General features: G+C 42.1%; 3 protein-coding genes across 3 annotated transcripts; 2 read left to right on the forward strand and 1 right to left on the reverse strand.

Moving 5' to 3' along the window:
- Positions 1-58,732: 58,732 nt before the first annotated feature.
- TYW3 (tRNA-yW synthesizing protein 3 homolog) lies at positions 58,733-74,934 on the reverse strand. The gene is made up of 6 exons (XM_038541653.1): positions 74,662-74,934; positions 71,471-71,551; positions 69,944-70,042; positions 69,655-69,726; positions 67,276-67,409; positions 58,733-59,797 (listed from the first exon to the last, which is right to left on the reverse strand). The coding sequence occupies exons 1-6, from the start codon at positions 74,896-74,898 to the stop codon at positions 59,578-59,580; spliced, it is 843 nt and encodes a 280-aa protein (XP_038397581.1). The 5' UTR covers positions 74,899-74,934; the 3' UTR covers positions 58,733-59,577.
- LOC119876345 (basic proline-rich protein-like) lies at positions 74,897-79,395 on the forward strand. The gene is made up of 3 exons (XM_038538957.1): positions 74,897-75,057; positions 75,091-76,331; positions 79,247-79,395. The coding sequence occupies exons 1-3, from the start codon at positions 74,897-74,899 to the stop codon at positions 79,393-79,395; spliced, it is 1,551 nt and encodes a 516-aa protein (XP_038394885.1).
- Positions 79,396-81,165: 1,770 nt separating this feature from the next.
- On the forward strand, positions 81,166-101,072 carry CRYZ (crystallin zeta). The gene is made up of 8 exons (NM_001252397.1): positions 81,166-81,283; positions 82,662-82,814; positions 86,501-86,664; positions 91,266-91,317; positions 95,533-95,682; positions 99,584-99,685; positions 99,786-99,881; positions 100,509-101,072. The coding sequence occupies exons 1-8, from the start codon at positions 81,173-81,175 to the stop codon at positions 100,671-100,673; spliced, it is 993 nt and encodes a 330-aa protein (NP_001239326.1). The 5' UTR covers positions 81,166-81,172; the 3' UTR covers positions 100,674-101,072.
- Positions 101,073-131,371: the final 30,299 nt, after the last annotated feature.

The following is a 131,371-nucleotide window of genomic DNA, read 5'->3' on the forward strand; positions in this document are numbered from 1 at the left end:
ACTGTTATTATAGTTTTTAATTAAGCACTCTGCGGTGCTTGTGTAGAGTCACTCACTGCTTTCTATTTATATCTTGAGTTTCCATCTTCTTAAAGTACACTGATTGTTATTTCATAGCAGTGTAACAGATCACTATAAACTTAGTGATTTAAAACAACATACCGCTGTTATCTGTTTCAGTAGATTAGGAATCCAAATATAGGTCAAAGCTTGGGCCTCCGTTCAGTTTCTCACAAGTTTGAAATCAGGGCTGCACTATTTTCTGCAGGCTCTATGAAAGAATCTGCTTCTAAGGTCATTCACTATATTAGTAGAATCCAGTTCTTTTGGTTATAGGACTTAGATTCCAATTCCATTGGTAGATGTTGATGGGGGTCACCCTCAGCACCTTGAAGCTGTCTACCATCGCTTGCCATGTGGCCTTCTCTATATACTTTCACATACTTTGACTCTGTCTGACTTCCACCATCTCTGGCCGCTAGGCCCAGATTTAAACGACTCATGTGATAATCCCCCTATTTTAAGATGAACTGATTTTGAAAGGTCACTGTATCAGCAAAATCTTTTCACAGCAGTTTACAGAAGATATGTTTACAACAGGGGTGAGTGTCAGGGTGTCAGGGGACCATCTTTACAATTCTGCTTACCATGGACTTTTAAAGGTTTTTTAAAGGAGAAATTATAAATAGTAAAATCTGTAATATTTTTTGTCTTAAAGTCTTTATATAACTTCACTTCTTCCTTAAATACTTTATATAACATAACTTCTTACTTTGTTGTTGTTTAGCTGGATATAGAGCTCTGTGTTGGCAGTGATTTTCTGTCAGGTGGAAAATATTATTCTATTGACTTCTGATTTCTGTGGTTGCCTGTAAGTCTGCTGTCGGTTGAATTTTCAGTATTTATAGCCAAACTTTAGTAGTTTTTTCTCCTTTAAATTTAGTTTTAGTTTTTGATATCCTGCAACTTATCTAAGGTCTATCTAGTGTGGGTTTAATTTTATTTATTTTGCTTCTTGTATTTTCCTGAGTCTAAGGATTCACATCATTTTGGAAAATTCTTAGCCATTGTCTGTGTGAAAATTATATCTCTTTCCTTATTTCCTTCTGAAACATCTACTAAACTTAGGTTGTAGCTTCTTACTCTACCCTCCATGTCTCCTTAATCTGCTGTTAAATTTTCCATCTCTTTAACTCAGTAGAGTGGAATCTGGATAAATTTATAGGTCCATGTTAATTCTCCCTTTTCAGCTGTGTTTAATTTGTATGTAATTCGTCCATTGATTTGTTAATTTTAATGATGCTGTCTTTAATTTCTGGTCATTCTCTTTGATTCTTTTTAAAATCTTCCTGGTATTTTTTTTTTCAGTTTCTCTTGAAAAAGAGTAAAGATGTTGTCACTTCTTTACTTTATGTGCTAATTTTATTAAAAACATGAATTTACTATTATTTGGCAACTAATATAGAAATAATTGCTTTAGGCAAGAATCATTAGTAGATTCTGAAATTAGTGAGTCAAAGTTTGACAAAAAATTGAATATTTACATAGTTTCAAAATATCTTTCACATGAGATGCATTAATTATAAGGGAGAAATAGTAATTTTATAGTGAAGAAACCTGGCTACATTACTTAGTACTTAAAGTTAACCTCCCTAATAGTAGAGAAAATAGATATCATTTGCCTATTTGCATTGATATGATGCAATGAAAAGGCTACAATATTGCCCCTGTGGTCTACCTGCCAAAAACACCTAACCTGAATCTATTCATAAGGCTTTGTTCCCCCATCAATTCTAATTTCCCTTTTGAGAGCTATGAGTTCTATTAATCTTTAATGATGTAATATATATTACCTACTTATTCAGAGCACAGGACTTGGAGTTTCATGGACCTGATTTTCAGATTTTGAGTCATCATTCACCTTAAAGATACAAAGAGTCAAAGCTGAAATGGCTGGGAAAGAGGATTATTCTGGAGATAGTTGTTGGTATGTTTTGAAATTCCACCTCTTTGGGGTAGAAAGGGCGCTTTCTCCTCCCTATTAATCTAAATAAGAAAGACGGCTTCAGGGGAATTATTTGGTGGGTTTGACCTATTATTCTGCAGACTGGAGACATAAGGATGGCAAGAGAAACTGGAGATAGATTGGCCTAATACAGTAGAACAGAGTGAAAGAGGACTACCTTGAGAACAAAAAGCTCTTCCACCAACAGCATGACAGGACAAGATTGGATAAGTTTTTCTTGTAGATCAGATATGGGCCACAAGGGAGAGAGGCAATATGAAGCTACTTTGTTTTTTTTGTTTTGTTTTGTTTTTTAAGATTTTCTTTATTAATGAGAGACACAGGGAGAGGGAGAAGCAGGCTCCATGCAGGGAGCCCGATGTGGGACTCGATCCCGGGACTCCAGGATCATGCGCTGGGCTGAAGGCAGGCGCTAAACTGCGGAGCCACCCAGGGATTCCCCTGAAGCTACTTTGAATTTAACCTCCCACCCAGAAGAAACTGCCTGGATGGAGGTGTGAGCCCAGTGAAAGAAAAGACTGCTACATGCTTCAGGGGCTGAGGGAAGAATTTTAAGCAGCCAGCAAGCAACAAGTAAGCATCAAGGAAGTTGCAATTGGAGAGATCCAGTGGGGTATCACTGAAGAACACACAGAAACATCCCATTAGAGGAAGAATCAGCTGTGGAACACTGCCACTCTCAGAGGGTTTCATCACAGATTATGTCCATGCCAATGAAGTAAGACCTTTCCTGTCACTTACCTGCTCTCCTTACTCTCCACCTTCAACCCTGATGGACCCAGAGAAGGCCTAAAAATAGTGAAAGGAGGAGAAAAATAAGGTAAAATGAGTTCTCTCCCACCATTCTAGACTTCCAGGCCTAGAGCAATAGCAAGCAGAGTAGGATAAAGTCTGGTTGTAGTAATAAGAATAAGAATAAGGAGCAGTGACTATGACATTTTTAGGCCTGTGATGGGACTCTGATTATGCGTTAAAATGACTTGCATTATCTGAGTATACTGGAAAGGTTTTATTGTTGCAGTCAGGAGGATACAGCCCAAGAATAAGTTTAAAGAGACAGTAGTGAACAAGAATAACTCATTTTGTTTGGTTTGTTGTTGTTGTTTTTGCTCATATCCTATTGAATTTGGCCCATTCAGTATTTAGATTTCATCTACAACTTGTCCCAAGTTATGTGGTAATTAGCAGAACTGAAACAAACTCGGGTACTGTTTACCCTCTATGATAATGACTTTCTTTGAATAAAAAGAGAGTGCATGAGAGAGAAAGAGAATATTTGGTATTTATTTGCATAATTAGAAAGCTCAGTTACATCTCTGGATAATTTTTGGCCCAAAGGATAAGCACATGCAAATGCTAGATCCACAGAATTTTCTCTCCAAGAAGGACAAGCCAAGTCTTGGCTGGCTTGGGTATGGAATTCCCCCAGACATGAGGCCAAAACTTTGAGAGGCCTGGATTTCCCCGGGGAGCCAATACTCACGGAGAGAGCAGATGGTTTCCAAAGTAAAACCTAGAGAGAGAGTTCCCCAAAGGGGACCGGATCTTAGGTTTTTGGCAGAGATGAGGTTGTTTCACTGGTAGAGTGAAAACATCCCACCTCCCCAATTCCACTTCTCTCCATACACACACTTGTGGAACATTTTCTCCACAATGACAACACACAGAATGGTGTTCACCGCTAAAGGATGATCATATCTTCCTGTTGAACGCAGTGGGCTTTTCAAACAGATTATGAGGAGCCTGTGTTTTGTCGATAAACTTCTAGTAAGACCCAGAGGGAAACCAGAACACAGACTTGGGATTTGAGGCTGTAGCCTGGCTAGTGACAGGAACCAGGCCTGGGCCGCCCTTCACTGTGGAGGGGCTGGCAGGGAAGGGGGAGGGGAAACCAGGTGCAGAATGGGAAAGGGATTTCATGTAGGATCTGCTTTCAGCTCTGCATCAGATGGAAATGTCACTCTCACTGGAAACCATATTAAAGGATGACAATCAAAGCATACAGGGTGTACTGTTTTATAAGACAGTATCTGTTTTCCAGAGCTGCTGGCCCAACTAGTTGCATGACTTCTGTGTTTTCTTTCTTTCTTTTTTTTTTTTGTAAGATTTTATTTATTTATTCATGAGAGACACAGAGAGAGACAGAGACAGAGAGAGGCAGAGGGAGAAGCAGGCTCCATGCAGGGAGCTTGATGTGGGACTCAATCCCAGGACTCCAGGATCACGCCCTGGGCTGAAGGCAGGCGCTAAACGACTGAGCCACCCAGGGATCCCCCTGACTTTTGTGTTTTAATGTATTGTAAAGGGCAGGACACCAGGCAGAAATCAGATGTAAGTTTTCTACATGAAATTTGCCATTTGAGCACTTTGCCAACTCTAAAGCTCTGAAAACTGGCACGTCAGTTTCTTTCAAGCAAACCGTATGAAGCTGAAGCCTACTGGAGGCCTCAGCATTGACAGGAAGCTTTGAAGTTGGGTTTATTGTTCACGATCTCTTTTTAATAAAAGTTACATCACTATCTCACTATTCCCCCTCCAACCCCCCCAAAAAAAACTGTAAGAAATTTTTAGTTGTAGATACTAGGAAAGGAAGAAAATAAAACTGATAATAATAGCCAGTGTTCTTTTTGTTTGGAATTTTAAAATATTCTTCAAGAACACATTATCCCCAATACCATTCTCTATTGATGGCAGCCTTGATTATATGGACATAATTTGCTAGATATTCAATACTTAACTAAAAAAATATTAGCAAAAGTATTAAACTATGAAATAGAAACTAGTATAATAAACCATAATAATAAATATTCCTTTCTTTGAATGATGACCCCAAATATATAGCCTATGTAATTTCTCTATACACTCCTTCATTTTCTGCATAAGATATAAAAAGAATCACCTATAACAAATATTGATCATATGTTCATCCTTTTTTGTATCCTTGGTTCTGCCTTCATTATTAACGTTGACAAATACTAATCTTTCAGTTTATATAGGTTTGATATATTTAAAATAGGAGGCATGATGAGGAGCTAGAGTTAGGACACCTTCACCAGACTTGAACTTGGTATTAGTGGAGCAGCCTCCTCCAATTATAGGAGAAATTGGAACAAGTTGTATTATGATCTAAGAAAATATCTGATAAGAATATAAATTATTTTAATATATTAAGAGATATAAGATCTATACTTTATTATTATTATTTTTAAAGAATTTATTTATTTATTTATTTGACAGAGAGAGAAAGAGCACAAGCAGAGGGAGCAGCAAGCAGAGAGAGTGGGAGAAGCAGGCTCCCCTCAGAATAGGGAGCTTGATGTAGGCTCCATCCCAGGACCCTGAGATCAAGACCTGAGCCAAAGGCAGACACTGAACCAACTGAGCCACTCAGGTTCCCCATACATTTTATATAATATAATTGGAACGTTGTTTTTCACCTAAATGTTTATATAGTATGTATTTCATTATATTGGTTTCTGATATCTGTTAAAACAATACCCCAGTATCAAATATTTAAGGAAAAAATAATACCAATCTTACACAAACTCTTAGAAAATCAAAGGGGAGTGAATATTTCCTAACTCAATTTTGGAAACCCATATTATCTTGAATCTGAAATGAGGCAAAGATCCAAACAGTATAAAGCAATATCTCTTGTGAACAAAGACTCAAAAAAACCTTAACAAATATTAGCAAATTAAAAACTTATACATAAAAAAACTATATCATGATTGGGTTGGTTTTATTATAATTATGGAAAGTTGGCTTAACATTTGAAAATCAATCCATATAATTCATCTTATTAGCTGAATTTTAAAAGGAGAAAACATAGTTTTAATAAATACAGAAAAAGCATTTGACAAAATCCTGTTTCCATGACTGATTTAAAAACAAATACAGGGGATGCCTGGGGGCTTAGTCAGTTAAGCACATGCCTTTGGCTCAGGTCATGATCTCAGGGTCCTGGGTTCAAGCCCCACATCAGGCTCCCTGCTCAACGGGGAGTCTGCTTCTCACTCTCCCTCTGCCCCTTCCCTTTCTGCTTTTGTTCTCTCTCAAATAAATAAAGTCTAAAAAAACAAAACAAAACAAATGCATGTCTCCTCAAACTAGGAAGTCTCTGAGTTTGACAAAGTGTACTTAGAGAGAACTTATAGGTAATATCATACTTAAGAGTGAAAGACTGAATGTTTTCCTCCAGGGTTCTGTTCAGCGTAGTACTAGAGTTGCTACTTAATATTCTAAGACAAGTTAAAAAAAGGAAAGGCATGCAGATTGGAAAGAAATAAAGCTATCTATTGTAGACACCATGATTGAGTACACAGAAAATTCGAAGAAACCTAAAGAAAAGCTACTGTAACTTATTAATGAGTTTAGCAAGGCCATGGGATACAAAGTCAGTATACAGAAACCAGTTGTATTCCTATATACAAGCATTAAAAAAAACCTGGAAATTAAAAATTTAAACATGAAAAAGTACCATTTATAATACCATAACAATAAGGAATAATAGAGCTATATCTAATAAAATAGTACAAATCCTATAAACTGAAAATTAACAAACATGAATGAAATCGAAGACCTAAACCAATTTAAAGATGTACCTTGTTTGTGAATTAAAGAACTCAGTATTGGTGTCACTTCTCCCCAGATTCATCTATAGATTTAACACAAGCTCAGTCAAAATCCTAGCAAGTGTTTTTGATAGAAGTTGAGAAATTTCTTTTAAATTGATATGGGAATGCAAGCAACTTAGAATATCTAAAATAAGAATAAGAATATGGTTAAGTACACATACATTATCTGATCTCAAGACATACTGTAAAGCTATAGCAATCAACACAGTGTGGTATTGGCACATGGACAAAAATACAGATCAATAGCACAGAATGGATAATCCAGAACTAAACCCCACATAAAATCAGTTGATGTTCTACATGTCGCCAGTGTAATTCAATCAAGAAATGAAAGTCTTTTCAACAAGTTGTGCTGGAGAAGTTTAATAGGTATATGGGAAAACCATAGAACCTCAATCCTTACTGCATATCATACATTTAAAAATTATATATAACCAGTAAGTACAGGAAAAGAATTAATGTCTTTAGTCATCAGGAAAATGCAAACCACAAAGAAGAAATATCAGTAAAGACACAGAAGATGTGAACCACACAATCAGAAGCAAACTAATTGACATTTATGGAATACTATATCCAACAACTGAAGAATACACAGTCTTCTCTGGGGCCTGTGATAAATGCAAGATAAACCATGTGTTGTGCCATAAACAGGTGTCAGTAATATTTAGGGATCAAAGTTATGTAGACTGTATTCTCTGACAATAAATCAGGTATTTATAAATAATAAGAAGTATCCAGGAAAACACCAAATATATTGAAAATACATCACCCATTTCTCAATAATTCATGAGTCAAGGAGAAAATCATAAAGGAAATTACAATATGCTTTGTACTGAATGACAACCAAAAATACAGCATATTAAAATTCGCTTGATATAGCTAAAGCAGTATTTAGAAGAAAACATCACTTTAAATGCATATACTTAAAAAGAAGATTTAAAGTTGATGGCCTGAAGTTCCCTATAAGAAGCCAGATGAAAGTCAACAGAGTTATTTCAAAGAGAAGAGTGAAGGAAGTAATAAAAATAATCAACAAAATGAGAATAGAGCATAGAAAACATTAACAGAGTCAAAAGATAATTCTTTGTGAAGATCAACAAAATTGACAACTCTCTACCTAGAATGAGCAAGATAAAAGAGAACATAATTTACCAATATCGGGAATGATAAAGGAATTATTACCATAGATCCTGAAGACATTAGAAGGATTAATAAGTGAATGCTCTGAATAACTTCATTGCAACAAATTTGATCAGTTATAAAATATTTTCCTGAATAATCAACTTACTAATACTGACACAAGGGAAATATAGAAAAATTTGAATGGGCTTTTATTTATTTAATCAATTGAATTTATTATCAAAACCCTTCCCTAAAAGAAAATTCTGGCCTAAGATTGTTTCACTGGTGAATTCTATCAAACATTTAAGGGATTAAGAAGTCCAGTCTTAACAGGAAATAGAAGATGGAGGATCACAACCTAACTCATTTATGAGGCCAGCATAATACTAAAACTTGACAAGATATTACAAAAAGCTGGAAGTTATAGGCCAATATTTCTCAATAATACAGATGTAAACAATTTTAACAAAATATTACCAAAAACAAATTCAGCAATATATTAAAAAGATAAGACATGTGATCAAGTAGGGCTATCCCAGAAGGAATTCAAGGTTGCTTTTATGTGTAAAAATCAGTATAATTAATTATTTAACAAAATAGAGGAGAAATAGAGGAGAAAAAGCCCACATGCTTACTTCAAGATTTTCAGAAAAAGCATCAACACTTGTTCATTGTAAAAACCCTTAGCAAAATAGGAAAAGTAAGGAAACTTCCCTTAAACTACCTGAAAGGGCATTTCCCCCTGAAACTGAGAACAAACAAGAAGGCCCACTTGCTTACCTCTATTGTACATTGTACTGGAGGCATCAGCTTTGTAATAAGGCAAGGAAAAGATTTAAAAAACATAAAGCATAGGAAGGAAGGAAGCCACAAAACTCTCCTTATTTACAGTTGACATGTTATTTATGTAGAAGATACTAGGAAATCTATAGAACAGTTACTAGAACTAATAAATGAATTTAACAAGTTCAAAGGATAATGTATTAACATACAAAAATAAACATTATATAAAATAACTATATAAATATATATATAATAAGTCATGAGGATGAAAGGTACAAATGACGAACATTGTGAGCGGTATTGTAATAGCATTGTATGGTGGCTACACTTGTGGTGAGCATAGCATATGGATACAGTTGTCAAATCACTGTCACACACCTGAAACTAAGGTAACATTGTATGTCAGTTATACTTCAAAACAACGACAAAGTCTTTCCTTTCAGCTTTATTGAGATATAATTGACATGTAGCACTGTTTAAATGTCCAGTGTACAGCATGTTAACTTGGCTTACATATATTGGAAACTGGTTACCACAATAAGTTTAGTTAATATCCATCTATTAATATCTCATTTAGATACAACCAATTACTTTAAAAAATGAATTCTTACATGTGAACAGCAAACAATTGGAAATAAAATATTAAAGCTTTTATTTACAATCATGCCAAAAAACAATATATCCAGTAGTAAATCTAACCAAAGATGTTCCAGTCCTATATACTAAAACCAACAACACACTGCTGAGAGAAGTTAAAGAAGACCTCTATAAATGGGGAGATGTATTTGTGAATTGGAAGACTCACTAACATTGCATATCTGCCAAAATTGATCGATAGGTTCAAGGCAATCCCAAACAAAATTCTAGTAGCTTTGTTGTAGCAATTGATTCCAAAATTCATATGGAAGTACAAAGAGCCCAGAATAACGAAAGCATTTTTTTGAGCTAGTCATATGATTTTTTATCTTTTCTCTTGTTACTGTGATGTTGATTGATTTGTGAATATTGAACCACCTCTGCATCCCTGAAATAAATTCCACTTAATCATGTTGAATGACATTTTTAATGTGCTGTTGGATTCAGTTTGCTAATACTTTGCTGAGGATTTTTTTTTTAGAAGATATATTTATTTGAGGTCCCTGGGTGGGCTCAGGCAGTGATGCATCTGACTTAAGCTCAGGTCATGATCTCGAGGTCCTGGGATTGAGTCCTGCAGTGGGGATGGGTTCCCTGCTCAGCGGGGAGTCTGCTTGTCCCTCTCCCTCTCTCTTTGCCTCTCCTCCCACTCAGGCTCTCCCTGTCTCTCTTTCAAATAAATAAATAAAGTCTTATTTATTTATTTATTTATTTATTTATTTATTTATTTATTTATTTGAGAGAGAGAGAGAGAGAACAAGTGGAGGAAGGAGAGGGAAAAGGAGAAAGAATCTGTAAACAGACTCCCTCCTGAGTGCAGAGCCCAACACAGGTCTCCATCCCAGGACCCTGAAATCATGACCTGAGCAGAAATCAAGAGCCAGCCACTTAACCCCTGAGCTACCCAGGGGCCCCACTTTGTGGAGGATTTTTGCATGTGTGTTCATCAGAGGTATTGGCCCACAGTTTTCTTTTTTTGTAGTATCTTTCCTTATCTGTTTTTGGTATCAGGGGAATTCTGGCCTTGTGGAATGAATTTGGAAGCTTTCTCTTCTATTTTTTGGAATAGTTTGAGAAAAATGGTTATTAACTCTTCTTTAAATTTTTGGTAAATTCACCCGTGAATTTTTTGTTTGTAGGTTGCTTTTTCATTACTGATTCAATTCTGCTAATAATTGGTCTGTTCAAATTTTATTATTCCTGCTTCAGTTCTGGAAGGTTATATGTTTCTAGTAATCGATCCATTTCTTCTATGTTGTTCAGTTTGTTGGCATATAATTTTTAATGATATTTGCTTATAATTCTTTGTATTTCTGTTGTGTTGGTTGTTATTTCTCCTCCTTCATTTCTGATTTTGAGTCCCCTCTCTTTTTTCTTGATGAATCTGACTAACGGTTTATCAATTTTGTTGAGCTTTTCAAAGAGCCAGTTCCTGGTTTCATTGATCTGTCCTATTGTGTTTTTTGTTTATTTGTTTCTATTTTGTTTATTTCTACTCTATTCCTTATTATTCCCTTCTACTGGTTTCAGGCTTTGTTATTCTTTTTCTAGGTCTATAGGTATAAGGTTAGGTTGTTTGAGATTTTTCTTGCCTCTTGAGGTAGGCCTGTATTGCTATACACTTCCCTGTAGAACAGCTTTCGCTGCATCCCAAAGATTTTGGACCATTGTGTTTTCATTTTCATTTGTCTCTACACATTTTTTAATCTCTTTTTTGATTTCTTGGTTGAGTCATTCATTGTTCAGTAGCATGTTATTTAGCCTCCATATAGTTGTGTTCTTTCAAGATTTTTTCCTATGATTGATTTATAGTTTTATAATGTTGTAACTCGAAAAGATGCATGATATGAGTTCAGTCTTTTTTAATTTATTGACTTATTTTGTGGCCTAACATGAAATCTATTCTGGAGAATGTCCTGTGTGCACTTGAAAATAATGTGTAATCTGCTGTTTTGGGATGGGGTGTTCTAAATATATCTGTTGGGCAATCTGGTCTAATGTTTCTTTCAAAGCCACTATTTCTTTGTTGCCTTTTCTCTCTGGATGATCTATTCATTGATGTAGGTAGGGTGTTAAATCCCCTACTGTTATTGTATTACTGCCAATTTCTTCCTTTATGTTTGTTAATAGTTACTTTATGTATTTAGGTGCTTCCATTTTTGATGCATAGATATTTACAATTTTATAGGTATATAAAACTGTTAACCAAAGCAATTTTTAAAAGAACAAACTTCTATCCAATTTCAAGACTTCTTACAGCACTGTTTAATAAAATTTTCAGTGATAGTTGGCAGGTTCTGCCAACTATGTAGTACTCACTGGTTACATGTGGCTGTTAAGCATTTTAAATATAACTCCACCTACAGAACTGAAATTTTAATTTAATTCTATTTTAATCAATTTCAATTTAAATACCTAGATTAGTGACTGCTATTTTGAATAATACAGACATACTGTAAGAGGCTATATTAATCAGGACAGTTTGCTATTATCAGAAAGAAAGGCTTATATATCAACGGGATACATAGAAGTCTAGAAATAGATTGATGTATATTTGGTCAACTGATTTTCCAGAAAGGAGCCAAGGTAATTCAATGGAGGAATGGAAAGCCTTTTCGATAAATGGTACTGGGTTGACCCAATAACTTCAACGGAAAAAATGAGCATTGATTTAAATCTCTAGAATTTCTAGGAAAGAAAAACAGAAAATCTTTGTGCTGCGGCATTGCAAGGTTTATTAGATAAGACAAAGAAATACAAAATACAAAAGAAAATATGTGATAAATTGTACTTTGTCATTTGCTCTTTGAAAATCACTAAGCAACTAAAAGGCAAACCACAAACTGGTAGAACTAATAAAACATGAGCAAATATTTAAACAAGCACCAACAATATTCACCAATTTAAATATTCACCAACAAAGCAACATAATAATATAATATCTAGTTAACATAACACATGTGCTAGACACTGTCTAATGGTTTACCTTTATTAATTAACTTAATAGATTTAATGTAGTATTTAAGTGCATACGCTTAAATTGGATCATAGGTTCACATGTTGATCCATTCTTTACTAGCTTGGTAAGTTTGGGTTAGTTTCCTAATTACTCAGTTGTACAGATCTCTCATCAGTAAATGAGGATAATAATAGTACCTACCTCGTAAGAGTGTTGGGAGGATTAATGACACAATACATGCCTAGTGCTTAGAAGGATTCTTAGCATTTAGTAAGAGCTCAGTCACGTAAGCAGTTTCTATTTTCTTTGGAATAAGTCAATGTTGTATAAAACCTGAGGTGAACATTGGTTTACTTACTTGTCAAATAAGTCTTTACTTATTTGTCAAATAGGTATACATTAATGTCAGTCCTATATAACTGATAAGGTTGTTCATTTATTTTTTTACTCACTTATGCACCATTATCTTACAGTATTAAAAAGAATTTCAGTGGGAGCAGAATGCTGGGAGACTAGAGTAGAAAGAGAAAGGTCTGTTAGGAAGTTTTTGTAGGAATCCAGTTGATAGATGATGGTGGTTTAGAATAGGACATTGACAGAGGAAATGAAGATAAGAGATGAAACTGACATGTGTTTTGAAGATATAATTGGCAGAACACAATGGAAATTGAGTATAGGGTATGAGAGAAGGTGAGGAATCTATAAATATCTCTTAATTTTCACCTGAGAAACTGGGTATATCAATATCATGGTGCCATTTCCCATAAAGAAGACGGGCAAAGGACAGGTTAGAATCAACAGTCAAAAAACAACAACAAACAAACAAACAAACAAAAACAACAACAACAAAAAAAAAAAAAAAAACCAGTCAAGTGTTCTGTTAGGACATCTTAATTATGAGATGCCTACCCAATATCAGAATATAAATATAAAGGTCTATTTTAGTAGGAAAAAAATTATGGTAGCTTGAACTGGGATGGTGATGGTGAACTTGTGAGAAATAGACAAGCTGGAGGCATTGTTAGAAGTTGGTAAACATTGGTAATATATTGGACGTTGATGTGAGGGATGCTAAAATGTCATAGATGATACCAGTTTCTAGCTTGCATAGCTAGATGGATGGTGGTACTTTTGAATGAAGTAGGCCAAGATTTGAAGGAAGTTTAAAATGCTTGGGAGACACTCAAGATGTGGTGTCAATCAGGCAGTCCTATAGATAGATGGTTCTAAGGATTTAAATTTGAGCATCACTGAAATGTACAAGGTAATTGAAACCATGGTTAAAAAAATAATAATTATCTTAAAGAAAAGATTATCAGGCAGCCTGGGCAACTCAGCAGTTTAGCACTTCCTTCAGCCCAGGGCATGATCCTGGAGACCCAGAATCGAGTCCCACATCAGGCTCCCTACATGGAGACTGCTTCTCCCTCTGCCTGTGTCTCTGCCTCTCTTTCTGTGCGTGTCTCTCGTGAATAAATAAATAAAATCTTTTTTTAAATAATAAAAAAAATTATCTAGGGAGGAAATATAAAGCTAGAAGGGAAAGGGACCTAGGACTGAGTCTGGAGGGATTCTGGTATTGAAAGATTAGGTGAAGTAGGCCAAGCCTAGAAAAGAGGATGCTGAGAGGCCTGGTGACATAATTTATGCAGAAAATAGTTTACAATTTGTAGGATCCAGGCAAATCATAGTTTTATAGTTAAATTAAGTTTACACCTCTCAAATGGGGATATTAGTGCCTCCAGATGTAAGCTGGTTGGATCAAGGGACACTTATTCCCTTAGGATAGATGATGGTATATTTTCCTTCAACATGAATTCTCCTCAAGGGTAAGTAATTTTAAGTGTTAGTTTTATATAGAAACAAACAGCTATTACAGGATAAAATGTAAAAAATCAAATCAATCTAAAGACTAAATATTATATCAGTCTAAAGTCTATAAGATTTTAAAGAAATTTCATACTTGAGATAGGATAGTTATACCTTCAGAAATTCCTCCCACTGCCTAGTTCTTCCTCATCTCTTGTATTCAAAGGAGCGTTTGGTGAGAAAATTTGAGAAGCACTAAGTGAGAGTCAGTCTTCCTGACAATGAAAAAGTTTCCTCGCTCTCAATCCAACATGATAGCCAATAAATTAGGGTACTGTTGAAAAGACATGGTCTTTTCAATTTATAATTTTAAAAAGTAGCTTTATGAAAACATTGAAGCAATATGTAGAAAAGTGCAAAGAGGAAAACCCAAAACAAAAATTCTTACTATTCAGAAATTACCAAAGTTAGCACTATAGAAATACAATTCCTGATGACTTTTTGCAAATATATCAATAGTAGGTATTTAAAGTCAATTATTTTAAGAGATGATGCAATAGACAATCTTAATCTCCAATGTGACTGGATCTGGGGTAGGATCTTTAGAAGTTACTTAAGGTTAAATGAGGTCATAAGGGTATAGCTCTAATCTGATAGGACTGTAGCCTTATCAATAAATAAATACTAAATTAAAAGCATGCTATGCTAATACCCTAAAAATCTGCTTAGGCTTTCCTCACATTTTTTATTTCTCCCTGTGTTACTATTATCTCTTTTCTTTTCCCTATTTGCTTTCAATTCTGCCTCTGTCTTATAGTCTTGTATTTCTCTCATTTTCCCCAATATTTACCTTTATTTATTTACTTATTTATTTATTTTTATTTATAATTTTTCTTAAAGACTTATTTATCTATTTTAGAGAGAGAACATGAGTGAGTAGAGGGGCAGAGGGAGAGAGACTCTCAAGTGGACTCCCTGCTGAGTGTGGACCCTGATACAGGGCTCAATCCCAGGACACTGAGATCATGACCAAGCTGAAATCAAGAGCTGGCTGCTTAACTGACTAAGCCACCCAGGCCCCTCCCCAGAGCCAACTTTTTAAATTAGCCTTTCAGAATCAGTTACTGCTTTGTTTCTACCTTCTTTGCAATTCTGGTTAGCAAATTTGCTACCCCTTCTCACAGGTAGGAATTTCAGTTAGCAATGTGTTGGCTAAACCACCATGTTTCTCAGAAGGAAGATGTTTTTCTACAGTGCGTTTTGCCATAGGATGGCAAAATTACCCTTTTCTGATGCTTTCATAGCTTTCCTTAAAAAAAAAGACTTTATTTATTTATTCATGAGAGACAGAGAGAGAGAGAGATTGAGGCAGAGACACAGGCAGAGGGAGAAGCAGGCTCCATGCAGGGAGCCCGATGCAGGACTTGATCCCGGGACCCCAAGATCACACCCTGGCCTGAAGGCAGGTGCCAAACCGCTGAGCCACCCAGGGATCCCTGCTTTCATATATTTCCTCATCTGACTAACCCACAGAGCTCCAATAGCAGGGGAGACTGGAAAAAATTGAGCTAGAAGCTATAGATCATTGTCCTGTTTGGTAACGCGCACTTTGGTCACGTTCAAATCTCCCTTGTGGTTAAGTAGACTCATGTGACTGGATTCTGGGTAATGAAATGTGGGAATAAGTGATGTTCACCACCTGAGGACCTGAGCTATAAGGAAACCTTCCATATAACCCTGTGGGGCCCTCTCTTTCTCTACATAGCCACTGAAATGGTCCATTTATTATATCATTGAGCCTACTTTCACAAATACACACTACCAACACTTTATAACATTGAGAATGGAGCATAGGGATAAGAAAGTGAAACAAAGGGGTTAATTTTTGCTGACCTGGTGGTCTATATGGAACATCCAAGAGAATGGACAAAGTATTCCAAGCCATAGCAGAACTCAGTTAAATCGCTGAAAGTGAGATCAGTGTTCAAAATATCCATTTTGGTAATGTCTATACTCAAGCATCAAACCATAAAACGAAATCTAAAAGATACTGTTTATGATACCAATAAACCTGTATGGCAATCAAGACTAAATCTAATCAAAAGTGTAAAAGAAAGATTTATATGGAGAAACGTTAGAAAGGATGACCCAAACAGTTATGGAAATATGGCATGTGTGTTAGGTTCTCCAAAGAAATAGTGCCAATAGGTTATCTATAGATATAGATATGGATATAAATATAGACAGATATAAAATGTTGTATATTATGTGTATGCGTTTATTTTCTTACATTTCTATAGATTAGAACCAACACAGGTCTCACTAGACTAAAATCAATGTGTCAGCAGGGCTGTCTTCATGTCTGGAGGGCTCTAGAGGAGTAATTTCCTTACTTTTGCCCGCTTCTAAAGACTGTTGGCATCCCTGGCTCATGGCCTTCTTCCTCCATCTTCAAATCAAGACTGTTACCTGTATCTTCCCAGTCTCCTGTAGCCAGATCTTTTTCTCACTTTGATCTCAGCTGGGAAGGTTTCTCCCCTTTCAAGGACTGGACATTAGATTGGGCCCATCTGGATAATCCAGAATAATCTCTCCATATCAAGGGCTTTAATTTAATCACATCTGCCAAGTTCCTTTGCCATGCATTGTAACACATTCACAGGTTCCAGGGATTAGGATATGAACAAAAATTCCCTTTGGGGAGGCATCTTTCTGCCTTCCAAACCACATATCAAATTTTAAGTTACGTTATATCAGACAGTGTGGTATTGGTATAGGTCTATAAGGATAGAGATCTAGAAAAAAAAAATCACGTATGTTTAGAAGCTTAGGCCTTTAGCTTTTCCTGGAAGCCTTAGGCCTTCTATCAGAAAGAAGACTTACAAATAATAGGGGATGGGATCAATTATTTGATACTTGGCAAAGGGGCAAGCTATAAACAGATTCCCATATTAGATTTTATGCACAAATAAGTTTTTCAAATATTATGAAAGGAGAAGCTAAATCTTTTCAAAGAAAATATTAGAGAATACTTTTATGGCATTTTAAAGCATTTCTTTAACAGAATATGAAAGACAAAAACCATAAAAGCAAAGATCGGTAAGTCTGAGCACCACAAACATGAAAGCAATTTTCATGAAAAAGACATCACAAATAAAGCAAAAAAACTGACATGACATTGTTGTTTTGCAAGCTGTATCTTAAAAATCAGTAAGAAGAAAAAGACATGTAAGCCAAAAGGAAATGGGTAAATGATATAAACAGACAACTCACAGAAGGAGTGCAGTTGATAAAAAATATTCTCAATATCATTAGTAAAAGGGGAAATAATTAAAATCTCGATGAGATATAAATTCATGACCATTAAATTGACAGTAATTAGCAGGATGACACCAAGGGTTAATGATAATGTAAAGAAATAGCAATTCTTATTTATTGCTGATGGCAATGTAAACCATCACAACCATTTTTAGAGAACAATTTGGCCATACCAGATAAAGCAAAGATGATCATTCTATAGGATCTGGCAATTTGACTCCTAGATTTCCCGTCAAGGCTGCACATACCAAGAGTTCATTTCAGTATTGTTTGTAATAGTAAAAAACAAAGAAGCAAAAACCTGCCATCAGGAGTCACATTTTTCAGTGAACTCTCATACATATCATGTATGCTATTAAAAATGTTGGATTAGAAAAAAAACAACCACCTGCCAGCCTATCAAACGGGGCCAGCCAACAGTTGCTGAGGACTGGAACTAGCATTTCCTGAGCAGCGGAATGGGTTAGGTACACAGGAAGGAATGTTCTATTAACTGCTGCACGCATGGCTAAATCTACATGTATCGATATGAATAAGTCTTAAAAACATGTTAATTAGAAAACTGCAAAAGGATAAATACAGCATAATGACATGTATGAAAATAGTTCGATGAAATGATGGCTCATACTGTTCAGGAACACATACTTCTGTAGCAAAAGTATAAACATAGGCCCAAAAGCGACGGAAAACAATTTCAGATAAGTTTTTACCTCTGAGGAAATGTGCAGATAAGGGGTGATGAAATAATTTTTTAAATATTTATTTATTTATTTGTTTATTTTTAAAGATTTATTTATTTATTTATTCATGATAGAGAGAGAGTGAGAGACCCAGGCAGAGGGAGAAGCAGGCTCCATGCCGGGAACCTGACATGGGACTCGACCCCAGGACCCCAGGATCACGCCAAAGGCAGGCACTGAACCGCTGAGCCACCCGGGAATCCCCATGAAGAAATATTTATATACCATTGTTTGTCGACAAAAGAGAGAGAGATCAAAACACGTATTTAAAAATGGTAACGTCCGCTCAATCTTGGTGGTGGAAAAGGGGTCTGTACTTTCCTGCCTTGTATTTCATATGAAATGTTTGATAATTTATTATTATTATTTATAAGGAGGGGGGAGACAGAAGTGGGCAAGAGTTAAGAGAAAGACCATGCAGTGGGAAAAAAAGCAATTCTTTGAACTGAAAATCATTCACTATTTTTTTTTTTTTCAACAGGCCTTTATTGCGGATTGCTATGTGACTTCTTTCTGTGCTAGGAATTTGAATGAAATCTTATTTTTTAAAGCCATGCCAGGGGTAATTATGCCAGTGTTATTTAATAGTGGAACACCGTGCCTATGACTCCCACCAGCTGAAGTCAAACCCAGTAGGAATGCTTCGCTGAGCATAATACAGACCAGTCCACATCTTGAGTAACTGCTAGATTGTTCCTGGGTAATTGGGTGGCTGCTGAATCTTTTAAGGACATAGCGCTGTTCATTCGCTCAGCTTCATCCTCATCATTCAGTGAAAACTAAACCATCTGTTGTAATGAATGTAAGGCTTCCTGCTCTCAGTTCTATCTTCTGATTCCCCCACTAAATGCTGGTTGTCACTTTCAATTTAAAAAAACATCATTATGCTTTCCAATTCCTCCTTTAGGATTTTCCCATGAGGATCTCAAAGCACTTCGTGCGTTCAAGGGAAGCGTTGCAATTTGTCCAGGGAATCCAGTCGTGGCATTAACTCCATTTTATAGACTGGACAAATGGAGATTCCAGGGGGTTTCAGAATTCTGTACACCCATCATTTTGAAGGTCAGTGCCAGCCAAGAAGCAGAGGCTAAGTTGCTACTCTCCGGCCTAGAATGTCCACACCAAGCAGTACTCTGTGGAAAAATTTCATAGACCTTTTCACAGCATTAGAATCTAACCTGATGGGTTCGGTGTCAGCTGTGGTTGACAGGTTTTTAGCAGGTCTCCACTTGTGGGCTGTGGGTGGTCTCCAGGCTGCAGACCCTAGTGGAGCTGGCTGGTGGATGGGATGGGACCGCAGAAGGGGACAGGCCAGGAAAGAAAGGGCTGTGGGCAGTGGGCTGGAGGTAGGGAAGGTTTTCCCTGATGCAGCTTGATGTCGGAGTGGAAAATCTGGGCCCTAGAGCAGAAGGCGTAAAACAAACTATTAAAAAAAACTGAAATCATAAAAATGAAATAAGAGAAAATTTACCAAGATGTAACTGACAAGGAGATATAACTGGAGGTTCCAGAAGAGCCTGAGCAATGTTCTCAATTAATACGACACCTGACAAACAGATTAACACAATTGTACTCCTGCAACACCCACTTAAGACACTGGTATTTACTGTTGTAATAGAACACGCAGGAAATCTCCTTGGGGCACTGGAAATGGAAGTTTTCACCTTAGTAACCACAAAGCAAGGAGTTTCAAAGTGAGTTACCTGCTCTCCTGATATTTTTGTTCCTCCCCCACTTCCCCGGCTGCTTCTCCTCTTCCTTCCTCTCCTCTTTTTTGCAAAAGCCTCCCTACTCTCCATTCAAGACGGTCCAGGACACACTGTCTAGAGACAGCGCAGTAGCCTCACCTTCTGAGTTCACAGCCCATGAGATGCTGTCTGTCGCCCATGGTTCCCTCAGACCCCAAGGAGCACCATTCATTCCACTTAGGTTCTGTGAAAACAGAAATCTGGGGCAATCTGGGGGCATACCTGGATCTTGAGCACCGAATCCAACTCACTGTTTTTAGGAAAAATGTAACCTCTCTATCACATTTAGATGTTAGCCTCACAATCAAATGAGTGAGAATATGTCAAAGAACAAGACAAATAGAGGCTTCACAGTGCAAACACACACTTCCGATTTGTTGATAAAACAAACTTTTCATTCCAAAAGACCAAATGCCACTCTTCTTTATTTGAAGAATTTATTCATGTGGCTTCTACTCTAAATACGGCCGCTCAAAAGAAACCTTCTTAGGTTCTGGTTTGCCCTTTTTATTGACAGATTCAGATCTCCACTATATCAGGCCTATATCTTAAGTCTCTTTGTTAGGGACCAGCAATAAATTACCTGAGGTCAAGTTCTGTTTATACAGTGGACCGTTCTGAGAGAATTACCTTCTTGACTTAATAGCTTCCTTTCGGGTGACATTTCTCCCTGAAAGAAGACAAATTGTCTAAGGTCAGCCTGCAGAGCAGCTCCGAGTGTAGGAGGAAATTGTAGTGGATCAGCCAAATTGCACGGGCCTACCCACCAGCCCCAGGCAGCACGCCGCAAGTCAGAGGCCGCCCTGGGGGACCACAGTCCTTGCAGGCCTTGCAGCCCCGCTGCTCCCTCAAGAGCAGCCTTGCAAACCGGCCTCTCCAGGTTCCTCTTGAATCTTATCTCCCACCCCCACCCTCACCCCACCCCCAGTCAGCAATAAAATGGTTCAGAGCTGAGTTGTTTTGCAAGCACTTTATCCCCCTCCGTTGACTCAGGCTAATTGGGGAGTCTGAATGGGAAATGAGGGTGAGTCTCAGACTCAACTTGAGCTTGAATCTGTTCGGTTTCATCCCCTGGCGTAGTGGAGTAAACACCCAATTGTCATTTTTACCAAAGGGGAAACTTTAAACGTTCGAAGTGGAACTCAAAGCAATTAATAGGTTTCAGGGCACTAAAAACAGAGCGATTTATTCTTAAAGGTGATTGCCTTCTCCACGAAGCAATTCAAAAAGACAATTTCCTTCTTATTTACCTACAAAGGGTCTGGTGGCTTTTCCAAGTCAGTGGGGGCATTTTACTCCTCCTTTAAAGGAAAAACAGAGAAAGGGAGAAAAATAGAAATACAAGTCTCTTTTTAATTAAGCATTTTGTCCTTTGAAGTTATTCTGATTTTTTTCACATTGATGATGTAATTTATGTAAATAATCATCTATCTATGAAAGGAGTGTGTCTGTCAAAAGCTGAAATAAAAAACATCCGTCATTTTGAAGTGATTAACATTCTCCAGATGTTTAAATCATCAGATTTCAGGAGTTTCTCTTTGTTGTGATAATGATATAGTATCCAGAACAAGAATGTTTACTTTTTTGTATGGGTCAAACGCAGATTTTTCACAATCCTATTAAGGCATGCAGTTCATTGTAATTGTATGTGCAGATGAAAGCATATTCAGTTATTATTATTCCCCTTAATTGTAAACTGCTGCTGGTAATTTTACTGTAAAGCTCAAACAAAAGGAGTGTACTTGAAAGGACCACCACTGCCCACTTATGTAATCAATTTATATATGTCAAGTTTGTACTGGGATGGTTATCCCCTTCTGTTAGCAGACATGTGACATGCTACCACCCTGCAGCTCGGGGCAGGCACGCATGCCGCTGGCTGGCTCCCTTTGCAGGCTGCTTGGAAACACAGTGTATGTCGGTGATAATGTTAGATGACAGTTGCAAACTATTTCCCTTAGGCCTGTTTGACCCTTGAGTTCAGGGTAAAACAGGAATGGTTCCGCTTACCTTCAAGGCTTGAGCATCCTCATCATTGGCAGATTGAACCTGGAGACTTAGAGAAGCTCCCTGGAGGCCCAATTACTCCTGTTAAGGGACCTATTGAAACATTAATGACATGTAGGCACTTCATTCATAAAGTTGGGCTCAACTCGCGTCTAGCCTTACCCCACGCACACCCTTGCTGGCTTCAGATCTGAAATGCTTGTAGGGATTTATTAAAACCTCTTGACTAGGGCACAAACTGACTACATGCTTATTATGTGCTACCTAAATGCATTCAAGGCTGAGAGTGGGGGGGTTCTTAAATCCCTGTGTGCCCAGCTGTCTTGTAGAACTGCATTAATTAAGAACAAGAAATGCCAAATAATTTTTCAAGAACTGATGCATTGGTAATAATGTTTCTGACTTTTTTTTTTTTTTTTTTTGGTCTATTGAGCCCTTGATACATATGTTCAGGAATTTAATGTGATATTATTCTATCAATGACCACACAATTGTACTCGTTTGAACATCAGAGAGATTTCTTGGTATCAACAGAGGAGGAAATGTCTTCCTTTACTGTTCTTACAAGAAATCAAAGCATTACAAGGGTTAGATGATGATGAGTCAGACATAGAATACCTTCTTTCTTACTAGACTGAAGCCTTGGTAATCGGCTAATAATTAATAGTTACCATCTGCTATCCCTGTGCCCAACCTTCAAATCACTCTTCATTTGTATTTGAACACACACATTCCTTTTAATCATTCCATGGCCATTTAAGTACTTTGATAAGCCTCAGGTCCCTAAAATGTTTCCAAATCATCCCCATCTGACATAGACACTTGAATTAGAACTTTATTAAAGAGGAAGTATGTATAATAAGCTACAAGGAGTTGTAGTATAGGGCTGGGAATAGGGCTCTCTTCCTTGTTATATTTAAGCATCAAAGCAAGCGCCTGAGCCATTCCATTAGCATTCTTCCCCCTACCTTTCCTGAAGAATTTTAATGGCCTCTTCTGTCACAGAAAACTGAATGCTTCAACCCTTCTCCTTTTGTGTCCTTCATCTTTCTTTCATCCAGAAGAACTTTGGGTCTGGGGCTATCTTGGGACCTGAACATCATTCTTTCTCTAAATTAGAGAAATAGAAAAAGATTTGCTTCCAGAATTTTATACATTCTGATTCTGTTTCCTCTGGATCGTCAAGGGTCCAGATTTTTTTCTGAGTAAAAGAAGCAATGTGCAGAGAATTCTGGGGATATCACAGTACCATTTTCTATTCATCACATTAAGTCAACATCACTCTTGACTTAATATTGATCGAGCACATTTTATCTCTTCATAGATGGCAACATAGGTTGTTCCTGACTTCACTCCCCTTCACAGGAAGAACAGCTAACAACTATTCAAAAACAAGACACCACTGAGAGAATTCTAGAACACAGGGATGAGGCTGAAGAACCCTCCTGCTTCAGAGACCAAGAGAGACCGCATGGCTGAAGAACCCTTCTGCTTCAGAGACCAAGAGAGACTGCATTAGCAGAAGGGTAAGAGAAGCAGCTAATGTTGACTACATTGACTCTCACCAAGGCCAGTGCAGCGACTCGTAGACAAGTCTCCCCTGAGCCTCTGGCTCCTTCAGTGGGGACAAAGAACCCAGAGAGGACAACCGGCACCATGCCCCCTCCCCCAGCATTGTGGGTCACTTTCTAAGAGCCCCTATTCCATTCTCCAACCATAGAGGTTGCAGGGGAATCTTCTCCGTCAAACACTGGGAATCTGACTTTGACAGAGAAGAGAGGAAGGATTTACAAAAACTACACACACAGATCTTGGCAGATTGAGTTCATACCTGTAAGAGCCCAAGTAGCAATCCCAACCAGTGGTTCTATTCATCTGCAGAACCAAGTTGGGAATGCATTCTGACCAGGAAATTCAGCAGGGTGCATATCTGCCTGATTTGGATCCTCAAATGAGGAGTTTGCCAACTTAAGAGCCCAGTTTGCCCACACCCAGGCAAGAAGCAGAATCGCAGCCCCACCCACTGTGGAAAGTGTCTCCCAGCCCTATCTGACCAGAAGGACTGGCAACAACTCATAGAAGCAGTGTGGCTCAGTGACACTTGAGCCATGAGGTAGGTGGGCAGAGCTGATGGTTTGCAGAGCAGTTAGTGGCCCTGTTCAGTTAGGAAACTTGAGGTGCAGGTTGACTTAAGTGAAGACAACAAAGAGCTGACTGGCTTTAGAGTTGCTTCTCCTACTGCACTCAGACAAGGAACCTAATTCATAGCCTTGCTCTTTGTTGAATACAGCCTTCAGCCTGTCTGACCAGGGAACCTAACTAGAATACATGGAAAGCCACATAGACCAGTCAAAAGCTCTACATAAAGTAGCACTTAAAGAGAAAGCACAGCCTGTAGCTTCCCCCATCTGTGGAGCAAAATTGGTCGTCTTACCTAACCAGGGACTTCAGTGCACACTGTGGCCTGATTTGCTCCCCAAACAATGAACTCTGCAGGTTCTGAGTCCCATCCTGCTGCCCTGGTTGACAGTGAAGCTAATTCATAGCTACATCTGCTACTGAATGTAATACCCAGTCCTCATCATCTAGTAAGACTGACCGCAGAATCCAGGCAACTGCAGACCCATCATACATCCTCACTTTTTGGTAGAGAAGAAAGCTAGTAGTCCTATCCAACTACTCTCAGCCAGTGGCACCGCCATTTGCATCCCTGTTCTCAGAGCTTGACCAGTTGCCTCACCCCAAAGGAAACATTAGGCTCTACTTGCCTAAGGACATTACCAGCTGATATATCCAGAGACCAAACTGAGGTGACTGAAGAACTGTCTCTGCCAAAGCAAATCTGTAAAGTCTGAAACAGGAGCCCAATTACTCAAATGTGCAGGTACCAATGTAAGGAATCAAGGATCATGAAAAATCAGGTAAATATGACACTACCAAAGGAAAATAATAAAGCTCCAATAATTTCTGCCAAAGAAATGGAGATCTATGAACTGACAAGGAATTCAGAATAACTGTCTTAAAGAAGTTTAGTGAACTACAAGAAAACACAGATAGACAACTAAACAAAATTAGGAAAATGATGTATGAACAAAGTGAGAAGTTTGGCAAGGAAATAGTAACCATCAAAAAACAAAACAACAAAACAAAAAAACCCTGAAAGTTGAAAAATAAAACAAATGAACTGAAGAATTCAATAAATAGTTTCAAAAGTAGACTTAACCATGTAGAAGAAATAATAAGTGACCTGGAGGATAAGACATTAGAAATTACCCAGTTGGGCAAACAAAAAGAAAAAAGGTAAAGAATAGAGAAAGCCTATGGGAAGTATGACACAATAATATTCATGTTACAAAGATTCCAGAAGCAAAAGAGAAATAGAAAGGGACAAAAGTATATTTTAAAAGATAATGGCTGAAAACTTCCTGAACCTAAAAATGGGCATCCAGATCCACACGTCCCAGAGGATCCCAAATAGGTTGAACCCAAGTAGAGCTACAGCAAGATACTTTATAATTAAACTGTCAAAAGTCAAAGACAAAGAATTTTAAGAGCAGCAAGAGAAAATAGAGGTTATGTACCAGGGAACCACCATAAGGCAATTACAGATTTCTCAACAGAAACTTTTCAGATCAGGAGAGAATGGGATGTATATTCAAACTTCTGAAGGAAAATAAATGTCAACCAAAAATATTATATCCAATAAAGCTGTCCTCTAGAAACAAAGGAGAGATGAAGCTCCCCCCCAAAAGAAAACAGCTGAGTGAGTTCATTGCTACCAGACCTGCCTTATAAGAAATGCTACAAGGAGGTTTTTTTTAGTAGAAATTAAAGAACACGAATATGATAAAAACATAAAAAAGCATAAATCTCACTGATAATGATAAGTATACATTAGATTCTGTAATATGGTAATGTGGTACATAGCTCTAGTTTGAAAAATTTTTAAAAAGATAGTGAAAATAGCCATGACTACAATAATCTGTTATTAGTTATACAATATTTTTAAAAATGTGTAAACTGTAATAGAAATAACCTAAAATGTGAGAGGGAAGAGAGGTAAAAGTGTAATGTTTATGAATTTATTGAAGTTATGTTGTTACTAGTTTAAAACAAGGAATTCTAAGTTTAAGATATTTTATGTAAGCCTCAATGGTAACCATGAGGGACAATCCTGTAGTAATTACACAAGAGAACACAATAAAGAAATCAAAGCATACTAAGACATCAAAATGCAAAAAAGACAGCAGGATAAGAAACAAGGAACATAGATTGACAGAACAGAGCAGAAAACAGCTAATAAAATGGTAATAGTAGGGACACTTGGGTGGCGCAGTGATTGAACCTCTGCTTTTGGCTTGGGCCATGATCCCAGGATCCTAGGACCGAGTCCTGTATCGGGCTCCCTGAAGGAAGTCCGCTTCTTCCTCTGCCTGTGTTTCTGCCTTTTTCTGTGTGTCTCTCATGAATAAATAAATATAATATTTAAAAAACAAAAATAGTCATAGTAAATCTTCCCCTCTCAATAATTACTTTTAACATAAACATTAAATTCTCCAATTAATTCTCCAATTTAAAGACAGAATGGTTGAATGGATAACAAACAAGATCCAATCATATGGTGTCTGTAAGAGACTCACTTTAGCCTTAAAATCACACATAGATTGTGCATGAGGGGATGGAAATGGTGCCGCACCCCCCACCTCTCCAAAATAGCAGAGGTAGCTACACTTACATCAGAAAACATAGACTTTAAACTAAAAATAATAAAAAAGACACAGTAAAAGATCATTATATAATAATAAAGAGCTCAATACATCAAGAAGATATAACATTGTGAATATTTTTGCACCCAGCATTGGAGCACCTAAATATAAAGAGCAAAACCTAACAGAACTAAAAGGAGAAATAAATAGTAATACAATAATAGTTGAGGACTATAATACCCCATTCTCAACAACAGATGGATCATCCAGACAGAGAATCAGAAGAAAACAGTGGATTTGAATAATGCTATAGATCAGATGTAGTTAACAGATAAATGACGAAGATTCTATCCAGTAACAGCAAAATACACATTATTCTCAAATGCTCATGGACCATTTTCTGGGATAGAGCATGATAGGTCACAAAACAAGTCTTAGCAAATTCAAGAAGATTGAAAATCACACCAAATATCTTCTCTGAACACAATGGTATGAAACTAGAAACCAATAACAAAAGAGGAAAACTGGAAAATTCATAAAAACATGGAAACTAAACAACACTCTTCTGAACAACTAATGGATCAAAGAGCAAATTAGAGGGGAAATAAAAGTTTCTTGAGATTAACAAAAATGGAAACAATATACTAGAACTTGTGGGATACAACAAAAGAGGAAGTTCGTAGCAATAAACATCTACCTTAGGGAGCAAAGTGATCTCAAATAAACAACCTAACTCCAATGCCTTAAGGAACGAGGAAGAGAAAAAAACAAACTGAGCCCAAAGTTGGTGAAGAAAAAGAAATAGGATCAGAACAGATACAAATGAAATAAAGAACAGAAAAACAATAGGAGTAACCAAACTAAGAGTTCCTTGAAAAGATCAACAAAATTGACAAATGTTTAGCTAGACTAACCAGGAAAAAAAGAGACAGGACCCAAGTGAATAAAATTATAAATGAAAAAGGAGGCATTACAACAGAAATTCAAAAGATCGTAAGCTGTTATGAATAACTCTAGGCTAACAAACTGGACAACACAGGAGAAATGAAAAATTATTAGAAATGGACAACTTGTCAATACTGAATAAGGAAGAAATAGAAAATCTGAATAAACTAGTTTCTATAGTAGTAAGGATTTTAAATCAGTAATTAAAAATCCCTCAATGAAGAAAAGCCCACGACCAGACAACTTCACTGGTGAATTTTACCAAACATTTAAAAAAGAATTAACACCAATCCTTCTCAAACTCCTCCAAAAAATTAAAAAGGAGGGAACACTCTCAAACCCACTTTATAAGGCCATCAAATTAAAATAAGGATGTTAGTTAGAAACTTGAGAATGGATCCAGGTAGGGTAAATGACTTCTTCATTTGTTTAGCAGCTACCATTGCTGGGCACTGTGCTCCATGCCTGTAATACAGCAGGAATAAGAAACGATGTCTTGTTCTAAAAATAAAATAAAATAAAATAAAATAAAATAAAATAAAATAAAAATAATAAAAAAATAATAAAAAATAAATAGAGGAGCCAATATTAGAGACTTAGGAGCAGGAAAAAAACCACTTCTGCTTCTACTTCTGACACTTTCTTCCTCACACCTAGACTCTGTCTTTAAGTATAAAAAAAAAGTATCTGTCATGTTATGGTCCTATTTTGACAATTAATTCCATAGTATAGATTCCATGGTAGAGCCATGCTCCTCCAAGAAAGCCAGAGAGAAGAAAGAACACACAATTTATTTTTTCAAAGTGTTATGTCACCACATTATGACAGTTATGTTTGCCTGGGATCCACAACTAATGTTTTGGCTGACATTAAAAACCAGCTCATGCCATGGTTACAACAGATTTCTTTGGATGAGCCAAAAGTTCCTCACCCAGTTTTAGGCTCATTGAGACTTTTGCGACAGTCTTCAGAATCGTTCTGAAAAGGTAAATAACAAACTTTTTATCTTGAGCAATTTCTCACCAACAAGCTACAATCATGGACCAGTGATGCCAAGGAGCTTTGAAGTTCACGAACATACGAAGCTGGAAAAACAACGGAGAAGGTATCAAGATGTTGTGAAGACTGGCCAACACTCCTAGATCCCCGGGAAGTAAGGTAGCAAGAGACAGATGCAAACTCTTCATTATGACGTTGATACCATATTAAACACATTTCTTGGCCAAAACCTTCAGGTGTTTCCTTCTTTGGCCTTTGAGGCTTTTAAATTGATGTAGTAAACTAATTTGTCATAGGCAAATCTTTCCCGCTTCATTTCCTTGATGCAAAAAGCGTTGATGTTCAGTTTACACTTGGTTATTTTTAAAATTTCAGTGTGAGTGGCTACAGCCTGTTGACGATATTTTTGGCAATTTGTAATGTAAATGAATCTAGCAAAATCCTTGCCGCCTTTCCCTTCCTCCTACTCCTTTCTCTTCTCCCCACTGTATGTCTTCCTTCGTGTGTTGCTTATACAGATCCACTGACTCTTCCTCCTTCATCTGTATCGGACCCAATTGCTTCTAGTACCATAGCTAGGCCCTAGCAAACACTTCCTAGGGCTTAGCTTTTTTTTTTTTTTTCCTAGCTCTTAGCTTTAAGTTCATTTGTTCACTCCCTGAATCACTGCCATGTTAGTCTTCCTCACCTCCCATTTTTAAATTAGTAGATATCCAATAGCTGTCATAAAATCCAAACTCTTTTGCTGTATCTTTACAAAGTTCTCCATCATCTCACCCTCTCAGATTTCATTTCTAGATACATACCGCGTAACACTCATAGATCTCCATAACTGTGGATTAGATATACAAGTAGATAGAGATGAAAATGCATGTGTTCCGCATCTCTGAGAGGGCCTGAGAGCGGTGACACACCAACAACAACGAGACCATCTCCCCCCGAGATCTTGGCTTTGCACACTGTTCTCCACGAAAAGGAACCAGGCCTTCTTGGAGAAATGTCTGATCCTAGGACTGAGGCAAAGAAAGCAAAAGTGAGCCCAGGGCACATTGTGCCAGAAGTAAAAGAAGTACTCCATGAATTACGGGAGCGTGCCATAACACACACAGATACCATTTTTAATATGCTTCTACTGCTCAAATAGGAGACAAACTAAGCACCCAAATAAATAATATTATTAATGAATTATAATAAAATAAAATAGGAAACTGAGTCCTTAGTGATATAAATTTTAAAAAATGAAGGCTATACATATACGTAGCCCCCAAAATATCTCCCTACAAAAATACTTCTTTTTTTTTTTTTTTTTTAACAAAAATACTTCTTAATCACAAATGAGAAAAGAGTAACTTTACACTGGACCAAACTTGAATGAAATGATTAGAATGAGCATCATTGTAATGCTGGCAAACCAAAATGATCAGCTACCTGATATGAGGCAATAAGAAGAACACACGACCACTCTTAGATATTCCTGCCACTGATGCTTAGTCAGAATGTAATCATGAGGGAATACCAAACAATCACTAATAGAAGGACACTGCAAAAATCTTGTAAACTCATAAACTTTAAGTTGGCTTGGCTTATAAACTTGGCTTATAAATTTCAAGAGTGTCAAGATCTCGAAAGTTAAGGAAGGAGTAAAGAACTATTCCAGAACAAAGGAGACTAAAGGGACATGCAAATTAAATGTGACATGTGATTCTGAACTAGATTTATTTTACTATACTGTGCATTTTGGGGATATTTAGTGGAAATTGAATGGGGTTGAAGATTAGATGGCAGTATCAATGTTATTCTTATGATTCTGATAGTTCTATTGTAGCCACGTATAAGAATATTCTCATTTGTAGGAAATACACCCTAAAGTATTCTTGGCTGTTGGGGCAACATATATTGTTGCCATAATATTGGCAAGTGACTCTTAAATGATCCAGGAAATAAATATTTTTTTGAACAGCACCTATACCTTTTCTGTAAATCTGAGACTGTTTCAAAATTAATACAATTTTTGTAAGTTAAAAGAGGAGAACAAAAGTCATTTGTGAGTTCATCTAGAGATATGTCACCACTGCTAACCTTGATTTATAGCTTTCCAGCTTTGAGATATATATATATATAAATAATATATTTAAATATGTATATTTAACTATTATTATATTATTTATTATTTTAGTGAATCTGATCCTACTATTCTTAATATTTTGTAGTTTTGTTTTTTTTTTAATCATTCAATAAGCATGATAATTTGGGACGCCTGGGTGGCTCAGCAGTTAAGCGTCTGCCTTTGGCTCAGAGCCTGATCCTGGGATCCAGGATCAAGTCCCATAATGGGCTCCCTTCAAGGAGCCTGCTTCTCCCTCTGCCTGTGTCTCTGCTCCTTCTCTCTGTGTCTCTCATGAACAAATAAATCTTTAAAAATAAAAAATAAAAAAGCATACTCATTTTTTCATTTCATTTAATGTTTTTATTACTAAATAATGTAAAATGTCTGCTAGTGTTTATTTGAATTATAACAATTTATTTAACCAATCTCTTACTTGAGAACATTTAGGTTGTTTTCTTTTTTTAAAAAAATTATATTTATTATTTTATTGCTGCATTAGAAATGAAAATAAACTGTAAGAAGGTGGAAACACAAGCCACTTCATAAAGATTAGGGAGCAACTGCGGAAGGTTAAAGGTGGCTTATGTTATCTAGGAGCACCTGCCTGGCTGGCTCAATGGGTCTCTTGGTCTCCAGTTCATGAGTTCAAGCTCCATGATGGGTGTAGAGGTTACTTAAAAAAAAAAAAAAAAAAGTGGCTTATTCTGTAGGGGGTGAAAGGATTTCTCACACAGAGGTTATCAATGATATTATTGACAGCATTTGCCAGGTGGAGTTTATGCACCAAAGGAAAGTTTAAAAATGAACATAAGAGAACATTAGCTATTTCTGACCTCTTAGCCAGGTAGTATGAGTGAGAAGACAACAGAAGCTGCCTGAAATCTCTACAAATACAAGGGTTTACAAAAACAAACAAACAAACAAAAAAACAACCAAGAACAAAACCAAAATACTCAGGCGGCAATGCTGAAATTTGCTCTTGGGGGAAGATTCCCATTTTGTAGTGCTTGACCACACTTTCCCCTGCTGGATAGTTTCCTTTGAAGGGAAGGGGTTGTTTTGTTTTGTTTTGTTTTGTTTTGTTTTGTTTTGTTTTCCCTCAGTTTTACTCTCTTCACTTTGGACCTGTCAGACTTCTCTACTTCAGACAAGTCTGGCTTATCATTCATCTTGACTAAAAGAAAGACCGAAGGATTGAAGACCACCAAGGGACCACTGCTGGACTCTCAGCTCTGCACTCTAAGTGAGGTTAGCCTTCCCACACAGAACCTTCTAGGTTGTTTTCAATTCACTTGTGGTCATTTCCATATGGAAATTTATAGAAATACAATTGCCAAGCTGAAGAATATGCATAATTTTAGAGGTTTTGATGCAGATCGAAAATTACCTTCCAGAAAAGTTGAACCAAGTTACATTACTCTTATCAAAAGCATTAGTGTTCCTTTTTTCACAAGCTCACAGATGATGACTATAATGAACCATTTTATCTTTTAGCAAAGAGTCAAAACAAAATATCATTTTAATTTTCATTTCAATTTTAAGTAGATTATACATTATATTAGTCATTTGTATTTCTTCTTTTGGAAATTTTCCTTTTCTTTGCTTGTTTTCTGGGATAGTATCCTGTTCTACTGAATATATTTATATGTTATCTTTATGTAGAATGATGCTAACCTTTTTCTCTCATTTATGGTGTAGAAGGTATCTTCTTTTTCACTTATATTGACATTGTTTCTGTTTTCATTATTCTTTTTTGTTTGTTTGTTTTCATTATTCTTAGAAAACAAAACTTTCTCAATTGTGACTTGCCTTTTAGTGTTTTTACATCGCCAAATGAGTTTATTTTTTTTTTAAGATTTTTATTTATTCATGAGACACAGAGAGAGAGAGGGAGAGAGAGAAAGGGAGAGAGAGAGAGAGGCAGAGACACAGGTAGAGGGAGAAGCAGGCTCCACACAGGGAGCCCGATTTGGGAGTCGATCCTGTGATTCCAGGATCACGCCCTGGGCTGAAGGCAGGCGCTAAACCACTGAGCCACCCAGGGATCCCCAAATGAGTTTATTTTATTTAGAGTTAAGTTTAGAAAAGCATTTACCATCATCTATTTATATATATATACATACATATATATATGTATATATATATATTCATCTATTTATATATATTTAAAAAGTTACTTAGTCTGGAATTATTTATGTATCCAGTATCAAGTAGGGACATAACTTTTTCTTAAACAATAGCATTGTGAAGATCCAATGTTAATCACAGAAGACCATGAAACTGCAATGAAGTCTGCTTACTTTAGTCTACTCCTGGCCTCTGAGGATCTCTCTCAAACCAATATATGCCTTGTTCTTAGGCCTCGTTTCTTGGAGCAGGAGGAGGAGCAATTGTCAAGCTCCAGAAATAGAGTGTGACTATACGGTTTGGGAGTCTCAGTCAGGGACAATGAAGATTTCCACATGATGGCCCTTGTAGTTTTTTATGTTTGTTGTCTCTATCTTGAAGAAATAAAAATCTCTCTCTTTTTTTTTTTTTTTAGAGTGCAGCAGAACAAATAGAATTGCAATGGTTTATTTTTTTTAAGAATACATCTATTCAATAAAATGTCCGTAGTATTAAGAGGCAGAAGTATCTTTATGTGAAGTATATTGAAAATCAGTGATTTGTTTTCCAATAACTTACATCCAAATGAGGCCTAGAGGAGTCCAATTTCTGAAACAACTTTGGATGACAATAATTAAGATGAACCCTTTTTGAGTCTAGATGGCACATTATGTTCTTTCTTAATTTTAGTTTTTATATTTCTCAAAACATGTTCATCAAATAAAGGGTCAAACACCAACAATAACGAAAGTGGTAGTCCTTTTGCCAAACGTTTCTGGTTCTCCACACTTTCAAGTGCATGACAGGATTGCATGCTTTGGGTTCCCTTAAAAGTCAGGTGGAACCAATGAGTTATAAGCAGAAATGGGGTGTGTCCCTTGCAGGCTGGAGCATTTAATTATGAAACTGAGGCTCTCCAGAGCTTTATTCACTATGACATAGTGCCTGGCAACATTTAATATGGTAGCTGCTCCATGAGAATACAACAAAGACTGCGCTGTCGGGTGGGGGTGACTGGGTGACGGGCACTGAGGGGGGCACTTGACGGGATGAGAACTGGGTGTTATTCTATATGTTGACAAATTGAACACCAATAAAAAATAAATTTATTAAAAAAACAAAATAAAAGCAAAAACAAAAACACCCTAGGCATTCAATGTTTTTCAGTGTGCAGATTAGAATAAACCAAAAAAAAAAAAATGACTGCGCTGTCAGCAGTGGACATTTAATATAAGCAAGAAATAAATATTTATGTTTATAGTCAGTGAGATGTTGAGATTTTTGTTTTTGCAATGTCACCTCATCCATCCTAATTGATATAATGATAGTAATTCATTGTTTTTTATTTTGTATTATTTATCACAACTATTTAATTATGTTTATTTACTTTCACTTTATTATTTTATGTTAATTTATATTGCTTATTTATTAGTTTATAATTATTATAATAGCAAACATCTTATTGTGTGCCAGGCACTATTCTAGTGCTTTACATATATCTTTTCATTTAATGGTTAAAGTTATTCAAAGAGATAAGTGCTATTATTATCCCTATTTTACACATGATGAAACTGAGGAACAAGGAGGTTGAGTAACTTGTTTCAAAGTAGTGGTAAAACTGAATTTTGAACCCAGGCAGTTCTTCCCAGAAACTAGCATCTTAACCACTGAGGCAGGTCTGTAAAAAGCTTCCTTAGTTTTATATTGCTGCAGGACAAATTACCAAAACATCAAGGATTAAAACAACAACTATCTTATTATCTCAGGGTTTCTGTGGATCAGGGGTCATGCTGGTCCTTGGCTGGATTCTCAGGGTCTCAGCAGGCTACAATAAAGGCCGGTGGTGTGGAGGCTGGACTAGGGAAGAATTCACTTCTAGGCTTTCAGGTATGTTGGCTGAGTTTCTTTACAACCGTATGACAGAAGGATCTGGCTTCTGGCTGGTGTAAGCCTCTCTGGTCCAAGGGGTACTAGCTGCAATTCCTTGTCATGTCAGCCTTTCCATAGGCAATTCATAACATGGAAGCTTGTTTCTTCAAGGTAAGCAGGAAGAGTGTCTCTAGTGCATGCTAGCAAGATTAAGACAGATATGTGATTGCATATCATAAAGTAACGTCAAATTATCAAGGTAACGTAGAAGTGACTTCTTCTCACCTTTACCATATTACTTAACTTACTTCTGGAAGTGTCAGCCCATCATCCTTGCCACATGATGTATTCTAATCATAGGAGTAATTTCCCATCACCTTTGCCATATTCTGTTTGTTAAGAAGCAGGTCAACATCCCACTCACACTCAAAGAGGGGGGTCATATAGGGTGCGAAGCACTGAGGGTGGTCAACCTAGGGTCTGCCCACTATGGGATGGCAAGAGAAAATGGAAATGAAAGGAAAAATAGAAAATATCCATGATGTTTTCCAAATAATATATGTACAGAACTTTATAAAAAGGGAAAAGACATTCAAAGAATAAAAAGGGGGGGATCCCTGGGTGGCGCAGCAGTTTGGCGCCTGCCTTTGGCCCAGGGCGCGATCCTGGAGACCCGGGATCGAATCCCACGTCAGGCTCCCAGTGCATGGAGCCTGCTTCTCCCTCTGCCTATGTCTCTGCCTCTCTCTCTCTCTCTCTCTCTGTGACTATCATAAATAAATTAAAAAAAAAAAGAAAGAATAAAAAGGGGCCTTGGATATTAAGCATATGATTGAAGCTTTTAAAAAATTAAGTTACACTAATTTCTAATTAAATGTTAAATGAATTTTTAAAATTTTTAATTAAAATATGATTGCAGAATGTTTCCATCTTATTTTTAATATCCAAGGGCCTTTTTTCATTGAATATTCCTTCTCCTTTTTAATAGAATGTATTATGGATATATTATCTCCTTCTATCTCAAAGCATTTTAGCATTTGTTGTATTTTTCAATGTTTCTCCTGCCTGCATAGCTTTTGGTTTTTCTAAGTTTCTTTTATCTGTTTTTTTTGGGGGGGTCTCAATCTTCCATATTAGGTCTTGCCTCAGTAGTGATTGTTAACTACTGACTTATATTTAAGAGTATGAATTAAAAAGCTGAGTGGCAGCTCTGTAATTGTGGTGGGATTTGCCTACTGGATCCTTCCCTGCAAGGTGATCTCATTGGGCCCTTTCATGCCCCTTCTTCCGTTGTTAGCATTTGGGGATCTAATCTAACTGCCTTCACTTAATTTCTTTCCCGTTCTCTCTGTCTTTGTAATTTGTCTATTTAAATACAAACAACTCAATAGGTTTCAGGGAAGAATTGAATGCAACTGTGTATATTAAATTCACCATTATTCACCTGAAGTGATGGTTCTCAATTTATATTATTGACTTCATACAGTATCGAGTTTTATGATCTACCATATTTCTGACAACTTCATTCTCCTTTTTCCTCTAGGAATGACAAGATGTTACATTGGGATATCATTCCCCTCTCCATCTCACCTTCTGTCTGAACCAAACTTGTAACATGTTCAAAAGAGTCATTTTTCTCGGACCCACCCCCATACTGAGGAACATATTCTTCCCTTATGACCAACAAAGAATTATTGGGATCTACAGCTTGCGTATCAGGTATCTTACGACACTGAAGACAGCTGGTCCTTTAAAGGAGGGTTTAGACATGCGTGCAGTATGGAGAAATGGCAAAAGCAAAAAAAAAAAAAAATCCTCTTGTTCAGGGTCAGAAGAGCTAACTGGGTCTTCTCTGAACCTAATTTTTCATTCACAAAGGAAAATAATACTATTTATCTCATAAGGTTGCTGTGAAGTTTCAAAGGATAGTACATGCAAAGTGTGTGGCAAAGGTAGATTACAAGTCTAGGAGGGCAGATTAAAACTGGACCAGAGAAATGTGTCCTTTATGGAAAAAAAAAATTCACCACAACAACCAAATATCAAAATGGTCCGTAAACTTCAAAATCTAGTAACTGTGGGGGCACCTGAGTGGCTCAGTGTTTGAGTGTCTACCTTTGGCTCAGGGCGTAATCCCAGAATCTTGGGATCGATGTGGGCATCAGGATCCCTGCAGGGAGTCTGTTTCTCCCTCTCCCTGTGTCTCTGCCTCTCTCTGTGTCTCTCATAAATAGATAAATAAAGTCTTTAAAATAATAATAAAAAAACAACTAGCAACAACGTATAGGAACTGAATTCTGAAAAGCCTTGGCTCCCAAACAACCACCCTCCCACCCTGTTTAAAGACCAGTTAGGTAACTAAATTAAAATTGGCCAAAGCCTGAGGGTATCTCTCACACCTGAATAGCAAATCCCACCACCACCACTCCAAGTAGTTTTGCAAACCCTATGGAAGGCATTTGATAAGATCCCAGAAAAGAGCTAATGGTCAAATATAACAGGAGAGAGAGAGAGAGAGAGAGAGATAGATAGATAGATAGATAGATAGATAGATAGATAGATAGATCAGGGTCAACATGATGGATGGTAGCAGTGATGCTTAAATTTTGGATATAATTTGAAGGTAGAGCCTACAAAATTGGATGTACGAGAGAAGCAATGCAGTTAAGGATAATCCCAATTTCTTTTGGTGTGAAGAACTGAAAATATGGAATTGCCACTAGTTGAGTTAGGGAGGGTTATAGGAGAGCAGGTTTAGGTAGGTGTTTGGGAGAGATAAGAAGCTGAGCTTTGGACATGTTATGCTTGAGACCCCTATTAGATATTTAAGTTGAGTTGTTAAGTCAAGTAAGCAGTTGGATTTGTAAGTGGTCTGGGCTAGAGATATAAATTTTGATAAGCATCAGAATATACACATGTGTGTGTGTTTATATACATGAATGTGTGTGTGTCATGAGAGTGAGTTTGTCATGAACTCAAAGAATGAGGGCAAAAGGGAGTTACTCAGTACCTAAAGAAACAAATTGATAATTAAAACATCATTGTGAAATCAATGGATAATTATAAAGGACAATGAACAGAATGATAATTGCTGAAAATTAAGTTGCTAACATAATATAATTATTTAAGATGATTAAGAAAATACAAATAAAAAAGAGATTAAAGCAATTAGGAGGGGCCAATTAATAAGTATGCAAGACAGAGAAAGATAATCCAACATATGGATAATCAATTTCCTAACAGTAGAGGACCCCAATAGAATGACTGAGCAAAATCGAAAGTATAAACCAGTATTTTCTGTAGAAAGGTATAGGTATAGGTATAGGTAATAGAGGTAGGGATCCCTGGGTGGCGCAGCGGTTTAGCGCCTGCCTTTGGCCCAGGGCGCGATCCTGGAGACCCGGGATCGAATCCCACGTCGGGCTCCCGGTGCATGGAGCCTGCTTCTCCCTCTGCCTATGCCTCTGCCTCTCTCTCTCTGTGTGTGACTATCATAAATAAATTTAAAAAAATAAAAAGGTAATACAGAAGAATCTAGTGCGTGTTCTTTTTGTTTCATTTTGGCTATTTGAGAGTTCTCCATAACCCAATTTAAAATCTTTTTGCACATGCTCACATAAATACTTGAAGCTAATAGTGCTCTTGCATTTCTTTTTCTACCAGTTAACTATCGTGTTTACTCCGATTTAGTTTTGTCTCCAAACCGATCATGACAACTATACAGTTACAGCAATCATCTAACTTAATTGACTATTATATAAACCTACAAAGTATGAAAGTAAAGGAGCATTTTTCTTCCTCTGAAAACCAAGGTGGGGAGATCTCTGGTTTGGATATAAAAGGTTGTAAGAAACCATTGCTCTCTACCTAATTACCAAAGACAAGCTGGATAAGATTTAGAAACCACTGTAGAGCCGAGAACACAAAGAAGCCTAAATTAACCATATTCCAGAAAATGACATGCCTTCCTAGAAGAGAAGAGACACATGGCCATTCTCATGCCTTTTGGAAAGCAGGGGGAGGAAGAATTTACCAGAGATAATGATAAGGAAAAGACAACCAAACTTTTAAAGAATTTTTAGTGGCTACAAATGGGCAGGAATCACAGATTAGAATTCTATGGAACCATAGCTGTAAACAAATGGGCATCCACCCACCCCCTCTTCTCTGAGGTCTTCAGGCGATGCTTGGGGTCCTGTATAGAGCCTGAGGGCAGAGCAGGAGAGCTGGGAAAGCGCAAAGGATAGGGCAGGAATGCTGAAGAAACCCACTGAAGGCATTCTGCAGTTTCAGGATGGATGTTCGAACGAGGCAGGAGAACTAAGAGAAAGCCTTCCAGGGCCTTCTAGAACATCAGAGAGTATAAGCAGCTATGTTTTGAAGTTGGCAACAGGGCAACAGGGAGGAGAGAGATTTCAAGTGCATAAATCTTGAAGCAGGACGAGAGAGTAGAGGACTTCCTAGCAATTCCAAAATCTGACATCCTCACTATAAGCAGAGAGAGAGTTCAGAAAGCTGAAGGCATTGCTGTAGGGCACCAAGAGGTCTCAGGAGTCTCATCTGTGCTCAGAGCCTGTCTCCTACTGAAGGAAAAATATCAATCCCATTATCAAAACTTTTAAAGCCACTTGTGAATTGAATCAAACTAATGCTGCAAAGACCAGATCCTCCTTGACTACAACCCAGAATCACTCCGCACCCCCTCCTCACTCAAGCATTTTGGCAGGAAAAGGGGTGTGTGCTCTTTTCTGGAGGCAAATATTATTTCCTACATTCTTTTAGTAAAAAGTATCTGGAATACAACGGAATTTTACAAGACACACACAGAAGCAAGAAAATGTACATGAGAGAGGAAGCAGTCAGTAAAAGCAGACTCGGAGATGAGCCAGTTGTTGGAATTACCAGACCAGAACTTTACGTAACAATGATACAGATACTAAAGGATCCAATGGCAAAGGTGAAAGACATGCACGAAGAGATGAGAATTGTAAGCACAGACACAGAAACTATAAAATAGAGCCACAACTGGGATAGAGGAGCAAATCTGAGGACCGTATGTATGGTGCTTGGCACCTAGAGCTCCGCCCCAACAATCCCAATGCAGAGGAGGCTGTAAGGTAGAAAGAAGAAGGAGGAGGAAGCAGGAAGTGAAAGTCAGTGAATGTGCTAACCCCACACGGGAACAGTAGAACAGCAAATACCTCAAGATCACTCACTCACTTTATTCATGAAAATACATTCTGGGGACTTCCAAGAGCCTGCATGAGGACTTCGCAGGTCTCCGAGGTCCTGCAGAACACAGGGAGACACAAAGCCATGATACCTGGATTATTACTGTTAAGATTACGCCAGCCATAAAACAGGTTGATGAGGCCTGCTTGAGCTCAGGTTTTCATAGATTATAACAAACCAATTTCCTTTCTTCCAGAACTTTCATAGCAGGGCAAGTGGCTTATTTCCTTCTGTGTATAAAGTTGCTCAGTGGATATGACACGTTCACTTAAGAGTTCAAAGAATATTCACCTTGTTTTAGTGTGGGTCCTATTGATCTAAACCACAGGTGTCCTACTAACGTTTCCATTTGTTCTCAGAAGAAATCCACAGTCTTTCTCTCTTTTTGTTGGGTGTTCCTTTTATCCAGAGCAGTGCTTGTTGTGTGAGGCTAGGCCTTTTCTATTTTTGTTTTATAAAAGCTACTAGGAGCTGTTTTTAGTCACCTGACATTTATCTAGACCATGTCTTATTCTCACTCAGCTCACCTATTTTTATTTCTGGTGAAAATTACCTATACTTAATAGACCTTTTCTACCTTAATTAATTACTTATTAGCATTACATTTCAACTCCACTGGATTTATTACAAACACTTGTATTACCTTTTTTAAAAAGTAGTTTTCAGGGATGCCTGGGTGGCTCAGTGGTTGAGCATCTGCCTTTGGCTCAGGTCTTGATCCCAGGGTCCTGGGATTAGTCCCTTGTCGGGCTCCCTGCATGGAGCCTGCTTCTCCCTCTGCCTGTGTCTCTGCCTCTCTCTGTGTGTCTCTCATGAATAAATAAATAACATCTTTTTTTTAAAAAAAAAGGAAAGAGGGATCCCTGGGTGGCGCAGCGGTTTGGCGCCTGCCTTTGGCCCAGGGCGCGATCCTGGAGACCCGGGATCAAATCCCACATCGGGCTCCCGGTGCATGGAGCCTGCTTCTCCCTCTGCCTGTGTCTCTGCCTCTCTCTCTCTCTGTGACTATCATAAATAAATAAAAATTAAAAAAAAAAAGGAAAGAAAATGAAAAGTCAACCCACAGACCAAAAGAAAATATTCACAAGTCATATATCCAATAAGGGATTTGTATCCAGAATACATAAACAACTCTTATGGGTCGCTTTATAGAAAACAACCTGATTTTAAAAATGAGTAAAGGATTTGAGTAGACATTTCTGCAAAAAGATATGCAAATTCCCTATAAGCACATAAAAAGATTGTCATCATCATTGGTCAGTAGGTAAATACAAATAAAAACCACAGTGAGACCAGTTTTTCACCCAGTAGAATGGCTATAACAAAAAAGACAGACAGTAACAAGTGTTAGCAAGAATGTGGTGAAATTGGAACTCATGCATTGCTGGTGGGAATGTGAACTGACAGAGCCATTTTGCAAAAAACAGTTTGGCAGTTTCTTAAGTTAATCATAGATTTACCATATGGATCAGTAATTCTACTCCTTACAAAAATTAAAAACGCATCCGTACACAAACTTGTACACAAATGTTTGTAGCAGCATCGATCACAACATCCAAAAAGTCAAAACAACTCAAGTATATCTCATGAGAGACAAAATGTAGTGTAGGTAAAATGTAGTGTATCCACACAACAGAATACTATTCATCAAAGAATGGATAACATCCTACAACATGGATGAACCTTTAAATCTCAAAAACATCTCAGTGAAGAAGCCTGACATAAAAGAGCACATATTTTTCTATATGAAGTGTCAAAAAAAAGGCAAATATTTAAAGGTGAAAAGTAAATTATTGGTGCATAGGACTGAGTGTGAGAGTGAAGGTGATTGTAGCCAGGGACAATGTTTCCTTTGAGGATGATGACCACATTCTACAATCAGATTCTATGAATTCACAAAAATTCATTGAATTGTACATTACAATGAGTGAATTTTATGGTTGATAAACTGTATCTCAATAAAGCTGATGAAAAAAAATTATTATGAGTTCTAACCCAGAACTTGAGGGAAGCTACCACTTACCAGGTGGGCTTCATTTTATTTTATAGGTTTATTAGGGCCCAGACTTGGTCAGTGTGTTTAGAAAAATGCAAGTTTGCTATTTATCTTACGGAAGTTACCTGGGCATTTGGTTGAGGAAACAGGAGCAGAACTGGGGTGAAAGGACACATGCTGTTGCATGGCCTTGTTATTTGATGATGACTGACAGGATCCAGGAAGATGCCCCAGGTGACCAGCTAATTCCAACTTTGAAACTCCAGTTTCTTCCAGGGATTCTTTAATGAGTTCCAAGGAGAAAGATGTACTGAACTTGACTCCTGACAAAAATATTTCCCGACCGTTGACAACAAGAATAGATTGTCTTACATTAGAGGATGTATTAAGTAATTTTAAAGCAGACAAAGTAGGACTTGAATTTCAAGAGCTTTTTTATTAGCATCTTCCTATAGACCTTAAATTTGGTGAAAAACTGGTGAAGTGCCTTCCAGAACAAAAAGCAAGGAAGAAAGTTCCTGTTTCTATCTCATTTCCCAGATAACAAAGACTATGCTAGTGCTCAAAAAAGCTGAATGCCTTAGTGTCAGCTTGTACTCCTACACTGTTTTTTTTTTTTCTGATAGGATAAAGAAAGAAATGAAAAGTATGCTCTAACAACCTTCAAGTCTCTGTCCAAACTTATTTATGAAGTGTAGAGGTCCAACTTCCAACACGATTGTTATTTTGAGTGAAAAAGTTTTCTCTGAAAATATAAAATAGGCACATTAAGAAGTCGAATGTACATTAGTTACCTGCTCCCATCCTCCACTCCCTCTCTCTCTCTTTTTTTTTTTTTAAAGGATATATTCTGCGTGATGGAGGCTAAAAGGTGGCAGCTGTGCCAAAGTAGTGGACCCTAAATCGCTGAGCAAAAATGAGAGAGGAGAGGCTCTGATTGCTCGCAGTACAGGAGTGAATATGCGCTCTCAACCACAAATCAAGGGAACTGAAAAAAAAAAAAAAAAAGGCCCAATCAAGGCAGTAATGGCCTCCACTTCACAATCAGACAAGTGCTTCTTACTTGAAAAATCCTACCATTTATAGCTGATTGCTAACCCTGGCCTCATTTCTAATCTAAAGGGCGAGTAATAATTTGGAAAAGGAATTATAACAACTTCCCAACAATTTAGCAAATTGTTATTATTTCAGGGGGAGGGGAGGCAGATAGAAAGGAGTTGCTTTTGTAACATGTTTCTCTTGTGGGCTACCATTTTCATGACATCAAATCCCATTGCTTCCATGCTAGAATAGCAACTAATATATATTGGAAATATGTTTTTTTTAATGGTGGTATTTTCATGCCACGGTATGTATTTTAATGTGGTCAACATTATGGGTCTCCAAAGGAAAAGGGAGGAAGTGGAGGTGTCACTTCTTCTGTACACATTTACCTACAATATCCCCAAATATGTTTGAGTGAGTGTCCTTGAGTATCACTGTTTTAGAAGGGATTTTGACCTTTTGGAGAATTTGACTTCGTTAAAGAAAAAAAACAGTACTGTTAAATGCTCCACTGGGTTTTTCCTTCAGTATTACAGTGCTGGTGGACTTGGTTCAGGGAAGGTTTCTGTTACTAGAAATATTGTAATATATGTATAGTCACCTTCTACACTCTTATTTTTATACTTTTACATGAGAATGAAATATATATATGGCATAGGTACTAGTTTGGAGATTAATGTAATTATTTTCTACTGAGCAAAACACCCACACACATATGTGTGCATAGATAATATTCTCTTCACAAAACAGCTGAGCATATGTATCATACATGTCTAATGTAATATTGTATGAAAGCGGTCAGGACCATGCTGCTTTCTGCAAAAGAAAATTCATTGATAAGAGTTAGCAGAGAGAGTATATTGAATCACAGAGGTAGAAAAGAGAGTGGAGACCACCCTATTCAGCCTCTTAATTATTATTCAAATGAGGAAACACAGGCTGGTAAGAGTAGTGACTTCCTAAAGGTTATGCAGCTAGTAAATGACAGTTTAAATTAAAACCTGGGTATCCTTACTCCCATCATCACACCTTTTACACTATATCCATTCTTCCAAATGACTTTAAATTATGCAGGGTTTTATTTTTCTTATTTTTTAGGAATGTGACATGTTAGCCTCATCTAGTATAGACATCGGTGATTTTTGTAAGAGAATATGCTTTTGTGAGCAAGACCACTGTTTCTGCATGTTTGACCACTTTCCATTAACCTTGTAATAAAACTTCTCTGTAGCTTAGAACACTTTTGTCCTTAGGTATGAAACGATTAACATGTCACCTATGGAAAACATATTTTCTTCTCTTTTATTTTCCAAAATAAGACCAGTTGCCCACAGTAGATTAGACAATGAGTACCAGAACCAAAACACAATATTGTTCTTTCATTTTTCTTTTCAGGTAGGCAACCGACAGAATTCTGTGGGTGGACTTCGGGTCTCTACAGTTGTATCTGTACACAAGGCAACCGACCTGCCTGGAAAATCAGGTGGTAATTCTGAATCTAAGTTAGAAAAAAAGTAGTACTCCCTGTCATTTGAATCAATGTAAGCATAATGAACATTTTTTTAATTATATACTCATTTTTAATGGAAAAAATAAGTTTCTTTTGGTATTTTTCATGTCTAGCAAATAATAGATATAGAAAATGTATCTAGTTTTTGAATCAAAGGAAATATTTCGATTTTAAAATGAAAAAGTCGAACATAATACGCTGCTTTCTGAAGCACAACAGATTTTAAGCAGATCTAAAAATTGGGTTTAGAAAAACAAATATAACTATCTTTATTTGTGTGTGTAACTAGAGTAAGAAGGCTAAATTTTTCAGATACCCAGAAATGATTTATAGCTTGCAATTACCCACTCCATTCAATATAAACAGGATCGTAATTCATATTACATAATCTATAGCACATTCTAAAGTATATAATGCTACTCTGAAAAAAAATTCCCTTATGTCATCTCTCATGTCCACCACCATGACCTGAAAGTGATTTTTTTTAAACAAATAAAGAATTGATATTATTAAGTCCCAGAGACAAAAAAACAAAGTATTTTTAGGAAGGAACTTGGAATTTAAGAACTTTTAAGAGTGGGAAATCAGATATTATAATGGGAGGTATTCATTTTGTTATAGGAAGGAAAAGCCCTGTTCTAACGGATGCATTCGCTATACTTCACAGATGTTTGAAAATTAGCGAAAAATAAGTAAGATTTCACTGTGGCTAAGGAGGATCAGAATGTAAAAGCTGAAAGAAAAGGACTAGCAAACCCCCGAATTGGCAAAATTTAGTGACCATAGACAAAACCACAAGATGAAGCACCATGCCCTCGAAGTAGCCTGAGTATTTTAGAAGAATTAACAAAAATGAACTTTAGATGGGAAACTCAAAGCATACTTTTATTTTATAGTTTTAAAGTTAGATAAAGTAACAATCTATTCATGGTCCAACTAGGCAAAAAATGTAGGGATCTGAGCCCAGGAAAATGTTTTTCAAGGATAGCACTCTTCTAGGAAGTGTCATATTCCTAACCTTCTGTTTTATTAAAACTAAATATTTTAGAATATTAACACAAGCTAAAATGACCCCTAGTGTTAGGAAATAGATTCTGTAGGGTGAATTATAAGCACCAAATATTATGAATATGGTAATGTTAGCACCCACATTTTGTCACTGCCTGTAATACAATTAGCAACAATTGTGTTGCTTTAGTCAACACAGAAAGACGCAAAGTGTGCGATAAAGGCAATCTCTTTTCTCTTACCCATAAAATGAAAGAGTATCTTATCCTCAGATCCATTTAAGCAGTTTTAGATTTTTGTCATTCAGAAAAGGTATTTTCTCTCATTAGGAAAAAGGTTTATGGCTATGAATTATAGCAGATGTACCTACAAGGAGAAAAAAAAGGCAAGACTTTTTAATAAAAATTCTGGTAGCATCATCCAGGACAATATGTGGAACAATTTCAAGGCAGGCTTCTTGAGTAGTAAAGTTACCTATATATATGGGAAATCCTAGCTTTTATGGGCTAAATGGAAAAGTACTCAAGTTTGTTTTAGCTGTGTAAATCATTAGACACATTATAAGGAGACTCTAAAATGTCTAAGCATTTAAGAACACTTGTTTCATTAAACTTGAGCAAATGAATTTTGTGGTAGCCACTTAACAGTTTATTTTTATATCTTAAAGAGTGAACTTTGGAGGGAAAATGTAACAATAAGGAATACAGTTCCCACCAGTCATCAAAGAAGTGCAACGTGTACATTGCATAGGTATCTCTTCCCTAAGAAAAACACAACTGAAGGAGGGTTGTGTTAAGATTCAATAATGAATAACTAACCTCTATGAAGATGTTTGTGCATTTGTGGCAAAGAAATGAAACAAGTAAAAACCAGTCAGTGTGTTTTAGAGAAGCAAGCAGGGATTAGAACAAAAATCAACAAAAATTCTGCATTTATTGTAATAAATGCAAAATAAGACATTGTCTAAAATATAGGCATATGGTTAAGCATTTTAGAAACTATATATTGATTGCAAATAATAGATACTTCAGGTAAAAATGGGTTTTATCTGCACTGCATAATTTATCAATGGTAATTAGAAAAAAAAAGTGAAAGTAGGAGCTGATAAAATACAGATTTATGATATAGGTTAAAAAATAAAAATTGTTAAGCTAACATCCAAGCACAATGTAATTAATTTCAGAAAAAAATTAATGCCACATACATATGCACATTAAAAATAAACAAAACCATTTTCAAATATATGTTTTGAATTCTACTGAGAGCTTAATTTGAAAGCTTTCCTGGAAAGAGAAAAAAAAAAAAAAAAACACCAAGCTTCTTCCTATGTGCTTATTGCTACCACAGTAATTATCTACAAAGAATATGCCATGATGATAAACTTCATTACTCAATAACATTAGTAAACATTAAAATATTTAAAGAATATTGTACGCATTATGGTTTATTCTATTTAAATCTCACAATTATAGCAGCCTTTTCTTCTTGTATTTCCCTATGGGATGAATTGCTAGGATTTGATAATCTGCTGCTAACACAAGCTGATATTACAGTCATATGACCTAATTAAACATCGAGATTCATATTTAAAATATATAATTACCAGAGTGTCATTTTTAAAAATGTAATTACTAGTTTCTACTTTAATAGCAAAAATTGATGTGCATGTCAACAGACTATGGAAAGTTTTCTGGAAAATGTTTTTCTTCCCTGATTGTAAAGAAACAATGAAAAATATCAGTGTTGAAACCCATCATTAATATTATTTTCATGGAATAAATCCCCTTGTCTTTCGTCATTGTAAAAATGTCAGCTTCCAGAAGTATATTACATGTCATTTCCTATTGTCCCTTGGAATCCATTCATCATCTTTCTTTATAGGAACATATTTTCATTTTTGGCATTTAAGAAATCCATGCACAACGCAAGCGTGATAGGTAAGTGAAGAAACAAACTTCCATTATTTCAAAACAAAATCGACTCAAAGATTTGGGGCTTTGGGGAGGAATTTTTCATTTCTGAATTGCACAAAATCATTTATAATTACCTCTTAGTGATTTCAATATCACAAATCCCTTCTGATTAGCCCTCTTTAAAAAAGAGACGAACTCGCTTTAGAATTGTTTGGCCCTGTTGGAAGCCCTGTCTTAGAGAACGACAGATTATGTAATTAAGTTGAATCGTGTATTTTCCATAGAAACAAGGCATGATACTGGAACTGATGCAAGCTATATGCTCATTTCTATATTTAGGCTGCTCGACGTCAACAGGGCACTGACCGACCAACCAAGACTTAAGGCATCTTAGGTAGCTTCTCAATTTTAAAATTATGGAAGGACAGAAAAAAAAGAAGGGATTGTAGAAATGGCTGATGAAATGCAACCCTTTTAAAGAACTATTCTTCATTCCTTGAGTGAAAGAGTGTCCCCTCAGATAGTATTTTCCCACTTAGAGGATTGATTTGCTTAGAGAGCAGCATAGAGAAGTCTGGGGAAATAGTTAAGTTTAGCATCCAAAAAAGAGATCCAGGCAAGAAAGCAAAAACGTACGTTTGCAGAGGAACACATGCCAAGTACCTCCAGAAGTTTTTAAGTGAAAATGCAAATGCAAATGCAATATTTAAGAAAAAATGCTCCTCTGTTTTTTCAAATACAGAGTGTAAACTAGAGATTACAAGGTTAAAGCAGACGTTACTGAGACCACATCTATAACACACAATAGCAGGAGGAAGGAGACCAATCGCTAAAGATCTCTCAGCATTGGATTATCTTCACCTTTGACTTAAGAACACTCTTCCTCGCTGGGTTTACCTTCAGATTCTCTTATTTCTACTTTTGACCACCAAACCACAGCTGTAGTTCCAAATACCTAGCTGTGCTGTAGTTTGAAACCCTCTCTACTGCACTCTAAATTGAAAGTGCACTGTTTGACATTTTACCTATGCACTCACAAAGAGAACCCAGTGTCACAAAAGCCCCTCAGAACAAAAGGGATCAAAAAAACTTGTAAGCAGTTGTACAAGATCTAGACTATGTTGTCTAAGTCATCAGGAATCAACGAACGTCCATCTTAGAATGATTCTTTTAAAACCAATAGCAATGGATTATTTATAGACTTGGTGATTGTCTACTTAAATTTTGTAACTAATTGCTTAGTGTCGAACTTATATTTCACATAAAGAATAGACACGATCGCATGAGGAATAATAAGATTAAAAAGGCTAAAGAAAAATATTTGACGTGGGAATCTGTAATTCAAATAAATGCAATTATGATTATTCCCTTTTTCTGTAGGATATGGATAGACTTAATGCAAATATACAGAGAGACACAGGAATTTTCTTTGAGGCCTGTATAGGGTCCTATATAAAAATATAGATTCATTTTTTGAATTTGTACAAAATTATGTTGATTGTTCTTTACACATACATTTTACTTACATGTGTTTGAAAAATAAGGTCATGAAGAGGATCTAACCGTTCTATGTAGATTTTAGATTCAAGCAGACTAAAACTTTGAAGTAAAATTTGATCCCAATATCTCTCTCCTTTCATGCCGTAGACACGATATAATTTAATGGCATATTGAATCAACAAAGGTGAAAAACTTCTGAGTATTAAAAAGCCAGATGTCATTTGGAGTTACATGATTTCATTATTAGATGAGTAAGTCGCAGAGTTATTTGTTCTTATGTCATTTTTTCCCTTAGAAATAAAAAACACCAAAATATTCTGGGATTGGTTTTATAAAGAGAAGAAAACAAATCAAAGCCCACATTCACCATTTGTTTTAAATGATGCTCGAACTGCTCCACCAAGTCCACTGTGTGTAGGTCCTGCCATCTGGTGGCTGCTTGTAAAAGCTCCAGACAACGTGTTTGGGCGCTCTGTTTCTTCCTTTTCTTTCTTTTCTTTTTTCTTTTCTTTTCTTTTCTTTTCTGTTTCGGATTGAGGGGGTGTTTTCTATGTGGGGTGTTGGTAGGTCGTTGGTTGTTCGTTGTCTTTTTTCTTTTCTTTTCTTTTTTTCTTTTCTTTTCTTTCTTTTCTTTTCTTTTCTTCTTTTCTTTTCTTTCTTTCTTTCTTTTTTTTTTGTAAAAGATTTTATTTATTTATTTATTCATGGGAGACACACAGAGAGAGGCAGAGACACAGGCAGAGGGAGAAGCAGGCTCCCGCAGAGAGCCCGATGCGGGACTCGATCCCAGGACCCCGGGGTCATGCCCTGGGCCCAAGGCAGATGCTCAACCCCGAGCCTCCTGGGCGTCCTGTTTCTTTCTCTTTCCCCACCCCTTCATGGAACTAATGAATTAAACTTCAGTTCGACAATGCCTGTTGCTGTGGGAAACATTGGCTGACCCACGCGCCTCACGAGGTCTCTTTTGCTTCATTTCACAGCATCAGGGCCCGTGGGTCCCAAGGTGAACAGGAGGTTTGAGTGACTTATTGGCAATCGCTAAGTCGAATGAAATTAGCCAGAACTTCTTGATTTCTGAACAGTGCTTTTTTACCCAAGGAATTAAAAATCATTTGTTTAAGTCTTAACAGACCCTAGGAAATAGGTAGAGGAAGATATTAAGTTACGAAAAAATGAGGAACAAAGGAGTTCATTGAAAAGAATATGAGACAGCATTTCTGTGTATTAATATGAGCATTCCTGCTGCTACATTACAGGGAGATAAACCTAGGAGACACTTGGAGGTGTCATTTCTGTCAATACATCTCACGGATGATGTAAACTACGAGATTCAGCCTTTGAATAATGATCACTTACTAACTGATTATTATACACTGATGAATCTATTCCATAATTATATGCATTTTTTTTAACTTGCTGTCATGAGCACACCTAACATACAGAATGTAATTTCTAAATGTCAAGGAACTGGGCTCTTCAGCTGATTCTATGGCTGGCAGTGGTACACGAAAAATCTGGAACATCTTATGAAAAATAATAAGGAAATGCTTAAAACTTGATGGGAACCTGTCAAAAGAGCACAGAAGTCAGGGCACCTGGGTGGCTCAGTGGTTGAGCGTCTGCTTTTGGCTCAGGGTGTGGCCCCAAGGTCCTGGAATCGAGTCCTGCCTCCGGCTCCCCACAGGGAGCCTGCTTCTCCCTCTGCCTGTGTCTCTGCCTCTCTCTCTCTCTCTCTCATGAATAAGTAAATAAAACTCTTTTAAAAAAATTTTTAAAAAGAGTCTAAAGAAACATAGAAACTAAATGCAGTTTAGGTTCCTAAATTGGCTCCTGGGTGAGAAAAACAAATTACTAAAAACCATATCACTGAAACAACTGATAAAATTTGAATGGGACTTGTAGGTTATATAATTAAGTCATATAAGTTTCAAATTTCCTGATTTTTATATTTGTGTTGAGATTACATGAGACTGTCCTTGTCCTAAGGAAATATGCATTGAAGTATTTAAGGATAATGAAGCTTGGTATCTTCAACTTACCCTTGAATGGTTCAGAAAAAAACCTGTTTATATTTATGGGTATGTGTGTATATACCCATATGCATAAAAAGAGAGAGAGCCAGAGGGAGATGGAGTAGTCAATATGGGCAACGTGTATCCAGAAGTTCTTTATACTGGCGTAGCTTCTCTGTATATTTGAAATTATTTCACAATAAAAAGCTTCCAAAAGGCTTTCTATAAACACAGACAGGACCTCTGACCTTCAGTCAGGAGCCGTATCTTGGAATCTTGGAATGCTGGATCTGGAAATGTGGATATCTTGTCAGATATAAAGCACGATGTTATGCACAGAGTGTCCCCTCAGCTTATTTTGTCACCCCATCCCTTGATTTTTATCAATCATATAAATATTTTTCCAAGAAACAAACAGGAATAGGGTCTGCTTAGGAACTTGTCATTTGTCTGTAAAGTAATAAATTAGGTAATGCTCTGGACTCTCACGCATAACAGCGTGTTTATACACTGAAATAGGTTAGAAAGCGCTTGTTAGAAAAGCACGATGGGCAAGGCCTCGGAGATACAAACATCTTAGAGACGCACCTTTTCCACTTATGTCATCCAAGTTTGTCTGATATGGATGCTTTGTGTGATTCCAGAGACGTACTGAAGCACCATGGGGAAGTGCTAAGAAGCCAGAGGTGGAAGGTGCTGCTTCTGAAATAGGCCGTCAGGAAGGCTTCTGGGAAGAGGCAACATTTGAGCTGGGCTCGGATTGATGAGTGGAACCTCAGGAGTGCGGGAGACCCCAGGCACCTATGTGATGCTGTCCACAATCCAAACAGACTTTAATAGTGTTATGGGACAGAAAGGTCCGCCCAAGCAGGGCTTTGTCTCGTCTCTACATGACTGACACATAGTCAGCCTCTCTTCACCTGTTGGTTAAGTAACCATTGTGCAATTGGTATAATGTGTGTGAATGGCCAGGAAGCAATTTGGTCATTGAGAAAGATTTCACTTTCCTCTTCTGAGACTCCTATTTGGAAGAAGAAGTTTCTTTTTCGTCATCGTGGGCATTTGTGGCAAAAGCTAAAGAAAGTAGGTCATTTCTATGACATACAGATGTATGAAATGTTTGTGTTGGCATATTTGACAGAAATATCTGGAAAAAGGTGTTAGGGAAAGGGACTTCAACTTCTGGAACCTTGAAATAATCTGCTACTGATGTGAAGATGAACCAAACAGAACTTTCAGGGATAAAACATCGTCTTTGAAATGTAAGACTCAGCAGGCCAACTCGACAGATGAGACACAGCTGAGTGTCTGTGAATGGGTTTGCTGAAAGGTAATCTGAGTAAATGACACACCCAGAAGACAGTGCATGAACATAAAGAGATGGAGGAGAGGGGTGGCTGGAAAGAGATGGAGCAGAGATAGATAAAGAAGGACCAGTATACGACTAATAGTTCAAAAGGAGAGGCTAGAGATGAGGGGAGGAGTCCGTGATGGATCTTAGTTAATAATAGTGCATCCGTATTGGTGCATCCCCTGTAACGAAAGCACCTCGCTAATGTAAGATGTTACAAATGGAAACTGAGGTCGGGGAGCAGAGGGTAGGGAAGTGCAGGAGAACTCTCTGTACTTCCTTCTTTTTTATTTTTTCAACAATTTATTTATTTATTTGAAAGAGAGAGGGGGATGAGCGAAGGAAGGGCCAGAGGGAAACAACATCCAAGCAGAATCCACACTGAGCTCAGAGCCTGATGCGGGGCTTGATCTCATGACCCTGAGATCATCATCTGATCCAAAACCAAGCGCCGCACATTTAACCAACTGAGCCCCCCAGGCGCCCCTGTATTTTCTTAATTTTTTAAAAAATATTTTATTTATTTATTCATGAGAGAGCGAGACAGAGAGACAGAGACACAGGCAGAGGAAGCAGCAGGCTCCATGCAGGGAGCCTGATGTGGGATTTGATCCTGGGTCTCCAGGATCACGCCCTGGGCCGAAGGCAGAGCTAAACCGCGGAGCCACTTGGGCTGCCCTCTTCTTAATTTTTCTAGAAATCTAAAACTGCTCCAAAGAAATAAAATTTACAAAAATAAATAAACTAAAAGTAATAATTAAAATAAGTAAATACATGTGCAATGAGTTAAAATTAAAGTTTAAGCTGAAGCATTTTAAAGGCAAAAACAAAAAGGGATGAGAGCTAAATTATCCGCAAGAACCGAATGCATAAAAATCCAATACATTAAACTGTTGGGGTTAAAGACATAGGCATTTAAGAGTGTTGAAATTTTTTTGCACTAAGAGAAACCTGCCTGTTGAGAGCAGCATGGAAGATAAGGGAAAGGAGAGGCTTGAGGGTCAAGCCCATTTTTAAAATCCAAAATTCCTAGCCAAATATTCCTTATATACACCTTATATGGCAGGGTTGATTTACTCCCCGCACCCCCGCCACCGCCCAACCAAGTTCAAGCAGTTCAGGGGCCACCCACAGAAGGACGATGGGTGCCATTTCTCAGGGTTCTTCAACACCTCACCCATGAGCTTGCACAACTCCCATCAAAATGGGGAAAGCCTGTGTTTTCAGAACATGGTGCTCCTTGCCACCTTTGCCTCTGGAATCAGGGGGCGCTGAAAAAGGCTCCATTTCCCTCTGCCTGAGTTTAGCCCCTGAGCCCCTTGCTTGCCTTTCAAAACATCCGTGATGGGTATTCAGTCGTGGTATGCATGTGCCCAAACGGCTGCCCGAGGCCCTGCCGTCTGGGGTGGGGGGAGGGACACATGGGGCACCGGCCTCCAACCCAGGGCCCCAGCCTCATGGTGTACAACCTGCGCAGCTGCACGGGGCCCTGTGTTTGGAAGCATCCTGCACGTTGCCATTTTATTTTATTTTTTTATCTTTAAAAATACTTTATTTATTTATTCATGAGAGACAGAGAGAGAGAGAGAGAGAGAGGCAGAGACACAGGCAGAGGGAGAAGCAGGCTCCATGCAGGGAGTCCAATGTGGGACTTGATCCGGGGACCCCAGGTCATGACCTGAGCCAAAGGCAGACACTCAACCACTGAGCCACCCGGGGATCCCCTATCGTTGCCATTTTATAATTGAACGTTCAACAGGGTCCCCTCTCCTGGTCTTCATGTTTGCACTATCCTCTGCCAATTCCATCGCCAGTCCTGCTCTGATGTGTCACTTATTGTGTGATATTGTTAACTAACATCACGTAGAGGTTAGTTCTCCCCCGAAGTTCTAACCAGGAGCTGCCAATGCTGGTGCCCACAGGGACAAGCCCTGAAGTGGGGAAGATTGCAGCCGGGAGTCCGAGAGCCAGAGAGCAGAAAGCCTCACCGCAGCCAGCACTTGCCTCTGCTCAGTGTTGTCACTGGCCCAGGAGAGTCAGATCTTCCAATTTTTAAAGAAAAACTAAAGACGTACTTAAAAAAACCTCATCCTGTTGTACAATGTTGGCTCAATCAGGAAAAAATATATTCTGTGTAGGCCAAAACACCTCTGTTTGGCCATATCTACATCACTAGTTTATGACCTCTGGCCTAGAATTTCAAAAACAAAAGCATGTTTTTAAATTTCCCTCCCAAAAATAAATAAATAAATAAATAAATAAATAAATAAATAAATAAATAAATAAAATTTCCCTTCCTGTTTCTCATTAACTTAATCTTTTTTTTTTTTTTTTTTTTCTCTCTTAGAACAAAAAAGTTAGGCAACGTGTAGACGACGTGGAGAAATGAATCCAGGCCTTAGGAATAAAATGCCTGCCTCCATCCTGGAGGAAGAGAAGCATTCTCTTCATTTCGTTTGGATCAACAACAAGGAAGTCACACCACACGGTGATTCTCAAGAGGTTATCTTGCATGTTAAATTTTTACTAATTTCCCTGCTGCGGTTCTTCATATTCTTGATCGGGCCTGTGAATTGGATATAAAACAATACACTATGCTAAGGAGCGAGTGGGATTCGATGTCTTTTTGGGCTGATTGGCGGGCACCTGGGTTCCCTCCGCTACTCATCTAAGAGGTGCAGGCAAGTTCTGTTACCTTAGATAAAGGGATTAGGAGGCAGCACTTCTCTTCCTGATTCTCATGCATATACTCAGTTTATAAAAAGTTTTGGACACATAAGTCCCTACGGGCTCAGTTCAAATGAGTGAAGGATTATGAAAACAAAATGGATTATAGGTTCTTTAGAAATACTTTTAAACAATAGAATGCATAGGCACCATGGGATCCCCTCCCTATTCCACATCACCCCTCCCCACCCCCTATCGCCCACCCCCCTCACCACTGCCTTTTCCTACAGTTCTTATTTTAGGGCTTATTTTATTTTAATATTTTTTTCTTTATTTATTTATGATAGTCACACAGAGAGAGAGAGAGGCAGAGACACAGGCAGAGGGAGAAGCAGGCTCCATGCACCGGGAGCCCGACGTGGGATTCGATCCCGGGTCTCCAGGATCGCGCCCTGGGCCAAAGGCAGGCGCCAAACCGCTGCGCCACCCAGAGATCCCTAGGGCTTATTTTTTTATTGTTTCTCTTCTCTTTCCATCTACCTACTGGCAGGTATTTCCACATTTTATTCATTAAATTAGAAGAAATGTTCCAGACATTCTGAGACCATAAGACTTCTTTCCTGCCCAAATTCCCTTTTGGCGGGACTGCTGTGTATGTTAGTACATAAGAATGTGCACTGCATACCTTTAAGGGGTGCCATTCGTATTGTCATCTGTGGGGAATGTCCCCGCCTGGAGCTGAACAGAGTTCCAATTGCACAGCTGTACGTGTTGTCATCCCTCCTGGCTCTAGACCTAAGGATAAGGACGGTGACTTAATCAATATATTGGAACCTCCTGCTTACCCTCCTGTAATGTATGTACACGAAATCTGTGACATAGGTACATTGCAACGTCTGATCATGTTATTATTTTTTTTTCCTTAAAAAAACCTTTAATTTCTCTCTAGTGCCTTCAGGATTAAGTCTGTTACCAGTCGATTCAAAAAAGCATTGGGCTGATTTGGGCTGATTTTGTCATGATCACTTGGAGGAGCTTAAAAAATAGATTCCTGGACTCCATGTTGAAGATTCTGGCTTGAAAGATCTCGAGCAAAGTCTAGGAGTCAGGGTTCTAAAAAGCGCCCCCCACCCCCACCCCCAGCCACTGCTAGCCTGGGCATTTCTAACGCACAGTCACGTTAAGCGACACGGGTCTGTGTCCATGGTGGACGGCAAGGCCCTTCACATTTGGGCTTTAACCAACTTGACTCGTTTCATGCCATATATTATTGCCTTTCAGCTTTTCTGGAATATTCACCATCACTGAATATACCATGCTGTTTGGTGCCTCACTTACGTTGCACCTTCTTTCTGTCTGCAAGAGTTTTTCTTGGATTTTTTTTTCAGTCAACTGAACTCGATTCTTGACATTTAAGACCTAAGCAAAATGGCATCCTCTTGAATTGGATTTCTAGTGCTCTCTCACCTAGAATCAATTATTCCTGCCTCTAGGCTCTTACAACGGTATGTATTATAGAGGCGATCCTTGGGGCGCCTGGGTGGCCCAGTTGGTTAAGCGTGTGACTCTTAGTTTCAGCTCAGGTCAGCCTCAGGGTGGTGAGACGGAGTCCTGCCCTGTGTCGGGCTCTGCACTGAGCGCAGAGTCTAAGATTCTTTTCTTCTTCCTCCCCTTCTGCCTCTCCTCTTGCTCTCTCTCTCAAGTAAATAATTTTTTTGAAAAAGTGATCTTCAAAAATTGTTGGTCAGATACTCCCCCCCCAAATAATTTTCAAAACTATGTGCTTAACATACGTTTATTTGCATCATGTTTACATAACTTTAATCACTACCAATGACATAATTTCTAACATAGTAAGACATCAACTCTTTACAATAAACAATATGCCATCACTTAAAAAAAAAAAATAGATCCAAAGTCATGGCAATACCCGTCTTAGGTTAGGTTCTTGCAGAAGACACCGTTCTAGTGCTAGGGATTTATTAAGCAGGTGCTCCCAGGGGAAACAGGTTAGGAAATGGAAAAACATGATAGGATTCAGGTGCAGTCCCAGCCTCAGCCTGACACTGCTGGGAGCTTAAATGGCAATTGCATCTCCAGGTTTATCCCATGTCTGGGCAACAGAGTTGCCTTTTGAAGCTCTGCACTTGTCATTATTGGCCATGAGACAGTGGGTGTGTATGTGGCAGGGTGGGAGGTGGATAGCAAACAGACTTCCAGGCTTTTTCTTTCTCATAGAGAGGCTCCAGAAACCTAGAGCAAGAGCAGCAAAGCATATGAGCTGGGAGATGGGACACAGCACTAAATAAAGGGGTTGCTGTCTGGATAAATTCCAGAGGTGCCAAAAATATCCCAACAAGATGATATTACCAATGATTTAATAATCCTGGAAGATGGAGTAAATACACTTTTTCCCATTCCGTCTACTAAGAGTAACTAAAAACTCTGGACATTATATATAACAGAAACATAAGAAGACTGAAAGGTGAAGAGGGGAAGGTGGACCAGCTAGGCATGCCGGGACCTAAACAACAGCACAGTGGTAAGCTCTCTGGGGTTTCTTCAGCCCTTACATACCCTGGATTGGTGACTGGAAAAGCCAGGACCCAGAAATCCCAGTGGGCTCAGACAAAAAAACAAAAAACAAAAAACAAAAAACAAAAAACCCCAAACCAAAACAACAAAACCCAACCCCCAAAACTAGTCCTGGTAAAAGCCCTCTTTAGCCCAGAAACCAGGAAACCATGTAACCAGAGAAAATTTAGAGAGTAACAGCTGAACTGCAGAAGCCCTGTAGTAGCTGGAGCTTAGCAGATGGGCAGGGCCCGGCGGGAGGTGGGAGTTCTTGTTCTCAGAGGTCAGAGCTGCTGCAGTGGGTGAGGTGGCTGGGGCGAAGAGAGAAAGGCAAGAAAACCAAAGACAGAAATAAGGGAGTGCCCACATGTTGTTGCCCTTTGGTTTACGACGAGAGAACAACTTGGTAGTTTAAAAAAAGAAAATACACATGCTTACTGTCCCTCCCCGGAGAGTCTCAGATGCTTTCTGTATTTTTCCAAAGTTCTAAAGATGATTCTAAAGCGCAGTGAATGTTGAGAACTGTTAAAAGGTTGGAGAGAAAAAGAACTGAGAAGGATTTGCCATAATCAGGGAAATGATTTAGAAGAAAGCATTTGGGAGGCCCCTGGGCGCAAGGTGATTAACAGCACCAAATGCTGCAGGGCAGCAAGGGGATTGAGAACTCAAAGGACCTTCTTTCTGGAATGTGGAAGAGGAGGTTGTGTTGGAACGCTTCCTAAATGTTGTGGGGATGCTAATAGAGATTAGAAAAGTAACAGCATCTTATTATAAAGGCCTAAAAGAGAGCAGTTCAGGGATGCGATAGAAAAAAGGGAGGGAAGAAAAATCTCTCAGTAACTTTAAAACTCCTTGGACATCATCCGGATTAATTTATTTAGAGATAAGATATTTTTGAAGTCCGTCTATTTGAAAAATGGGAGTGTGAAATGGTGTGTCAGAGGGCAAGCATCTGCAAGGCCAATTTAAACATGATCTACATAAAAACTTGGATAAATTGTGAAAATATTAGGAAATGCCAAATCACAACTCAATGTTTACTATCTTGTCTAATTTTTTTCTTGACATTCTGGTAATTTTTTTTTTTTTAAGATTTTATTTATTTGTTCATGAGAGAGAGAGAAAGCGAGAGAGAGAGGCAGAGACCCAGGCAGAGGGAGAAGCAGGCTCCATGCAGGGAGCCCGACGTGGGACTCGATCCCAGGACTCCGGGATCACACCCTGGGCCAAAGGCAGATGCTCAACCACTGAGCCACCCAGGCGTCCCGACATTCTGGTAATATTATCTTAGCATTTATTAGTTCTGAGATCAACTAGTGATTTCTCTTTTATTTGATATTTTCTGAAAACACAGTATGAAAGCATCATTTTATAATGAAAATGAGAAACAGTAACACATATGCAAAAGTCTATTAGTAACTTTCTTATTTTTATTTAACGTGATGCTGTCAGCACTCCTGTTATGTCAACACAGCAGATGTCAGAACTATTATGCTGAAGAGGAAATGGAAGGCCTTGAAAATTCTGTGATTTGTTCAAGGACCACCCCTGCCTCCCAATTTCTATACAACCGTTAAGAACTCAAACCCAAGTCTTTTGAGTCCTTGAAATTTTGCAAAAAAGTATATAAGAATGCTATAAAGATTCCCAGGTCTTAAGTCACCATTTCTGACCAGGTTTAGTGAAATACCCAAGCCTACCTGTGTGGCAGGGACTGTGCCAGTGGCAAGCTCTGGTTTGTGAGAAATAACGAGAAAAGAAGGTTCACGTATTTTGTCCTGAACAAAAAGCGTTATCAGTTGTTTTCTCCACAAGGTCAAAAAAAAGGGAAGGACTTCTTACCGGACATCACGGCAACAAAAAGCAAACTCATCCCCTTTTAAAGGCTGGAGATTTCAAAGTGAAAAACGAAATTAAGTGTTGTGATGATTTTTACTCAAACATTTCCAATGTCAAGGTTCCCTTGAAAGAGTATTACAATTTTGTTTTGCAGAAGTAGAAGTTGAAACTTAAAAAAGAGGCATTAAGAAGTTCATTTTATTTTTGCAATGAATCTCTATGTGACTAAAGCAGATGGTATCTAATGAGCAAATATTATACAGTTATTTTTAAAAGTTCAGGATTTCTCTAAAATATACAGACAGAAGAAATCTTGGTTTTCTGAGTGGCTCATACACTCAAGAAACTGAAGTACTCTTATAAAGAGCAGCTCTGTAATGTCTATTAGACACATTATTCTACCAAGACTGAATCTTAGTAATCTTCAGGGAAGATGGTAACACTCATTCCTAGGTCATCATCATTTTCACATTCTTTAGCGTTTTCTTCAGTAATACATTTGCCACATGCTGCTTCTGGGTTTCTCTTCTTCTTATGAGTATATGATGAATTATTTTTGTCTTTGATTTTCTCTTTTGCATGTGAGTTAGTAATAGTTTCTTTTTCCAAAGCATGTTGTAGGCAGTTGTAAAACCTGCAGAGAGATAAGTACTACTGTCATATCTGTGTTTTCAAACAGAAGGACTGAAATACATCCAGAGGTTATAAATTATATAAATTTGATAGTGTTTCATATAAATCTTAAAATATAAACTGAATTGGAGAAATAATATGCTTCTTGCTTTTATATGATCATTTAGGGAGATGTGTTTTCAGTTCTTCGAGAACACTGCTGAAAATTGGGTTGGAAACATCTCTTGACAATCTGTAATCTATCTCTCAATTTCTATTCCAGATGTAGGAGTCAAACAAAACGGTAAAAATAGAGAAATTATTTTTCTTTATAAAAAATCATAAACGTAATAAAATCTCACTTTAGAGAATTCAGCAAAAATATGAGGTTACAAATACGGACTACCTCTACAGAACTATCTAGAAATAACCTCTCGGTATTTTTATTCTTTCTAATTTATCAATGTATTCTGAATTAATGTATTTATACATGTACCCATATACTTACTTTTACAGAATTATTATACTTTTACATTGTTTTATCAAATTTAGTATTTATTGAAAACATTTTTTTATCATAAAATAAAATAAAAAGATATCCTTAGCAAGTAGTACAATGCTGACACACTCGGTAAAAGTAAGTGAATAAATAACCACTGAACAAAAAGGTGAGTATGGATATCATATCCTAGATCCCCAAGTGTAGTCATCCGGACGCTGAGACCTCCCTTGCCATGATGAGGATCTCATCATGCCCGTATATTCTATTATAATGGCAAAGTGTCACAGAATTTTTGACACCTACTGAATAGATTGCTGTTTGGACCAATTTTCTTCTTTCTTTAATTCAATAACCAGGCTAAGTTCTACTTGTAAAGACTCTGAAACTCCCCTAAAAAAAAAACCCAAGATATTCATCTGCTTCCAAATATTCCACACAATTCTAATGCACACCTGACCTGATCACAACATATCCTGTCCATATTTCAAGGACTCACCACTCATGTATACCTTGATACCCAGCACCGTGCTTGGCAGATACTAGGTGCTCAACAGACATTTCCTCAGTGAATAAATCAATCTCAAGGGGGAAGTAACAGTATGAGGATAAACATAATAGTAGGAGGCACAGCAAAAGGTTTTGAAAAATACTGATTGGTGACTTCTTAGATCCTGTTCTGTGGTAACAACCTTTTAATTTAATGCACACCGCCCCATCCTCGCTTAACTGAAACCTGGTCCCCGCAGAGACACCATCTGCTCTGCGTTCCTCTCAAGTGGAGATGCTTATTTTTCTGTATCCCACTTGACGCAGAGTTGAGATGTCAGAATTTAGCTGGCTCACCAAGGCTTCGCCAGACCGAACTCCTTTAGCTGCCCCTCATGCCATCTGCCAATATTTTGTTCAGTCTCTTACATTCATGGAAACCCCTACACTTGGCATGATCTTTCTCTCCAGGTCCTACCATCATCCCAGGTGATGTCAATGACTGGCTTTCTTTCATCTTCCACACTGCCTATTTGGAATATCAACAAAATGACCCAGTAGCATGACTTACACAAAACAGCTAAGTCCAAAAATTCATGCCATCAAATGCTGTGAAGTGCCCCTATTTGACCTCATAAGAGGCCATCTGTGATGTGCAACTTCATTTCCTACCGTCCCCCTCCCAACCCTGAACTTTAGACTCAGATAACCAAGTCTTTTTTCTGGATTATACTTTATTCCTAGGAAATTAAAGATTAAATTGCTCTTTTATGACCACAGAGAATTAATAGCTCATGTAAAGTATTTTGTCAATCACATTAAAAAAAGTAATTAAAGAGGAATAGGTGCCTTACTTTAATCTTCCACTAAAGAACCTAAGTGTTCAAAGCTACATCTTTGGGGTACCCAAAAACAACTGGTAAAATGGAACAAAGACCCTGTTGTCTGAAAGCCAAGAATAATTCCTTCAAATACTTTTTCCTTGTCCTTTTTAATGGGAATTTTTAAAAGGTTCTTTGCAAAAAAAAAAAAAAAAAAAAAAGGTTCTTTGCAAAACTATCTTTCTCAAGAAGTCAGAAATTTGTTCTGCAATTACATGCTCTCCATGAATTCTTAAAGTGCGATTTTCTCAGCTCTCACAGGCAACAAAAAGAACTCAGAATATAAAAAGAAAGGTGTGCACAGGCAATGGTCTTCCCCAACCCCAAAGAAAATCAAATTGTCTTCAGTTTCTCTACTTCTGCAGTCAAGAGCATCATGCCCCAGGGCAACTTGTACTTCATTCTCTTCCAGACAGAACTTTTTAGAGCAGCCCTAGGAAAATGAATTCTTGTTTTTCAGGTCAGTTAGAGGACCACTTGCAAAAATATATGATATTTCTCTGATTTCTGAAATAGGAACATAAAAATAATGAGATCTAGGCACAATTGCATACCCTTTTAGGCTTCCATTATTCACAAATAACAAATAAGGCTATTTTCATATATACGTATTTAGATTTTACCTTGATTAAACTCTAGCATTTTTATTAAAAAACAGGTATGTGACAGAGCCTGTGCCAGGCGGTGGAAAGAGAGGTAAAAGACCTGGTCGTGCCCTCAGGCTCAGTATTTAATGGGAGCTGCAGAACTGTAAAGACACATTCAGCATGCCCTGAGAAAGACCAGACAAAGTTGGGGCCCGCCCCCTGGGGGAACCCTGCTTCAAGTGAGATCATGAAATGCTCCTTGGAAAACAACCCAATGCTGGGGCTGAATTGCAACGATGGACTGAAGCTGGCAAGGTAGGGGAGAGGAAAAAATGAGGGGACTAAATATCCAAGGGGGAACTGTACAAAAATAAACTATGTGTTTTATATCATTTATTTCTTTGATCTTAAATACATAGGGAAATGTGTGACTTATTTTTTACCTGCTTTAGTTCTGTTGTTAAAAATAAGACTAGTGACTACGAGGAGTCTCAGACATCTGTTATCCTTGCCCCCTCCTACTTTCTACCCCCATTTCTAGGCTGTCCCCATGTCCGGTTTACATTCTGCACTATCAGTCCCATTCATCTTGCTATTCAAGCTCCTGTTCCTTCTCACCTGGACTATGGCGTAAAAGCCTACACCCACTCGCTCTTATCTCAAAGTCATCTTACACGTCCTCCGGAATAATCTACTTTGAAGCCTTGCAAGTAGCACTATTGATGGAAAAAGTCAGTTACCAAATGTAGCGAACATTTATTAAGCACTATTCTCATGCTAGCCACTCAGAAAATATAAATAAGAAATAAGAAACTGTCAATGACTTTGGGGAACTCAACTTAATGGGTTAGCTTCTAAGTCCCTTTATGGTTTATTATTAATTCAAGGAAACATGTACTAGTTCTCTACTATGAGCTGGACACTAGGTTAGGTTTTGGGATAAGAAACACTTAAAGCGTGAATGTGTATGGTTGGTGGCAGGGAGAAGTCAGTCCTATTTTCAATGTGAGCACACTGCAGTAGGAATAAAAAGGATATACATACAATTAATGTAATTCAATATGGTTCATATTTCTGTTTTGCACTGAGGAATATAAACTGTAACGATACTGACAATAAGAATCTGAACCAAGGAAAGAAATGGAGATAGGGTTGAGACTAGGACAAGAAAGCTAATCAGGAAAGGCTGATGAGTATTCTAATTAGATATGTTCAAAAAGTTATTGGATATGTAGGCTCAGGACTTGAGAGAGATTTGGAAGACCTATCGCTATGTGGGGATGTAGCTGAAGCAATGGGCCAAGGAACGGTACCTTAGAGAACAATAATTAACCAAGAGACAGAATCATAAGGAGAATCCAGAAGGAAGCTAAGGAGGAAGCTACCACAAGCAGGAAGGAAAGCAGCAAAGTGATAGTTTCATATACCTCCCCACAGGTGTATGAAAAAATGCTCCATGTCATGAACCATCAAGGAAACACAAATCAGAACCACAGAGATACCATCTCACACCTGTCAGGATAGCAATCCTCAAAAAAAAAAAAAAAAAAAAAAAACACAAGAAACAAGTGTTGGCAAAGGTGCTGAGAAAAGGGGACCCTTGTGCGTTGCTGGTGGGAATATAAAACCGCATGGCGGTCCTTCAAAGAATTAAACACAGCCACCATACGACCTGGCAATTCCACTTCTGGGTATACGCCCAAAAGAACGGAAAGCAGGACTCAGACATTTGTACACATATGTTCATGGCAGCATTAGTCACAATGACTTAAAGATGGAGAAATCCCAAATGTCCATTGATGAGTGAATGGATAAATAAAATGTGGTATATAGATACAATGGAGTATTATTTAGCCTTAAAAAGAATTGTGATACTTGCTACAACATGGATACACTCTGAAGATGGTACACAAGTGAAATACGCCTGACACGAAAGGGCAAGTACAGTATGATTGCACTTACCTGAGGGACCTAGAACAGACCAGCTCATAGTAACAGAAAATAGAATAGTGGTTACCAGAGGCTGGGAGTCTGGATGACAAAAAGGTTCTCAAGATGGACAGTGGCGATGGTGGGGGCTGCGTTACATGTGAGTGTACATAATGCTATTGAAATATATGGTTAAAATGGCCAATTTTATGTCATATATATTTTACCATAAAAAATAAGAAGAGTTTAATAAAAACCCACCAACCATTGGAAATAGGTTCATTAACTTTTTCTGTCCATTTTGCTTTACCAACAGTATTATATGCCAACTGATTCAGCCCCTTTACTCTTAGCATTTTCTTACTACAAGTTAGTGAAGAGAGGAACACAGAACATGGCTAATTTCGTTTTGCTCATAGTCAAATGTGTGGTTTCATCTGACCCAAGTCAGTCCTGATCTCTTATTAACAGGTCCAAAGATAGCCTCCTTCTTATAATTGGTAAATAGATCTCCAAACTTTCGTATTTTTTACCTGGAAATCATTATATATAAATTTATTTTATTCTTCCCACTAACAAGTGGCCTTGGGAATTGTTTTACAGAAACAAGACCTTTTTTATATTAAGAACATTTTACCATTTAACTCTGATTTTTATGTTCCTAGATCATTTCATTTCTTTTCTTTTTTTTTAAGATTTTATTTATTTATTCATGAGAGACAAAAAGAGAGAGAGAGAGAGAGGCAGAGACACAGGCAGAGGGAGAAGCAGGCTCCATGCAGGGAGCCCGACGTAGGACTTGATCCCGGGTCTCCAGGATCACGCCCTGGGCTGAAGGTGGCGCTAAACCCCTGAGCCACCCAGGCTGCCCGTAGATCATTTATTGCTGAAATGTGACTCATCAGGATTTGACTTTTAAAAATTCTACCATAGTTATTTGAATTGTGAAACTTTGGTCCTATGACGAACCCATTTTTAGTACTCAAGGTCTGACTGCAGAACTTATCACCTCCAATGTTTATTTTTTTCACTTTTCCACATCAGAAGGGTAACTTTTTTTCTGCATTTGGTTGAAAGTACAGCTGTTCCCAAGGGAGCTTTCTAATTTGTTCCCCCTTTCTGAATTCACATGTAATCTTCTAATCAGTATCTTAAGACACTTTTTACCCTTCTTTAATTTTTCCCTGATTTTATATGATGAGCATGGCTCTCTTGATAGCAGCATGCACACTATAATCTCAAAACATATTTTTGAGTCAATGGATTTAAAGTATAATTTGATTTTATAGTTAGTGAACGTGGCTCAATTAACTTCACCAGGTGTATAGTTAGTTGCTCTTGGGCTATATTTATAATCTTGTTGAAATTCAAGTAAGGAAACAGAGAAACTGATTTGTTACTTCCTATATTTTAGCAAAGAGCCTCACTGGAATACAGTCTAAGAAATGTAGTCAACTTGTGGAATGTTACTGTAAGTACCTACATGTAGTTCAGACTCTGTAGTCTGGTGAAGCGGCTGGGTGCTCCTCAGCACTTACTGGATATTGTCACTTCATTCAGAATGTTTGCTCAAAGCACCTTGTAGCCAGGTCACCCCACAGCGGTTTTCAACCAGGGTCCTTCCTACTGGAAAATTAAGCTCTCATGCCCTAAGAAATCCAATGTATATAATGAGTTAATGTCTCTCCCATGTATCTAGAATGGAAAATGTAGACCATTGTTGAAAGAACTGAGAAACAGTCACTTGAATAATTTTGTGAATTCTGTGGCTGAAATGAGAAGTCCTCGTTAAGAGAGCCCGGACAGTGGTACCGACGTGATCACAGGTTTATTTTCTGTATGTGCCAATAGAGGAGGAAAAGAGCTACCCTACCCTGAGAGTCCATGACGTGACAGGGATAGGGCCGGTCATTAGGTAGATGCTGTTTAATGTATGCTAAAGTTGTTATTTAAGATATGTACATCTCCCAAGTTAGAGAGAAGAAAAGTGACATCAAGAGAGTTGAGTAAGTTGTGGTGGAAGCTGGAGTCAAACTCAGTTCTGCTCCTGGAGCCAAATTTCTACCTCTTCCCACCATCGTATACTGCTACCACTGGCGCTGATAGCCTTAGCTACCTCAAAAAAAAAAAAAAAAAAGTAGGTATTAAAGAATTTTAAGCAGGCAAGTTAAATAATAGGATTTCTCTGCACTTTACAGACAGGATTCGGAAGGTGATACAGAGTATGGCGAGGCAGAGACACGCTAGAAACCTTCTATTATGAGACAGGTAACAAGGCTATTGCAGGTGTGGAATAAAGAGTGTGACAAGTACAGATGGGAAGAGAACGATTTAAGAATTACTTGGGCAGTGACTGACTGGTTGTGAGGTAGGCAAGGGGATGGGGAGAAGGGGAAATGACAACACGTCGGCCGTTACTCCTCGAAGAACTCGGGGGCATACGTCTTGCTGATGGTAGATTGCTGGCCTCGCTTTCATATAAGAAAGGCAACACTATAGTCACTTCTTTATGTCAAAAACTCTTATTTTTATGAAAAAGTTGAAAAGAAAGTAATGTGAGAGGAGGTAAAGTTAAAGGAGAAGAGAAGTAGAGAGATGTGAATTGACAGCCACAATCCTTCCTCCTGGGACAATTACGGCAATTCTAGATCCAATCCATACGAACCAGCCGCGTATGTAAAATATTTATTACGTTAAAATTAACCAGGTTGCTCTCCCCAAAAGGAGATTCTTGATACTGTCCAGTGGATCACATCCAGGGGGGAGTGCACCGCTTCCTGGCTGCCTTCAACTTGATCAGTTACGGTCCCTGTCACCGGGTCCCTGTCACCGCCGTTGGGCTCTCTTACCGGAGGGATTAGGTTTCTCTCCTTTAGGCCGGCTGCCGGCAGTCCTGTCCCGCTGTCCTCCACGGCGCTTCCCCTTTACACGCCACGTAGTACCCGTTACAGTCTGGGCTACTCTCATCTATTACTTTGATCCTTTTTTTTATTATCTGTGATAAGACTACAAATACAAAAGCAGTTGGGAGTATAAACTGAAGATGGCGTGTATCGATATTTTCAAAGATGACCTAGATAGATAAGAGTAAGACAGAAATATCCAATTACTATACCTTTCAATCCTCTTCTTGTTTTCCTCCATCTTTTGATTTGCTATCTTTAACAGGAAGTCGATATATTCCTCGGTCACCATCAGTTTTCCCTTATGGCTTAATGGAACTTCTAAGCCATGGGTGCTCCGGACAGCCTACAGGGAACAAACGACTTAGATATGATCACTTATGTACTAGAGACACTGAAGATAACTACAGACAAGTCCCAGTCAGGGCTGTGTTTAAACATAGTTTGGTTCTATTACAGGATTTGACGCTTTAATATCCTTTAGCTAAACACAGCGGAACTGAAGATTAGGGTTTCCCATCACATGAAGTTATTTCTTAAGAAAGTCATTCTACACATTGTCTTTCAGAGAAGCAGATCTTCTCTGAAAAATCCCATCACTGTTTAAGTTTCAGTCTCACTAAAGCCTAGAAAGCTTTAATACACTAGTTAAAGAGAAGAAATAAATGCAAGCTCAACAAAAGCTTCAAGGGAAAATCGAAGGGGACTGGCTGCGGAAGAGCCACTCACTGCTGCCTGAGCAGAGTGTGTGGCTGTAAGAATAAGCCGTGCCTGTTCTATCTCACGAAGTGGCTGCTTTCTCCATGCTTTAGGGTCGCCCATCTTAGTGAACCTGTTCCTGAAACAGTCAATGTGTTCCAAGTAAATCCAAACAGTGCAAACAGGTTAAGAACCAGCGATGAAAACTATTAGGAGAGATACAACTTCTTTCAGTGGACTTTTACTGAGGTGGGAAGACACAAGATAAATATAATATGATCCCTGCCTTTAAGAGCCAACATTTTAAAACAGGAAATAAACAAGTGAACAAAGAATCACAACATAGGTCCTACGCCAGGAAAGAGATAGACACGTACACGTACATATATACACCCACGCGGGGCTAAGGAACTGTGGAAGAGGAACAACTAGTTGGGACTCATGCCTCGGCTTTATGGGAAAGATAGCATTTGAGTTAGGATTTTTTTAAGTGCAATGTAAGAATGGGGTCAGGGGACATTCCAGCCAGAAAATGAGTTACCTATAGTCATGGAGACATGAAAGAACATGATACATTTGGGAAATAACTAATAGTTTTCTCTCTGGCTGGAGCATAAGTATGCTAGCAGGAGATGAGCATGAATAAGGTAAATGGAAAATAGTTAGGGTAAGGCCTTGAATACCAAGGGAAATATAGGGAGACCCTGACTTTTCTAAAAGGGGGATTCAGATAGTGTTGGCTTAGGGGCACCGAAGGAGAGGATGGGTAGCCCGAAGACCAGTCGGAGACCACTGTAAAGACCGAGGGGAGGGACCATGATGGCTTAAGTAGAGGCAGGGACAGAGGGAGAGGAAAGGTGGAGCTGGGCGTTAGGAAGTTAGAGGCAGATGTGACAGGATGTGTAACTGAATGTAGAAGGCAAAGGAATGGAAAGCGAACGAATGGTTCTTTCTTGCTTGGGCTACCAGATGGAGTGTAGGGGAAGGAGAGGGACACAAATCAGTACTGTGTGCTTTGACTTTCTATCTAGGTACGCTTTTTTGTAGGTATCTTCTTTTGTAAGCCATCTCTATACGAGGAATGAGCAATTTGTTAAAAAATAAATGGAAAATAGGAAAAGTCGAGGGAGCCAGCATCGGAGAAAACCTGAAATAGGCCAAAAGCAAAGAACATATACCTTTACAAATAGTAAATACCACAGATCAGAACAGGGCAAAATCACTAGGCGCTGACTTGGCCAGGAAAGGACTCAGCTGGAGGCTTAGAAAGGGCTGTAAAGATCATCTAGTCCAGTGCTGGCAAACTTTTTTGGTAAAAGGATAGAGAGTAAATATTTCTGACTTTGCGGCCATATGTTATCTGTCACAACTGCCCAGTTTTACCACCGTAGCACAAAAGCAACCTGTGATAGTAATTTACCAAGTGAGAGTAGTGGGATTTGACCTTCCGTGGACTGGACTTGGCCCCCGCACAGTAGTTTGCCGGACTCCTGATATGGCCAAGGAAAGTCAGACCTGAGGGATTAAGGAGCTTCCCCAAGTTCATACAGCATGGCTGTGGTGCAGCCAGTATCCGTGTAGAGGACTTTAGACCCCCTGCCTATGATTCTTTCCACTATATCATGGTGCTTATTAAATGGAGTCTTGACTATTTAGGAATCAGGCTGAAAGTAAGCAGAGGAGGATTCTGTAAAATAAGAGCTCAAATGCAAATCTAAGAACTCCGTATTCTTGTCTGTAGGAAAGAGTAAGGTACTGAAGATTTCTGAGCAAGGGAATGGCAAGAAGGTTTGAGGAGGGAGAGATTAGAAGCAGAGGAGTCTAATGAAGTTATTCAATAGTATGAATCGCTTCATGCCCAAAGAATTGTTTTTTGTCAAAAGTTATCTTACCAACATAGTCTTTCCTCTCTTTCCCACGGTTATGCCAGAGTTCCTGAAACCAGAATCTATTGCCACTGAATGCTGTAAGAAAATGAATTGGTTAAATTCTCATAATCTGGCTAATCAGATAAACTGGTTAGCTCTACAAATTGCAGAAACATATGTCACCCCAAACCTATAATTAAATTAAAAAACTAGTCAACTAAAAAACTAATATCACATTATTTTTTTGGTAGATTTAAAGCTTAGAATCAAGTCTACCCACATACTAAATTCAAGTATAATCATACAATTTTACCAGAATCTGTGCATCCTGCAACTGTCGACACTGCACATGAAGAACAAGTGGTTCAAATTTCAAAATGGCATCGCCATTTGCTTTCTTCAGAGCCGCAATCTAAACAAATGAAAAATATTGGTATCAGACACCAATATACGATCCTTTTCATTGGTGACCCTTTACCATATGCAACTTCAGTTTTTCTCAGAAACATTCAGAGTCATCCAGCATCCTTTTTCTGCAACAACTTTTCACTCTGCTTTCTCAGTCCTCGTTCTCCAAAAACTGATTAATCTGCTTATTCTTTTCAAAGACCTGATTTCTAGTTCTCCCATAAACCTCTTGTGTCTTTCTTTCCAGCCATACCTTGAAAAGTAAACTACTATGTAACTCCATAACAGATTTTCATTAAGGAATACGGTCTGAGGGCGTTGGGCTCGCTCATTCTCTAGAGGACGTGACTCTCGATCCTGAGGTCGTGAGTTCAAGCCCCATGTGGGGCATAAAGCCTACTTAAAAAAAAAATAAAGGAATATGATATAAAAGTTCTGTTTAAATGCTTTGTTATTAGATTGAAGTTTGAGACACATGTATGTCTGAGTTAGAATTCATACGAGGCGGTTGTTATTTCTGTCCACCTCGTATCCTTGGGCAGTATCCTCTCTCTTCTTCACACCATTTGATTCCGGTGGGACTGCCAATCGTGACCCTATCACTCATGACTCCTGCTATCATAATAGCAGACATGCCAAGTGCCTAGGTCTGAGGAAGGACAGTATTCCACTCTACTGGCAGAAATTACTGATCTCAGGGGGAAGACCTCTCATCCACGCAGGATGACTCAGGATCCTCTGGGAATGATATCTGACTATCAGCAAGAAGTCTTTTTCTGCTGGGGCTGCTGGCAGCTATCTTTCCTGCCACAAAGACTGTCTGCAGCAGAAGAGGACAAGGGCAACTACACAGAAAGAACCAGTCCCCACAGAAGGAGATGAAGAGTGAGTGAGTACCCTAAGACATTTGAGCACCTGAACAGGTAAAGTGCCTGAATGATACAGACTTACATGAACTCATTTCAAGATTTTAATTTCTGAAACTAAATAACCCAGGACAGATAGGAAGATTTACAAGAAGCAATCCAGGTAAGTAATGCATAATTTATTTCTATCAGTATGCTGGCAGTATACAGATAGTACTAATCCCTTTCTCCTAGCTCCTTTCTCCTTGTATAATTTGTTCCAGGTTACAGAGTTATCGAATGGTCGAAATGAAAGTCAAATCTTCCATTTATATATGTGTCCAACATCCATGCACTCCCTATGTCCAAGAGGATGTGTTTTCTTAAGCAATAAGTAATGCTTATATACATATTTATATTTTATCTCCTATAAATAAAGAAAAACACTGTAATAATTCTCTTCAGGCTTTCTAATCTTCAGTCATTGTAATTATCCACATAAATCACCTTGAATGTCTTATTCTTTTCAAATGTATTTAATGTGTTATGAGTTACAAGTTTATTTCTGTTTACACATAAAAACTTACCACATCATCCTTTACGCAAGGTTTGTGTGTAACCAGTAGCCAGCAGCAGTTTTGCTTTTGAACTTCAAAACCATTTATACCCTGAAATATAAAAAAAATGTAATTTAATCATGTGATATTTATACAAATAATAAATACAATGCTTGGCATGATTGTAAGCTTTCTTAAATTAATTAGTAGTAATTTTAAGTATTACTGAGAACAATTCACTAGGCTTTGGGTAAAGTTAACCCAAAACAAAAAACATATTTTAGTATTTCTGAAATATGGTTGTAATTTTGTCAGGAGAAAAGAGATTCTTGTAAGAGGTTGTATGCTTGCGGGCCTGAGTTGCACTCTGTTTTATTTGGCTTGCACTATATGTATGTGTGTATATATATGTGTGTGTATATATATATATATATATTTGTGTGTATATATATATATATATATTTGTGTGTGTGTGTGTGTGTGAGAGAGAGAGAGAGAGAAAGAGATTGAGAGAGGAGAGAGCACAACAAGAGCTGGGGATGGGGGTAGGGAGGTGGACTGGGCAGAGGGAGATGGAAAGAGAATCTTAAGCAGGCTCCACGACCCTAAGATCATGACCTCATCCAAAATCAAGTCACATGCTCCATTGAATAAGCCACCCAGGTGCCCCTTGGCTTGTACAATATTTAAAAACAAAAAACCATGGAATTCCCTTTGTAAGAAGGCACTGTCCCAATCCCACAGAGGACCTATTACTTTTTACTGACAAGTGAGCTGTTCACACCCTATGTCTCTAGTCTCTAAAGGATCTGGGCCAGACTATATAGAGTCCCAAAGGGCAGAGCTAGGGCTGCAAAGTCAAAGCTTCAAGAAGCCAATACCTTCACATCATATCTTTTGTTTATTAACTGAAAAAAATGTTTATTTGTAAAGTTCTATTAGACTCGGGATAAACAGATCCTACCCTCAGGGAGGCTGGAAACAGGATGTAGGAGAGCAGGCTTATTCTTAAATCCCTATATTTTTACAAAGTAACTATTTTTTACAATGAGTTCACAGGAGATTTGGCTGTCTAGCTCTGGAAAGGGGAAGAGCTGTGCTGGTCCTAAATAACTGGTTTGCTTTCATTGAATGACCTCTGTGACGTTTATTGGACCTTATGCTGGCTGCTCTAAATGTTAGAGCATTGATCTGATCTGATCTGATGCTAACCCACTTCTAGTAAATTTATAGAACCTAGAGGGCCTGTCTGGGAACTAATGCTGTCTGTAGCTTCATCTTATCCATACTTCCTTCATCCAGATTTTCCCACTTTCAATTTTTCTTCTTGTATTGCTTTTCAAGTAAGTTGATGCAAATCCTTTCTGAAATAAGGCTAAGTGAAGACAAATAATATACATAACATGAAAGGAGGTTCTCAAAAAATCCTAAGGCAGTTCAGAAGAAGCAGTGGTGACAAGTGGGCCTGTCCGCCTGTGTTTCCATGAGAGGGTTTTGGGAGTCACATCTCAAATACACAGAGATGGGGGGCGGGGAACATTTCAGGAGAAGTAAATATGAATAAGGGCAAAGGCAGGTTAAATACAAGAGGAAAAAATAATATTTGGGTAATTGGATAAACATGGAGATGTAGGAAATAAGAGAGCAGCAGAAGGGTTGGAAGGTGTATCAGAGTAGGGGTTTGGATTTTCTGATATAATAAAGGATTTCAGCACAGGTAAGTGACATGCACAGAGTTGTCTTTAAGGAGGTGAATCTGTAAACAGCATGTAGCATAGTTTGGGGCAGAGAAGGTAGGTGAGTGGCCTTAGGAAAACACTACAGAAATCCAGGTAAAATAAGGCAGTAGAAATAGGGGGAGGCAGAGAGCAAGCCCAGCTAGTGCCACGCTTAGGATGCAGTGGGGGCCATATAAAAATATACAGGCCTGCAGCCCGGGGCCTGATCCTGGGGACCCCGGGATCGAGTCCCACGTAGGGCTCCCTGCATGGAGCCTGCTTCTCCCTCTGCCTGTGTCTCTGCCTCTCCCTCTCTCTCTCTCTGTGTCTCTATGAATAAATAAATAAATAAATCTTAAAAATATATATATATATATACAGGCCCTGCTAAGCTGGGGGGGGGGGGGGCAGCAAATGATCTAAATCTGAACGCGAGTTTATGAGCGTGCTGTGTTTTCATGCTCTGCACTGAATCTGACCTAACACTGACACGCAGGTGACTTCTGCAGCGCACTGGACACGGCCAGGGGACGCCAAGCGCCTCCAGGTACCCGGCAATCCCGAGGAAGCTGATGGTCTACGATCCCGAGTTCACGCAACAGGGAGGGGGCCGAGTTCAGGTGACCCTCCCGAAGCCACAGAGCCAGGAAGTCCCACAGTTAGCCTGGAGTCCACGCAGCATCCCTGCAAAGCCTGGGGGCCCGGCCGCCCGCTCAGACCCACCCCAGCGCCCAGCGGCCACAGGTAAGTGACGGGCGCCGCACTAACCGAGCCGGCCGCTGGGGGCAGCGCGGCCCCGACCCCGGCCCCCGCCCCCGCCCAGCACCCAGCCCTCGGCCCCGCCCCCAGTCCTAGGCCCCGCCCCCCAGGGCCCGCCCCCTAGCCCCAGGCCGCAGCCCCGCCTCCCGCCCCCAGGCCCCGCCCCCAAGCCCCAGCCCCGCCTCCAGCCCCCAGGCCCCGCCCCCAAGCCCCAGCCCCGCCTCCGGCCCCCAGGCCCCGCCCCCTAGCCCCAGGCCGCAGCCCCGCCTCCAGCCCCCGCCCCCAAGCACCAGCCCCGCCTCCAACCCCCAGGCCCCGCCCCCAAGCACCAGCCCCGCCTCCAGCCCCAGGCCCCGCCCCCAAGCCCCAGCCCCGCCTCCAGCCCCCAGGCCCCGCCCCCAAGCCCCAGGTCGCAGCCCCGCCTCCGGCCCCACAGCCCCCAGCCCCCAGCCCCCTCGCCCCACTCCCGGGGGCGGCCGTCCGGGGGTCGCGGTGCCACGGCGGAGGAAGGCGCCTCGCCCCGCGGGGCAGCCCCGAAAGCCCCGGACTGCAGCGTCGCCGTCCCCCGGGGGCTGGTCGGGCGCCGGGGCCGCCCCATCCCCGGCTTCTGAGCCAGCACCGGGGTTGGCGGGCACGTTCGGTCCCCAGGGCACCGGCCCGGCTCCACCTCTGCGCTGCACCCTAGGCGCCCGGAGCACCCCGCGGAGCGCAGCCCGGGGCCGCCGCCGGGACGCGGGGCCTCACCCCGTCCAGGAGGACGATGCGCCCGGCGCAGGAGCTGGTGGTGAAGTACTGCTCGCGCCCGTTCAGCAGCTGCACGAGTCCCGCCGCACCCTCGTCCACGCTGCCCTTCCGGCTGAGGTCCGCGCGGCCCAGACACTGCGCCTTCCATCTCCCGAATTCTGCAGCGCGATCCGTGCCGGGGAGGCCTCGGAGGCTCGGCGCGGACCGCGGCCCTGGCCGCTCCCTGGGGGCCGCCATGTTGCGGCGGCGGCGGCCGGGAAGGCCCAAACCTCCTCGTCGGCGCGCGCCCCGGGCGGCGCCGGGCCCCCGGGGGCGGGGCAGGCGCGGGCGAGGCGGGGCCGGCCGGTTAAGTACCCAGGCCCGTCCCCCCTGCGGCGGGAGCTCGCCCCGGAGCCGGTAAGTGCCGCGCGGACGTCCCCGTCCGTGGAGGCCGCGGGGGAGCCCTGCGCGCGTCCCCGGAGCAGCCGAGCGCGGCTGCGGTCACGCGCCCGCCCCGCGTGTGTCCCGCGGAGCCCGCGACAGCTGCCGGCCGGGGGCGCCCCCGCGGGGCTGCAGGCTGCTCGGCCGCCAGGCCCTCCCAGCCCGGCCTCCTCCGAGAGGCGCCCTGCTCCCGCCGCCGGGCCCCGAGCTCGGCCGTCCCCGCGGCAGCGCCCGCCCCCAGTGCCCGGCTCCGAGCGCCCCCCGCTACCCTCAGACGCCCGCCCCCCCCGCGACCCCTCCACGTCCCCCCCAGTGCCCCGCTCCGAGCGCACCCCGCTCCCCCCCAGGTCCCCGGCCCGCCCCACCAGTCCCCGGCTCCGAGTGCACCCCGCCCGCCCCCACCAGGCGCCCGCGCCCCCTCCCAAACACGGCCCCCGGCAACCTCCAGGCGCCAGGCCCTGCCCAGTCCCCCGCGCCCTTCCACAGGCGCCCTGCTCCCCAGGCTCCAGGCCCCCCTCCTGGCGCAGGGCCCCGTGCCCCCCCACCCCCAGTGCTCAGCTCCGGGTGCACCCCGCTCCCCCTGGCGCCCAGCCCCCCGTCCCCCCCAGTGCCCAGCTCGGAGCGCACCCCGCTCCCCCTGGCGCCCAGCCCCCCGTCCCCCCCAGTGCCCAGCTCGGAGCGCACCCCGCTCCCCCTGGCGCCCAGCCCCCCGCCCCCCCCAGTGCCCAGCTCGGAGCGCACCCCGCGCCCCCTGGTGCCTAGCCCCGCGCCCCCCCCCCCAGTGCCCAGCTCGGAGCGCACCCCGCTCCCCCTGGCGCCCAGCCCCCCGTCCCCCCCAGTGCCCAGCTCGGAGCGCACCCCGCTCCCCCTGGTGCCTAGCCCCGCGCCCCCCCCCCCCCAGTGCCCAGCTCGGAGCGCACCCCGCTCCCCCTGGTGCCTAGCCCCGCGCCCCCCCCCCCCAGTGCCCAGCTCGGAGCGCACCCCGCTCCCCCTGGCGCCCAGCCCCCCGCCCCCGCCAGTGCCCAGGTCGGAGCGCACCCCGCTCCCCCTGGTGCCCAGCCCCGCGCCCCCCCCCAGTGCCCAGCTCGGAGCGCACCCCGCTCCCCCTGGCGCCCAGCCCCCCGCCCCCCCCCAGTGCCCAGCTCGGAGCGCACCCCGCTCCCCCTGGCGCCCAGCCCCCCGCCCCCCCCCAGTGCCCAGCTCGGAGCGCACCCCGCTCCCCCTGGCGCCCAGCCCCCCGCCCCCCCCCAGTGCCCAGCTCGGAGCGCACCCCGCTCCCCCTGGCGCCCAGCCCCCCGCCCCCCCCCAGTGCCCAGCTCGGAGCGCACCCCGCTCCCCCTGGCGCCCAGCCCCCCGCCCCCCCCCCCCAGTGCCCGTCTCCCTTCCCCCGGGTTCCCCTCTAGGGCTCCAGCGACCGCGACCGCGGGGCTCCCGAGCTCCCCAGCCTTCCGAGCTGCGGTCCTATTTTTGGAGAGTTTCTTTGACTCCCTCCTCCCCCGCCCCGAATAATTTTCAAAGGGAAAAAAAAAAATCACAAAACAGGGCGTAAAGGCATCGCTGGGTGTTCACTGGGTGTTCGCGGAGCCCCGGTGAGCAGGGACCTCGGACTGTGCGGGTCCCTCTGCGGCCCCCACTGCGGCCCCCGCGCCCCGAGCGTGCTCAGCGCCCAGCCCCGCCCCCCCCCCCCCCGGGCTCCTGGGGCGCTGCAAGCCCAGCACCCCCCCCCCCCCCCCCCCCCCCCCCCCCCCCCGTCCATCCAGGACCCGGGAGGGCTTTAGAACCACCGACCCAGCCCTTCCTCGCCACCCGCCACCCCCTCTCGGGTGGGCCCCGAGATCCACCCCAGACAAGTGACCTCACCAGGGCGCACAGCCGGGAACACACTTTTCTTAGACTACTTTTAAGTTTTGTTTTTTGCTGTTGTTTTGCATTTCTGGCTTAAGGCTAATAAAAACAACAAAAAAGGTTAACAGTGAGGCATTCTTGGTCAACGGCAGCACATTTGGTAACGATGATTCTCTTTCCAAGTTCTTATTTTTTCATGTCTTGCCAGAAATTCTTATTTAATTTTACTTACATTCTTCTCTCCTAAGTGCCCTGCTCTGGCTTTGTGACTTGATTTTTTTCATTCTGTGCTAAAGTACAATTTCTGACATTTTCCTCATCCCCTTAGTTTTTAGTTAAACCGGACAGATTGAAACAGAACATAGAAACAATCACAGTTTAAGGAGGAATTGTAAGTCCTGTGTTTCCCAGATTTCCAAAGTATGCTTGGCAACTTTTTATAGGGCAAAAGTACAACCAAAACTTAAAAACCAGGTCCTCTAATCTAAAGTTCAGGTCTGACAAATAGAAAAAATCTATTTAAAAACCCTAGTTGCAAGGTGAGGGGCCTGCTGACATGCAAATGGTTTAGTCTGAATAATGGAGCTTATTGCCTGCTGGGCTTGCTGTGAAGCTCCCCCCTGTGCTGTTGCAGTTCATCTTCACAAGAATCCTATACTAGGCAGTACTGGCCCCATTTTACAGATCAGGAAATGATTAGTTTTCCGAATAGAATCATGTCCTGGGTATCACTAGTGGATCCTCCTAGCTTAGAGGCATGTGAAAAATCTCACACTCTGAGCAGATGACCTTAATCATAAAATAGGGGATCCTACCTGCAGGTTAGTTGAATTTCGTATTTCTAGCACAGCCTGCCTCACTATCATCATTAGAAAGTATATTTTTAAGAAGCGAAGGGTCCTCTATGCCAACATTTCAAAGGGTGACAGGAAAAGGATTGTACACTAAGGGGGAAAAAAAATCTCCCACCAGTGTTTAAGATAGAGGGCTTAGGTTCTAGTTCTGCTTCTGGGCGACCCGGTGATTCTCTTAACCTCTTGGAATGTTTTCTCATCCATAAAATGGATGGTGATTTTATTTCCATTTCTACATACAATTAAATGGTTGCTTTTCTACCTGTCGTGAAAATAATTATGCTAGTGGAGATAAAAGTGTGCTTTTTAGGGCACCTGGGTGGCTCAGCGGTTGAGCGTCTGCCTTCGGCTCAGGGCGTGATCCGGGGGGTCCTGGGATCGAGTCCCGCATCAGGCTCCCCCTGCAGGGAGCCTACTTCTCCCTCTGCCTGTGGCTCTGCCTCTCTGTGTGCGTCTCATGAATAAATAAGTAAAATCTTTAAAAAATAAAAATCCAAAAACGTGCTTTTTAGAAGAAACCGGGTATTAGGGGTTTAAGGATGATAATTAGTGTGTTGTATTATTTTAATCTTTTTATTATTCCCTTTGACATAGCACCTTATGTATTACGAAGCAGGTAATGATCCTGTGGGTAGTGGAGGGGGTTTTCAAAGGCAGTTTGTGCAGATTGGAGCCTGATCGATCATAGTGGCAAAGGCTCAATGGGAAATAATATGGACAGAGCAAAGTAGGAGGCAGCGCTGTCAAGGGTGTGCCTTACAAGCTCAGTAGGACAGGATGGTACTGCTAGGCAAGGCAGCAGGGTTTCTAAATCCAGTATTAAGGAAGAATTTCCTCCTTCCTTTGTTCTTTTCTCGAAGCTTAGCAGATGTCAAAATGTAGGGGTGGGGGGCGGGAAATGTATGTGTTAGATAATTTTGACACATCCTATTTCACGGTAGTTTTGCTTTTACTACTGCTGCAGTTCTTTGGGGATAATAATCATGTCTGTTGGTAAAAAGGTAGATGCAAGAAATGAAAGAAAGAAATAGTAGGAAGAAATAAATAGTTGGGAAGTGGAACAGGAGCTACAGATCTTGTGTAGCTGTGTGCAAGAATGAGAGCACAGTGAACAGGAGCTGGGAGAGGGGCTGGGACATTTTGGGGTGCGGGGTGCGAGCCATTTTCAGGTGAAGAAGCTCAGCGAGCCCCCCCCCCACGCCCCCAGGGAGGCCCTGTGGGCCTGGTAACTCGTGGAGCTGGGACTCCTGCTGAGGCTGTCGGATTCCAAAACCCGTGCTTGCTCCAGAACTGCTCGCTGACGACAAAAAGGAAAAAAAAAAAAAAAAAAAAAGCCATGTTCTTATTTCCAGAGTGGAAAACTCTGAGCTGGGCAACCTTGTTTTGTTGTTCTTGGTGGTGGGCTTTTTGCTTTTGTTTTTGTTTTGGGTTTCTTTGTCTTTGTATTTGCACTTTCTTGTCTTGAGAAATACCCAGCGCGAGTGAAGACCCAGATGGAAAGCCGGTGGCGAGACTGCTGGTAGGCACGGAGCGAGCTGCTTCCTCGGGTCCTCGGGTCCTCGCGCTGCACGGGTGTCCCCCTCAGGGACCGCCTCGCCGCTCTAGGCGACCTTAGGTTTAGGTCTCCACCTGTTTCGGCCCCCTTGTGTTTGAGGTCTGCCGTTCAGAACACAGCATTGCCAGACGGCCTTCTAGCGATGGACAGTTTGCGGGCTCCTCTGGGCTAGGTACTACACGGCAGCTCTTAAAATTAAAGGGTTTTAAAATGATACAACTCTCGATTCCTTCTGTCAAGAACTTTCCACTAGTGACACGGTCAAAATGCTTTCGGTTACCCCGTGTACATGGATTGACATTGATAGTTGGCACGAGCTCTGTTCTGAGCAGCCTGTGTTGAGCTTCCGTATAGTAATAGTCTGAATTCTTTCAAGTCCTAGTTTCTGCAACTCTTTTTCATCTTTCACCAACTCATGCTTGATGAATATAATTATTCCAGAAGTTGGGACACCTCGGTGGCTCAGCGGTTTAGCGCCTGCCTTCCGCCCAGGGACCTGATCCTGGAGACCCTGGGATCGAGTCCCACGTAGGGCTCCCTGCATGGAGCCTGCTTCTCCCTCTGCCTGTGTCTCTGCCTCTCTCCCTCTCTCTCTCTCTCTCTCTCTGTCTCTCATGAATACATAAGATATTTAAAATAATAATTATTATTATTCCAGAAGTTAACAGTGATGTTCTGAGTGGTGACAGAGCCTAACTAAATATTTGATGTGGCTAGTTTCAAGAAATCGTGATAACACACATGCAAAATAGTGGAGATAGAGTCAAAACCCTTTCATTATATCCCTGTAGGTATGGTAGGTTTCCGTAATTGGCTATTTTTATATTCAAATGTTCTTTACCTTTTCTAAGTGTTCAGGTCAATAGTAACAGTGATAGAAAAAATAATAACAGTGGTAGGGCAAAAAGGTTAGCTGTAAATGACCCTTATAATTTATAAAAGGTCACATACAAAGCAGTGTCCTTACATTGTGTCCAAAGCATTAGTCCTTAATGGTTTCCTCCTTTGTTAAAATGAACGAACGTCATAAAGCTAAGTGTTTCACCATTGATCAATCTCAAAAATTTAATGTAGAGAGGAAAAAGCGTGTTGCAGAATTAAGAACAGTACGATCCAATCTAAATGAAGTTGAGAACATGCAACACCATAGGGCATGTTGTTGACGTCCTGTGTGTATACCTGGAGTAGTGATACGACATCATGCCTGGGGATGTTGAGCACTGGGTTCATGGTAAAAACCACCTCTTAAAAGGGTGGGCCAGAAGTGGGTCTGGCGATGGGTACAGAAGGCTTCAGTTATGTCTGTAATATTCTAGGTTTTCAAAATGTTAAGATTTGTTAAAGCAGGGAAGCAGGTAAATGTGTTCATTTATATTTATATTTCTCTATATATTTGAAATATTTCATAACCCAACAGAAGGTCTATTTATCTAATGTTAATAAAACTTAACATTATCTCCTAAAATTTCTAAGCTCTGTGGCAGCACCAGCTTACACAAAAAAGGAGCCTAAGATACCGTATCATGCTATGTCTAGCCAGATGTTTTTGTTTGCATGTTTGATTCTCTTGTGGAAGGCACCGAATCCCTACAGGAAGCAATACGAAGTATTTTGCTTTGTAGCTGAAGGATTTGTAAGATGAAAGGTCCTTAAACATGAAATGAGATCTGTGTAAGCTCATGATTTAAATTGTTGTTTGAAAAATTGTTTTGATCTGCCCCCTCCAGGGGGAAAAAAAAAAAAAAAACCAACAAAACAGAGTGATATAGGCTAGATACCATATGACAGTACAATCTTTTTTTTTTTTTTTTCTTTTTTTCTTGGTGTCTAGATCACCATGGCGACTGCAGGGAAGTTGATGAGAGCGATTCGAGTTTTTGAATTTGGTGGACCAGAAGTGCTGAAACTCCGGTCGGATGTTGCGGTACCAATTCCAAAAGACCATCAGGTGGAAATAATTACATAAAAACAGGCAATAATTATTATCAGGTTAATGTTCAAAAAAAGAAGCAGGCTCACAGTAATTCGTAGAGACACTGAATTAGGACAAAGTTTACCCTGATGATACGTGCAAGCTCTGACAAAGACAGCATAATTATAACAGTGAGGTGGATCTATGAAAAGGAAAAAATATCTTGCTATAAGGAAATTTTCGAGGTTGAGGACCATCTGTGCAGTGCAGTAATTGAATTTTTCTGCATGGGGTCATAAGTAGTTTTGAACAAGTTATCCTATTACAAACTTTCATGATTTCTATTTTGTGCACAGTAGGAAAATCGTTCTCTTCTGCATACATGCCCTTCCACGTATGATTTAAGAGAATTCAAATGAAGAGTTTAATCATTCCCGGTGACTTTAACAATATGCTTTCTCATTAAAGATTATGTATTTTTATTACTGTGCCTTCCATGACTCCCAAGTCTCATTTCCTTAGCGAACCTTGAACCTTATGAGAGTTTTTACAATTTGGCCATAGCCTAGCTTGAGAGATTCATTTCTTACTGCTGCTTCTCAGTAGACTGGGCTGTAACAAGCAGCATTATCTGGCTTCCCCAAGAGGCCCTTTTATTTCTTCTGTCTTTGCACCTGCTATTCCTTCTACCTGAACTACCCTTTCCTCCCATTCTGAAAGAACGTCTACTCTTAGTGCCTACCTCAAATACCACTCCCTTTGCAAGGCCTTCTCTTACTCCTGCAACAGAAGCAATCATTATGTATTAATTACGGTAAAATTAGCAGCTATGGTAGATGTAACCTCAAAATCTCAAGGGTTCGGCAATAGCAAAGTATGTCTCATTCCGTAACTTCTCAGGGTGATTTCTGAACCCAGCCTTCCTCCATCATGTGGCTCTGCCACCTTCGATGCCTGTCTTCTGACGTCACTCCTATGAAAGGGAGGGAGGCACAGGGTGGATTGCCCAGGACATCTTTATGGGACAGCCCTGAGAGTGGCTCTGATCACTTTTGTTCACATCCCATTGCCCAAAACTCAGTCATTTGGCTGCTCATAACTGCGGGCGCCAAGAAATTCTGTTCTTCCTGCGTACCCGGGAGGAAGAGGGTTTGATGAGCACGGAGAGGTTGTGCCACGCGTCCTCTCAAGTATTTCCACTACTGTTTTCCCAAAATATGTTTTATGTAGCCCATAGGCCTTTGTGTCTTACCTTTTTTATGTCTGTGTTGGTTTGCAAAACTGTGATGTGAGTCCCTTGAAGGTGAGGGTTTCCCCTCCGGGTTTACAGTTCCCATCATCAGTACAGCCCTGGCCTAACGCTGGATGAACGCCTGAGTGTTCTGTGTGAACTAAAAGCACATTGGCCTTGCAGGTTCTGATCAAAGTCCACGCATGTGGTGTAAACCCCGTGGAAACATATATTCGGTCTGGTACTTACAGAAGAAAACCACTCTTACCCTACACGCCGGGTTCAGACGTGGCTGGGATAATAGAAGCTATTGGAGAGAATGTATCTACTTTCAAGGTATTCCGTTTTGAGTTGTTTCTATTTTGCCTTAATATTTTCCTTAAAATATTTTAACGTAGCTTTAAAACGTGTCTGTATGTAAGTCTTCAAAAGGCCCCCTTACAGATGAAGGAGTGCCCGCGTTGGGATGCACACCGGGTGTTGTATAGAAGTGTCGAATCACTGCATTGTACACCTGGAACCGATACTGCACTGCGTGTTAACTAACTGGAATTTAAATAAAAACTTAAAAAAAATGGAAGGCCCCATTACACAATTTCTGCCACTTGGGGGACTCCTCTATTCAAAAAAGAGATTGCCTTTTATCTAGAGGTCTTCCCTATTTGCATTGCTGGGGACAAGCGCTGTGTAAATTCTGTATCTTCACATCCTCACGGAAATTCAAGTGGGGTCCTTTGGATGTAGCAGAAAAATGTAAGAAAATAAAATAAGGAAGTTATACTGTTTCCTGACCCTCAGTAATACACAAGCCAACATAATGTTTCATTCCTTCTATAAATTCCTTGTTTATAATTATCTAGATTTATAATTAATCTAGTTTCACAAGATAAAGGGAGGGCCGATTCTTTTGAATAATAAGTAGAAGATGAAAAAAATGCAAGGTCAACTGTACATTTTTAGAGCCTGGACTCAGATCGAGGGGCGTGAGTCCATGCACGTGTTCTGATCGGGGCTTTTGTTCTTTGTACGCCAAAAGAAATCTAAAACATAGATAGTATATTCATGTTCTCGCATCTTTCCTCATAATTCCTTGACCTGCTCAACTTTGGCAGCACATTTACCAAAATTGGACTGAGACAGAGAAGATTACCGTGGCCTCTGCCCAGGAGGCCGATTCCTGCAGCTTCGCACTGCTCACAGGCGCCTGGCTTCTGCCCCCTGCGCCCCCCTGAAGCGCTGCTTGCTCATGTCACTAATGGCCTCTATTGCTGGAGTTAATGGGCCCTTTTATGTCATTATCTCTCTTGACTTCTTGGTGACATTTGACACTTTCAGCCACTTACTTTTTCTTAATTTTTTTTTTCCTTCGGCTTCTATGACATCATTTTCTCCCATCCTCTTCCCCACTTCCTCCCGGGTGTTGTTTCTCAAGCATCTTCTTCTTGGGAGGCTCCTCAGGTTCTAGTGTTGCCCACTGTTCTCCGGTTCTCCGTCCCTCCTTTGACCTCGAATTTTCTACGAGGCCGTGGACCCATGCTATCCAGCAAGGTAGCCGCTCACCACGTGCCGATTTAAGATTCATGTGAACCTAAAGCAAAATAAAGAAAGTCGGTTCCCCAGTCACACCAGTGACCCTTCAGAGGCCGAGTAGGCCCGTTTCTGCGGCCACCCTCCTGGACCGTGCTGCTGTGCACCGTTGGCATCATCAGCGAAAGTCCTGGGAGAGCCCTGGAGCCACCCATCCAACCCCGGTCCCCTCTTACTCAGTGCGTCTAAAACCGAGCTCATCTCTTGTCACATCAGTTCTGCTCCTCCCTGGTGCGACTGTCCCTAGGACTCCTGTGGCTTCAGTCCCCCCACCTGCAACTTTCCCTAGCTAGAATGGGTTTCCCTCTCCTCGGTCCGTGCCCAGGGCAGGTTACTCCGTGAGGTCCTTACCTGGAGGTCTGTAGTGGATCCTTAACACCTGCCCTCCTTCCTCCCCGAATCTATGCTGGGTCCACAAGGGGTGTTTTCTAAAATGTCGTGGTGGTCCTACAGTCTAATGCCTGCCTTAGTTCCCCGTAGATGTCAGGGTCGCCGAGTGCTTCTGTTCCTGCTCTTCCCGCCATCCTTCCATTCTCGGCTCCATTCCTCCTCGCTTTTCGGTCGGTATGTTGGTAAAGCTGTCCTTTCCCACGCGCCCCATGCTTGCTTCCTCTTCTCTGGCTTTGCTCACATTGGTTCTTCTGCTTGGCAGAATTAAAATGAAATTTATGAACATAGGTGCGGGGACTTTTACCCTCTGGCCTTGGTTCCTTTTTTTTTTTTTTTTTTTTTTAAGATTTTCTTTATGAGAGACACAGAGAGAGAGAGAGAGAGAGAGGCAGAGACACAGGCAGAGGGAGAAGCAGGCTCCATGCAGGGAGCCTGATGTGGGACTTGATCCCGGGTCTCCAGGATCATGCCCTGGGCCCAAGGCAGATGCTCAACTGCTGAGCCACCCAGGGGATCCCCGGCCTTGGTTCCTTTTCTTTGTACCTCTGTAACGATTACCTTCCATGCATTGGACTACTTACTCATTGGGCACAAATGCTAGCACTTTCTCAGCATTTATTCCTGCCACCGTTCCTTTACTTATTTTGAGTGTTCCTCACTCATCAAAACTCATCTCAGTCCTAGTTTTCAAAATCTTGTTGGATTCTCCAAGACCTTCCTTAAATTTTAGCACCTCAACGAAGCTATTTTTGATTCCTTCAACTTAGAAACAATTCCTTTCTCTTTTTGGCACTTGCCTTTGTGGGTTCATCGTGTTTGCTTGCATTGTAGTTATTCCTATCGTTTTCTCTCTTCCTAGACTTTAAGGTTCTTTCGATGGCGGAAGATGTTTTGTTATTGATTATCTATCCCAGAACTCCCAAGTACTGCTTTCCATAGTGAATTCTTAGAACACGTTTGAATTATATTACAATCTGTGCGACATCTTTTTAAGCCCTAAAAACAGGACTAATCATAACATGGTCATATTTGACCATTTGCAAGTGGCACTGGTAAGCAGTGATGCTTGTCTTTGACTGCTGGGTGCCTTTTAAATCTTTTTTCTTTGTTTCTTTTTTTTATAGGACAAATTTAAGTAGACTGAGAGTTACTGCCTTAGTGTTTCGCTTATTCCAAGGAATGTTTATTTTTTATTTATTTATTTATTTATTGAAGAGCTTGGGCAGGTGTTTGTAGTAGATGGTCTGACATCCCTAGTGTGCAGGTCATACTGGGCAGGTGTGAATGCTTGTGTAGCACCTTACCTCACCTTCACTTTCACTTGCCTTTTCAATAGCAAGGGCCCAGCAGAGTTTGCTGAGAGTTTGCTGTGTTTCTTGTACCGTAACAAGGGAGGAGGCCTGTCCTGGCTCATCTTGCTGTCAGGACCTGGGCATAGTTTCCTGCTCTTGGTGTATGCTTAAAAAATGAGGGAACAAATGCAGGGGTGAAGCACCTATGGAAAGGACTTAGGACAGGTATTTGGTGTTTGGAGGAAACCTTACATCTTACTTGTTTCTTTTTCCTAGTATTTCGGAGAAAAAAAATGATTGTATTAACTGCTGCTTACTAACTGCTTCATCTGAGCAAATTATTGAACTTCTTTGTCCCCCAATCTCCTCATGTGTATAGTGGAATTAATCCAAAGTGGTGATAAGAAAAGTACTTATCTCATCGGCTCTGGAGAAGATCAAATTAGGTAGTACTTGTCAGACACCTGATACAGTGTCTTGTGCAGTGAGCTCCCCATGGTTTCCTCATTATACCATTCTGGAGGTTCTCTTTCCTTTTTTCTCCCCCCTATTTCCCTTAAGTTTTCTTTTTGGTTTCCCTTACTAAAACATTTAAAAATGTTCAGTATTCTGAAGTTATTTCGATAAGACCCTCCAACCTAGTAAACAATACATACTTATTTGTTGTTATAAAAGTTGCATTATAAAAGGATTATACCCATTTGACATCCTTTTTAATCCCTGGTGTATTTATTAATTTATTGCTTTCCCCAGAAAGGTGACAGAGTTTTCACTACCGCCACCATCTCTGGGGGCTATGCTGAGTATGCCCTTGCTTCAGATCACACTGTGTACATACTGCCGGAGAAACTGGACTTGAAACAAGGAGCTGCCATCGGCATCCCGTATTTTACTGCATACCGAGCTCTGCTCCACAGGTAATGACACACACGGTCGGGTACACAGCCAGTATTACGTGCCTTCCTACCTCTCGTCCACGTATCCATCTCTCATATTTGGTTACCATTTAGTTACCATTAAGCATTTATGGAGTAGAAACTGTGCTAATTTGGGAAATTATTTTAATCACTGGGGATACAAAGAAGAGCAAAACGCCGTCTTTGTCTTTAAGATGCTGACAGTCTAGTAAAAGAGAGACATAAGAGTAATAATATTGATGTATAACGTGGAAAGTGCAGTGGTATGGATGCGCATAGGGGTTTATGGGATCATAAGGGATGTAACAGTGGTGATGGGATAGGGCTTCCTGCCAAGATGTAAGGCTTGGATTATTTTAAAGTCATGGTTCAGAAATCTTATTACCCAGCCCTAGAAACTAATTGCTGCAATTTAGAAATACAGTGTAGGGCCCTACCTTAGACCCACTGGTCAGCTACCACGGCTGGGATCTGAGAATCCATATATCTGTATCTATCTATCTATCTATCTATCATCTCTATATATATGTATTTTTTTAACATTTTATTTTTAAGTAATCTCTACACCCAACATGGGGCTCCTTCACAACTCCAAAATCAAAAGTCACATGCTCCACCAACTGAGCCAGCCAGGTGCCCCTCTGAGAATCTATAGTTCAGTCAGGGAGTTATCTTAAGGAAGGATACGTTGGAGGGGAGAGGAAATTCTAGGCAATGGGAATATCCTGGTGTCAGGGGAAAAAAAATCATGATATTTAAGGAGAGTTATAGCAATCTGGTTTTGTTGGATAGAAGATTTCAAGGCAAAGAGTGGCACAGAATTAGGTTGGAGTATAGTAATCTTTGAACAACTGTTAGCTGTCACACGAAATAGGTAGGTTTCAGGTTGTAAAAAGCAAGATGATAGAGCTCGCGCACTGTTCCTTCAGGGATTAGGGGTCGTGAAATGTTTTATTCAGAAGAGTGATACTGTTATATGAGTGTTTCATTAAGATCACCTACCAGCTGTGTGAAGGATGGATTTGATGGCAGGAATGGAGAAAGAGATGGGAGGGTCTTATTTGAGTATCCTTTAGGCAAAATACTCAGGGGCCAGAGCAAGGGTCATGGTAGAAAAGATGGAAGGGAAAAGACAACTCTTAGAGGGTAAAATCAGGTCTATTTGGTGACTGAGAGAGCAGACGAACTTAGGGATACTTTTAGCTCTTTCGTTTGGATTATGTTTAACTGTGACAAAGAGAAGAAGGAAGAAGTTTCACAGGGAAACTTAGTCCAGTTTAGGCATGGAAAGCAAGATAGGCATCGTGATAGAGAAGACCAGCAACCTGTTGGGTGAATGAATCTGAAGCCTGAAGGCTAAAGATGTCAACACGGGGCTATCAGCCTGTGGGTGGGAGTTGACAAGATGGAAGTGACTGGAAGTCTCCAGGGAGTGAAGACAGTGGAGTGAGGATAGAACGCTAGAGAACATCAGCATGTAGGGGTATAGTCAGGGTGGGCACAGAGTGCTAAGAGGCCACATGTCAAGGCCAAGGAAGTCGAGAGGTCACGGTGTCTGTTAAACACCTGTTAAGTTCATGGTCTTTGAAGACAGGAAGACTCGGCTTACGCTGCTCTCTTCTACCAGCTGTACGACTGTGGTCCAGTTACTTCCCTGTCTCAGCTGCAGTTTACTGGTTAGAAAAACGTGAATACTAGTAGCACCTACCTCCTAGGGGTGTGGTGAGAACTCAGGGAGGTAATACCTGTGAAGCTTAGTACAGAGTCCGGCGCGGAGTCAGTACTCCGGCGGTGTGGGTAGTGTTAGGGGTGGTAGTTGGTGTTGCTACCAAGAGAGGAAGCTAGCTGTCAGATGCAGCAATGTGGTGTGTTTGGGAAAAAGAAACAAACAAACAGTCGGGCCTAGCCGTTGAGAGGTGATTGGTGACTTGAGTCAGGTCACTTTCAGTAGCGTGGTGGGACAGAAGCTTGATTGAGCCGCTGAGCAAGGAGGTGGAATTTGGTCCCTGGAATGGAGGTGGTCAGGGAGGGGAGAGGAGAAGGGTACCTGAGAGTGTGGGGACAGAAGGCTGGACGGGAGTTGAACATGTTTATGGCTGAGAAAAGATCCAGCAGAGAGGAAGCGATGGAAGGTTTGGGAGAGATGGTGGAGTGTCAGGTGGCTGGATGGAAAGGACTTAGGACATGTGTGGAGAGATTGGCCTCTGGTATCAAAGGGCCAGCTCGTCTGCTAACCCTAGGAGAGGTAAAGGTGGTATAGTCGTGGAAGGGTTTGTGGGTAGGGAGGTGGACTGCTGAGGAACTCGTGGGATCGCCTCACTTTTCATAATTAAATAGGAGGCCAAGTGATCTTCTGAGAATCAGAACTGAAGTGGCACCAAGATGCATGGTGACTTGATTTTTTTTTTCCTTTTTTATAGTTTTTAGTTTTAGTTTTTTTTCTTTTTTATAGTTTTTAGCCATTTGGATAGATTATCAAGGAAGTTAGTTTTTAACATTAATCCAGGGCTGGAGAATTAGCAGCAGAATGGACTAGAAGGAAATGAGAACACAAGAGAGGAAGAGAGAGAAGTTGGGGCCACCTACGCAGGGTCCCCCTGGCTAGTGATGCAACAAAGCCAGGAGCAACACGTGGGCAGAATCTGAGTCATCCAGAGGCCGCAATCTCTGGGAGGTTGAAGAAGAGATTTTGAGAGAATGTAGGCTTACAGGATCGGGACAGGAGATCACTGCCATAGCAGGAGGTATTAGGGTCCGATACTTCTCAAGTAGGGTGGTCGGGGCTGGTTACCAGGTTCAGCCTTGGGAGAGAGGGGCTACAGTGGAGAGTTCAGGAATTGGGCTCAAGGTTTCCTTCCCAGGGAGTATTGAAATCTTTTAGATTAGGGCTGGCCTTGGGGTGGGAGAGAAAACCCTCAGTGGCTTCAGCCACAGCAGCGCGGAAGGCCAGGCCAAGGCTTGAGCCCCTGCCGCGAGCCCCCGGGGGACGTGGCTGTATTAATTGGGGCCGCCCAGGGGAACAGAACAGCAGACTGTGTGCGTGCATATGTACGTATTATTTACATAGACGCACAGAGAGAGAGAGAGAGAGTTCTTGGATGTGGAGGCTTGGGGAGTTTAAAGCCGGAGAGGGAAGCTGGCTGTTGTAGGTCAGGAAAGAGTTGCGGTTCAAGTTCAAAGGTCATCTAGCTGAATCCATTCTTATTCCAAAAGTCAGTTTTGGTTCTTTTAAGGCCTCCAGCCAATTGGATAAGGCCCTTCACAGATTCATCCAGAATAATGTTTAACCAGCTATCTGGCCCCATGCCCAAGTCGACACATAAAATGAAGTGTCACGATGACTGTGCAAGAGTAGAAGGATCATAGCAGTGGGATCCTGGGGAGGGTTAGCTCGCTTGTTTACGCCCCACCCACCCCGGCCCAGTGGTTTAGGAGAATGCACTCTGCGTTGGAGGGGCCGTTGGTAAGATTTTTAAATGCAACATCATTGGGGAAAGTAGGTCAAATCCCATAGAATGATGTTAGTAATCCTGTTCCCTCACATTTATATTTTACTGTTTAAAACGCCAAAGAGTTTTGGTAATAGTTACCTTAGTTTATCATTTCAGACTCTCCATTTAACTCCCTGCCCTCAGTCCCCTTATCTCTAAGCAAGAATGTAGGCAAGAGCTCCGTTTACTGCTCGTAATTGCCATTTGTCAGCTGTCGGCGCTCCGCCTTGAGCAGGACTCTGGGTCACATTGGGTGCCTACTCCCAGACTGAACATAATGTCTGTGCAGCGTGGCCTCCCCTGTTGTTCTGGGGAGTGAGAGATCCTCCCTGAGAGTCAGCTCTGGATCACAGAACACCTGCTGGCCTGTGACGTTAGCACTTGTCCGTCTGGACTCAGAAGGCATCTCCCGTCTATCCTGCTGCACCTGCTGCACGTGCCTTATTTTCGGTACAACGGATAAGTAGTGGATGAACCAGAAGCCAAAAGAAGATGTCGTTTCTCCAGAGGATCTAGACATTTCTTGGTGTGACATGGAAACCTCTGTGACAGGATTTACCGTATTTCTTACCACTTGCTGATTTAGCACTGCTCTCTGAAATGTGGGCTTAGAGGCTGCGCAGCCTCATGTTCCAAGGAAAAAGGTTTTTTCCATCATCTAACTTCTGTGTTTCCATTGGGCATCACCCTGGGTCACAGAATAAAGACGGGGTGACAATAAGCCTGTTTTGAGACCCTTTCTGTGGGAATGCATGAGACTCCGGTCCTCTAGCTTGAGCTCTCTCACCCCACATCCCTCCAAAGACTGTAGCCTTCCAGAAGGAAGGTAGCATCGTGATGGGCCACCAGCAGCCCTCACGGTGCCCGGCACCCAGTAGGTTCCTGTTAAACATTTGTTGAATGAACAAGTGAATTTAATGTTTTCTTCTGCAAGAACCCTCGTTTGACCCTGTGAATCTTGGAGAGTATTTTGGGCTGTAAAGCAGAGTGCATTTCCTGTTTGGGGACGTGATGGCCGAACCAGGGGGGTAGGAGTTTCCTCGAGAATGACAAAACACCTGAGCTTCATTAGCTTCAAAGTAAGGCGATGAACCCTGCCTTCTTTTGCAGCGCCCGCGCGAAAGCCGGAGAAAGTGTTCTGGTTCATGGGGCTAGTGGAGGAGTAAGTATTTTTTTTTTTGTCGTTGTCGTTTTTAAGGGTACGTTTAAATGAGCTCGTGTTTGTGGGTTTCACGGTATATTTAAGTCATTTTTAAAAGCCAAATGAAGAAATACAGTCAATATTCATAGTCGGTACATATATTCCCTTCTGTAGTAAAGCTTCTTTAAATGCTGTCTTCTGAAGCTAATTCCTAGCATTTTTTGGTTAATAGATTCAACAGATGACCCCATTAAAAATGTATGTATTACGTTTTCCACCTGTGTTGGGTGTGGACCAAAATAAACTGGCTTTGTTTTCGCCTTCAAGTAGCATATGTTGTCAGAATATTTATTTGGAATTTTAAACAGTTTCTTAAAGTTAACGTGATTCCATATTCCCTTAGATAAGGAAACTAAGGCTCATTAGAGCTTTACCTGTGTTGCCCCAGACAGCACTGCAAAGCCACACTGTGAATTCTCAGCCCCTTCTACCCCCTTCCACGGCTGGCCTGCTGCGCTTTGATGACATTCGTGGAATGCACAGTGTACAGCTGTGTCCTTAACACCACAACCCATGGCTTAAAATGCTAATGTGAGGCGTGGGGGCTGGAGGGGCTGGGGTGGGAGAGGACTGGGAACTTTAAAATAAGCCCTTCAGTGAAATAACCCAACACAGGGCTGTCAGAAGCTTCTTCAAGAAACCGGCTGTCACTCTGCCTCCGAGGAGCTTAGAGGAAGAGTTAGAGCTCTGAGGTTGGAATTTAACAAGAAATCCACATGACCTCTATCCTGCGTGTAGAGGCTTTAGAAATTTTGGAGATGAGATTTCAACATTCTTAAAATACAGGCCCTGGGGCGAGATGGCTCACCTTGAGGGAGCCGGTTAACCCTTGCAGAGCATCGTGATGCCACAGTCGTTGGAAGAAGTCACCTGTTAAAGGACACATTGTTCCTGGAATGAGGAGTGGCACCCTGAAAATGCGAATTTACCTCTAACTGTGGCCAGGTAACACAGAGCGTTCAGCCCATTGTGTTTCCGTTACAGGAAATAGATGAAGCACAAGCTTCCACGCTTAGCCTCCATCTCACAAATCAGAGTTTTTACTAAAAAGCCTAAGATTGTCTTTTGGGGGGCTTGAGAAAACATGCCAGATATACCTCGTCCAAAACTCCCATTGCTTAGCTTCACCAAAGAGGCTATTTTGGGGTTAAATTAAGTGTAACCCAGAACTACAGGAGGATCTGTCCAACATGCATTTATTGAAATTGTTTTGGCTTCCAGAGAGCTACCCTGGTGCTCTGTATAAAAAGGAGAGGTTTCAGTAGGAAGGGGAGAGGAGAATCTAAAGAAAATCTCCTTTTATTCCATTTACCCTCTCATAAAAAGCCCAGTCACTTCACCATGATTCTTTTTTTTTTTTTTTTTTTTTTTTTTTTTAAGGCAAAATCCACACTGTTCTCTGAGCTGGCTGAGTTTGTTAAATCCTTGGCTGGCAGGGATAGGCTGGCAGCCTGGTGTGAGCAGCGCTTCTGATCCTCCCTGCCCTACCAGAGGGAAATAGTACTGGGTTTTGTCTTGCTTCTGTTTGTACTTTCTGTCCTCATTTAATTCAAGTTCCTTTGGGATTATGTTGTGTATTTGAAATGGGATGGAATTTATGAACACAGCTGTTACCCAGATATGCTGGTGGGGAGCGCCCCATTTTAGTATCGGCAGAGTCAATAGAAGAAAAACGATTGACGCGTAATGATATATAATCCGAAGTACTGTGGCTGGTGTAATTGTTGACAAGAACAGCATAAACAGCACCTTCAAAATACCTATTAAATGCCTCTTTAAAGTGGAGCAGAAGGAGATAGATTTATTTATTTTTATTTTATTTTATTTTATTTTTACTTTTTTAGAAGGAGGTATGTTTACATTAAGTCTTCGGGTATCATTTTATTAGAGGCCTGTTTCTTGTTTTTGTTTTTGTTTTTAATTTAAAGTAGCAAAAATCAGGAAGTCCACAGTATATTGCATTCCACGGAATTGAACGTCCCTCTGAGTCATGAGACCGTGAGCTCCCTGCATCTGTTTGTTTGTTTTGGTTAAATCCAACAAATCCCTGCCAAAACCCAACGGAGTTCAGGCTCGTGGCTTGCACATGCTGTACAGTCTTTAAAGTCTATTTCAGGCCTGGGAGTCTGTGATTCTGTTGCAGTTTTAGTCCGTTTTTCATCATAGTTTTCGCTCCGGTTCTTTTCTCTCATGCCCGGTCCGAACCGAGTTTCCCTCCTGAATCACTGGTTGCCAGTGAGGGGTGCTCTGGCGTCCCCCCTCTCCCCCTTGAGCCCCTGGGGCAGCGTCTGGGGACGTTTCTGCTTGTGTCTGGGTGAGGGGTAGGGAGCAGACTTGCCGCCGAGCATCCTCCAAAGCACAGGGCAGCCCCACAAACATAGAGTCGCGCAGCCCCAGATGTCGGTAGCGCCGAGCTGGAGAGGAGCCGTGCCCTGCCCTACGCGTGTGCGCCACTTACAGGCCCGTTCACCGAACACCGATCCCTGGTGTCGGCGATTCAAATACGCGCTCCTGTCTATGCCCCTCATATACTTTTCTTCCTCCCTTATCCTTTTTTTTTTTTTTTTTTTTTTTTTTATTTATGATAGTCACAGAGAGAGAGAGAGAGGCAGAGACACAGGCAGAGGGAGAAGCAGGCTCCATGCACCGGGAGCCTGATGTGGGATTCGATCCTGGGTCTCCAGGATCGCGCCCTGGGCCAAAGGCAGGCGCCAAACCGCTGCGCCACCCAGGGATCCCTTCCTCCCTTATCCTAAGCACGTTCATGTAGTGACCTCATCCAACCCGTGGCTTTAAATACCATCCATGAACTGAGTCTCAAATTTATATTTCCACCCCTGGACTCTCCCAAGGCCATATGCAGAGTCGCCTAATCACTGCACATCCTAAGTGAGCAGATACAGCCCAGCCCGTTCAAAGTAAATTCTTGATACTCTCACAAGCTCGACCCTCCAATCTGCAGCCCTGTTCATCGACCCACTTACCCTGGCCAGAGACCCGGGAGACATCCTTGATTTTTCTCTGCTCGCCTCTCACATTCAGTCTACGTTGAAGGCCCCTCCTACTCCCATTGCCTCCCATTTTTGTCCCCCATCTAATTAGTGTTCTTCTTAAAGCCTAAATTGGATCGTATGACTCTCCTGCTGAAGCTCTCTCACCGTTCTGAAGAGCCCTTAAATACAATCCAAAGCCTTTACCTGCAAGGCCCCGGGTGCCCCTCTGCCTGCATCTGGCACCGTCCGCTGAGAGCCCTGCCGAGAGCCACGGTGACCGTCTTTCTGTCCTTTAGTGCCCCAGGGTCATTCCCATGTCACCAGGTGAGCCCTGACCATTCTGCCTACAACGTTCTCCACCAGGCCTTCGAGATCTTCGCGTGGCTTGTCCCTCTCTTCACGCGGTCTCCTCTATGGCCTTTCCCGATGACCGAACCAGCCCCTCTCCCTGTCTCCTTGTAACCCAATAGGCTGGGTTTGTTCCTAGCGCTTTTTATTTTCTGAATTTACTTTACTCATTTATTTGTTTGTGTGTTTATTATTTTTCTCTTTTCTCAGAGTAGCATTTTCTTATGTGAAGTACCACGTCTAGCACATAATAAACACTCAATAAATGGTCATCATATGGATGGATAAATTAGTTTGCTCGTATACCTATCTCTCCCACTTAAACGGAGTCACATTTGTTATTTAGTATTTTATGTGTACAGTTGAAGTATGAACTCAGTGAGTTTTGATTATCCTTAAACCCCTCACCTTCTGCACAAAGCCGATGCTAAGTAAACATTTTGATACAGTGGTTAAAAGCTCAAGCTCTACAGACCGAATTGATCCAGCCCTGTGTGATCTGGCCCCGTTCCCATCTCTGTGACCTCGGCAACTTATATTTTTATCAGCCTCAGTTTTCTCATCTCTGGAATATGGACAATAATAATATCTATGTTATAGGCTCACTGTGAGGATAAAATAAAGCAATGCATGGAAAGTGTGTGGTGTGGCACCTGGTACATTATAAATGCTCAATAAAAGTTAGCTATTGTTGTTCTTATTTCTTGATTTAGACTTGAAATTCCTTAAGGATAGGGTAGGACCCAGGAGAACCTTAAGTGTATTACCTACATTTAATAAATACTTGGAAGGATGCAAAGAATCTAAAACTACGGTTTTATATTTTGGTTTTCAGGTTGGAATAGCAGCGTGCCAGATTGCCAGGGCTTACGGCCTAAAAGTTTTAGGTACGGCTGGTACCGAGGAAGGACAAAACATTGTCTTGCAGAATGGAGCCCATGAAGTGTTTAATCACAGAGAACTTAATTATATTGATAAAATCAAGGTAAAATTATTCCACAATTTTATAGAAGTAGATTTTATTTCTTGGGAGACTTACTTTTTTTTGGTAAATTCTTTTTTTCTTACCAACCACTCTCTTAACGTTGTTTGCTTCTTTCTTTTTTTTCTCTCTTTTTATGCCTATATGTGTTTTACAGTTTTAACAGATTAAAAAAAAAAGAGATGCCTAATTTCCGAGCCTTCACTCTGATTTGTCTTATCACATAGAATCTAGACTATAACAATTGGTACTTTTTAATGTAGTCACACTTTAAGTAAAGTCACAGATTTATATTTAGAGCCCTGGGCGTCTTCTTCTTTTTTTTTTAAATATTCAAGACCTATTTATTTATTTTAGGGACAGAGTGAGTGTGGCAGAGGTGATGGGGGGAGGAGCAGAGGGAGAGGGACAGGGACACTCACATGGGGCTTGATCTCATGACCCTGAGATCATGACTTGAGCTGCAGTCAAGAGTCAGACACTTAACTGCACCAGCCAGGCACCCCTTCCTTTTTGATATTTGTAGATATTGTGAAATAATCAGCACAGTGAGTCTCCTCAACATCCGTCACCATACAGTTACAAAACCTTTTTCTTCTTCTGATGAGAACTTTCAAGATCTACTCTTAGCAACTTTTAGATCTGTGACACAGTATTATTAACTGTGGCTGCCCTGCTGTACTTTACATCCCTGTGACTTATTTTTTTTTTTTTTATAACTGGAAATTTGTACATTTTGACCACACTGACCCATTTTACCCGTTTCCCACTCCCTGCCTCTGGCAACCATGAGGCTTTTCTTTTCTTTTCTTTTCTTTTCTTTTCTTTTCTTTTCTTTTCTTTTCTTTTCTTTTCTTTTCTTTTCTTTTCTTTCTTTTCTTTCCTTTCCTTTCTTTTCTTTTCTTTTCTTTTTCTTTATTTCTTTTCTTTTCTTTTCTTTTCTTTCTTTTCTTTCCTTTCCTTTTCTTTCCTTTTCTTTTTCTTTATTTCTTTTCTTTTCTTTTCTTTTCTTTTCTTTCTTTTCTTTTCTTTCTTTCTTTTTTTTTTTTTTAAGGTTTTATTTGTTCATGAGACACACAGAGAAGCAGAGACACAGGCAGAAGGAGAAGCAGGCTCCCTGCGGGGAGTCCGATGTGGGACTCGATCCCGGGACCCTGGGATCATGCCCTGAGCCCAAGGCAGATGCTCAACCACTGAGCCACCCAGGGGCCCCAACCACGAGGTTTTCTTAATATAATTTCTGTTGGTGTAACCTTTCAGATTGAAGGTTGAGGTATCTACAGATTACAAGCTGGATCTGTCTAGTGTAGGGAACAAAGTTTATTTGTTAATTGGATGCCGTGGAGAGATAATCATTACCTTACCCGGAGGGTGAGGTCGGCTTTAGTTAGTTGTTGCATATATTCCATCCCATCTTCAAACAAATTCGAGCAGGTTTTGAAGTTCTCCGTTTGTACTGTAGTAACAACTCACCAAACTCTGATTACTTTGCTAAACCTTACTTGCTTATGTTGAGAAAGACTTAGAATTTTCCAGGTACTGATCATTACAAATTGAGGAAAATGCGAGTGAGAGTTTATTACCACTAAACCATCTTGTCAAAAAACTGAGTAAAGCTACTCTGTACAGGCCTAGGAAACCTAAAATCCATCGAATATTCTCTCCTGAGGCCATCATCCAAGAGTATTTATTTACCACGGTCAGAAATGGCCACTTATTTTAAGAATATGTTTCTGGGGCAGCCCTGGTGGCTCAGCGGTTTAGTGCCGCCTTCAGCCCAGGGCCTGACCCTGGAGACCCGGGATCCAGTTCCACATCGGGCTCCCTGCATGGAGCCTGCTTCTCCCTCTGCCTCCTTTCTCTCTCTCTCTCTCTCTCTGTCTCTCATGAACAAATAAATAAAATCTTTTAAAAAAATACATGTTTTTGTTTTGCAGAAATCTCACTCTGAGACCCTGAGGTCTTGTGGCTTCTTTCTCTCCTACTGGTTCCCCCCGCTTCCGTCTCTCTCATTTCCCCAGATCTTTCCCTTCCCCTTTTGTCAAACCCTCCACCCCCTCTGCTACCACGCTTGTTGAAAAAGCAGTAGTACCTACTCTTACCTCCTCGCCTCCCACCGCCTCCCACGGCATCTTGCTCGTCAGCAGCCACCCGTGAGCCCCTAGGGGCCCATCTGCTGCTTTGGGCTTAGCCTTCGGCCCGGGTGATTTCTTGGCAGCCACTGACCCTGACCACATCTCCTGGAAGCTGGTTCTCTTCCTACCTCCCTCACTGCATTTTCAGGCCCCTTCCTCCTGGTGTTACTTGGATGTTGCCATCCCTTAGCCTTTCCCCCTTAGTCTCCAACCTTCCCCGGTGCTGGACCGCCCTCCTGATGGGTCTCCTCTATGCCCATGACTCCTGTCCGTGCCCACATCCTGCTGGTTCCCAGCACCATCTGTGGCCCGAGTTCCCCTCCTTCATGCCATCAGCCTGCCAATGTCGCATCTGCTCACCGAGACCCCCCTGCATCTTTTTTTTTTTTTTTTTTACTCCTGTCCTTAAATCCCCATTCTCCTCTTTCCCGTCAGGACACCTCCCTGTGTCACTGTCCTCTCTGACATGCCGTTCGCTTACATCTCCCTTTTTGCTCCCTTCCCTGCTGTGGCTTATTTAATCGTCGTCTTCTCCAGCTTTGGCTGCCCTTTATAACCGACGTGACACCCCTTCTACTCAGTCCCCAGAGTTCCCGGGTTTCCTTTAAAAGAAAAAAAAAAAAGCCTTCAGCAATAACTAAAATGGGAGCTGCATGAGGATAGGAATTTTTGTCTCCCGTTCCCTGCTGCACCTCCCGCATCTAAAGCATCAAAAATTAATTAACGAGCACCTGCCCCCCAGAAGTCTGTCCTTTAGCAGAGCATTAGCTGCACGCTCCCAGGCCACACCAGCTGCCTCACCGCTCTTCCTCTTCCCCACCCCCTGCCTTCCCAGATGGAGCCTCAGCCCCAATCTCCACTTGGACTCTCCGCCCCTCACTCTTCCCTTTTCTGTTTCTTCTGCCCTAGCGACTCTGCCTCCAGAGTAACTTCTGGTTGTTTCTCCTCCTTCCTTTTTGCTTAAGGATCTCCCGTTCATTCCTCAGAGCCCAGGTCCTCATCTCTCTGGAGCTTCCTCTGCTCCTTACAGGTGATCAGAGTTAGAGCCCCGTCTTTCCCTATAACCTATAGTCTAATTCCTCTGACCTCTAACCGCCACATTAGCCCATCCCGCAGCTGTGACTGCGCTGTTCCCCTCCTCCTCCTCCCTAGTTTTGTTTGGAGTCCCCGTGTCCACCCAGTACTTCACAATGCCTGACCCAGGTATTCATTTTGTCATAAAATATAACAGGTAGCAAGCAGGTAGATATGTGTACCTTATTTAAGAGCCAGTTTTGGATGTTGCAAACCAACGTCTCTGAAAACCCAGAAGAAGTACACCACGCTGAGTGGGGACCCCTTGGGACGAAATTGAGTGCGCACCAAAAAATGCTGCAACACCAAGCAGCCAATGATTTGCTTCTTTTGTTTTTTGAGTCTTAACAAAAGTAGAAGCCTTTTTGGGATTTGTTGTTGGCTTCTCTGCGAAAATACATTCTGAAGACAGAAAAATTTCAACCAAGGAAAAAATATTTTATAGTCGAGTCGAAGCACTTGAAATTTGTTTAGTATGAATCTTCATCAACACTTTAGGTGTTGTGACTGGTACCTTGGAATTACATCATCACTATATAATTAGATCACTTAAAAATGTGTATGATTCGTCTTAAAAATGTAGCATTTTATGTCTTTTGAAACACGTTTCTGTAATATATGGGACCATGATAACTATTTACCAGATTCTTCCTTGTTTTCTTACTTCACTCTGCATTTTTTTTTTTATTACATAGAAATCTGTTGGTGAAAAAGGCATTGATGTGATCATTGAAATGCTAGCTAATGTAAATCTTAGTAATGATTTGGATCTTCTGTCGTATGGAGGACGAGTAATAGTAAGTATTTTGGTTTCTTTCTACCACTTTGAGGCTTTACCATAATTTAACACTATTTTGCAGTAATCTTTCACCATAGACAAGTTGTTTTTCGTAATAGGTTGTTGGCAGCAGAGGTCCTATTGAAATAAACCCACGGGACACCATCCCAAAGGAAACCAGTATAATTGGAACTGCTCTTTATTCATCAACTAAGGTAGGAAGTGAGTCTGATTTTGGTAACTGAAACATGGAGACAATTTGCCTAGTCGGGCAGATGGAAAGTTTAAGTAGATGTTAAACTTAAGGTATCTGAGTGGATGGGTACGTTAAGGATTAGTCACTACACGATAACGTGGGTGAGGATGTAATTTATTTTCCAAGTCAAACTACTCTTTTTTTTTTTTTTTTTTAAGATTCTATTTATTCATGAGAGACACAGGCAGAGGGAGAAGCAGGCTCCATGCAGGGAGCCCAATGCGGGACTCGATCCTGGGAATCTGGGATCAGGCCCTAAGCTGAAGGCAGACACTCAACCGCTGAGCCACCCGGGTGTCCCTTTTGTTTTGTTTTGTTTTCGAGTCAAGACACTCTTGAGAGAGAAAGGAGATAGTATTACTAATTATTTCAGGACAGTACTTTTTTTGTAAACAGACACTGCCTCAGACAAATTGGACTTATGGTTACTCTGTAGAAAACTACTTTTTCTGTAGTTCTGGATAAGTGACAAAAGCCACATATTTGCAAGGAACTGTTTATGTTCTAACTCCTAGAATCTGAAAAATTTAATGTTTCTGAAAATTAATTTACATGTTCAACAAAAAGACCTTTTTCTTCCACTTAGGAGGAATTTAGGAAATTTGCAATGGCCCTTCAAGCTGGAATGGAAATCGGTTGGTTGAAACCTGTGATAGGTCCTCAGTATTCACTGGAGAAGGTGGTCCAGGCTCACGAAAATATCATCCACAGCAGTGGGGCTATTGGGAAAATGATTCTTCTCTTAGAATGATTCATTCTTTCATATACTTCCAATGCAATTAGAGGTCTCCTGCCCCCAGTTTTACTTACACTACCTTTGCTCTAATCAGCATTCATTTGATTTAGTGAATTTCTTATATTAAAAAAAACAAGATTTATCTTTAGAGATCTGGGCATTGGAGCACAATTTATTTTATAGTTCACCATATTCTTTATGCCTCCCATCTACCTCTAATCAGACTCATCATGGTAGGAAGTAGAATGTCAGTCAGTAGTGATTTGGCATTGGGTGCTTTAACAGAAAATCCTGGTACTTGATCGTTAATTCCATACCTTTGGCTAAGCAAGCTAATTTAAAATAAGACTATGTGATTTCCAAGCCTGTTTGTAAAGATTCTTTGATTAGCCCAGAACTGTCCTGGACTGAAGATTTTCTAGACTCAAGAAGACTGTTTTTCTAAACTAATCTCATCTGGATCTATAAGGACGAGATAAACAATGTCCAGAGAAATTTGTTTTTTAACAAATAGGTTTCCAATATTCCCCCAAATATTAAAACATTCACTGTGTTGATAGTTACTCATTCTCCATATATTCTGTGAAGAGAACAACCTAATTTTTGGTATGCTAGGATAGGTATGTCATCTCCCGATAGATATTTCTTGATTTGTTTTTCAGAGTAGATTTAGAATTATCTGTGTAATGGGGGTCATATGTTTTTATTTAAATTACTAAACAAATTCAACACATTTAGAGTAACCTGCTTTTGTTTTCATTTTGTGGTAACTTGCAGTAAATTCTGTAGAAAAATTAAAGCTGCTATTTGGTCATTATATGGTACGTGCCTTACATCTCTTTTACATGGTTCCTAATGGTTAATTTCTAAGAGTCCTGTGCTGGAAGTCTTTATCTAAACTAAATAAAGGGAGGATTATTTAGAAATCTTGCTGTCAATCAATGTTATATACAAGGAAATAGTTTGTTATTTTTGTTCTTGTTTTTCTTTATATGAGCATAGCCTCATATATGTACAAACACACACACACGTATGTATAAAGAGATTTAAGGCATTTTCTCATACAGTTATGGGGGCTGATAAGCCTGGATCTATAGGGTGGGCCAGCAGGGTTTTTATATTGCAGAATTCTTCTCTAGGAAACCTCAGTTTCCATTCTGAAGGCTTTCAACCCATTGAGGCCCACTTGCATTACTGAGGATAATCTACCTAAAATCACCCAGTGACGTTTTGTAAACACGTAAACAAAATGTGGTGACATTATGTTGATATATAAAACCAATCATCGGGATCCCTGGGTGGTGCAGCAGTTTGGCGCCTGCCTTTGGCCCAGGGCGTGATCCTGGAGAACCGGGATCGAATCCCACATCGGGCTCCCGGTGCATGGAGCCTGCTTCTCCCTCTGCCTGTGTCTCTGCCTCTCTCTCTCTCTCTCTCTCTCTCTCTCTCTCTTTCTCTCTGTGGCTATCATAAATAAATTTAAAAAAAATTAAAAAATAAAACCAATCATCACAAGAAGGTGACATAGGAACACGGATGAGGGGCCCTTACTGTAGCTTGGGATTTCCAATTACACATTCAATATTTTTGATGCATTTGTTAGCTGTCTCCATCCAGAGTAGTTTTGGCTATTGAAGTACAAAATAACTTGCATACTTCTGAAAAGGGAAAAAAAATGGGGGGGGGTGACATTTTATAATGTCCTTAACTTTACGGAAGTGAGAATTCTGTGTGTGCCAAGGGGCTTCCACAGTTCTCAGTGTCAAGAGTTTTTTTTTTATGCAAGATATCGCTCAAGAATAGCAAAACCTACTGGGTCGCTTTGACCTGGCTCTCTCTGCCTCCTCAGCCACATCTCACAGACAGGAAAACACCTCAGCTGAAACCTTAGTTCTTTTGCAACAGTACCGTTTTTTAGTATAATGAATTTTTTAAAAAATAAATCATTTGAAAATTGTCTTAGGCTAATTGGACTAAATCATAGGGCTTTAGGAATAGCTCATATTTTGGGAACTTCCTACATCCATGAAAAGAGCCCAGAAATGTTATATCATGAAAAGGAATCTAGGGGCGCCTGGGTGGCTTAGAGGTTGAGCATCTGCCTTTGCCCCAGAGCGTGATCCTGGAGTCCCAGGATCGAGTCCCACGTCGGGCTCCCTGCATGGAGCCTGCTTCTCCCTCTGCCTGTGTCTCTGCCTCTCTCTCTCTCTCTCTCTCTCTTTGTGTCTCTCATGAATAAATAAAAAAAACAATCTTAAAAAAATTTTAAAAAAAGGAATCCAGATATACTTTGGTCTAGAGTCAGACTGAGGCATTGATGGTGACAGCCCACATGTGCTCTTTTAAGAATGAGTCCAAGGGGCACCTGGGGGGCTCAGTCAGTTAAATGTCTGCCTTTGGCTCAGGTCATGATCCCAGGGTCCTGGGGTAGAGCCCCACATCAGGCTCCATGCTCAGTGGGGAGTCTACTCCCTCTCTGTCTCCCTCTTCTTCTGGCTTGTGCTGTCTGTCTCTTATTTTTCTCTCACTTGCTCACTCTGTCTCTCAAATAAAATCTTAAAAAAAAGTGAGTCTAAATTCCAAACCTACTGTGTGATCAAATCCTTGTTAAATGTGTTACACATGCCAGAGGTTGGCAATCCCTGCTTATCCTTCCTGAGCTTCATGCATAAACACCCACGAAGATTGTAACAGTACTACAAACCAAAGAGGAAACCCGGTGCTGAAATCCTCTGGGAATTTACATTAGCTCTAGAGTCCATCCTTTTATTCACTGATCCAAACTAGCTGGATAGAAGTTACGAAAAAGCCAACTCAATCCCTAACTCAGGGCACAGAAGCTACACCACCTGGAAAACCAAGTCCATGTTGCCCGGACATCATTGGAGCTGCAGCTAGAATTGAGATCTGTGCCCAACCCCCCCCCCCCCCCCCCCCCCCAAACAGCATTCCTCAGCCCCTTTCTCTACACCGGCATTATAGAAACTACAAATTTGAATTTTTGGTACAACTACAGATTCAGGAGTGAGGGGAACTTTGCACCCCTGGATATACCACAAAGAAGTTTTGCAAATAGATAGAGGATGGATGGTTGGATGGAGAGTGGGGGATCACTAGATTGTAGCAAATACTGGAGAGTGTATAGCACTTGTACAAGGAACATTGGTCCGACTATAGCAATGGTAAATCAGCTGAGAAGTGGAGCAGAGGGTGCTCCCACCTTAGTCCAGCAGGCACTGGAATGGACACAGGCGCTGAGGAGGCCACCTCATTCCAGATACAGATTCGAAAGGAACTGGACTCCTCTTTGAACAGGGAGGAGGCCCGAGGGTATGTGAAACCCTCTTGTAGGGTTGGTAAAAGAATGGGTTGAGGGGTAGAAGACCTGGCTTTAAGTCCTGGCTCTCCTCCTGACCAGAGTAGAGTCCTGGGTAAATTACCTCGTCATCCGGAGTTTCCATTTCCTCACACATAATGTGGGACTGGTATCTACCTCAAGCATTCGTAGGAAGTAAGTGAGTTAAAGTCTGTGGAGTACGTAGTGCTCTGGCTTGCACAAACAAGTGTTTAAATTATTACTTTCATCTTAATTAGCCCTAAAGAAGGAGTAAATTGAGAAAAAGAGAAGAAATCAAAAGGAGTATCCTGAAATACGAAAAAAATAAAAGGAAACCCCAAAATCAAATTCCTGTAGGAGGAACAAATCAGCACAAGTGACACAACTGAAAACTTCATAGGTCATATGGGTAAATTTGATCACTCAAAAAAAAAAAGAAAGAAAAGAAAAAGATGAGAAAAAATCAAGATATAGTAAACAAAAGAAAGAAAAAGAAAAAAAAAATTGAATTATACGTGTGCCATCCCAAAGAAAACAGAAAAAGAAGACTTGAGATTTCCTGAACTAACCCAAAGAGCTGAGTTTATTTACTGATAGTTTTTATTGGGTCTGTACTAAATTAATGGAAATTACTAGTAATAAGACATATCCTTTAAAATTTTTTATTTTATTCTTTTTCATTTTTTTAAAATTTTTATTTATTTATGATAGTCAGAGAGAGAGAGAGGCAGAGACACAGGCAGAGGGAGAAGCAGGCTCCATGCACCGGGAGCCTGACGTGGGATTTGATTCCGGGTCTCCAGGATCGCGCCCTGGGCCAAAGGCAGGCGCCAAACCGCTGTGCCACCCAGGGATCCCCTTTAAAAATTTTTAAAGTCACACAGATCTTGGAAGGGAGCGTACACAAGAATCATCTCCAGTGCAAGACCCAGAGAATGCAAGAGAACAAATGGAAAGACTACTAAGTTCAGAAAGGTAGCTAATTGCACAACAAATATACAAAGATTAATATAAACCTGTTGATCAGTTAGAAAACAAAATGGAAGAATGATCTATTCACAATAGAAGTACTATTACCAACTTAAAAAGTAGTGAAATATAAGTGACCGAATTTACAGGAAACATACAGGATCCTCAAAAAGAATTGCAGAACTCCCAGGGGACATAATACTCAAAAGATACCTTGGTCAGGTTCACGTACAGATTTTCCCCTCATACTCTGGAAATTCAAAAAGTAATTCATATCAAAATCTCAATAGGGCTTTTTAGAAACTTGAAAAAATGTTTCTAAATCTTCTTTTGTGGGAAAAAAAAAAAAAACAAAAAAAAAACGGGCAAATAGCCAGACAATTCAGAAAGGGGAACAAAGAAAAGGTGGGAAGAAGTCTCAACAGTTACAAAATTTTTTTTCCCAAGGTAGAATTGCTAAAATATTAGTCCAAGTTCAGTGGAACAAGACAGTCTAGAAATGTTTCTCACTTTGGGGGGTGATAAATATGGCTTTTGAGTGGGGAGAAAAGTTATTAAGAGACCTGGCTACCGGGCGCCCGGTGGCTCAGTGGTTGAGTGTCTGCCTTCAGCCCAGGGCGTGACCTCGGGGTCCCAGGATCGAGTCCCACATCAGGCTCCCTGCATGGGGCCTGCTTCTCCCTCTTCCTGTGTCTCTGCCTCTCTCTGTGTGTCTCATGAATAAATAAATAAAATCTTAAAAAAGAGAGAGAGAGAGAGAGACTTGGCTACCCATTTGGGAAAAGATAATAAAAAAGTAGCATCTTCCTTCACATATAACATCAATAGACTTTGAGATAGTTCAAAATTTTGAAAATAACAAAATTGTATAAAACAAAAATCTGACGTATGAATACCTTTTGATAGTCTTGAGAGGTGAGTAGCCCCTTATATCATTGCTCAGAAACCCAAACTATCAAAGAAAGAGCAAAATAGAAAAAGCAGAGAAAGATCTGTGGTAACAAAAATCAAGTTTCTTTAAAAAAGAATGTTCTTCAAACTAGTAAATGGGGGAACACCCCCCACAAGAGACATGGAAATGAATTGATAATCCATACAAGAATAGATGCAGACGGCAGGCAAACTCGGCGAAAGGGTCGTTCACCTCATTAGTGATACAGGAAATGGGCACTCGGGGACTATTGTTGGGAGCATACAGTTGCTTCTGTTCTGGAGAATAGACAGTGTCTTTAAGTGTAAAATATGGCTCTCCTTTGACTCACAAATTCCACTACAGGAATTTATCCTAACGAGCTGGACATGTCTGTGGAGGCGTGTGTCGAGATCGTGTTCACTGCTGGCCTAGCTCGTCATAGTAAAATACTGGAAATGACCCAGATTTTCATCAATTAAGAGATTAAAAAGCTGATATATTTGTACCGTGCAATATGATGTAGCTGTTAGAACGATCGTGGAGATATGTAGCTGCTAACGTGGGAAGATGTGCCGGGAACAGAATTAAGAATATTTAGTTTAAAAAGAAGATACAAAATATGTATAATTACGGTTCTATTTCATTGGGTTTACCTATGCATTTCAAGAGATGCCCCTTAGCTACTTAGCAGGTTTTTTTTTTCTTTTTAAGATTTTATTTATTTATTTATTTATTCATGAGAGACACAGAGAGAGAGAGAGAGGCAGGTTCCATGCAGGGAGCCCTACGTGGGACTCGATCCCGGGTCTCCAGGATCATGCCTGGGCCAAAGGCAGACGCTAAACAACTGAGCCACCCAGGGATCCCTAGCAGAAGGTTTTGATGTAGTAGTAGAGTCATCAAGATACCCTCCTCATACTTTCATTTTTTCAACATTTTCAAATTTTTTTTTAGCCAAAGTTATTTCTAACAAATCAGCAGCAAAATTCTTTTTTTTTTTTAAAGATTTTAAAAATTTATTCATGAGAGACTCAGAGAGAGAGGCAGAGACACAGGCAGAGGGAGAAGCAGGCTCCCTGCGGGGAGCCCGATGAAGGACTCCATCCCAGGACCCCGGGATCACGCCCTGAGCTGAAGGCAGACGCTCAACCACTGAGCCACACAGGCGTCCCACAAAATTCTATTTAAAAGAACTGCTTCCCTAAATAATAAATATTAGGATCTAAAGAGTATATTAATATCAAACATCAAAATACATGACTTATGAAGTTTCAGAGTACATATATATGTCTTATTTTGAATCTTCCGCAGCTGTATGTCAGCATATTCAGAATTAATGTTATCTGTGTTGGTGATTTATGATTTATTCTTATGACATGCTCTGTAAAACATTATTGCAGGGTGTGTGTTCAATTTGTATTAAGTGGATTGTAATGATTTGCCTCATGCGTATTTTTGGTTTTTTGTTTTTTGTTTTGTTTATTTATTTATAATAGTCACAGAGAGAGAGAGAGAGAGAGAGAGAGGCAGAGACACAGGCAGAGGGAGAAGCAGGCTCCATGCAGGGAGCCCGATGTGGGATTCGATCCCGGGTCTCCAGGATCGCACCCTGGGCCAAAGGCAGGCGCTAAACTGCTGCGCCACCCAGGGATCCCCATGTTTTTGAAATCATAAAATTGTCCTCAGAAAATACTCCATTTTTGTCTTAAAAATGTAGACTCTTCAGATGGTGAGAAATAATCTGTTCTTGGAAGAACTTTGTGTGTACACTTGAACTTTCAGATTTAACTTACAGTTAATAAAAAACCCTGGATGAACTTGGGCTTATCCGTTGTGTCTTGGATATTTATTTTGGTTGCAGCATCACGTTTGAAATCCAACTGTAAGCATCGCTTGTAATCAAAGGCACTTGTAGGAGGTGTGACAGATGCATTTTAGCAAAATTGTAGCCACGTATTATTTGGTGAAATATTATTTTGCTTAGGAATTAACATTCTCTTTCTCAGTGTATCCATGTAATTTGGGTTTTTTACGTGTCTTGCAGTTTCTTTTATCCTAAAGTAGGTTTGAGTTTATTAGCTGGTTTCACATAGTCTTGTTTATAGACCTATCGCTGTAGCTTCTAAGTGCTTCTCAGATTATGTTCCTTTTTTTATGTCTATCAAACTACATTTCCACGCAAATGAAGAACCCTTTGCCTGCTTATGGGTAGCCCGCTGGGGAACTAAGTGAGGGGTGTTGTTTTCCCGTTTTACTCCCCCCAGCAATAGGCAATTTCTCTGGAATTTTTTTTAATTTAATGTTTTAAATTTTTTTATTTTTACAATAAATTTATTTTTTATTGGTGTTCAATTTGCCAACATACAGAATAACACCCAGTGCTCATCCCGTCAAGTGCCCCCCTCACCCCATCCCCCACCCTCCTCCCCTTCCCCCACCCCTAGTTCGTTTCCCAGAGTTAGGAGTCTCTCATGGTCTGTCTCCCTTTCTGATATTTCCCACTCATTTTTTCTCCTTTCCCCTTTATTCCCTTTCACTATGTTTTATATCCCCCAAATGAATGAGACCATATAATGTTTGTCCTCCGATTGACCCATTTCTCTGGAATTTTTATTTCACGACGAAGAAAGCACTAAGCTATTTGCACTTGGAAATGCCTTTGCCTCCTTTGTCTCCATCCCCTGGTTCGTTGAACGCGGCGACCACCCCGCTTACGAAGAAGCATTCGTTTCCCTGAATCCCATTGCTCTGGCCTCTTCAGGAACTTCGCCCTCTCAAGTCTTCCCCAAATCCTGGGGCTTCGTCATGTCCCCGGACGCATGAACACCTCACACTCCTTCCTATCCTGACTTCTAGACCACCGTCCTGACACCCCTGCTCCCGTCTCAGCTGCCCGCGTAGACTCTCTCCTTCACTCACCGTTGTACACGCTGGCTCGCCTTGCTCTGCGGCCTTCCCTCGCTACACTACCCCGACCGGCATCACTGTACCCCGTGCGCCCCCCCTTGCTCCCCGGCCTGCTCTGAGGCCCCCGTGGGCACGGGGCTCGGGTGTTGCACTAACCGGTCGGAATCGGCGTGTCCGGAGTCGACCCCTGCCCGCGCTGGGTGCGTGGGGACAGCTTGTTCCCGGCTGCCCAGGCCCAGCAGGCCCGCCCGCGCCCCCCTCTGCCCTCTGCCTTCTGGCCTCGGCGCCCACACACCCCGCCTCGGGCCCAGGCCCCGGCGGTGGCTCAGCCTCCTCTTGCCGTCCCGGGCTCCAGTGGCCACAAAGTGCCAGAGCGACCTTTGTGAAATCTCGGATTAAAATCCCATAACTGTGTGCTCAGGAAACAAAATCAGAACCCCCACAAACTGCCCAGCTTTTCCCCAGGGCCCTGCCTCCCTGGCCCCCCCGCACCCCCATCCTGCCGGCCCGCTCGGCCTTCCTTGAACCCACCCGGCCCTTCGGCATCTGTCCTGCACCGGGCTTCTCTCCACGTCCCCCCCTACCCACATGCTCGTCCTTCAGGACTCGATGACCACGACTGTGCGGCTCCCCCCCTTTGCACCTCGTTGATGAAGGGGGGATCCCCCACCCCAAATAGTGTGAGATGCCAAACATGCAGCCCCCAAGCTCATCACAGGAGGGGGCAGGAGTTCTTAGTCACCCCCCAGGGCCCAGGGAGGAGGGCGCTGAGAGCCGTGCAGGGCCGCATGGGGGGCTGCACCTGGGAGCCCAGTTGACCCTAAGGGGGCCTTGGGGGGTCAGGCCCTGCAGTAACAGGCGGGCAGGGGAGTCCCTGGTGCCCCTGGGGAATGCGATTGGTTTGAAAAGCCTCACAGGCTGGCGGAGAGGGACAAGCCATTGGGTGGGGACAGAGGAGCCCGCTGGGTGGCCGGGGAGCCTTTGGCACCAGGTGAGGGCGTGGGGACAGGGGCCCGCAGCTGAGCCTTCAGGCCTGGAGGCCGTGGGGCACTGAAAGCCGCTCCGCTCGGCCTCCGGGGGGCAGGAGGGTCCCCTCCTCCCGGCTCCTAGGACGGACCTGAACGCTTGCCACCTGCTCAGGGCCACTGCCGTCCCTTTAGAAGAGCACGGGTACGCGGGGTGCACCGGCCACCTGGCACTGCCGCACGTCCCCGGCCTGCGCGGTTCTCCACAGGGACTGCCCCTGTCCTAGGGCTGTCTCGGTGTCGCAGGGTGGGAGGGACTCGGCAGATGGTTAGCGACTCGGCTAATGAACCTGAACCACACACTGACTTCTGGAATGTACCTTGCCTTCTGCCGAGGATGTGTGCGGCCCCGGCCCGACCCCCGGGCCTTGGCCAGCGCTGTGCCCCAGGTCAGCTGCAGGCCACTGGGAGGTGGCCGTGGGCTGGGGGTGCGGGGCCGGGACGGAGCTCAGGCCCGGGGCAGGAGCCGGGGGGCAGGAGCCGGGGTGGGGCAGGAGCCAGGGGGCAGGAGCTGGGGAGGGCAGGAGCCAGGGGGCAGGAGCTGGGAGGCAGGAGCTGAGGGGGCAGGAGCTGGGGGCAGGAGCCGGGGGGAGCAGGAGCTGGGGGCAGGAGCCGGGGGCAGGAGCCGGGGGCAGGAGCCAGGGGGCAGGAAACGTGGGTGCAGAGCCCGGCTCGGTGCCTACTGGAGACGAAGGCGCCCTCCAAGCTCTGCAGTCACACCTGCCAGAGTAGCCTCCCCGCCCTGACGGGACCAGGCTGGCGGTGACGACCGTGTCCCGCGCCCGTGTGCCACCTTACTGTCTCAGCACCGTGAGGCCGGCTGCCCCCCCTGGCCCCAGGCACGTGGCCAGCGACGTCGGGGCCCGGACACTGGTCCCACCCAACTAGCCGAAGGTCTGTCCTTGCTGTCGCGTGGCCCCATCTGCTTTCCTGGCCCGAGTCGCTCCCCGAGCCTCCCGCCCCCCAGCTCACTGTCGCCTCCTCACTCCGTCCCCCGGTGTGGCCGGTCAGGTGTGGCACCTGCTGCCGAGCGCCTCCTGTCGCTTGCCCTCCGAGCCCAGAACCTTCTGCCCGCGGTCCTGCGAGCCACGGCCGCCTGGCCTGTCGTCCCTGCTCCGGACACGCCGAGAGGCCGAGGGGCTGGTGGAAGACACCACGCTGCTTCCGTGTCCCCGTGGGAAGCAGCAGGAGGCGGGCGAGGCCTCTCCCCCCGCAAGGTACGTGGGGGCCGCCGCGCGGTGATGAGAGCAGGTGGCAGGTGGCCGCGACGCCGCGACAGGGCGGCCGAGCTCGGGGACACTGCTGCCCGCGGGCACTGAGCAGTCGCACCACCTGATCGGACCTTTTTTGCCCTAAATAGAATTTAAGCTGCTGGAGGTGAGGAATCCAAAGCTGCCAGCAGGCGGCCCAGGCCCGGTCGAAGCCTCTGGGGAGTGACAGAGGGTCAGCTGCTCTGCCTTTGTCTCCCTGTCGCACCATTTACATTTGTTGTGAATATATAGATATATATATTTTAAGCTTTTTCAATTTTTCCCATAAAGACAACTTTTTTTTTTTTCCTGTTCTTTACCTGTCTACTTTGGCTCTGCCTCGCCTAGATGAAGACACAGCAAGGACCTGGAAAGCAGAGCATCCCTTTTATGACAATTTCTCTTTTACACGACTTTTTTGACGGGATCCGGGGAACTGCCTGTCCCTTGTCAAAGGGGAAGCGCTCTGCACCCTACCACAGGCCCTAAAGAAAAGGGCTTTTAGGAAATAAAATATTTTAAATTGATCCATGGCAATTTTCCCATTTTCCCGAGTAGATTGGAAAGTGGGAATAAAAAAGACAGGAGGAGGGGAAAAGGGTGCTTCAAACAACCAACTGTAATAGCCTAAGGATAGGGGACGCCTGGGGGCCCAGTGGTTAAGCATCTGTGTTCAGCTCAGGGCGTGACCCCGGGGTCCTGGGATCAAGTCCCGCGTCGGGCTCCCTGCAGGGAGCCTGCTTCTCCCTCTGCCTGTGGCTCTGCCTCTCTCTCTCTGGGTCTCTCATGAATAAATAAATAAAATATATTTAAAAAGAAGTAATAGCCTCAGTTAGGTTTAGTACACTATTGATATTTTTTGCTCCGGATAGGTACAAAGGAGGTTCAAGTGCTCTGTGTGCAGGCTTTTCCATCCTTGAGATCATATATATATGTATATATTTATATGTGCCTACGTGTGTGTGTGGGTGTGTATTTAGCTCCCAGTCATCCTGGCCAGTGTTTATCTAAACGCTTTGAAGCATATGAAGTCCCAGGTATGCAACACAACCCTGGGCAACCACAGACAAGGGGGAAGCACATCTCCTGGAAATAATACTTGTTTATCGTGTTATTACAAATAATGCTGTATCCCGAGTATTACACACACACACACACACGTATATATAGTGCATATTATGTATATATGTATATATATGAAGTTTAAACTGTATTGCAGAAGAACCCACAGAGATATGTAAACATATTGGTACATTAACTGTAAATTGCAGATTTAACATTTGGATCAAGTACAAAAAAGTTGGCTTTATATACTGTCAAAGCTCAGCTCTGGGTACTTGCCATCTTGCTTCAAAGAAAATCTCACTTTGGATGATGAAGAGAGGGAAAAAAAAAGAAAAGGGATTTTTTTTTTAAAGAAAATAAAAGTAAAATCGATCCATTAAAACATTTACTTTCCTTTATTATTTTATTTGAATGAAACAAGCATCCAGACCTCTTAACCTTATTTAATTTTAGCTTGAAAACCTTGGACAGCCTAATTCTTAAACTTATATTCTAAATATACAAAGTGCCTAACACAGGTAAGTATTAATTTTTAAATGTCAATTCAACTTGATAGGAAAAAGGCAATTGATGTGCTTCAGCAATAACTTCCACTTGTTTTTAACTTGTTTTATTAAAGCTTGCAATTCTATTTAATTGGCATGTAATTTAATTGCCACATAAGTTATTTAATTATATGCTATAAATGGAAAATGTCGTTTATAGGCAATCACATCCCTTTTGTTAAAATCTGGAATACTAGATCTCCCTCAATCTTGTGTTGATATTATTCCTTCATGCTCATTATTTGCATTGCAGGATTGAGTTACATCACATATTAAATTGATTTTGCTATTGTGTATAATGGGGAGCGTGTGTGTGTTGTATTGTTGTATTTCGGTAATTCTGAAAGCCAAAATTTTAACCTACTTTATTAGTGAAAACAAAGGCCCAGAAGTTTCTTTCTCTATGGGAAGTGCGATGTCGCGATCCTCCACACGTGCTGTCCACCCAGCTCAGCACGCCCTCCCCTGCCCTCTTGCCCAATTCTAGCACATTGCTTGGATGCAAGTACCTTGGAAGGCTCTTCTGACCCCACTAATAGGTTAGATGTTTTTCTCTTGGTTCCTTTAGCAGAACAACCACTACGGAGTGAGACAAACCCAGACGTGGTCTAGCCTTCATCTTTCCCTAGTGTGGCAACCTTGGGCCTTTAGGAGTTTCAAGTTTCATGGTTCTCAGTCAGGGATACTAGTTATCTTATTGGTTGTTCTATAAAAAATCTATTAGATGCACCTTTCTATGCCTTCGTACAATGTTGGCACCAAAAAAGCCTGCAAAGAAACTTAGCTCTCTTCCATTAGGCACTCAATAAATATATGTTGAGCACATGGATTGCAGTTATCTGGTTTGTTTTTTTTTCCGGCTTTTTCGTAGTAATAATTGACAACATTTATCAACCGACGACTTGTCTGACTCCCACGGCTCTGTTTATCCAGGGATCCACGGGTGGTCTTTTGTCTCATGAAAGGTAGAGAACAGTACCTGCCACATAGCAGGTGGTTGGTAAATTGATGGAAAACCTCTAGCTCGCCCATCGGACTAAAAACTTAATAAATTCTTCAAATAAACATCATTCATTCGACATATTTGTTAAGCCCCTGCTCTGAACCAGGCACTGTTCTCTACCCTGAGTTATACATCAGCGGCTGTGGCTTCGTAGCATTTGGATTTGGGTGGAGAGAGGCAATGATAAACCAACAGGTGAAGTACATGGGGTGTCGAGGGATGGTAAGAGCCACACGGAGAAGTCATGAGGAGTAAAGGGCAAGAGAATGTTGAGAGCAGGGGCTGCTTTAGGTGGTGTGGTCAGGGGAAGCTTCCGATGAAGGTGATGTTCGCATGAGGGACCTAAGGGAAAGGAGGAGGTCAGCTGTGCAGATAGAGAGCTGGACACAGAGCTTTCCAGGCAGAAGGAATAGCAGGTGCAGAAGCCCTGAGGAACATCTGTGGTGCATTTCGGGAGGGCCGAGGTGCTCCGACCAGGGTGGAGTGAGGGGGTGGGAGGGTAACAGAAGATAACACCAGCAGGGTCACAGGGAGCCTTTCAGATCAGTGGAAATGTTTAGATTTGAAATCTGAGTTAGATGAAAAAAAAAAAAATGTATCCATTAGCATTTGGATACGGAGGTAAAAACCTCTGCTACGTAAGCAGAAAGTGGTTTATGTAGGGAATAAGCGTATGCCCTTGTCTGATACTCGGTGGACACAAGGGATGCTTTTTTATTAAAAAAGAAAAGATTTTATTTATTTATTTGAGGGAGAGAGAGTGAGAGAGCACGAGCCGGGAAGAGAGGGAGAAGCAGGCTCCCCGTGAGCAGCGAGCCTCATGTGGGGCTGGATCCCGGGACCTGGGGATCATGACCTGAGCTGAAGGCTGACACCTAACAAGGAAGCCACCCAGGCATCCCAGGACACAAAGTATTCCTTAGATTTGTTCTGACAGCAAGGGAAGTCGTGGCCTCCTTTGCATTATATTTAATTTCAATTTATAATTATAGCTGTTCACCTAAAAATTTCAAACCTTCCTTTGAAAACACATTATAGTTTTATTTCAAATTTCCCAAGGCCCTGGGTGGGTCTTTTTTTTTTTTTTTTATGGGAGTATTTAAGCACTGTTGATTCAAATTGGTGTCTCTGGGCCCTTGTTTCCAAATTGCATTCATTAAATGTTTTCAGGTGCGATCAATATTTTTTTGAAAGTCTCCAAATTTAGTTTGTAAAATTGCATGCTTGGATTGTGGAGCAATTATCCTCTCATATGATGAGAAATATTTTAACTCTTTCCGAAGACCACACACAAAGAGAAGGAAGACATCTGCATTAAAAGGTGGGGCTTTCTCTCTTTGTTTAAGGAAAAGAAATATCCCTTTCATTTGGGGCTATATAAGCATAAACCCATAATCCTTCTTTTTTTCTCAGAGCCTGCATGTCAACGTTCTCTCACACGGCTGGCGGCCGATGCCCCTTCCTAAAGCACTGTGCACCCCCCTCCCCACCCCACCCGCCTTCCCAGCCCAGGTCAGCCTCTCTTCAATGTTAACAGCTTCCTACCTGGCCAGCACAGGAACTAGTCGTCCTCCCACCCTCCTCCCTGGAGCCAGGCTGACTGCTCTAGTGGGAAAATCTGATCCTCTCCCTGTCGTGCTGACATCTCCAGGGGGTCCCCGCAGCCTGGATCGTGGAACCCACACTTCTTAACCTAAGCTTCCAGAGCCTTTGGGGTTGAGGCCCTTGTCTGGTCTTAGCCACAGCTCTCCCCATGCCCATGCTCTGTCTTCCCCGGGAGCCTGAAATAACTACTGGTCGGTGCACACACACTGCCAGCCTCTCAGCCTTGCCCGCGTGCTGCCCCCGTTCCCCTGGCTGACACTTTCCCCACTGCATGCCCACCTCCTACCTTGTCGCCTCACGAAAACGGCTCATCCTTCAAGACTTCGGGGTCACCGCCTCTGTGAGGCTGTCCTTGATCTATGCGGCCCATGGCTCTGCGGGCCCCCCTAGCATCTTGTGTGTTTTTGGGTTTTTTTTAAAAAGATTTTATTTATTTATTCATGAGAGACACCGAAAGAGAGGCAGAGACACAGGCAGAGGGAGAAGCAGGCTCCATGCAGGGAGCCCCATGTGGGGCTTGATTCCGGGAATCCAGGGTCACGCCCTGAGCCCAAGGCAGAAGCTCAACCCCTGGGCCCCCCAGGTGCCCCGTCCCCATAGCACCTTAGGAACACCCAGCCTAACTGTAAGAGCTGACATCCTTGATTGTCATCAAGGATAGGTGTGTAGATAAGAGATCTTTCTTCCCCAAGGGGTGGTTAGATGGTTGGGTGTATGACTCATTCAGTCCCCTGTCCGTCGCCCCAGGGCCTGAGACAACACCAGGTACTCACTAAAGGTGGATTTGTTGGAATAAAAGCTCTCTGGGGGACCCTCGTCTGAATTAGGTTTTGCTGCTGTTGATGAAATGCAGTATGTTCCTCACCAGACGGTGTCACACTAACTCTACGTTTTCAGCACCGGTTTTGGCTTTTCCAGCTTCGCTCTAACGTATTAATTGGGTTGTTATGGGAAGGAGATGATAATTTAGGCACTGTTTACAGAATAAAACTGATTTAACCTTCAGTTTTTCCGTGAACATTTTTTTTTCCTAAGCCCAGCGTTCAACTGAAATTGCCAAAGTAAAAAAGGAAGTCTCTAATATATTATATATATATATATATATATATATCCACATATATTATATATATATAATGATTAGAATGAAATTCTAGGTAAAAATTCAAGCTAGGGCATCAAGTGAAGAACACAGGAAAAATGCGAAGCACGAAGTCCACACCCCAGCAGGGTGAGGGCCCCATCACAGCTTCGGCTACACCATGGATCCTTTCCACCTCTAGCAAAATGCAAATTGTGTTTGGTATTTGAGAAGTGCTGAAAGGGAAACTGAGGCCCAGAATGGAAGGCGCCTTGTTTGCCGGGTTTCTTTGACTTGGAAGAGCTCGAGGTGCTGCGTGGGGAACCCTTGCCCATGGCTCGGTGAACATCAGCCACGAAGGGGAAGCAAGCGGAAGAGGGAAGATCAGCGCCTTGAGGGTGCGAGGACACAGTGAAGAGAGCTTCAAGCCAGAGAGTGGCCAGGTGCTCAGAGCGCTAGCGGGGGGCAAGCGCCCTTGGAGTCACACGGTCGCCAAGGTGAGAAGGCCTTCCAAGTCAGAAGGTTACGGATCCTAAAACGCGCTGGCCGTGGGACCTAGGGCCGCGTAGACCTGACCTGTCAGGCCATCCGTGTCGCCAAACAGAAGATAGAGCTTATCTCCAGCGTCGTGAGCACCAAATAAGAGGACGCGTGTAAACAGATTAAAATGCTACATTCACATAAAGTGGTCTCGCAGGAGGGAAGTGGGGGGACAAGTATTGAGCATCTCGCCGGGGCAGGTGAGCGCGGGACTCGACACCAAGTCACGCCTCTGGGGACGCCTGGGCGGCTCAGGGCATGATCCTGGAGGCCCAGGATCGAGTCCCACATCTGGGTCCCCCCGGGGAGCCTGCTTCTCCCTCTGCCTGTGTCTCTCATGAATAAATACATAAAATCTTTTTTTTTTAGATTTATTTATTTATTTATTTATTTATTTATTTATTTATTTATTTATTTATGATAGACATAGATATAGAGAGAGGCAGAGACACAGGAGGAGGGAGATGCAGGCTCCATGCAGGGAGCCCGATGTGGGACTCGATCCCGGGTCTCCAGGATCACGCCCTGGGCCAAAGGCAGGTGCTAAACCGAGCCACCCAGGGATCCCCAAATACATAAAATCTTAAAAAAAAAAAATGAAAGCACACCTCGGATTCCATCCACTGGGGCCAGACTCTCCCCCAGTCAATGAACTGCAGCCACGGCCCCCGCCTACCCGTGTCCCCTTTCTTTCCTGGGCCTGCCACCGGGTTCCAATAAACACCCCCTAGAGAACGGGCAGCATGGTTGTAGGTACCCGTCCCTAACCCTGAAGGATCTTCGCAAGGGGTGGGCTTCCTCAGAACTGGTGGGTCTCAGCTTCTAGATGCCTTGCGACGGCGCGGAGTTGAATGAGTTCTTCTAGGGGAGCTCTGGGTGTGTTGGCAACCAGTAGACGCCGGGTGAAGCTTCCTTTTGGAGGGAAAAGATGTAGAAGAGTATTTGCCACCAGAACAAGACTACCTCTGCCTTTGAGACCTTACGGGGTGAAGAGATGAGGCTGTTTTTCCTGAAAAGGGTCAAACTGGTTTGGGAAGACCCCACTTTGAGACGGCAGGAATCCCCTTGCCCTGGATGTGTTCTCAATAACCGTCTACCAAATAAATTAAGGTCAGTTCTTATGCCTGACGATATTAGCAATCTCTCTGTCTGAGGTTATCGGTTTCAACACATGAACAGAATTATAACTCGTTTAGTAGTTGGTGATTTCCATTCCAGAAATAATTGGATTGGGACAGGCAAGATATGTTTTCTCCCATGTACCCACTGGAGTCAAGAGGGTTATTATTCTAATGAACGTCATGTGGCCCCGGGTGAAAAAGAAATAGTAAAATAAAATAAATAAATAAATAAAATAAAATAAAATAAAATAAAATAAACAATGGAGGAGTGAGGAAATTCCAAGATCTTACTCAGCTTAAGGCACAGAGAGCGAACCCTAACAGCAGGATACGTTCTCAAGTTGATCCTTTTATTTGTCCTTTTTCTTCTGTAGGTCATATTTGCGGCATTTGCTGCTAAAAGAAACCAGATAATTCAAGACATTCAACTTTCATCCAAAAAAAAAAAAAAATTGTAGAAATTTGGATCAGTATCACACAGACGCTGTTCGAATATTAGCAGTCTGTGCAATGGATTAGAACTCCCGTGGATTTTCTTGCGCCCTTCTGCAAAATTTCATTATTTCCATGGCTGTTGAACTGAAACTATTGCCGGTTACTAAAAAGGCAGGGCAAATATTGCGTCGCCGGCTGATTAGTAGCTCCACTCCTTGACGCGTTTGCCACTGTTGCTGCTCGATGTTTTCCGCGGAGCGACGTGACCGCTGTTCGGGGAGGCGGTGGGCTGACCTCCACCTGGCGTTCCACGGAGGAGCCTGGGCCGCGGGCCTCCCGCACTTGGGCCTTTATCTGCAACCGGACGCTTTGTCTCCCCAAATCCCGCCTGTCAGCTTCCCCCAAATAAGCTGGATTTATTAATACAGGTTGTTGCTTCTTGTTCAGATACTGAGCCGCGTGGGGGGCCTCGGAGAACCACAGAGAAGCAAAGCGGAGGACCTGTCCCCGGGTCGCGGACTGCAGGGGCACGGACACTGGGCCACTGCGGAGCTCCGAGGTCGCTTGCCCGGTTTGCCTGGAGCAGCTGGCACCGTCAGCTCGGCTTCGCCCGGCCTCATTGTCAGGCTGCACGGGGGCCCGACTGGGAAACGGTGTGGCGACTGGGTGCGCACCCTCCGGTGTGTGCCCTCCCGTGCTCCAGCGTGGCACCTGTCAGGGCGGCCTGCCCCAGGGCGGGGTGGAGGCCCGGGTGGCACCCGTCAGGTCGGCTGGAGGCCCGGGTGGCACCCGTCGGGGGTGGCCTGCTCCAGGGCGGGTGGAGGCCCGTGTGGCACCCATCGGGGGTGGCCTGTCCCCAGCACAGGGTGGGCCCACATGGCACGTGTCAGGGGTGGCCTGCCCTAGGGTGGGTGGAGGCCCACGTGGCACCCGTCGGGGCCTGCCTGTCCCAGGGAGGGTGGAGGCCCAAGTGGCACCTGTCAGGGCTGGCCTGCCCCAGGGAGGCGTAGAGGCCCGGGTAGCACCAGTCGGGGGTGGCCTGCCCCAGGCGGGTGGGGGCCTGCCATCTGCTGACACCAACGCGCTCTGGAGAGGACCGGCCACATGGCCTCACCCAGGTGTCCACAGGCCTTGGGCGTCACTGACCATCCTCGCTCGGCGACAGCCGGGTGGCGCAGGGCCTGCCGGTGACCTGCCTGTCACCCACCTGCGTGGCTGGTCCCACTGGGCCACCTGGCCTGGGCCGGCCTCCCCGTCCATGGATCTCTGAGGCGCAGAGGGTGTCGGGCTTTGGCTAAGTAGGTAAGGACAGTGTCCCCGGCGCTGCCTGTGGCTCCGAGGAGGACGGGGCGGCCTGCCCGGGGCTCGGCCTGCGCTGTGGGAAGCGCCGCGGTCGTGGATCACGCTGCTGTCGAGCCCCGTCACCGCCATACCCCACGCGCATCCCCAGCGCTGCGCTTTGTCCCTTTCCTCTTGGGGGACACCGCTCCCCGCTCAGCCAGCCAGTCGGGCCGCGCCTGTCCCTTGTTTCGGGGCTCCCCGCGCGCTGGGCTAAACCAAACTTCTACCAAAACTGGCGGGTGTGCCAGGGGGGTCGGGGTTGCCTCTGAGCACAGGGCTGCTCTCGGGCTGCACCTTGGTCAGGGAAAGGCCGAGACCCCTCCGGGCCAACGTGACGGGATGTGGCCTCCAGGGAAGGACAGCATTCAGGAGGGTCCCCCCGCGTTCTCTCCAGCTGCAGCTCTGCTGAACCCCCTTTCTATGAATGCTCTCCCTTTCCGAATGATCTTCCCCTTCGGCTTTGAGAATCTGGGTCTACCCTTCGGGAGAATTCTAGTGCCTTCTACAGGGGCCAGGCTTGCCTGCGGGCCCAGGGGCCTTCCCGGGCCGTTAGGGTGTTGACAAAGGAACACTCAGGGCCTCCAGCAGGACGGCGAGGGGCAGCAGGTCATCCTTGAGACCCTGCCCAGCGATCCCACGTCGGGGGGCCGCCCTCCAGGCTCCCTCAGACCTTCCCACCCCAGAGTGGTCTGCACCTCCTTCATCTCCAGTTGCAGGTGTCTGCAGGCTCTCACGGACACGGACTTGGGGGCACGGGCCCCCCAGCACCGGCCTTCCTGCAGCCCCGAGTTAGAAGCCAGTGGGCAGATCTCCAACCACAGATAATTTTTGTTCAGCCTGATAATGTCCTAAAAACTCAGAAAATTCCACCCCAAACAGTCTGGCTTTTTAGCTTTTTTGGAAAAAAAAAAAAAAGTCCCAGAAGGCGTTTCCAGAAGGCAAGGCCGGGCCTCCAGGATCACACCCCAGGCTGCAGGCAGCGCCAAACCGCTGTGCCACAGGGGCTGCCCTTTTTTTGTTTTTTTTTTAAAGATTTTTATTTATTTCTCAGGCTGTTTTAGACGTTTGATGGTGCTGATACTTTCCACCCCCCTGTCATGCTTAACTTAGATGTCACCAGTTATTTCAATGGTTTCCTCTTATAAAGTGACTCCGAGGGTATCCCCCATTTAAATAAACTTAAGCTTGATCATTGCATTTTTATTTTATTTTTTTCTCTTACCTTCTGCAAATATTTGAGCTTTCTTATTTTTCTTAATGTTTCAGGTTTTTACCTAAACTCTGGTTAATTAACATACAGTGTAATAATATTAATTTCAGGAGTAGAATATAGTGATTCGTCACTTACACGCAATACCTGATGCTCGTCACAAGTGCTCTCCTTACTACCCGTCACCCATTTAGCCCGTCCCCACCCCCCCACCATCCAGTAAACCTCAGTTTGTTCTCTACAGTTAGATGTCTGACTTACGGTTTGCCTCCCTCTCTTGCTTGTTTTTCTTTCCCCTATGCTCACTTGTTTTGTTTCTTAAAACCCACATATGAGTGAAATCATGTGGTATTTGTCTTTCTCTGAGACAGACTCATTTCGCTTAGCATAACACACTGTAGCTCCATCCATGTTGTTGCAAATGGCAAAATTCCATCTTTTTGTTGAGTAATATTCCATTGGGTACGTACACCACATCTTCTTTACCCATTCATAAGTTGATGGACACTTGGATTCTTTCCATAATTTGGCTGTTGTTGATAACGCTGCTATAAGCATTGGGGTGCATTTTGCCCCTTTGAATTCGTATTTTTTTTAATCCCTGGGGTAAATACTTGGGAGCGCAATTGCTGGGTTGTAGGGTAGTTTTATTTTTCACTTTTTGAGGGACCCCCATACTGTTCTCCAGAGTGGCTGCCCCAGTGTGCATTCCCCCCAACCGTATAGGAGGGTTCCCCTTTCTCCACATCCTCGCCAATACCTGTTGTTTCCTGATCATTGCATTTTTAAATGTAACTCTTTTATTTTGCAATGTGACTGTAATACCCAGGAGTGGGTGAAACAGGCTATTTCTATCTTAGTTTCAGTAGAGGTTTCACAGGCAGAGAATAAAACAATACGTGTTAGTAAAGCTACCAAGGGGTATCCAGGGGCATCGTTCATGTCATGGTCTACGTGAGCATTATACCCTGGAGTTCCGCGGGGCCCTGAGTGACTCTGCACGGAAGTCCTAGATGTTCCCAGAGGGAAGGGCTGGACACACACATATGTGTTAGTCTGTGACTTATGACCAGGGTATAAGAAAGAAAATTCATTGCAAGAAGGAAGGAGCCAGTGGTGAGGATTTCATCGTACAGAGCTGTAAGTGTGTTGATTTCTCCCCGTGCCCACACCTACCTGTCACCGACAGGAGGGAATGCTCTCCCCGTACCTTAACACAAATGAGAAAGGCTTTCAGAGCACGCCTCAGAGGGCTTTGACCTCACTTCTGATTTTGAAAAATACAGTGAATGATATACACCCCTTGAGCTATGACTCAGGGAGGCTCAGTGCTCCAGATGTGAGCACATCAATGCAAAATATAGAGGAACTTGCACATCTGAGAATGTCAACCAGTATCGCATTGATCATTTTAGTTTTGAGATCACAGTGATCACAAAATTGCCGTATATTGAGTTTCCATGCAACCATCCAGGTATTTCTCACACAGACTGTAATTCAGTTGGCTATCCTGATGTTTTATATGTGCAAATAATTTTTTGAGGTTAAATTGGAACCAGCTTGCTATGGAGGCAGATCATTCAACGTGGGTCTAGAACACCTTGTTGGTATTTCATTGTCTTCTTTGTTGGCCCACCCATTAGTCTCTTTGGGCCTCAATTTTCTATCTTTGCTATGAGGATAATGGAACCTCCTCACCTTCCCCTCAGAATTATGAGAATTTTTCCCTTTCATTGACTGGAAAAAAAAAGAATTATGAGAATTTAACGAAGCAACGTGCATGTATTGTTGGCACGTTGGAAGTACTCCATAAATGGTTCCCTTCTGCCCTCATGCGGACACCCTCCGTTTGTGTCATTTCCAGACATCCTGCAGGGGACAGTGTAACACAGGGGCTGAGAGCCATTGCTGAGAAGGTGTCGCCACTTAACAAGCAGGTGACTGGGCAAATTACTTCAATCCTTTGCTTTTCAGAAATTTTTTCTGTAAAAGGGGGGAAATAATGATATTTGAGTATGAGACATGACACTCAAAGTATTTTAGCACGGAGCTTGGCACATGGCATGCATCCAGTAACTATTAAAATTGTCATTACTTAAAATCTTAAAAAAAAAAAGGACACTGTGGCTCAGTGGTTTAGCATCTGCCTTTAGCTCAGGTCGTGATCCCTGAGTCCTGTCATCGAGTCCCACGTCCGGCTCCCTGCATGGAGCCTGCTTCTCCCTCTGCCTGTGTCTCTGCCTCTCTCTGTGTCTCTCATGAATAAATAAATAAAATCTTAAAAATAAATAAATAAATAAATTAATAAATTAATTAATTAATTAAAAAATTGTCATTATTGCTGTGGCTGTAAGAGTTTCTTATTTTCTTTCATGACAAGGACTGTTACTGTCCTCCAGAAATCTGAACAAAAGGTCTCTTTGAAACACCCTTGACCACTGTGCTTGCTCTGAGGACAAACTAAGTGCCTTTAACTTGGTCTGAAAATGATCGGCTGATTTCCAGCAGAGGGAGGTAGAGGGAGGAATGCCCACAGAATGCCATTTTTGATGCTTCTCATTCACTTTGACTCACATTTTCTACTAAAATCTCTTGCTAATTAATCTGACATATATCTTCCCCAAAATTCGAGGTGTCCTATGTCCCCCAAAGTGACAAAATTGCTTTAATTTGGCCACTTTTATTTCATTCATCAGTCTTCCTTTTATTGAATTAACTAAAGAGGCAATTGTGTTTCTGCTGCGCTGCTTCCCATTACCTCTTTGGACTGTAGAGGATAACCTGGGTTATTAGGAGCTTCGTTGCAGAGAGAGAAAAAGTTTCATTTAGGCTTGTGCTGGCCAAAATTCAAGATTTAGGATACAGTAGCATTTAACAACTTTTATATAACCAAGAGTTCCTTGTACAATTTTTTTTTAAATTTCATACTGAATGAAATATTTATTGAGACAGATTCGCAAATCTATATAAAATGCAGTTTATTAATGTCATAGATACAAAATATTTTATTTGAAATTATTTTCCCAAATTATCTAAAGATTTCAGTTCATGGCTTTAGCACCATAACATTTTTTAGATCTCTCCGCTTTTTTTTTTTCTCATCAATTCATAAGCATCCTTAGTGGCCCTTGTAAATCATCATAAATGGACCAAAGCACCTTGTACATTGTGCCAATATACAGATGTGCCACAATGAGATGACCCATTATAAATTCTGATAAAAAAGGAAAAAAATAATTTTTTAATAATACATGTGTTTCTTCTTGACCCATGGAAATCCTGAGACTAGCTTACAAACCCATATTATTACCTTAATAAAATCTTAGAAGTTGGAAACCCCAGATTAGGAATCGCCAGGGGTGGCTTTAGCTGGGATCACCAAAACCAAATCCCTTAGTAGGAAAGATGTTATGTATATTGAACAGAATTATTTTTAAACTCTAAATAATTTAATCCTTTATTTGTTTCTCTAAATCTAAGATGTTTATCTTAATTACTAATATGCTGTAACTAAGTTTTCCCTTATTTTGAGGTGAAATAACTACTTTTAGAGGAGGAAGCAAGAGCTCTGGATCAGAGAGATCTGGTTCCACTTACAGGTTGGTTGACATTCATGGAGCTAGTAAACCTCTTCGAGGCTTGGTTTCACCATTTATAAAAAGATCACTAACACCTAACTTATAGGATTGGTTTGAGGGCGAGAAAGGATGTATGTACAGAGAAGATAATGGCTGGCACAGTGTAGGTGGTTATTGAAGCGTAGATTATTATGAGGGTGAACAAGCTACCATATTCTCAATGCTTACTATATACCAAGCCTCCCTCATTTTCTGAGGATAAAACTGAGAGAGCAACTCTCAGTAGCTTTCCCAAAGTCACGTAACTACTGTATAGCTTTATAGGCCGGCTTTGCTGGGATGACCAACAACCCAGATCTTGGTGGTTTTGTTCCTCATCTGCGTTCCTGTCTATGTGGGGATGGGAGGGTGGGGGAGCCCTGCTCCATGCTGCCCTCACTTTAGAGGACAGGCTGAGGCAAGTGCTGTCATCTAGAAGGTTGCTGATTGCTGGGCCCAGGGGAAGAAAGACGAGAATCCATCACAAGAGCTTAAAATGCTCTACCCAGAGGTGACACACTGTTCTTCACCCACGTTTCATTCACCAGCACAAGTCTGATGGCCTTGCCTCACTTCAAGACGATGGAGACATGCAAGCCTGCCCGGTCTCCTGACGTGGACATTGGTGAACAGGAGAGCACCTTCACGGTGACGGAGTTCCAATTCAAACCCGGATCCCCGACTTAAATATGGACAAAACAGGGAAGCCAGAACCTCTTACCTCTTCTTCAACCAGTTCTGTGTAACATGGCCATACCGGTACATCTAAAGAAAATTTTCACAATTTACCATATCACCTAGGTGTGATGACTCAAGTCCAAGTGCAAGGGCATGATCGCCGAGCAAAATGAAGGGGATTTATGAGTTTTCTACTTTTTGTGATTACAGACAACTGGAGCTGAGTAAGTACTTTCCATTTAAGATTTTGCCTCTTCCTTTGTAATTTTTTCACCTTTAAGTCAGGAAAGCTGCATAGTCTCCTCTTGACTTCCTGTGCCTGCTTGCTAATGCTTCTCTACATCAGAGAAGACCCCAGGGTTAATAACTTTGCTTCCCCTTCCCCTACGCTTTGGCTTACGACCAAGGGAATAGCTCAGTTGTTGGGTGTGACACTAGAACACATCGGAGGGACAAGGCCATGACATTTTGTGCTTCTGTTTCCAGTGTGGTGGAACTTGGGCTCACGTTTTCCTGCAGGTGACCAGTGGATAGTCTCTTGTCTCTGACTCCCACCCCAAAATCCTGTTTGCATGTTCTTTGAAGCATCATCCATACTTTCATTTCTTTTGTCACAATAGGAAACCCTCATCGATTCAGAATTTGTGATCACTCTGATGACGATCAAACTTATTTTAACTCGTGTGTTTTTAGGGAGAAAGCGTTGGCTTGAGCGAGTATTAGTGAAGCATACACATACTCCTTTAGGGTGCTTATTAACATGAAACTAATACATTAATTACAAAAAAAAATCTTTATCTAGTTGCTATTTCTTCAGGACCCTTACTGATAACACTTTCTTAATCTGAGGTACAGTATGAATTTATAAGTAATAAAGCTATATTTTGATTTTAAAACAGTTACTGTAGTTCAGATGGTTTGTTCGATGAGCTTGGCCAGCACCTACCTCCCATGTGAACAATCCCAGTCTTCTGCTCAAAGCCATGAATGTACTAACCTGAGTTTAAGAAGTGCAGTTTTGTTTATAGGATCACATGCAAGGGGTTACAGATCCCCCTCTCCCTCTAGCTGTGGGGAAGAGGAGAACAAGGTCATTCAGTCAGCAGTTTGTGATGCCTGCATCCTGGAAGACCGGGGCTATTCCGCTTTGGCAGAACAGCCAAGTCCATTGTCATTTAAACCAAATGAGGCTGTAAAGTTTCTTTAAAGATGGATGCTCTGAAGGGCTAGAAGACGTGGAATGTTCTTTTTCTTCTGTCAGAAAACAGATGTGCGGTAATAAGCGAAATTCCTGCTCTTCAGTTTCTTTGCACCACTTTATTGAGTCACTGCTCTTGGAGAAAGTTGGGAAGAGAACAGTTGGTGCAACTGAGAATGGTTTTCCTTCAGGATCAGTGACCTGATGGTTATTACCCTCCCCGTTGTGTGGTCGTGCTTCCTTGCCTCTGGGACATGGGAAGGAATTGCGAAAAGTGTTTTAAGAGTGCGGGTTCTGGAGGCACGGAGAATGGGATCTAAATCCCAGCTGGGACACTTACAAGCTGGTATTGAACTTCTCTGAGCCTCAGCCTTCTCATCTGTAAAACAGGGATTAAAATGCCACCTGCCTTACGGTTGTGAGGATTCGAGGAGTGAAGCACTGAGGGTAGAGCCTGAGAATAGTCAGTGGATATTCTGGGATCCTAGGCTACGTGGAGCCTAAGTGGAGTTCTGCGTCCTCCAAGCAGTGGTGTCAGCCACGGTAGCTGCTTCGGAAGCACTGAATCAAGTAAGCAAACCTGGTCTTCCATTGCTTCGGGCCATGGTGATGGCTCTGCTCAGTTCCTCTCCCCTAGTTTCATGCTTGTGGTTTCAAATGCATTTTTGGCTAATGGTGGACAGAGACATGGTGAGCTCCTTAATATCCGACAAATTCATTCATGCGTGGGTGGAGCCAGAGCCAGGGAAATCATTATGACTCTCGTTATGTCACCTTCTTCCCATCCTTTCCTCCAACTGGAGTCTCTGGGAAAATACGGATTACACTTTTGATATGATTAATTCAAAAGATGGGTATTAAATGTTTCCAAAACCCATGGCAATTTGGTGGGCACCGAAAGAGAGAGCAGAACTTAGTTTGGGGATGGAGGAGAGTAAGACATGCATGCAGACATTACTGTGTATCTGGACATGTGGCGTGATCCCTAAAGACAATGCACATTAGAAGGGGAGGTGGCCCCGCAGCTGCGGCTTGACACGCTCCATCCCTGTTCAAATCCCGTTTCCTTGATGAAGCCTTTACCTTCCTACCTTTCCTCCTTTTTCTCCTCTTCCCTTTTTCTACTCCAGATCACAACCTCCGTTAATGTTTGGGCTACAGAAATGAGAACATGGTCTATTGACGCTGATTGAGTCTACTGTTGGCATGAGAAGCTTACGTGGGGAGATGTTAGCTTGGGGAAGACATGCCTCTTCTCCCCGGGCCCCAACCACCCGGCCAACTCCTACGCAGCTTTTAAGGCTCATCGTGAGACCTTCCTCCTCCATGAGTTTCTCTGACTTCCTTAGACAAATGTTTTGGGGTAGGGATGGAAAATGTATTTATCAGCAATATAATTACTTCAAAACAATAGAAATAATGAATATCCTTTATTTTTCTTGCAGATTTCTTAGTGGTTATGCCTCCCCCAAAGCCTTTATGTTTCTCTCTTTTCCTTCTCTTCCCCTCCATCATGGCCAATCTCTTCCTTCTCCTGGTATCGAATATCCGGGAGAGGGTGGTGAGAAGAATCAGTACGTCAAGGCTAGAGGGAATAATAGAGTGATTGTTGAGAAGTGATGGTCAGCATCAGAAAGCATGGGTAGGTGGCTGGAAGTGGTGGGGATGAAGATAGGACAGGGGCATTAGTCACATGGCACCATTATTGCACCTTCTGCAGACTTTCATCACGGCACTTAGCTCTTCGTCATTCCTTGTCTGCAAGGCTATCGAGCCAGTAGCCTTCAAGCTCGAGGGCAGAGAGGAGTTCGGGTCATCTTTGAGTCCTCGGGTGTAGTAAATACCATTGATTTCCCGTGGCCACCAAGTGAGTTCATTCACTGCGATTCAACTGATCTGTCTGCAGGTTCAATCAACTCACACATAGGGATAGAAGGATCTGGAAACATCTTGCCTATCTGGGTTACTCAGAACTCCGAATTAGTGATATCCCTGTAAGTCTGTCATTCTATTTGTTGTACACGCCCTCTCAGCCTTTCCTATACCTAGCTTCACTAAATGTCTCACTGGATTTAGGCTAATTAGGGAATCTTATTTGGGAAGGCTGGGAAACCGTTCGGGGTTGACGTTAAATCCTTATACACGTGCTCTTCATTCTCCAGCTTCTCAGTGCTATGGCTTTGAGTGACCTGAGCTAACGTTGGAGGCTGGAAGTTACCAGGGAGCTCGCTTATAAACTTAGTCATCTGCACAGTTGCGCCCTGATGAAATGCTTGCATTGCTTACTCCAGTTCCATATGGTGTTGATAAAAGAGAGTAGCCCTGGGTGACATCAGATCACCATGCATGTTTGTCATCTCTGGGAGGAAGCCTGGATGACTTCACCTTTAGTTGTGGGAGAAAGATAAACCCGTGGGAAGATGGGTTCCTCCCAACCATTTGTTCATTCCTTCATTTGCTTATTGAGCACTTACGCTGTGACAGGTGCTCGGGATAAAATGGTGAAAGATGTGGTATCTGCTCTCAAAGTCCATGAAGGTAAATTATCTTTCTGGTTGCAGTAATAATATAGGCCGGGAGTCAGCATACTTTTGCTGTAATGGGCCAGATAGTAAATACTTTCAGTTTTGTGGGCCATGAGTTCACTGCTGTAGCCACTCAGTCCTGTCTTCGTGGCACCAAAGTGGTCATAGATGATTCATAAACAAACGGATGTGGCTGTGTTCCAAGAAGACTTTATTTAAGGATATGGAAATGTGAATTTTGTGCAATGTTCATGTATCATATAATATTATGATTCTTTTCATTTTTTTCAGATCATTGGCAAACACAGTAGCTCTTGGTAGCTTGTGGCCTGTACAGAAACAGGCAGGGGGCTGGACTTGGCCCTTAGGCCATAGATTTCCCAGCCCTTACCCAGGAGACGGTCACTGGGAGTTTAAATCTGTGATTCCTAAGCCTAGCTCCTGCTAAACCAAAGTGGAGATCCACTTGTCTCCTGGCCCCAAGCCCCAACTCCATAGGTCTTTCTACAAAACAAAAATCTTTTTTATAAATTTACGGTACTACTGGGAACATCTGGGGACTTGTTTTCCTGCGAGAAAATGAAAATGACTCCAGTGACTATTTGGTCTCTGGAACAGTTTAATTTAGGATGTTTTTTTTTTTTTTCTTTCCTTTTTTTCCCCTTTCCCTATCTCCACACTAGAAATTAACATAAAAATTCTTTCTGGCTAAATTCCCAATACATTTTCACAGTGAGCATTTTCTGAAGTGAAAATTAGTAGCTTCCTTGCAGTTTTCATCAGGGATGTGAAATTGTGCAGCTCACAGGGGTGGAGAACTCAAACCCCATTTATGAATTAATACATGCTGCCAAGGGTACCTTGCTGTCTGCTGAGTGCCAGGGATTCTTTTCTACAGAATCCTGAGTATCTACATAGTATATTTTAATTTCCTTTCTCATTCCACCAGTGAGCGGATTCCATTTTCTATTTGCACAAGTGAATTAATATGTAACAACTAGTACCTGTATAAGATTATATTATTTACAGCATCCGTAGGGGTTAGCAGCACTTGGGCAAATTTTAATGTCTTTCTCTAGCACCCCCTCCCTCCTGGCCAATTTTTATCCAGGTGAAATGTAGTAGCAGGGAGCTTTCAGGACGTCATCAAATGGGGGCCACAGGCGGTGGGAGTAGACATCTGTGGGGCCGAACTGGCTCAAGTCCCATTTGTGGCTGCACGGTGATTAGAGATCTCTAGATCTTCCTTGTTGAAGCATCAGATGCCACTTTCACATCGCACAGGTCTTTTCTTTGACAACCTCTTCTTTTCTCTAGCTCTAGCCTTGGTCCTCAAAGCAGCCTTGAGTCCTCAGTCTCAGGATCTAAGCTATTGAACTAGAACTCTATTTTCCCCCTGCTGGGATAGCTCTGATCTTTCAGGTCAGAAAACTCTGATAGTGGAGGAAATAGGACTCTTGCGACAACTCCCAGGAATCATGGGGGAAGGAATGTTGTCACTGTTAAAAAAAAAATACTTGGGGGCTTTAGGATCAGACTTGGATTTGAATCCTGGTTTTTGAAGAGATTTTAAGAGGCTGTTTCCTTCACTTATACATCAAATGTTTGTGGAATGGCTCTTTGCTTCTGAGAAGACAGAGAAATAAAATCCATGTACCACATGAAATAGAGGAGCTCACGTTCAAGTAGGAAAGACAGCCACCCCACCTGTAAGTCCAGGGAGAGTGGGCTGCAGAGGTGGAAGTCATCAACACACCTGGGGACACCAGGGGAGGTGGTGTGCAAGCTACGTGTTGAAAGACGAACAGTCAAGTGGTCAAGGAAAGAAGTGTGCTCCCGTCCATGTGATAGTGAGAGATTCGGTTTTTCTAGAGTTTAGGGTAGCAGACATGGAGAAAACGGTCACTGTGGGGCTCATGAAGGATTCAGGGGTCCAGTGATGAGGGAACCTGAGCATCATGTGAAGGAAAGTGGACTCTGACATGCTCGGTGGGTCTGTATGATGGTGGGAAAGCGGAATGCACCAGTGAGCGAAGCCCACCCCACCTGTCAGTGTCGGAGCCAGAATGGAGATCCGTGGAGGGCTCAGCCACCACGGCCGTGTCCAACCTGCCATGTGCACAGGGCGAACCTGAGGCCAGAGGTAGGTCAAGCAACAAAGAGCCTGACAAAGCAAAACAGGACTGGGGGTAGGTCATCTAAGTCCAGTGCCTTAAGCTTCCTCCACACTGAGGCCCTCCCATGTGAATCCAGGCTGCTGCACCTAAGCCCTGCCTTCCACAGGCTGGATTCATTTTTTTTATGGTGAAAATATTTATATTTGGATTTATAGCCAGCTGGACTCAGTTTAG

Source organism: Canis lupus, chromosome 6 (assembly GCF_011100685.1).
Source record: "Canis lupus familiaris isolate Mischka breed German Shepherd chromosome 6, alternate assembly UU_Cfam_GSD_1.0, whole genome shotgun sequence".
Taxonomy (NCBI): domain Eukaryota; kingdom Metazoa; phylum Chordata; class Mammalia; order Carnivora; family Canidae; genus Canis; species Canis lupus.

Coding starts and splice junctions, on each gene's coding strand:
- CRYZ (NM_001252397.1), top strand. CDS start 81,173: ATGGCGACTGCAGGGAAGTTGATGAGAGCGATTCGAGTTTTTGAATTT. Junction 86,665..91,265: donor TACCGAGCTCTGCTCCACAG/GTAATGACACAC, acceptor CTTCTTTTGCAG/CGCCCGCGCGAAAGCCGGAG. Junction 99,882..100,508: donor CTCTTTATTCATCAACTAAG/GTAGGAAGTGAG, acceptor TCTTCCACTTAG/GAGGAATTTAGGAAATTTGC.
- TYW3 (XM_038541653.1), bottom strand. CDS start 74,898: ATGGCGGCCCCCAGGGAGCGGCCAGGGCCGCGGTCCGCGCCGAGCCTC. Junction 67,410..69,654: donor AGAGAGGAAAGACTATGTTG/GTAAGATAACTT, acceptor TGTTCCCTGTAG/GCTGTCCGGAGCACCCATGG. Junction 59,798..67,275: donor AACAAGAAGAGGATTGAAAG/GTATAGTAATTG, acceptor ATCTCTCTGCAG/GTTTTACAACTGCCTACAAC.
- LOC119876345 (XM_038538957.1), top strand. CDS start 74,897: ATGTTGCGGCGGCGGCGGCCGGGAAGGCCCAAACCTCCTCGTCGGCGC. Junction 75,058..75,090: donor GGGAGCTCGCCCCGGAGCCG/GTAAGTGCCGCG, acceptor CCGTCCGTGGAG/GCCGCGGGGGAGCCCTGCGC. Junction 76,332..79,246: donor CAGCCCCCCGCCCCCCCCCA/GTGCCCAGCTCG, acceptor TCTTGTCTTGAG/AAATACCCAGCGCGAGTGAA.